We start from the raw sequence: 144,179 nt of genomic DNA, 5'->3' as shown, positions 1-144,179 counted from the left end.
GACCGCCGTACCTGCCATTCGACCGCTGCATCTTTGGCAGTCTGACTGCCAGATTTGGATGCTGGCGGTCTGACCTCCACAAGACCACCGGAACTGATCCTGCTGTTGCGCTGGTGTGCAAAGCAGTGATCAAGCACAATGGTAACAATGTCTACACCGCCATGCTGATCATGACTTGCCCTTACCCCGGCCTTTTCCTGGTGGGGAAACCGCCATAAAAAGACTGGCAGAAAGGCATAGATGGATCTGCAGGCGGATCCTTGCACTGCCCATGTCGTAGGCAGTGGAGTGCCCCCGTCAGTACAGTTGGAATGCGCACTGTCTGCAATGTCAACAGTGGCATTCCGACTGCGCTGGCAGCTCCGACAGTGCAGCGACATTGACCTCAGCTCTCCCTTGGAGCTGAAGCCAATGCGGCCACACTGTGTCTGCCGTCCAACACAGTGGGAGCATCATAATACGGCGGTTGGGAGGCAGTTAGCTTGGCGGCATCCTCCCAACCGCCATATTGGTGGTCCGACAGTCTGACCTCCAAGGTACTTATCAGGGTCTAAGTTTATAACTATAAAATCTTTGATTTTAAATGTTTTTGTTAAATATATTTCCTATATAATACATTTAACAAATGTATATTTACTATGTTTTATTTAAGTTTTTAACAAAATGTATTTGTAACAAAATAGGGCTTCATTATTTATAAACACTACATTCAAATAAAACACAAAATATTACAAAATAAACAAAGCTTCGCCTAGTTGCACGGCCTTATGTCAAGCTGCAATTTCTTTGGCGACTTATAAAATGGCTGCTTAAAGAATTAAATTGTGATTTTCCACTGTGCTGACCAAGTGTTCGTAGCTGAAAGTCTTCCTCATGAGAACTGCTTGCTAGAAGATGATGTACTAGCTAGGATACAATCTTTGATGTCATGTGTGTAAGACTGACCTTCCCAGTAGAAGACAATGGATGCACTGACTGGAGTACAAGCTGCAACAATATTGATACCTGACAAGCCAAACTATGGGAACAGGAGGAGAGGAGCCAATCATCGACAGGTGAGCCATTTGCTAGTAAAAGTGTAGATTTGGGGTTTTGTTTTCATTGGACTAAATGCAAACATGTGACACTTTGACCAATAAGTATGTGGGAAGTCGTTTTAGGAAATCTAACTTAGCCAGACTATACCGAAGAGGAGATAGGCTATTATTATTTTTTTACCGTCCTGTGAAGAGATGTGCTTAACTTTATTGCTTAAAGATACTTAGCTTTTTCTGAACATTAATGCTGAATCCTGATGCCTTGCTGACCGAACTAATGTTATATTGACGAAGACTGTCACAGCTTGCTGAACCATATTGAGGACAGGTATGAAGACTATGTTACTGATATGTCTATTTCCTTTGTTTCCAGGTACCAACCGCTACTTTTGATAGAGCCATAGTTAGATGCTTTCCAAATTTGTGCTGACTAAATTCTTTTGCATGAAGTCCCAACATGTTATTCAAATATGATGTTAGTTAGGGTTCTCACAAAATAACAGTTGATGTTGTTTCTTTGCTGAATCTTAATGTATGTTATTTTGTTTGCACAATTATTCTTGCTATTAATTTGAACTGTAACCTTAGAATGTGTAGGGGCTCCAGTTTTGATTAGATTGCGATTCTTGCACCGCTTTGGTTAGCCAGTATTGTTTCTGTATGCTTATCATGTGGAGAAGTGTGGCTCAATGGTTAGAGCGGCAGACCCTGAAGCAGAGATCTGGCTCAAGACCAGGGTTCAAGTCCCGCTTCGGCAGGTCTTGGGCTCAATTCCCCTTGACCAGATAATTCTCGCCTTGGTGCCTAATCTAATTCATGGGTCCAACTCTGGGCAATAGCTTGCTTAATCTCCACAACGGCCCCAACAGCGCTTGGATGCCTGGCTTCACCCTGGGGGTGCTCAGGAGTGGGCGCCTCACAGGGAAAAGCCAGGAGGGGTTCCATAGCAGTATGAGTACAGCGCCTTGAGACCCTAATGGGTGAGTAGTGCGCTATACAAGTGCTAATTTACATTTACATCATGTGATTTTGAAACTAAGGGCCAGATGTAGCAAACAAAAAATTTGCGACTTGCAATTTGCGAGTTGATGCGACTCGCAAAATGCGAGTCGCAAATCGAAATGCAGGTAAAATAACAGTGCCGAAATAGCGACTTGCACCCAGAGTCGCAACGCAGTGAGCGAGTCCGCCGATTGCGAGGTCGCTTTTTGCGACCGTGCAAAAAACGAACTCGCAATTTGCGAGTGTGTGTCCCAAATTGCGATTAGCTTGTTAATTGCTTACAGGTGCTGCAGAACACTCCAGAAACCACTCCAGAACACTCTGGAAACACTTCCTGGCACATGATGATGACATCACAGCCAGGAAGTTTACAAATACACCTGGGAGGAGGGAGGACCACACCCTTTTTAACTGCTGAACTGCACACAGGAGAAACAGCAGCTGCAATGGAAGGAACTCCAAGGAAAAGAAAACTGAAGTTCTCAGAGAGGGAGCTGGAGGTGCTGACAGATGAATGCTGTCAGCAATATGACGAATTATTTGGGAGGGCAGCCCTCAATGTGCCTGAAGCCACCAAACGATAGCTGTGGCAGGACATCCAGGATAAAATTAACTCCCTGGGGGTGAGCCACAGGAGTATAGATGAAATTAAAAAAAGGTGGTGTGACCTCCGCTCCCGGACCAAGGAAAGGGTGGCTGAAAGGCTCCGGGAGATGAGAGGCACAGAAGGGGGACCTTCGTCAGTACCACCACCCACACCTCTGGAAGAAAGGGTGGAGGAAACCCTGGAGCAGGAGGCAGTATCCGGATTTGAGGACCTGGACACCTCAGAGCCCACCACATCAACCGGTGAGTACCATGTGACATGCCTGTATCCCTATCAATACCATACCCGCACCCACCATGTAGACAGGGGCATGCTCAACCAAGATAGCTCCATTTCAGGGTAGCAAACACCAGAATGATGCATTATGGGAAATGTAGTCAAGTAGGCAGTTCATAGGCAAATGTTTATTTGGAAGTGTGCAACAGATAGGAGACACTGACAGTCTGTTCCCCATGTCCCACAGGTCTCCCACAAGACACCACCACAACTCACAGCAGCCAGCCCCATGAGGACAGCTCAGGACCCGCCAGCACTCCCACCTGCACGGCCAACATCATCTCTGCAATATCCACACCTGCTGCACCTGTGTCCCAGGAGGCTGCGCCAGCAACAGGCAGGAGTGAGACAGTGGAAAACACAGGGCAGCTACTGCTGCGCAGGCGACGCAGGTCCAGAAGATCAGGGCTGCAGGCTGCGTCCGGCCATCAACCTCCCAGCCACAGTGAGGCACAGCTGCTGCGTGGTCAGCGCCTACAAAACAACATTTTAGGGAGGATTAGTGGTGTGCTGCACCGCTTTGTCCGCAACAATGAGGCCAGCATGCAGCAACTTAACTCAAAAATCGACACGATAGCCACAAACACTGGGGACCTTGCCCTGGCCATGAGGGATCTTGCGGCAGGACTACTGGCCCAGGCCGAGGGTGGGCGGCGCAGGGACCGTCAGCTCCGGCACAGACTGGATAGGATGGCCACATCCATCGGCAGGCTGGCTATGAACACCACAGGCCTGTCGAGGAGGACAGTTGGCCTCCAGGTCGAAATGGGCCATTTTGCAGGGGATGTGGCTAGGGGCCTGGGACGTCTCACACACGTCATAGACCTAATGGAGGCACGGCATCTGTCCAGGGGCACAGGGGAAACACCCCAGGACAGTGAGGAGGGCTCTACAGTGAGCAGTGTCTCTGCCACAGACACTAGGGTGCTCCGGAGTACCAGGCAGAGCACAGCAGAAGCACCAGGGACCAGCCAGGCTGGCAGGAGCCGCAGAAGGACATAGACATTACCCTGGCCCTGTTGATGTGGCACATGAGATCAATGTGCCCCATGCATGGTTTGCATTTACATGCCCATGAACAGTCATTACTTGTATATAGTTCTATTTCTGCACTAATTAAATAGTTTTTCTGTTCCACTTAACAAATGGTGTTTTTGGTCAATAGGTGAGTATGGTTGGAGTTGACACGTACCTTCCAAAGTATTGTGTTGCGATGTGTTCCCGTCTCAGTCTGCCTTGATTAGCTATACTCCGATCCCCATGATGGCGATGTGGTTGATCTTGCTCTTCATCATCAGGATCTGGGTCTGCAGGGGTGAGAGGTAGCCCACGTCGGGTGGCTATGTTGTGGAGGATGGCGCATGCGACCACAATTTTGAATGCTGTAATAGGGGTATACTGGAGGGCACCTCCACTGCGGTGGAGGCATCGGAATCTTGCTTTCAGGAGTCCAAAAGTGCGCTCTATCAGGTTCCTGGTCCTTTTATGTGCATTGTTGTATCGCCTCTCACATTCATTGCTGGGTGTTAAAAAGGGAGTCATAATCCATGGCCTTAGAGCATATGCACTGTCACCTGTTGGGCACAAAAAGTACACTGTTAGAAAGTCCTGGTTGGTGTGCACAGTGACCTGTGTGTATGTCTGCCAGGTGTATGTAGCTCTACCTAGGAGGTATCCGTCTCCAAACTCCCCACGTTCCAGGCATTGATGTATCCCACTATGCCTAAAAATGTAGGAGTCATGGGTACTGCCTGGAAACTTAGCTACAATGTCAGTGATGACATAATGGGCATCACAAACAACCTGTATATTCAGTGAGTGGGTACACTTTCTGTTGCGGAAAAGATGTTCCAGGTTTCCAGGGGGGCATATTTGAATATGTGTCCCATCTACACATCCTATGACATGGGGAAAGTTGGCAATGCGGTAAAAGTCCAGCTTGGTGCTGTTTATTTCTGCCTCATTCCTTGGTAGGTATATGAAGTGAGACATGTGTGTGAGTAAGGCATCTAGGAAGGCCCTGAGGAACCTTGACACTGCACTTTGGGATACCCCACCTGCCACATCAATGACCCCCTGATAGCTCCCTGAGGCCAAGAGGTGCAGTGAGCATAGCACTTGCACATGCGTAGGGATGGCGCAGCCACGCAGAGTCTGGTGTTCTAGCTGTGGTTTAAGTAAATCAATTAATTCTAGTATGGCAGCGCTGCTAAGGCCATATTTGTCATATATCTCATCCTCAGTTTGCTGAAAAAGGGTCTGCCTTGTTCTATAAATCTTCTCCTGTCTCTGGCTCCTCCTCCTCCTCCTCTGCTGGGCTGCGTGGACTCTCCTCCTCACTGCTATCAGGTATATCTCCGCCATCTTGAGTAACCCAGATGGCTTCTGGGTCTCCTTTTATACTTTGGTACTGCTTGCCACCTGCTCTGAGTTAGTGGTAAATTGCAAGTGCAAAATGGGCTTTTTGCGACTAGTCGCAATTTGCGAGTTGCTATTGCATATGGTTTGCGATTCGCAAATTGCGACTTGCTACTTGCGGGTCGCAAAATGGGGTCGCAAATTTTGCGAGTCGCAAACGGCTCACATCGCTTTTTGCAAGTCGGAAATGGGGTTTTTGCATCCCATTTCCGGTTTTGCACAGTCGCAAATAGCGATTCGGGCCATTTGCGACTCGCAAAACTTTGCTACATCTGGCCCTAAGTTACATGACTTTAGCATTGTTAATATAGGGAAATAAACATTTTAACTTTTACATGGTTATTCATGGACGCAAGGTCATGGTGTGTGGAAATTACTGACTCCAATTGATTATTGATGTCATTGATTGTTATTGCTATTGATTTGTATTGGTATGTGGTTACATGGTGGGAAAAACTCGAAGCACAGTCAAAAGGTCCATCGGCCTATTCGGGTCTCTTTGTAAGTTTACTTATTAAGGTCTGGCGTGCTAACAGTAAGTGTCAGCTCTGCATTGTTTCTGATATGTCTGCTTCAGAGGCTCGCCGGCAGCAAGACTTTTTGGGATTATTTAGCTAGTTCAAATCAGCTGGTGTACAGGCCTCACTCATACAACAATCAAAGCTAAAAGTGTTGCTGAAAGGCAAATTTAATTTCTGTACCACTGTAAAAAAGCACAATCTTGCTGCAGCATTAAGCTGGCTAAAAGAAACTTATAGGCAGCAACTTTTCTGCTGCGTTCCATCTTTATGATTTTATATAAGAGCTCAAGAGGGATAGGTAGGAACCTGTCCAGGATTCAAATTATTTAGTGGTGAAGCTGGTCAAGTGCACATTTTGTTGCTACAAGTTTCTTAAATGTGCTACTAGAATGCTGTAGGATATATTTCCTATCCTGCATTTCATGTTTTTTTGCGTATTCTTTACTACTTTTATTCATGCTTACCATAACAGTAATGTTATACTATAAATAGCCCTCCGTCATATCTTTGCAGTGAGCTTTGGAGTATGGTTGTGTGTGTCACATGGTAGGTGGTGATGAATCAGGGAGGGCAGGGGCATCTCTCCTTTTATTCGCTAACCTCATGGAATTTTATGAAGTGTGTAGTAGCATGCTGTACGGTTTTTATGGCAGCTCTCCAGGTGATTGGTGCTTCTACAGAAGGGGGACGATGACGAGAGCACAGTCGGGTGCTTCAACATGGCACCCATTTTGTGTTGGGAGGGGACAGGGAGAAAGGTGGGCACTCCTTGTCGGTAGGGTTTTGGGGTTTTGGGGTTTTGGGGTGGTGGGAGGACCCGGGATGGAAGGGGAGTGTAGGGATAGTGGGATAGTTAAAGCAGGCAGGAGCAGAGTGTGAAATATGGCTCAATGAAGGTTTATTACAAGAGTCAAAAGATTTTGGCTAAAATAGACAGCTATATTGCATGTTTCATGATAGTCGTGAGGGACTTAAGCCAGCTCAGGGAGGTTCGGCGAGGCTGAATAGGGGCAAAGCTTGATTTTGAATGTCAAGAATGTCATTGCAGATAAAAATGATTACTTGTAATGTGAACGGTCTCCTCAATAAACAAAAATGTGGTGCTTTAATAAAATGGATTGCTTCCTTTAATCCAGAGGTGATCTTTATGAAGGAAACCCATTTTAAATATAACTCCCCAACTGTTTATTCACATCCAGGATGGCAATGTGGACAGTGGTGATATTATTTTCTAATACTCTAGATTGGGAGATGAAAGACATTCTTAGGGATAGCAAGGGTAGGTGGATATGGGTAAAAGCCAGACTAGCCTAGAGGGTTTTGAATCTCTGCAATTATTATGGTGCAATATTGGATGAAACTGAAGCTTTGGAGCAAATCTATCATCTCGCTATTCAGGCAGAGGGACTATTAATGTTGGGTGGTGACTTTAATTTTATTCAAGACCTCTCCTTAAACACCGCTAATAAAGATAAGTGGCAGCTAAAGCCTAACACTGCTGATCTCCTGAATATAATTAAGCAGGACCTGGCGCTGGTCAACCCATGGTGTCTTGACTAACCCAAATTTACACAATACACGCGCTATTCTGCAAAATTTCGGTCCGCTTCTCGAATAGACTTCTTCCTCTTCTCAAAGCTGTTGAAAAGGGGGAAGGTCGAGACATTGGTTAACTCTTTTTCAAACCACTCTATAGTATTGCTAGAAGTTATTCTGGAAGCTGGGGAGGCAAGAGGCCGCAATGGCAATCTGATGTCATTGCTTTCAAATCATACTTGGCTAACTGAAATGCGGTAGTTCATTCTGGAGTTTTTTTAGATTAATTGTATTATCGTTCCCATTTTCATGGTATGGGAGGCATTCAAGGCTGCATTTATGGGACTTGTAGTATCTTACAAGGCCAATTTAGCCAGGACTCGAGCTCACAAGATTCAGAGTTTTTAGGCTGCAGTGGAGATCCTATGAGAGAAGCATCAAAACTGGTGGATTCATTAGCCAGGCAGGTAGCATAAGACCAACTTGCCAGAATTAAGCAAGAGTTAAGGGATTTTCTTCTTCTAGAGGCAATTACAGGAAGAAAAGCTTTTCAACAGAAGTTCTATGAAGAAAGTCAGCATGTGGGAAAGTATTTGTCATGGTCGACAAAAAGTCAGCAGAGCAGTCAGCTAATCAATCAAATTAAAGAACCAGCTACGGGGTTGATCAAGGCCAATACTTTAAGCATAGCAGAGATATTTCTTCATTAATACAGGGAGATCTACAAAGAGGATCAAGCTGTAATGCAAAAATGATTGCCTGATTATTTCACTTCAGTGCATCTACCCCGTTTTCCCTAATCAGAAAAGTGCTCTATCAAAGCAAATAGTGACAGTGGCGATAATGTCCACTCTTAAAAGTATGGCAAATGCTAATGCCAGTGGAAATGATGGTATTCCCACCGAAGTCTACAAGGCCTTTGAGGAAGAACTGCTTCCACTTCCGCAAATAGACGAGTATAAAGTCAATCAAGCAAAAATGGAGCTTCTTCTGTTTAACATAGCTCGTTCTGTACTGCCTGCTAGTGTGCAGCAGATTCCAAAAAGCCCGGTAAGATATTTAGGAATTTTTGTGTCAAACAATTACTCCCAATTATTTCAGCCGAATTACAGGGCCATGCTGTTGAAAGTTAAATATTTGTTGAAGAAATAGACCCTTCTACTGCTATCACTAATTGCTAGGGTAGCATTAATCAAGGTGTCTATTCTCCCCCTATTTTTGTTTTCATTTTCTAATGCCCCCCTTAGAATCCTAAATTCATATTTTAATGAAGCGAATAGTGTCATTAGAATCTTCATATGGGCAAGCAAGCAGCCCAGGGTTAAAATGGGTTTTATGTATCTCCAGACATACTATCAGGCTATGTTAGATGACAATATGGTCTAATTGCCATCAGACTCCCCGGTGTATGATAACTCCCTATTGAACCAAATGATCACTGAAAGTCAAACTAAGCTACCAGTCTTTTTACGTATTGCAAAACTCCCCAAAAAGACAATGTATAAGACATTATTAGTTTTGTCATTATGTATCTTTGCTTTTTCTAAATCATGGGGCATTCTGTCTTATCGAGCCTTTATGTCATTGCAAGATTGCGAGATTTGGGTCCTGTCATTATCTAAAGATATTTTAGGGTTGTTATTTTTTATTATTCGTCAGAATCAACAATATTGTACATAGAGCATATAATAGGCCTGAAATATTCAAGTAATTCGTACACCTTAAATTCCGGCAATATATTGCAGGGAATATCAAACATATTAGGAAAGAATGATTCTTTGTCATATAATAATGTCCAAAAGAAGCTGGGTGCACCGCGTATATGTCTAAGGCACAAAACTGCAACTGAGATAGAATAAATAGAATAATCATAGCGTAGCAATACAGTAGTGCAGCAGTACAATACAACAATACAATAACGCAATAATACAATACTACAATAATCCTACCCCATTCCCCTTTATCCCCATTGCAGAGCAAATGTGGAGAAAGTCCCATAAGAACGGGCAGACATACCATCCCTAGCTACCTCTCCTCTGAGTGTCTCAGAGCTCCACTACTCATTGGCTAGGATGAATACCGGAGAATGGGGAGCAGAAGAATGTCCCTTGGGGATGGATAGTTATGGATAAGAGATAACACTATAGGCCCTCCAGACATAAGATACGAGTTAATGGTGGCGAGTGGCGGCCCGTACGGCCTGTAGGGATAGGTGATACCCAAACCATAGGAAGGGGGAGAAAGGGCTCAAAAGGGGACGTAAACGAGGAGGAATAACACACCGTTGATAACAGAGCGGGAGGAAGGATAAAATGTCTTTGGGTAACAACATGAATTAGCATGGGTTATGTCACAATGTAACGGGGAAGTATCTGATAAAAAAAAGGTGTAAACAAGGCAAGAAAAACGAGTAGAGGGGAACTTGGCTACGGGTTGTTAATAATAGTGAAAACAGAAGTGATAGGGAGAAAAGGGAGTGGTAGTATAGGGAGAAGGAAAGGAAAGAGCGAGAGTGGAAGTGAGAGTGAGGATATAGGTAGTAGTGGTGTAGATAGAAATTATAACGGTAACTGTAATAGTAGTAGTATTAGTGAACGAGGGGGGAATGAATAGGACGAATGGAAGGGGGGGAGCAGGGGCCATGTTCAAAGAGGATTAGCAGGAGTAATGTAGGTGAGGAAACTAGCGGAGAGGGTGAAGAAGTGGAGGAATGAAGGGCAAGTGGGCAATGCGCTCTTGAAAGGACCGAGTGGAAAGCAGGCAGGAGTGTGTACTTATACTCAACTGAAGCCGGTGCGAAACAGAAAGGAGTGATAACATATTGGTGTGTGATAATAATATTTCCAGATAGGCGGGGCCCCACTTGGTCACTTACGTTGTGACCTCCACGATGAATAATCAGCTCACTGGTCCTGAAAGAAAGGGTGACCACATTTTTAGGAACACGTCTGTTTTATCTTGTAAGTCGTATATGAGTCGTTCATGGGAGGCAGTCTGACACATTGCAGTGATCCATTCCCCATGGGAGGGGGCAGTTGCTGCGCACCAGTGTCTGAGGATACATATCTTAGCTGTGGCCAGTGCAGTGTGTAATAAACGCTGTTGCTGTCGGGAGAGATCGTAAAGATCTCTGATATCATGCAGCGGTAAAAGGGAAGGGGTGAGGGAAGACGGTAAGGGCAGCACGTTTCTGAGGGTACCCCCTACTGATCGCCAAAAAGGCAGAATGGCCGGGCAGTCATGTAAGATATGTGGCAAATCACAGCGGGCATGAGGGCATCTCCAGCAGGAGGCCTGAGACAATAGCTCTGCAGTGTGCAATTTCTGGGGAGTCCAGTACCACTCATGTAACGTCTTAAATAGACTGAATTTCAAGCGGGCCTCCCGTGCTCCGTGGCCTCTGGCCTCGACTAGGTCTGCCCAGTCTTCCAGTTCGTATTCGACCTGCAGACGTGCCTGCCAATTATTCTTGAGGGAGATGAGGAGGGGAAGAGAGAACAGGTGTTGATTCATCAATGCCTGCAGTCCTGATAAGGTTCCCCTCAAGCGACCCCAGGTCTCCAGATATTGGAGTATCAGGGATTGGGGGAGTCACCAAGGGGGGGTCCACAGGCATCTCTCCACACAATGCCTAAGCTGTATAAAGCACCACGAGTGATGTGCCAGGAGATCAAATTCCTCCCTGAGTTCCGTGAACGATTTCAGTCTGTCCCCCGTTATAAGCTGGTCCACCCTCAGGAGACCTTTCAAACACCACTCCTCCCAGAAAATAGTCTTTCCCCCAATCAGAAAACCTTTATTACCCCATAATGGTACCCTGTCATTAAGCAGTGTACCTGCCGCAATGAATTTTGCGTGGCTCTGATCATAAGATTGGTGGTATAAGGGGGTGCCGATCCTACATTATAGAGCACCTGGAGTCCTGATCTGGAATGCGAGAGTGTCCGTTCCACTTCCACCCAAATCACCGGGTCCCACACTCCGCCGGAGTAAAAAGACCATCTGCGAGAGATGTAATGCTAGGGTGTAGTGTTCAACTGAGGGAAGACCCAGTCCCCCCAAACTCGCGTCTGGCGAGCAAAGCGGCTCTAGGTAACCGTGGACGCATGGTCCCCTAGATGAAGGCCCGGATACGACGATCTATCTCTGGAAGGAGAGACAAAGGTATTTGCAAAGGTAGCATGCTGAGGACGTACAGAAAGTGTGGTAATGTCACCATTTGTATCGCCTGCACCCTGCCCCACATAGAGAGGTCCAAGTGTGTCCACTTCTCAAAATTTTGTTTCATACTGCCTATCAATGAATCCAGATTGTCAGCCACCATTTTGTCCAAACCTCTGTTAATGTCAATGCCCAGATAATGAAGACGTGACTGTTCCATTTGACTGGGAATCCCTGAACTGGCGCGCTTACTGTTACTGGGGATAATAGTAACGCCTCACCCTTATCCCAATTGATCCGATAGGCCATGAAGAAGTTAAAATTTTGATAAGATAGCTCTGAGAGCTGGTAGGGAGTTAGGTAGGTTGGGGAGGGTGAGTAAAATATCATCAGCATATAAATATATGGTGGAACAGCCACCAGGGACCGATATCCAGAAATAAGATTGGAACTGCAAATTGTTGCCGCTAAGGTTTCCACTGCTAGGAGAAATAATAACGGGGACAGAAAAGATGTCTGATAGGAACCCGCTGCAGTTGACCTGGGCTATCAGGGAGTCATACAGCAAACGCACTCTGTTGATAAAGCTAGTCCCTAGACCGAAACGTTTTAGTGTTTCGAAGAGGTACCACCACTCTATGCGATCAAACGCCTTCTTGGCATCCAGTGAAAGGGCAAGGGCTTCCTCTCGTGAATCCCGAGAAACCAACTTTGGTTAGGTGAACTAGGGAGGGAATGACCTTTTTGAGGCGGGATGCCAAGATCCCTGACAGGATCTTAATATCTCCATTGAGGAGGGATATGGGATGATAGCTACCGCTTAGAAGAGGATCCTTACCCGGCTTAGGTAGGGCTATGATGGAGGCCTTGTTGGAGAGAGGATGTGAAGAACCCATCTGATCAGCTCCCCGAAAAGCCTCATATAAGGCATCTACGGTGTCTGCCCCCAACCATTTATAGAATTCCGTTGTAAACCCGTCCTCACCAGGCGCTTTATGGTATTCGAGGTTGGCTATCGCCTGCTGTATCTCCTCCTTGCTGATGTCACCCTCTAGAAGCGCTCTGCCCTCGTCCTAGGGGCATGGTGTATTCGCACTCTCAAAGAAGGTGTCCAAATAGCCAGTGTCTTCAGTTATTTCTGGAGTGTATAGGGTTTGGTAAAAATGACCAAACACCTCTGTGATTGCCTGAGGGTGCGTGATAAACGTGCCATCAGCACTGTATAAGACAGGTATGGCTAATGCCGCCTCCCTTCGACGGAGTTAAGCGGCTAACAGGCAGCCCGCCTTCTCCCCGTGCTCATAGTGGCAACCTCTCAGCGGCTGCAAGGCATATTCTGCCCGTGCTGTATAGAGGGAGTTGAGCTCCATTTTGACTAGTACCAGGTGATGATGGATGGACAAAGAGGGGGTTAGGGTGTACCCCTGGGTGGTCTGGGAGATGCAGTCTTCCGGGTTTTCTCTGTTGATCGCGCCTTTGGGTATTGGAAATGGCCGCATCCATCATGACCTGGCCTCTAATTGTTGCCTTCGCTACCGCCCACAGTAGCTGGGGCGAAGAGACCGAACCTTTATTGTTTTGGAGATAGGTGGCAATGTGGGATCTGAGTTATTCCTTTCCCTTTGGGGTTTGGTATCTGGAGGTTTGGAGATGCCAAGGCTTACGACTGGGTGAGGCCAGCCCCAGCTCTAGGGCCAATAAAACCGGAGAATGGTCAGACAATGCAGCTGGTAGAATTTCAGACGTTCGAATCGTCTGTAATAACCGATGAGTAACAAGAAAGTCGTCTAGTCGGGATTGAGTCCCATGGGCCGTGGAATCAAAGGTGTATTCTCGGTCGGATGGATGGGAAAGGTGCCAGTGGTCTAGCAGAGCATGGTCTGACAGAACGTCACCCATGAGGGCCAGATCAGTATTATTGCCTGTGTCAAGACCATTTGATCGATCCAGGATGGCATCATGTACTAGGTTCCAGTCCCCAACCAGCAAGTATTGGGAGGCGCCAATCTCTGTCAGAAGTCGATTAAGAGAAAGGAAAAAAGAACGTTTGGAGCCCGTCGGAGCATAGATAGAACCAACACAAATTGTGAAAGAGCCCAGGGTGAGCTTGGCGAGGATGTAACGCCCCTCTGGGTCACACCATGTCTTAAGGAGCCTGAACTGCAGGGATCGACGAATGAGTATCGCCACCCCACATTTCTGCCCGAGCCCTGCACTTCACTATGCACGGAGGGCGCTCTGCTGAAAAGCACCTTGCCCACCCAGTCTCTGCGGAGTATTTCAGATTCTGATAGGGAGAGGTGCGTTTCCTACAGTAAGGCAATATCAGTCCTTTTAGATCGGAGATAAGATAGGACTTTCTAACGCTTGATGTAGTGCGTCATACCGTGTACGTTCCAAGAGATGACTGTGAGCGGAGTAACCGATCCCATTATGTAGCGTAGGGGAGTCCGATTCGAGGGTGAATGGGAGATTTTGCACACATTGATACAATTAATGAAAGGAGAAGGTATGGGTATTAAAGCTCAGAGCACTTATGTTCTGGAAGGGAACAAACGGGTAGGAGGGGAATTGCAGGGGAAACCCTCGGTCAAGGAATGTGAAAGATTCAGACAGGCAGAAGAACAAAGAAAAAGACAGAGAGAAATACAAAAGAGACAAAGAATGAGATGGTGGTTACGAAGTGAAAGAGTATAAGTGTGCAGACAGCTATGTTCGAAAGGAAGAAGTGGGTGTGTGTAATACGAAAGAAGAGTGTAATGGAATAAATGTAAGGGAAAGGATAGGAAACGAAAACTACAGTGAGCGGGGCAATCTCTTGCCACTGGAAACCCTGTTAAGCTGTGGGTCGGAACCTGCAAGACCCACGCGCCGGACGCGAACCTGGGGAGGCAGGAAGGGGAATAGGGAGTATGTATGCGGCCCAATAGTACCACCAAGAAGCACACACTGACGGATAACACTGGATGGTACATAGGTGAGTGGAGAGCTTGACGCGTGGAAAGGTGGACTGCATCGTGGGGCAGTACTGGAAGAGGGCGGGGAAGAGGACTACAACACGGCTGACAACCAAGACAGGTGACCATAAGTTAGCGCCTACCAGAGTGAAGAAAGAGGGTGAGTACCACATTATACCATATCAAGGCTGACACTGCCAACAAGATATATCTCAGGGGCCATGACAGGCATGTCAGCAGTCACCATTGTCGAGAGTACTAGGGGGACGGGTCGGGTCAAGGGCCCCATAACTGCGGGTGGAGGAGTGCAGATACAGCACGGCATAAGGAGTGCCCAAGAAGAATAAAGGGCTAGATGTAGCAACTTTGCAAATTGCGACTTGCAATTTGCGAGTCCGAGCGACTCGCAAATTGCAACTCGCAATTTTCAATGCAGAACGGTGTCTCAGACACCGTCTGAGAGTCGCTATGGGGTCGCAAAGACCCACCTCATTAATATTAATGAGTTGGGTCGCAAATTGCGGCCCCATAGCGACTATGGGCACTCACGGATATGGAGGCCTGCTGTAGTCAGCAGACCTCCATGTCCGTGACTGCTTTTAAATAAAGCTGTTTTTTTTTTTTCAAGTATAGCCCGTTTTCCTTAAAGGAAAACGAGCTACACTTAAAAAAAAAACGAAACCTTTTGTTTCAGAATTTTTTCAGGGCAGGTAGTGGTCCCTTGGACCACTACCTGCCCTGAAAAAATAATTTGGGGTCCAGTCACAAAGGGGAAGGGGTCCCATGGGGACCCCTTCCCGTTTGCGAGTGGGTTACCATCCACTTCAATTGGATGGTAACTGCAACTCCATTGCAAATGGAGTTGCATACCACTCCGACTCGCAAATAGGAAGGGAACACCCCTTCCTATTTGCGACTCTGAAATGCATTTTGCGAGTCGGTCCCGACTCACAAAATGCATTTCTGCATAGCAAACTCAGGTTTGCGACTCGCAAACGTCGATTTTCGCCGTTTGCGACTCGCAAACAGTTTGCTACATCTGGCCCCAAGTGATCAAAGGAAAATGCAGATTGGGTGCTATTACCCCATGGCTCATGCCATCTGAGCATCCCTCCAGTATGGCAAACGAAGGTGGGTGGAATAGGGGGAGTAGAGACAAGTCTCCCAAGTGTCTGAGGTGTGCAGTATGACGGAGTTCCCCTGAGGCCATGTCTTGTGATGGCTCACTGTGGTTGCAAACCCCCAGGTTAGATGGGAAAAGAAGCACAGGGGGGTAGGACACAAAAGAAGGAACTGATGGCGTCTGGAGGTGAAATCACATCCCTCAGCCAGAGGCAAATCACAAGATATGCGTGGTGTGGTTTGTACGATACTAAAAGGGCTAATGATGAGCAAACGAATCTGAATAAACTGTAACTGGAAACATATGTGATAATAGTCGAACAAATCGTTTAGACCTACTGCTGCTCAACGTTTCCAACCACAATTTGACCCCCAAAGCGATAAAGTAGTCACATTGAAGCTTGCCACGCAACAGGCCTGGAAGTGGAGGTGAGTAACATCAGTATCAGCACAAACGCGAGGACATAACTCTGGCCCTGACGGCCCCATACCCTCCTTAACCAAGGAGCAAGACAATGATAAAGATAGTCTAATATGATACTTAGCTGTCCGATGAGGAAGTGCCTGTTGCCAATTGCAGAGCAAGAAGTCCTCTGAGTGCTATGAAGCCCGACATTACAGGTGTTCTTCGAGTGCTGGCTTCAATGGGGATCGGGATTTGTCTCTGCCCTGGTCCTGAGTGTGGTCAAACACCACTTGTAGAACATGGTCCGTACCCTCCTGTGATTAGAGCGAGCGGTTATAAACTCTGCCCCTCTTCTGCGAGGCTGAACGATGAGGCTGTGACAGAGAAGGAGAAACCGAGGGAGGGTCTCCAGGGGTGACGGTGTCAGGTTCCGGGTGTGCCATGGCGAGGCCGTCCAGCAAGGAGCTGAGGTCCACAGGTTCAGTGAAGTCCCTGGATTTGCCATTGTAAGTAATCCACATACGAACAGGTTCAAAAAGACCAAATTTAACGTCCAGGTTTCTGAGTTGTGGACGGAGGGCCAAAAATGCCTTCCATTTTTCATTTGTTATCCTGGAAAAATCCATTGCCACTCTGACCTCGAGACCCTCCAGGGAGTACGGACCTTGGGATCTAGCTGCCAAGATGACCTGGCTGCCCTGTTCATGATGCAGAAAACACGTGATAATGGGACAGGGCTTGCCGGAGGTCGTTTTATGTAGAGGGCAAATCCTGTGGACTCTTTGGAACTCCAATGGTGGTGAGAAACCCAGACCAGTGAGCTCAGTCGGTATGGAGGTAGAGGCAACGGTCAGGTCCGATATCTTCAAGTCCATTGCCTCCTGGCAGCGCCCCACTGTGGTGATCTCCTGCAGTATGCGGTCCATTGCCTCCATTGTGCAGGGGTCAGCTGGCGAGGTTGCAGGGCAAGAAGGGGCCGATGCGCTGCCATGGTTTTCGGCTGCGCAATGGCCTCGGAAACAGTAGTTGACGGGAGTGTTTGCCGGAGGACTTCCCGTTTGGCATTGCCCCGGGGGGACAGGGGGTAAGAGTTCTTGGAAAGGAGTTACCTAGTATAGATGTGGCTACTAGACCGTATTCCTGCTGTGGGAGCAATGATGTCTGTGTTGCAGCTGCCGAGGCTTCTGATGCTATAGCTGTGAGGGATCAACCAAGCGGACTGAGCCCTTGGAAATATGTTACATGCAGTGGAGGGGTCACGCAGCTGCTAGGATGTCCCAAAACAAGAGGTTGAGCTCTCCTCTCTGTCGTCAAGCAATCTGAGTGGGGTCAGCCCGTGCTATCTCTGGGCCCAACTAGAGTTGGCAGGCTTGGACGAGGTAAAGGGCGGTAGGGTTTCACCGTCGTTGATGAGCCCCGGGGAGTAAGTCTGTTTGGGGCCCCAGTCGCTGCTCCACTGTAGGCATGTAAGTGGGCCCTACCCTTCACAATACCCCACCGGGGGTACCAGTTACTTCTCGGAAGTGGATTCCGTCTTGCTGGGTCCCTTGGATCTGACATCTGCTCCTGCCTGAGGGGCTCTGAACAGTAGAGTGCTGCTTCCTCCTGCTCACCTCTCGTTTACTCACTCCTCCCAGAGACCAGGGAGGGTTTCTGCAGCTAGATTGCCAGGGTCTGTTGAACTCAAGTGGGCCCCAAGGCAACCAACACTGTTGGACACGGGCGCATGCTGTCGTCCGCCTCTCATCAAGGCACCCGGGGGGTCCTCTACCGTTCTGCGATGCTCTGCGGTGTGCTGAGTCAACGACCCTTCTGATGATCAAAGGGGGAGGGCGAGCGCCCCTCGCCTCCCTCTCCCCTAATGTCCAGGTCCTGTTTGTGGGAGCTAGTCTCAAGCCGCCACGTGCGACCGGGGAAAGACGCTCCCAGCTGCCTAGTCCACCTCTGGGGCCCTCCGCCTGCAGAAGAAATCGAAGTCCTGGCCCAGCGTGCTGCATTAGGCCACACCAGGTTGTGTCCTCTCGGCGGCCGCTACAGCTGTCGTGCGTCAAATGGCTCCGCGTTTCCCGAGCCTGTCGTCCCTGTATAGCAGGGGGGGCACTTGTTGGAAAGTAGCACCCCCTGCGTGGTCCCCGATCCTGTGCGCTAAGCTTTTTACTCAGGCAGCCATTTGTGTCAGCGGCCAGACTACGCCCGCTATCCAAACATATTTTAAAAGACTGGGAGGCACTTGGATTCAGGACACTGGCTGATTTATACAATGGGGCACACTTAATAGCATGAGATTGTGTAGCACGGCAATTTGGTAATGAGAGCCCCTTACTCTGTTTTAGTTTTAATCAAATTAGCAGTTTTTAAAGAACAACTACATGGTAATGAATGAGTTTGTGTGGCTGATAGCATATCAGATAAATGATACCAAGTTGACAGGGATAGGGAATTAGATGCATCTGCTAAATCACCATGTCAATAAGAAATTATTTCCCGAATTACTGCAGAAAATTTTTCACGAAACAAGTTGCAGATTCAATAGTCAGGATTGGAAGTTGCTCAGTGAGGTTGGAAACAGATCATTAAGAGCAGCCAGTTTTAAACGCATGGCTTTTCAATTGAAGTGGTTAACATACTATACACCTCACAGGTTGAATGATTTTTTTTCTGTGTCCGACCAGTGCTGTAGGCGCTCCTCACTGGGGAGTGGTGGATGGACCCACATTTTTTTCGATTGCCCTAGCCCTCAGCACTTTTGGCAGAAGGTTTTTCATGCAATCAGGTGTTGTGTCCAGACTCAGATTTCTCCGACCCCGATGATATAGTTTTTTGGATTTTCGAATGAGGTGCTTCATTTGCAAAAATACCAGTAGTATTTCATAACAATCGCTGTTGCAGTGGTTCGTTCCCTGAGTTTGAAGGGCTGGAAAACATCAGCGGCCCCATTGTTTCATCAATGACTCATCAAACTGAAAAGTCCCAAAGCGTTTGAAGAGGCCTTTGCCAAGAGCATAGGGGTAGTTAAGATAGTCAAGGCAGTAAGGGCAGCTTTTACAGCACTTTATCTCTCCCTGCTTTGGGGACCTTTGTCTTTATTTAGTAACCGCCTTGGCACCCGATTTGTTAGGCCTATGTCTCTGATCTAAATGGTAACATTCCATTATTTAGCGAGTAGGACCCCCGCGGCTCGGGCTATAGATACTCCAGCGACTTTTATTTAATGGGTCTATTTACTAATCCGAAGCTGTAGTCAAAGCTCCTATTATTAGAATGATCCATATTTGGCTTGGGTTTACACTTTTTGGCAGTGACTACTGGTGAACCTCGAAAAATAACAATTGCTTAGGAATGTATTCAATTATGCTACATAATGGTGATTCTGATTGTCTTTATTTTGATGATGGTGTTATTTGAGTGAATGTCTAAATACTATATTTTTAAGATTTTGTATTAAGTATAGATTTGCACTAAAGGCACTCTAGCACTTCATTAGCTCAACATCCTCCTTTCAAATGGATTGGGGGCATATGTTTTAATTTTGTTTTCTATCGTATTTTCTATTATGGATAATGATTGCCACCTTGAATGCATTTTGCTGCTCCTTTCTGTTCAATAAAAATAAAAGTTAAACAAAACGTGTTCATTTGTTGGCATTCACAAACTCCATTGCGACCCTTTTGCCTCACAAAATGGTCAGAGATTTGCTCTGGCTAAAGTCTAGTGCAACTCCTCTTCTACCATGGTCAGGGGAAAGGATCACCACTAAATATGCAGGACGTATAGAGTAAGAGGTGTGTCCATTAAAGGGAAAAAAATGTCCATTTGCACACCCTGCTCTGTTTCTCCACTGTGTGATAGTAAACAATGTAAAATTAAACCTTGGGATACTGAGGCTCCACGGAGCATGTCACATGACATTCCCAGTGGTGGGCCTGGAAACTAGGGGTCGGCGTAACTGGCTTAATTTCCTCCAGTGTAATTACTCATGTTTACAGCAAAATTACTTGTAAATATGAGATATTGAGTGAGCAGAATATTCTAAGATTTATCTCTCTTTTTAAATGTAAGATGCACCCTTGCAATTACAATGGACTGAGGACGCATTTTGCGCTAACAAAATAACACTAAGGCCCATATTTATACTTTTTTAGCGCTGCATTTGCGCCACTTTTTAACGCAAATGCGGCGCAAACTTACAAAATACAATTGCATTTTGTACGTTTGCGCTGCTTTTGCATAAAAAAATAACACAAATGCGGCACTAAAAAAGTATAAATATGGGCCTAAATGCTACAGGATATGAACAGCAGTAGTCACCAGCTGCAACCGCTCTCTTAGTTTGTTGTTCCTGTGCTCCTGGGTAGGAGTTTTGCCGCAAATTACTCTTAATAACTCAAATTTAGAGTAGGAGCATAATTTTGATATTTTCACATCACAAGAGCAATGTGTAATTATTAACTACTCCAATTACTCTGGCGTAAATAAACTTTCTCCCAGACCTACTGAAAACCTGTACCTGCATTGCAATTACGTGTTCATTCAGTACAAAACATTTGTAAATGGAAACTAACATAGAGAAATACAATAAAGTACAAGTATTTTTGTAAGCATTGTTCTGGGAAAAAGAAACTAAGTCCATTTAGAGTATCTTGTGGATGAGGTGGCCGAAAGGAATTTTTATTGATTTTTATAGACTTTGAAATTCAATTCTTATCAGTAGCAAATTAAAATGCAGGCATGCTCTGTTCTCAGTAATCCTTCACATGTGGGATTATAATACGTACAGTACTGCTTCTCTTTATAACAAGTGAAAAATACCTTTTTGTGAACATGCAGATCATTATTTCGAATATTTACAATTGTTTTTGGCGATCACATTTCTGAACATTCCTCCTCTTCTGGCGATTGCATGACCAAATACTTTCAAGCATCCTTTGTATGCTAAATGCATGAGAACATTTTTAAAAATTAGAACTCTTTATTCTATGTTCTCCATCTAGTGATTATAATAATTTTACATGGTTTCCACTGTCCCGCTCAAACACTGACATATTTCTGTAAAAACAGTACACTTATCTGAAGAAAGATGAAATCACCAAATTGAATGATAAAATGCCAAGGTAACAGGAAACAATAAAAAAATAATTTTGATTCAATTCTGATGATTATCTTGAGCAAAGGCAATTGAGTGTGTCAGCTTATGCCAATAAGACACCAAATATTGAGTAAGCAGACCTCATTTGCATGAAGATATCCAGCCACAAGAATTACATTACCAAGAATAAGCCCGCAGCATTTCCCTCTGCCGCTCGCAAATGTCCTCCAACTGCTCTCAAAATAAACCGTAGCCCTCAAGTTTGATATTTTATAACGCAACCTCAACACACATTGCTGACTGCACACCCTAACATACTAGGCCACATGGAATCCAAAGGCCTCATATATATATGTTTGGCCAAAATGTGATCACTCCTTTCCATTCGTGCCTCAAAGTGATATGGAGCCCTGCCATCAACTGAAATTTCGGTACTATGACTTTGTTATCCGTTTGGGCTTAGACAAATATGTTTTTTTACACTGAGGTGAGAGAGAGGCCTGTCGGTGACATCACTGTTGAGTGATATATTTTGAGTGGCACTACAGCACGCTGTAGAATTCTGAGACACTGGAGTAGGGAATTAGCGCCTCATTACGAGTTTGGCAGTCTTTACTCCGCCAAGCTCACGGTGGCTGTCAAACCACTCCGTTACTGGCGGTCCGACCACCAGATTACAACCTTGGTGGTCAGCCCGCTGCCACAGCCAGGATCACGCGTCCCAAAGGGGTGGCACTGGTCGGAGTTGGGGCCAGCCACTGCGGTGCTCATGGCAGCACCGCTGTGCTGATCAAAAGTCCACTTCCCGCCAGCCTTTCCATGGTGGTTTCACTGCCATGGAAAGGCTGACAGAGCCAGTGCTAGCAGCCACAGGGGGGCCTGCCCATGCACTTCCCTTCATGGCAGCCTTCAGAGCCTCCCATTCAATGCCTCTACTAGCTGTGTATCTCCACTTTCATGCCAAGTATTCCAACAGTGCCTCCCCAACTGTTGTCTACATGGTGCATTGAGGAGGGCATCAATCGGAAACTTTCAGCATGCTTGTCCTCGCTGCAACCCAGCACCACCGAAGTCAGGACCGAGGGAGAGTGGTAGGACAACTATCACACCAAATATGTGGCAGACTGCATCTTGGATCTCACTTTCACTGTCCCCAGCTCTCAGTCCAGTCTGCTAAATCTGCCATGGTTGGCCGAATGGCAGGAATATTCACGTTTGATTGGTTTAATTCCACTCCATATGTATTTTCAGCCTAAGTTAAGCATTGAAGTGGATAGGGTTTCTGTCATACCCGTCATGGTGGGGGGTCCAGATGGCCACCTGTCCAGTTCAGTGTGTAGGACACAATTGAAATCTCCAACCCACAGCAAACGGTCTGTCATATTATCTGCCTCAAGTGTTTGCATCTGGACAAAGAAGACGCTGTTGTCCACATTAGGGACATACACACTCAAAATACTCAGTTCAAGGCCATCAAACATCCCCTGTACCAGGATATATCACCCACTAGGATCCGCTGTCTAGTATGTTAATTTACATGGTGCCTCAGGTGCCACCATGGTCACCACCCCCCAGGCCTAGGTGGAAACGTTGAAGGAAAACCACTGGCCCATCCACTTCTTTTCATAGTTTGTGCGACTCATCTGTGAGAAGTTTTTCTTGCAAACAGGCAATACTGACCCCATTCTGCTTTAGGTAGGACAAGACACTAAGCCATTTCACAAAGCTTACCAGTCCCCTAACTTTCCATGTGATCATCTTGTAGCTCAGCATAATTGCATTGTATAAATCTTCCTCCTCTTCAGGCTAAGTCACCTCCTTTCCATGAATGGAACCCCTTCCATCCTGGCTTCCCTGCCCATGGCACCCTCTGTGGTGGTGAACAATCTGAGCACTCAGCAGAATTGCTTGAAACTGCAAAAACAAAAAGAATAAGAGCAACTGCTCTTGTCCCCTTGTCCCTCTTCCCCCTACCCTGAGTCAACACCTAACATCAACAGTATCACAACAACATGTTTGGCCATCATCAAGAGTTAAAGTCAACACTTCTACCCCACGTATTACAATCTGTGTGGCAATACCTCGTTAGTAACAAAAGCTCATGCTACACAGAGACCACTAAACTAATCCCTGCAATGTGCAGGATTGAGGCGTACCGGTGCAACCCCACCCAAGTGGGATAGAGCTAAACCCCAGGCCCTATATCCCACACCATATATTTCAAGATATCCAACAGGATTTGGATCACAGCTCCCAAAGTCTTAGAAGAGTCAAAACAAGTCTCTCCTTACTGGCTTCCTAGGACATTTCAGGGACCCCAGCCCTGTCTCCCAACAAAGTACTTACAGTTTGGCCCTTCTGACCCCATGGGAAGGTATCAGCTAGTCCCACATCATTCAGGATGGGTGTCATTGTCCTCTCTCCGTCAGCGTGCCATCTTCCTGCATTCCAATCATTGGTGTAAGTCAGCTCCTGGATGCAGAGGATGCCTGCATATGTCCTACACCAGAGTTCCTGGCTCTCTCAGTTTGGGCCTCAGTTTCAGTGTCCCCAAGTCTCACTTTGGCACCTTGTCCCACTGCTCTAGCCAACCCCACACAGCCTCCAGAGTATCAAAGTTGTTTGCCTTGCCATTCTCAAAGATGCAGCACCTTGCTGGGAGCATCAAGATTTGAGATACCCATGTTTAACCTCCAAGAAGGACTTTCTCTGGAATTGTACTTTGTGTGTATAGTCAGGTACAATGGAAATGTTATGGTTCTCATATCACACTTCTCCTGCCTTCTGGGTCGCCCTAAGGATACAGTCTTTATCTTGATAGTTAAAGATCTGTGGAATCAGGGCTCCTTGGGCCAACCTCAGTGGGGGTCTCACAGTCAGGGCCTGGTGTACCCTTTCTACTGCAAACACCTGTGGCAATCCCTTTCATCTGAGAGTGTGTATAAGCCTTTCCTCCAAGAAGCACTCAGCCATTCCCCCTCTGCTCGCTCAGGGAACCCCACCACCTGCAAGTTCTTATGGCACGACCTGCCCTCAGTGTCCTCCAGCCTGTTTTCAAGCATTTTGGTAGCAGCCAGGAAACCTTTTCCTTAAGGACGAACGCCTTCATGCCCATGTCACCAATCTACTGCTTCATTCCAGTCACTCTATCCACCATCTTACGGAGATATGTGCGCAGTAGGCCGACCTTGAGTGTGACTAAGTCAGTTTTGCCCTCCAAAGCTGTGCATGACTCCTGTATTACTTCTAAAATGGCTGCCCTTGATGGCTTTCCATCATGCTCAGTCAGTGGGGACCCTATCTGCTGCTTGTTGTATGGCAGCAGACCGTGCAATGTTGCATATCTGTGAGCCCCTGGCAGTCTCTTCTTTTTCCATTGAGCATGGTGGCCCCCCTGTTTTGTGAACCACTCTGTCTGGCCCGCATGCGGTTGGCCCTCACAACAATGGGGCAGCCGCCAGAGTCAGGAGGGCCTATTCCTTCTTGTGGGCCCCGTCCAGGTTAGCTCCACACAACTGGGTCCCACCACTTCCTGTTGACTCAGTGCTCTCTTAGGTCTCCCCCCCAACCATGCAGGGACTCTACCTTAATGGTTGATTTCCTCACCAGGGTAACTGGCCCAGTTAAGGTCGTGTCACTCCTAGAGATGTTACTGTTCCTGCAGCATGCAGGATGGCATCTCTGGTGCAGATCCAGTGATTGAAATGGATAAAAAAGAAGATGGGGATTGTGATCCTTCTGAGTGCATTGAAGATGGGACCAGAGACTCGGCTAAAAAGAACACCATACTCTGTATCTATTTGGTTGGCATTTTGCACACATTGTGCACACACCTTAAATGTTAAAATTAAATATGTGGGAAATGCTGTATTTTGGTAGGAAAGTTCAGGTGGTTAATACCATTACTTACATGTTAGCATCTTTAAATAGAGGGTCACTGATTCAAATCCTGTTTGGTGCACTAAAGAATAATAACTTGGGGTGGGTGAAGCTCGCGGAGTCCCACTACATGGAGTTACGGGAAGTGGTTAAAAACTCTACAAGCTCCACGGAATTCCCCCAGGGAGTGAAGTTGCCCAGCCTGCCAGTTCCTGCTGCGTTTTTCATATTTTTGGGAGCCAGTTTGCGTTCTCGCATTGCAAATATTATGTGGACGGCACCATGTGGTTTGCATGGGCACTGTCATTTTGTTTTCTCTGTGCATTGCCCCGGGGAGTAAGTCTGTTTTGGGTCCCAGTCGCTGCTCCACTGTAGGCAGGTAAGTGGGCTCTACCCTTCACAATACCCCATCGGGGGTACCAGTCACTTCTCTGAAGTGGATTCCCTCTTGCTGGGTCCCTTGGATCCGGAGTCTGCTCCTGCCTGAGGGGCTCTGAACAGTAGAGTGCTGCTTCCTCCTGCCCACCTCTCGTTTACTCACTCCTCTCAAAGACCAGGGAGGGTTTCTGCGGCTAGATTGCCAGGGTCTGTTGAACTCGAGTGGGCCCCAAGGCAACCTACACTGTTGGACACGGGCGCATGCTGTCGTCCGCCTCTCCTCAAGGCACCCGGGGGGTCCTCTACCGTTCCGCGATGCTCCGCTGTGTGCTCAGTCAACGACCCTCCTGATGCTCAAAGGGGGAGGGTGAGCGCCCCTCCCATCCCCCTCCCCTAATGTCCAGGTCTTGTTTGTGGGAGCTAGTCTCAAGCCACCTCGTGCGACCGGGGACCTAGTCCACCTCTGGGGCCCTCCGCCCGCAGAAGAAATCGAACCCGCGGCTCAGCGTGCCGCGTTAGGTCACACCAGGTTGTGTTCTCTCGGCAGCCGCTACAGCTGTCGTCTGTCAAATGGTTCAGCGTTTCCCGAGCCTGTCGTTCCTGCAAGGGCCCCCATTATAGCAGGGGGGGCACTTGTTGGAAAGTAGCACCTCCTGCGTGGTCCCCGATCCGGCGCGCAGAGCTCGTTACTCAGGCAGCCATTTGTGTCAGCGGCCAGACTACGCCCGCTATCCAAACATATTTTAAAAGACTGGGAGGCACTTGGATTCAGGACACTGGCTGATTTATACAATGGGGCACACTTAATAGCATGAGATTGTGTAGCACGGCAATTTGGTAATGAGAGCCCCTTACTCTGTTTTAGTTTTAATCAAATTAGCAGTTTTTAAAGAACAACTACATGGTAATGAATGAGTTTGTGTGGCTGATAGCATATCAGATAAATGATACCAAGTTGACAGGGATAGGGAATTAGATGCATCTGCTAAATCACCATGTCAATAAGAAATTATTTCCCGAATTACTGCAGAAAATTTTTCACGAAACAAGTTGCAGATTCAATAGTCAGGATTGGAAGTTGCTCAGTGAGGTTGGAAACAGATCATTAAGAGCAGCCAGTTTTAAACGCATGGCTTTTCAATTGAAGTGGTTAACATACTATACACCTCACAGGTTGAATGATTTTTTTTCTGTGTCCGACCAGTGCTGTAGGCGCTCCTCACTGGGGAGTGGTGGATGGACCCACATTTTTTTCGATTGCCCTAGCCCTCAGCACTTTTGGCAGAAGGTTTTTCATGCAATCAGGTGTTGTGTCCAGACTCAGATTTCTCCGTCCCCGATGCTATTGTTTTTTGGGTTTTCGAATGAGGTGCTTCATTTGCAAAAATACCAGTAGTATTTTATAACAATCGCTGTTGCAGTGGTTCGTTCCCTGAGTTTGAAGGGCTGGAAAACATCAGCGGCCCCATTGTTTCATCAATGACTCATCAAACTGAAAAGTCCCAAAGCGTTTGAAGAGGCCTTTGCCAAGAGCATAGGGGTAGTTAAGATAGTCAAGACAGTAAGGGCAGCTTTTACAGCACTTTAGCTCTCCCTGCTTTGGGGACCTTTGTCTTTATTTAGTAACTGCCTTGGCACCCGATTTGTTAGGCCTATGTCTCTGAGCTAAATGGTAACATTGCATTATTTAGCGAGTAGGACCCCCGCGGCTCGGGCTATAGATACTCCAGCGACTTTTATTTAATGGGTCTATTTACTAATCCGAAGCTGTAGTCAAAGCTCCTGTTATTAGAATGATCCATATTTGGCTTGGGTTTACACTTTTTGGCAGTGACTACTGGTGAACCTCGAAAAATAACAATTGCTTAGGAATGTACTCAATTATGCTACATAATGGTGCTTCTGATTGTCTTTATTTTGATGATGGTGTTATTTGAGTGAATGTCTAAATATTATATTTCTAAGATTTTGTATTAAGTATAGATTTGTACTAAAGGCACTCTAGCACTTCATTAGCTCAACATCCTCCTTTCAAATGGATTGGGGGCATATGTTTTAATTTTGTTTTCTATCGTATTTTCTATTATGGATAATGATTGCTTCCTTGAATGCATTTGGCTGCTCCTTTCTGTTCAATAAAAATAAAAGTTAAACAAAACGTGTTCATTTGTTGGCATTCACAAACTCCATTGCGACCCTTTTGCCTCACAAAATGGTCAGAGATTTGCTCTGGCTAAAGGCTAGTGCAACTCCTCTTCTACCATGGTCAGGGGAAAGGATCACCACTAAATATGCAGGAGGTATAGAGTAAGAGGTGTGTCCATTAAAGGGAAAAAAATGTCCATTTGCACACCCTGCTGTTTCTCCACTGTGTGATAGTATACAATGTAAAATTAAACCTTGGGATACTGAGGCTCCACGGAGCATGTCACATGACATTCCCAGTGGTGGGCCTGGAAACTAGGGGTCGGCGTAACTGGCTTAATTTCCTCCAGTGTAATTACTCATGTTTACAGCCAAATTACTTGTAAATATGAGATATTGAGTGAGCAGAATATTCTAAGATTTATCTCTCTTTTTAAATGTAAGATGCACCCTTGCAATTACAATGGACTGAGGACGCATTTTGCGCTAACAAAATAACACTAAGGCCCATATTTATACTTTTTTAGCGCTGCATTTGCGCCACTTTTTAACGCAAATGCGGCGCAAACTTACAAAATACAATTGCATTTTGTACGTTTGCGCTGCTTTTGCATAAAAAAATAAAACAAATGCGGCACTAAAAAAGTATAAATATGGGCCTAAATGCTACAGGATATGAACAGCAGTAGTCACCAGCTGCAACCGCTCTCTTAGTTTGTTGTTCCTGTGCTCCTGGGTAGGAGTTTTGCCACAAATTACTCTTAATAACTCAAATTTAGAGTAGGAGCATAATTTTGATATTTTCACATCACAAGAGCAATGTGTAATTATTAACTACTCCAATTACTCTGGCGTAAATAAACTTTCTCCCAGACCTACTGAAAACCTGTACCTGCATTGCAATTACGTGTTCATTCAGTACAAAACATTTGTAAATGGAAACTAACATAGAGAAATACAATAAAGTACAAGTATTTTTGAAAGCATTGTTCTGGGAAAAAGAAACTAAGTCCATTTAGAGTTTCTTGTGGATGAGGTGGCCGAAAGGAATTTTTATTGATTTTTATAGACTTTGAAATTCAATTCTTATCAGTAGCAAATTAAAAAGCAGGCATGCTCTGTTCTCAGTAATCCTTCACATGTGGGATTATAATACGTACAGTACTGTTGCTCTTTATAACAAGTGAAAAAGACCTTTTTGTGAACATGCAGATCATTATTTCGAATATTTACAATTGTTTTTGGCGATCACATTTCTAAACATTCCTCCTCTTCTGGTGATTGCATGACAAAATACTTTCAAGACTCCTTTGTATGCAAAATGCATGAGAACATTTTAAAAATTAGAACGCTTTATTCTATGTTCTTCATCTAGTGATTATAATAATTTTACATGGTCTCCACTGTCCCGCTCAAACACTGACATATTTCTGTAAAAACAGTACACTTATCTGAGCAAAGATGAAATCACCAAATTGAATGATAAAATGCCAAGGTAACAGGAAACAATAAAAAAATAATTCTGATTCAATTGTGATGATTATCTTCACCAAAGGCAATTGAGTGTGTCAGCTTATGCTAATAAGACACCAAATATTGAGTAAGCAGACCTCATTTGCATGAAGATATCCAGCCACAAGAATTACATTTCCCAGAATAAGCCCGCAGCATTTCCCTCTGCCGCTCGCAAATGTCCTCCAACTGCTCTCAAAATAAACCGTAGCCCTCAAGTTTGATATTTTATAACGCAACCTCAACACACATTACTGACTGCACACCCGAACATACTAAGCCACATGGAATCCAAAGGCCTCATACTGTATATATATTTTTGGCCAAAATGTGATCACTCCGTTCCACTCGTGCCTCAAAGTGATATGGAGCCTTGCCATCAACTGAAACTTCAGTAACTATGACTTTGTTATCCGTTTGCGCTTAGACAAATATGTTTTTTTACACTGAGGTGAGAGAAAGGCCTGTCGGTGACATCACTGTTGAGTGATATATTTTGAGTGGCACTACAGCACGCTGTAGAATTCTGAGACACTGGAGTAGGAAATTAGCACCTCATTACGAGTTTGGCAGTCTTTACTCCGCCAAGCTCACGGTGGCTGTCCAACCACTGCTTTACTGGTGGTCTGACCACCAGATTACAACCTTGGTGGTCAGCCCGCTGCCACAGCCAGGATCACGCACCCCAAAGGGGTGGCAGTGGTCGGAGTTGGGGCGAGCCACTGCGGTGCTCATGGCAGCACCGCTGTGCTGATCAAAAGTCCACTTTCTGCCAGCCTTTCCATGGTGGTTTTACTGCCATTGAAAGGCTGACAGAAAGCCAGTGCCATCGGCCACAGGGGGGCCTCTGCACTGCCCAGGCCCGTGGCATGAGAAGTGAAAGGGCTCCCCTGCCAGCATCCTCGGAATGCACACTGTCAGACAGTGCGCATTCCGAGGGTGCTGTTGTGTGATGGCATTAGGGAGCCGAGGCCAAGGCCCTGGCACGGTTTCCACTAGGCTGACTCGTGGAAATGCCATAATACGATGTTTCCTCCAGTCAGCCTGGTAGAAATATCATAATAGGACGGGGGATGAGGCCGCTGGTATGACAGCAGCCTATGGTTGGACCGCCAAACTCATAAAGAGCCCCTTACTTTGGAAGATCTCCAGATTGCCACTCCACAATAATCAGTGACACACACCATCTGATAGTCCACTAGCTACAAAATCTAACTCCATGATATAAAACTAGGTGTGTCTATTGCCTTTTGCTTTGGGTTGAGTTGCAATCATTGAGAAAATCTGGGCTCAATGTATTATTTCCATACCAGGTATGTTGCATAATGATTAGTCTGCAAGTCGAAATATAATTTGTGATCTGAGCTTTGTACGACTAGGTAGCTATGCACATCATCCAGTCACAGAGCTTGCAAAGCAATCTGATTATCGACTACTATTTAGATGTGTCTCAATTTGTAACCCCCTACAATGGGCTGCTTTACTGACACTCATTTATGGCCACAAAATAATAGTATATTCCTTTCAAAATCACAAATAGGAAAGGGACGTATGTGCGATTCGGAAGCTCTTTTTCGATGTTCAAAAGATATTCTTGACCCATAAAAGTGATTTCATACACTGTGGAAAGTGATTTTGTACTCACAGCTTTTGATAACACAGTAGCTGCATTGTATATCTGGGCCTTTGATACATCCAAATCACAGGTAGCTGGCTTTGTCACAGCCAAAAACATATTTTGAGCTTTGCTCTACCTCTTTCAACCACAGGTTTTTGGACTCATTTCTTTCAGTCATTGACGTGAGACTTATGCAATCATATCTTGGCTCTCTCACTAGTGTATTCATCTCTCACCTAATGTTGCTAGCTGCTGGATGTATCGTAGCCCCCATAAGAGTTTTTTTTTTAATTGCAGTGTTTAAGGGACTATGTTATATGTAAACAAAACTCTCATTCTCAGTTTTTTCATTCTACAGGGCATTTTATTAAATCTTTTAAAGGAACGTGAGTGCAATCATGACCAATAGACAGCTACCTTGTTTGGTTGTCAAGTATCGTGACCATTTACATTCATCCATTATCCACTGTATATTCCTCAGTCTTGTTTGTTGTTTCTAAGATGGTGAAGACCAGAGTTATGGACTGTCCTGTGGAGGGTGAGTGACAGCAGCAAGATGTCCATCTTTCACATTATTGTAACTGACAGTTCCCTAAGGTCTTTTGAAACATGTTTTCATATCATTGCAACCAAGAGCACCATGAGGTATAAGAAAACACATTGATGGCTATTCACAAAGGTAAACGTAGACATGAATAAACATACACATGTGAGTTTATTCTTAGAACTGTGAGTAGCTTTACTATTTCTAGCTCTTCACCTTTCACAAGTATAAGTTACTCAAAGTGTAGACTTGCAAGTCCCTAACCCCTGAAATAGGAGGTGAAATCAGTAAAAACATCAAATATGGCTGATGTGGTCAAAGTCAACCAAAAGTAGTGCACTGCAGGGCAGGTCCAGGCCATATGTAAGAAGGAGACTTCCTCCTATCCGTATCTTGGATATTCTGCATTTCGGATCCTGTAAACATTGAGGAGCTTCACTGAGATTAAGTATGTATGGTGAATGAAACTGAAGGTTGTCAGTTTGAACCTGGCATTTCATGAGACCTGCTTCACCAGTCTACAGGCCATTCACCACTCAACATTGATCAAAGCGTGTCCAAGCCAGCTCCCCACAACCCTCACACCATGGGATCAGCCCTTACTCTGCCATCCTTGAGAGTCCTAAAATAAAAGCCACTAAATGTCGATATGTTCCCTCCATCAGCATCACTTGAAGATTTCCTTTGTGCTTGGATGTGTTGGGAAATTCTGTCCAGATTTCCCACGCCATTTTGGCTACCATGGCATATTGGAGGAATTGGCCCCCTCCTACTGAGAAGGTCGCCTGGGCCTCAGCACAGGTGAGGGACCTCTCCCAAGGGTAGGGGTCTCCCAGAGTCCCGCAGCCCTCCTTCCTCCATCACTCAACCAACATGTCAGCACTGATGTGGCTAAATTAAAGTATATAACTAACTCTCTGGCAAAGGGGGATTTCTTCAGCACTGTGGTGCTCACCCTCTTCCACACTTCTGCAACCTGCCGCATCACGTAGGGGACATTTGTAGTCACCCTTGAACCCCCTCATTAGTATTTCCATCAATGTGAAAGCACCACAAGTACCACACAGCAGCCGTTTCTCCCATTTGTCCTCCTCTGCTGCCCAGTATGTTATGTGCTGTACCTTAGAGGCATAACAGTAGAGTTCTAGATCTGGGAAATCTATACCCCCTCCTGAAGATACAATTTATTTAGAGGCAGAGCCTCCCTGCTCCACTTTCCTGCTTAAATCTCAGAAGCCATGAGTCTGTCCAAGGTCTTGAAGAAGTCATAAGGCAACGTATACAGTGAGTTTTGAATTATGTAGAAGCATCTGGGCAGGAACACAATTTTTGCCACTGTTATTCTCCCCACCACTGAAAGCGGCAGTGAATTACAGAACTGAGTCATCTTTCTCAGTCTGCTCACTAGTGGTTCAGTTCTATAATGGTGCTGTTCCTCCAGGGTGTGCACCACTATAATGCCAAGGTACCCCTATGTTTTTGTTTCCCACCGTAGACCTAGCTCAGGCAGGGGACTCTCTGGGGTCTCACTCAGTGTCCATAGCAGAAAAACAAGTAATTTCTGTCTATTAATCAACAGTCCAGTGACTGCACCGAAGTCGTCCCACTGCAACATCAACAATGGCACCATCTCCCTGGGTCTTTGTAAATAAAACAATACGTCATCTGCGTATAATGAGATGAGATGCATTGCTTCCCCCACCATAATGTGGAAGGCTTCCATGTCTCTGTGGAGTCTTGTCACCAGGGGTTTGAGCGCCAAAGTGAACAAGACTGGGGAGAATGGACAGACCTCCCGTGTTCCTCTTCTCACTTCCCAGTCTTCAGAGCCCCCCCCTCCATTTTGCACCCTGGTCATGGATACTATGTACAGCAGACTCAGCAAGCAACAGAAGTTGGGCCCGGATCCCAGTCTCTGAAGGTCCTGCAGCAGGTATGCCCAGTAAAGGATGTCAAAGGCTTTGGTGATGTCCACCGATACCAGGACCAATTCTTCCCAGTGCTGCCGCACTGAATGTAGCACTTGTGCAAGTCTCAGCAAATAAAGGGCTGTGTTATAGCCTGGCATAAAGCCACACTAGTCCTTGTGCACCAGCGATTGCACCATCCCACACAGCAGCTCCGGCCACATCATGCACAATAGTTTGGCATCCACATCAAGCATAAAAAAGGATTTAAAGGCGGACAAGCTCAGGTCATGACTCTCTGGCTTGGGTACCATACTGATCACTCCCTCTCAGAGAGTGGAGGGAAGCACTCACCTCCTGCAGAAACCTCAACAAGAGACTCTGCCTGTTGTGCCACGAAGGCCAGATTGAAGTCTACTGGGAAGGTGTCACTTCCTGGCATCCTGTCTCTTCCTATCTTACCTAGAGCTCCCTATATCTCACCTACCAAAATGTCTGCTTCCAGCTCCTCCCTTAGTGAATATGGGAGCTGTGGGAGCTCCACTCTGTCTAGGTAACTCACTATATCAGTTGAGGGCACTCTACCACCTCCACTGTGCAGTTCTCGCAAGTGTCCCCTAGGGGTGTCATTGATAGATCACTAGGACGTCAAGAGTGTCATGTCAGGTTGTCCAAGTGCCATAATCGGGCCCTGTCAGTTTCATGTTTGAGGAGCCAGGTGACTAGTTTGTCCAGTTTGTCCCCATCATGTTGTTGCTGCTGTCTGTATTCCTGGCATCTTAGTCTGTCCAGCCTATCTCATGTGCCGCCCAGTTGTCGCTGCAGTGCCTCCTGGGAATTTGGTTAATCTCTCTGCATGTCCGCAATTTTCCCCTCTATGTCTCCTAGCTCGCCTTGCAACTGTCTCCGGATACCATACGTCCTGCCCATGCACTTCCCTTCATGGCAGCCTTCAGAGCCTCCAATTCAATGCCTCTAATAGCTGTGTATCTCCACTTTCATGCCAAGTATTCCAACAGTGCCTCCCCAACTGTTGTCTACATGGTGCATTGAGGAGGGCATCAATCGGAAACTTTCAGCATGCGTGTCCTCGCTGCAACCCAGCACCACCGAAGTCAGGACCAAGGGAGAGTGGTAGGACAACTATCACCCCAAATATGTGGCAGACTGCATCTTGGATCTCACTTTCACTGTCCCCAGCTCTCAGTCCAGTCTGCTAAATCTGCCATGGTTGGCCAAATGTCAGGAATATTCACATTTGATTGGTTTAATTCCACTCCATATGTATTTTCAACCTAAGTTAAGCATTGAAGTGGATAGGGTTTCTGTCATACTCGGCATGGTGGGGGGTCCATATGGCCCCCCTCCAACCCACAGCAAGTGGTTTGTCATATTATCTGCCTCAAGTGTTTGCATCTGGACAAAGAAGACTCTGTTGTCCACATTAGGGACATCCACACTCAAAATACTCAGTTCAAGGCCATGAAACATCCCCTGTACCAGGATATATCACCCACTAGGATCCACCGTCTAGTATGTTAATTTACATGGTGCCTCAGGTGCCACCAAGGTCGCCACCCCCCAGGCCTAGGTGGAAACATTGAAGGAAAACCACTGGCCCATCCATTTCTTTTCATAGTTTGTGCGACTCATCTGTGAGAAGTGTTTCTTGCAAACAGGCAATACTGACCCCATTATGCTTTAGGTAGGACAAGACACTAAGCCATTTCACAAAGCTTACCAGTCCCCTAACTTTCCATGTGATCATCTTGTAGCTCAGCATAATTGCATTGTATACATCTTCCTCCTCTTCAGGCCAAGTCACCTCCTTTCCATGAATGGAACCCCTTCCATCCTGGCTTCCCTGCCCATGGCACCCTCTGTGATGGTGAACAATCTGAGCACTCAGCAGAACTGCTTGAAACTGCAAAAACAAAAAGAGTAAGAGCAACTGCTCTTGTCCCTTTCCCCCTCTTCCCCCTACCCTGAGTCAACACTTAACATCAACAGTATCACAACAACATGTTTGGCCATCATCAAGAGTTAAAGTCAACACTTCAACCCCATGTGTTACAATCTGTGTGGCAATACCTCATTAGCTCATGCTACACAGAGACCACTAAACTAATCCCTGCAATGTGCAGGATTGAAGCGTACTGGTGCAACCCCACCCAAGTGGGATAGAGCTCAGCCCCAAGCCCTATATCCCACACCATAGATTTCAAGATATCCAACAAGATTTCGATCTCAGCTCCCAAAGTCATAGAAGAGTCAAAACAAGTCTCTCCTCACTGGCTTCCTAGGACATTTCAGGGACCCCAGCCCTGTCTCCCAACAAAGTACTTACAGTTTGGCCCTTCTGACCCCATGGGAAGGTATAAGCTGGTCCCATATCATTCAGGATGGGTGTCATTGTCCTCTCGTTGATGGGAGGATTCACATTTAGTCATCCCATCACTGTATTGCCTTAGGATGTCACCCTTCATTTGCTCCTCCGTCAGCGTGCCATCTTCCTGCACCCCAATCATTGGTGTGAGTCAGCTTTGGATGCGGAGGATGCCTGCTTATGTCCTACACCAGAGTTCCTGGCTCTCTCAGGTTGGTCCTCAGTGTCAGTGTCCCCAAGTCTCACTTTGGCACCTTGTCCAACTGCTCTAGCCAGCCCCCACACAGCCTCCAGAGTATCAAAGTTGTTTGCCTTGCCATTCTCAAAGATGCAGCACCTTGCTGGGAGCATCAAGATTTGAGATACCCATGTTTAACCTCCAAGAAGGACTTTCTTTGGGATTGTACTTTGTGTGTATAGTCCGGTACGATGGAAATGTTATGGTTCTCATATCACATTTCTCCTGCCTCCTGGGTCGCCCTAAGGATACAGTCTTTATCTTGATAGTTAAAGATCTGTGGAATCAGGGCTCCTGGGGCAACCTCAGTGGGGGTCTCACAGTCAGGGCCTGGTGTACCCTTTCTACTGCAAACATCTGTGGCAATCCCTTTCATCTGAGAGTGTGTATAAGCCTTTCCTCCAGGAAGCTCTCAGCCATTCCCCCTCTGCTCGCTCAGGGAACCCCACCACCTGCAAGTTGTTATAGCACGACCTGCCCTCAGTGTCCTCCAGCCTGTTTTGAAGCATTTTGGTAGCAGCCATGAGCCAGGAAACCTTTTCCTTAAGGACGGACGCCTTCATGCCCATGTCACCAATCTAGTGCTTCATTCCAGTCACTCAATCCACCATCTTACGGAGATATGTGCGCAGTAGGCCAACCTTGAGTGTGACAAAGTCAGTTTTGCCCTCCAAAGCTGTGCATGACTCCTGTATCACTTCTAAAATGGCTGCCCTTGATGACTTTCCATCATGCTCAGTCAGTGGGGACCCTATCTGCTGCTTGTTGTATGGCAGCAGACCGTGCAATGTTGCATATCTATGAGACCGGGCAGTCTCTTCTTTTCCCATTGAGCATGGTGGCCCCCCCGTTTTGTGAACCACTCTGTCTGGGCCGCATGCGGTTGGCCCTCACAACAATGGGGTAGCCGCCAGGGTCAGGAGGGCCTATTCCTTCTTGTGGGCCCCCTCCAGGTCAGCTCCACACAACTGGGTTCCACCAACTTCCTCTTGACTCAGTGCTCTCTTAGGTCTCCCCCCCAACCATGCAGGGATTCTATCTTCATGGTTGATTTCCACACCGGGGTAACTGGCCCAGTTAACGTTGGGTCACTCCTAGTGATGTTACTGTTCCTGCAGCATGCAGGATGGCATCTCTGGTGCAGATCCAGTGATTGAAATGGATAAAAAAGAAGATGGGGATTGTGATCCTTCTGAGTGCATTGAAGATGGGACCAGAGACTCGGCTAAAAAGAACACAATATTCTGTATCTAATTGGTTGGCATTTTGCACATGAATATAGTGCACACACCTTAAATGTTAAAATAAAAAATGTGGGAAATACTGTATTTTGGTAGGAAAGTTCAAGTGGTTAATACCATTACTTACATGTTAGCATCTTTAAATAGAGGGTCACTGATTAAAATCCTGTTTGGTGCACTAAAGATTAATAACTTGGGGTGGGTGAAGCTTGCGGAGTCCCACTACATGGAGTTACGGGAAGTGGTTAAAAACTCTACAAGCTCCACGGAATTCCCCCAGCGAGTGAAGTTGCCCAGCCTGCCAGTTCCTGCTGCATTTTTCATATTTTTTGGAGCCAGTTTGCGTTCTCGCATTGCAAATATTATGTGGACGGCACCATGTGGTTTGCATGAGCACTGTCATTTTGTTTTCTCTGTGCATTGTTCTGGGCCTAACTTTAATTCACCCTTAATCTTTTCAATCCCATTCTTTTCTAAATTATCCACCCCTCATTTTCTTTTATTTCATCAGTGTCTTTGTGTTTGTGTATATTGCATTTCTGTAATTTCTTTGTTGTGTTTTTTGTGACTTTATGAATTCCTTATTTTTTTGCTTTTCCCTTTCCCTTTTCATTTCTTTCCTCCTTCCTTCTATGTCTTCCTCTCTCTATTAACTACCCTGTTCCATGGCAGATGTGGCTGATAGTCACTTACCTTGTGGGTGTTAGTGCCGCCAAGGGGTGCAGCCCCCCATTTTCACCGAGACGGAGGTGGCAGCACTTGTCTATTTTTTTTGTGCAGCGCCACCCATCCATGCGGACATCAGGTGGCAGGCCTGGGAGTGGTTATACCCTTCGGGAGGGTAACTGCCGTGGAGTAGGGTTCATTGGCACACTGGGGTCCAGTGCACCCAGCAGAAGTTGATACACCTCTGGACGGACATAATCGACCGATAACAGGACCTGCTCAACCCACTGGGCATCAAGGTGTCGGTTTGGAGCGTAATAAATATGTATTTTCTGTATGTGTTCCACAATGCTATTTCCTTTTCTAATAACAGTGCTGACTCTCAGAGGTAAATTAAGTTTACTTTTATTTATCATATGATCAAGTTTGAGCTAGCTAGGTGAGTCAGAGCTTCCTAATTGTGCCTGTGGGTGCATGTTTGGGCTGATTATTTAAGAACCCATGCAAACAGAGACACCTCTTGTCATCAAGAATAAGATAGTGGTAGCAGTAATAAGTAATATCAGTGAGTTAACATTCTCTTCTCTGTGCCTTGCTTATGCAGTCCCTCCCAATCACAATCTCCCGGTAATGTGTAGTATGATATCATCCTAGTATGTATGCATCTATGCATTGGAAAAAAATGGAGGCTGAGATGCCCCATCAAAGGTAGTTGAAAAACAAACATCATTTGTTGCAATATGAGAAAGTCATGTTTAGTGCAGTTTGGTGGCACGCACTGCAGGGCCATATTTACAAGGCCACGTAAAGTCACCCCGGTGGCTCTTCATGGCCTTGGAAATGTGGACTGAGTCAATGCAGCGCAAGTCACTGCGTTGACTCATCCTGCGACAGGGAGGCATGCCATAGGTGTAACAGTGGGTGTTTCCACGTAACACCATGGCATTTGACACATTCCCTGATTTACAAACTTTTGTAAACTTGAGAATGCGTCAAAAGCCTATGCCTCACCAGGGGAGGGGTAAGGGAGACGCAAAGAAGGAGAAATACCTTTATTTCTGCTAATTTTTTTCTTTTTTCTATGTGTACTGCAACCTGCAGCATACATAGAAAAAGTAAAACTCCTATGGTGAATGTTTTTTTGCAGGAAGGTATTCATTCCTTCGCAAAAACAGTCATACCCTCATCGCAGGCACCCTTGCTGCATGGTGCAGAGGTGCCTGCATTGGCTCATGGCAGCCCATTTTGTGCAAAAGCAGGGGAGAAGGGCAGGAATGCACCATATTTTGTAGGTACAGTACATTCCTGCGCTTTTATTTTGAAGCAGGGCAGCGCTGCAAGCAGGCTTGTGCACTGCCCTGCCCCAAAAGTTTATAAATATGGCCAGTAGTTTAGTAAATTTGGAGTAGGGCTTAGGTGTAGGAATTAGGAAAGTAAAAGTAATAGGTCAACTCGAGTTGAGTCAATTATAGTAGGCAATCAGATTTAGAAAAATTCAAGGTCACTGTGTTTGGGAGATTAACTGTACCACTAACCTTTTTGTTAATCTTCTATATTTCTTACCTCAGAACCCAAGGAGACGAAAAGGGCGACATAGTAGGCAGGTCCAGGAGGAGACAAGGGTGCCAGTGCCAACACCAGTGTGGATGCTGGCAGATCTTCTGGGTCCAGTTAGTCTTCCTGTTATATTATTAGTATTATTATTATTTCCCTAATTTTCACCTCTCCTCATGTTGAAAATGTTTCTTTTAGTTTTAGCCTGCCGCTATACCTTTTTTATTTTTACTTATTTTCGTTCTATCTACACTTTGTTAAATTCTTGTTATCTCTGCATGTATCTGTTTTTCATATTTCTGTACCTAATTTCCTCCTGTTTGTACTAGCTTTCTTTTGCTTTGTTACTAAGCTTAGCTTTCCCTTCTCCCCTTATATATCTTGCGGACTGGTACTTTAATACTAAGAGGACAGATGTTTAGGACAGGTACTCTACCGACATGACTGCATGCCCAAGTTAGCATTTCTACGCATGTTTGTGAAGGTTTTCTTTACCTTGCTCATGCTCATTGCATTTTCCAACCAAGACCTCACCATAAGTTTTCCTGAAATGACCAACTTATTCCTCCCCTATATTGCTCTTCGGTGACTTAGCTCAGCCCCTCCATTACGAAACATAATTTGCTGTTAATTTGTCTTTCTGGCTTTTCTAACAACCAACACATTTCCTTAAGTGAATGATAGAAGAAAATAAAACTATAATGATCTACTGTGGTTATATTTTGTTGGAATCTAAAATGTGTAATGGATTTTCCAGCCGCACTGACCACCAGTGCAGGGGCCAGCAGCAGCACCAGTGTCCCGGGTGTGGCAGTGGAGGGGGAGAACCGGCGGAAGCAGGGATGGGTGTTTGTAAGTCATATTGCTCTTGCTCATTGACAATTACTAATACACTCACTGCAAAGGCATTACTTGTGAAGCCCCTGGTTTAGCATCTACAGGAGGGTTGATTTCTTAATGGCTTCTTCTCTCTGAAAATCAGCAGACAAAAGCCCAGAATGAACGGACACTACAAATGATGGCATGATGGAAAAGCAAATGAAAGATGGATGGCTCAAAAAAAGAATGGTATATGAGTGGAAGGATGTGTGGGTGAAAGGAAAGGATGCATAGGTGATTGATAGGAGATGCATGGGTGGGTGAAAAGATGGATGAAAGAAGTGAAAGGGGTGAAATGATGCTTCAGTGGGTGAAGGGTGGATGGCTAAAAGCTGATGCTCGGGTGAGGAATAGGTGGATGGTAACAAACAATCATAAGAAATGATACATGGCTATATGGATGGGTAGGTGAAAGCAGGATGTTTGAAAGGGTGGATACTGGATAGGTGAGTTTATGGATGGACAGGTGGATAAATATGGATGACTAGATTGAAATAGTGAAAGACTGGATAAGAGAGTGTAAAGCTTAAATGGTGGCTATCAAAGGGTCAATAGAATAGATGAATGCAAATATGAATGTATAATTGCTTGGATCAAGAAATAGCAAAGCTGTTGTGGAGAGGGATGTGTCTTCTATTCACCTAATTCACTTGGTTTGCATGGTTATCAAAGTTTTGATTCAAAGTGGGGGGTACTTTAAGTATCTGTCTTCTCCCTGAACTCACTGTAGTTGGAGCAAGGCAGAAATGTATCCTCCCTCCCATCATCTTACCTCCTTCCTATTAGTCACCCATGCTAATATGATGTAACTGCAGCGTGGTTGAAATTGTCAGTACATTAGTGTTGTCAGTACAATGTGCATCTGCTTCAGTTAAAGCAGCATTCTCAAAGTCATCAATGCATTGCAAACTTAAATGGTGAGCTTCCCTTCCCTCCCAGTGCCTACTCTGTCACCTCCAGTATTCCTTCCAAATTTCTGTCCCAGTCACCCAAAAAAAAGAAACATTCCTTTTGGCATGTGCCACATTTATGTACAAACAATTAATATTTCCTGGCTTACAAAGGTAATTCATGCCAGTTCAAAGTTTATCCTTTTGACATTCATCAATTATGGTGAGGCATGTGTGGATAACAAATGGTCCTGTGACTTATCAGAATCAGCCACATAAAATTCCAATGGCCCTAGGGGACCAGCAATGTACTGCTACTGTGCCACTCTACTTTTTAAAAAATTGTTTGCAGAGAGTGCGGTTTACAATTTGTAATTTCCTTTTTCTTTCCTAATATAGCTACTCCTGGTAGACATCCAACTCACCAGGAGATAGCAGCCCGGCTGCGGCGGTGGAGGCTGGGAGGCATCCACAATGAATATCAGTGGCTGGTGACCCTTCAGGAGAAGGAGGAAAAGGCCCAGGCCTCTGGCCTCCCAGCAGCACTGTCATCAAAGCAGCCAGATGGAATCAGTCCATCCCCGTTCCACCACTGCTGCCCCCTCTCACGTTTGGACTGCAACTTCCAATGCCACATCCTGCAGTACTTTTCAAAAACTTTTCATATTGGACTTTTCGGAGACAGGGCTATTTGTTTGGGGAGAGGGATGGGCCTGTTGTGGGTTAAAAGAGTGGGTTTTTGTATTTGTTAAAAATAAAAAGGGAATCATTTATTTTACTTGATTTACGCCTCAACATTTTTGGGGTGTTTTAATCTGCACTGCTGTCTTTTAGTGTAGCCTGTTGTTTTAAATCTGCTAAAAAATTGTATGTCATTTACTTACATCATTTCTCTATTGTCCTCTGCAACTATGTTGACCACTAGGGGATGGTTGCCTATAAAAACCTAGATAAGCATAGACAAGTAAGACAACATCTTCTTTAGTAGGAGTTAATTACCAGCTAAACCAGTTAACTTCAACCATTGTTCTTCTCTGACCTGAATAGATGTAGTGAGTGAAGCTTCTTACTGCAGGGTTTATCCGAAGGTGGTATATATGGGGTGGTAGGTAGTAGTAGTAGCAGACTCTCGTGCTAACAAGAGAGACAGAAGATGTCATTCCCACCTATGCAAACTCCAACTGTAGGATTAATAAAAGGGTTATCCATCACTGTGAACTAGATTGAAAGAAAACAGAGAGTTAGAGGGTCACATTATCACATCACTTTAGGAAGACTGTGACCATACTATCACAATGACAGTATTTGACACACAACAAAGAAGAACTGATATGATAATAAAAGCTAGCAATATCAACTTCTTCTGAGAAATGGTGGAGAGCTAGTATTTAAAAACTAAACTTAGGAAATGAAATCATGGAGTCATGAAAAATGGGCTCAGTGTCAAGAGTGGTTGGAAAATGTTAAGGGTTTACACAACACAAAATGATGATGTTGATGGGGTTGTGTTGAATATTGCTCAGTAAATAGAAGTTCATGCAGTGAGTTGGTGTCACTTTCACCACATCCACCCCAGCAAGTGTGTGATCCATTTATGATGTAAAATTAAGTCACACCTCAGAAAATCACACAGCCTGAGAGCAGAGGATTAGAGGGCACGAGCCATGGATGGGAAAGGGGATTTCGAGAAAGCTGTGACAAAGACAAACTACACAAAATAAATGATGCCAATATTTATTCATCAGGGTGCCCAGCAGCACTCCATCATAAATATGATGCAGGAGGATACGATGAAGGGATAAGTATGACACAGTTCAGTTAAATGTATTGCAAACAGTCTTTGTTCCCCAGAGAGACCCAAGATAGTATATCTCTAAATGCTATGTCTTCTAGGTTTAAAAAACACAACATATGGAGGATTGAAGTTAACCCACCCAGTTCTAAAAATTGTGATTGTCAATAAGGAAAATGGTACTGTACTGCCAAATTGGGCTGTGTTTCTCTGTTCTTCTTAGAATGTCTGTCATTCTTTGGTGCCCGGCTGAACATGTCCAGTAGGTAAGCTGGAGTCATGAACTTTCACCAAGGTTTGTTCGTGGAGGACTAGTAGAAGGCCTGCATATTGAAAATTATAGTAACCGTATTATAGAGTAAAGGAGAAAGACAAAGCAAGTGAAGCTTCATGAGGAGTCGGGACAGTACCAAGAAGACCAGAGGCAGAGGAAGAACATAAAGAGGAATTTCACATTTGAGCCAGCAGTGCAGCAAACACACACAGCAGCATTTCCCAAATCAACACACATTTCTCCTTTCCAAGGAGCTGAGTGAATACTAGGCCTCAGAGTCTTTGCTATCATCATGGTTTCTCTTTGAAGTTGATAACTTTCTTCTTCTAACTGTAGAGGTAGTCACACGCTTAGTCCTTCCTTCCTCCTCCTCCTGATTCGGAGGAACTCCGACCCAGTCCCAAACCCAGCGAGATAGACTTGTGTAGTCAAGTGCACTGTTGATGAGGAACAAATATAGAAACAGAACTGGAGTATTTTATGTAGGTTTGGGTTTGGTAACTAAAGTAACTGATCTGAAGATCCAGAAAAGAAGGAGTGGACCCTGCAGGTAAATGTCACTAAGTTTGAAAGACCAATCACTTTCAGGAAAAAATACCACCCATCAGCCCCCAAACATTGCAAATCATCAGAATCAAGTTTACAAATTGTTGAATTCCCTACCTCACTGTCAGCCACCACATACAATCATCACTCACAATCACTAAATATATCACCAATCATTGATGCAATGGTTAGTAGTTACCTCTTCCAATCCAAGCTTGTGGTTAAACAAAATATTATATCATCCATGGTAGCAAGTAGCAACACATTGGAATCTGGCATTGGCACTGGCAGACTTTTAATCAATTATCTTTTGAGGCAGCCCTGCTAGATGATGTAAACAGAAAAGGATAGGTAATGGCATGTGAGGGAGGCAGGCATCATCTCCAATGTCCTGAAGAGAATTTGGGGTCTTCTTCACTGCACATGGGCCCAACTCCAATCTGGGCATAGAAAAATGGTGGGGCAGTATAAATCTATCAAAGACATTATGGTCCACAAGCATTTTGTTTTTTGTTTTGCAAAGAAAGAAAGAGAAAAAGAAAGAAGTTCAGTGAGAAATAACTAAAAAGTTCTATGGTGGCACTGGCATACTCAGCCCAGGAAGCAGAGTTTGCCCTCAAACTCAGGTGGTTCACCCAGAAGTTGGTCAACAAACACACTTGATTCTGACAAATAATCCTCTTCATCCTCCTGTAGTATTTGATGAACAGTGTAATCAGATGGTATAAAATGCTAGCTCATTTTGGTCATGATTAATCTCTCCATGTTTTGAAGTGGGAGAATGGTCCTTCCCACTGTAACAACTGCACCAGCTGCATTGAACACACATTCTGATACAGGACAAGCCAGATACTTTATTGCCTGCCTGCTGAGCTTCAGTAATAGGCAGATCTTCCCATACCAATACACCAATGGGTTTTGATCTACATACACCTCTTTTGAGTCATCCAGATACTCCTGGAACATCCTGTGAAGTGTCATTGGTGCTGCCACTTGCTCAACTTCTTTGCCTTCGCCTTTGCACTGGACTTAAGACCTGCCACTTGAAACTAAGCTAATGTGGAGGTTGAGTCTGATTCTTCTGAAGCTGTTATTGCCGGTTTTCTTGTTGCTGGTGTTGGCTGCTGTGAGAAAAGACTGGCCTCTCTTGAATTTGAAGGCAGCACCCTAAAACTGTGAAGTGGAACTCTAAGTTCCAGCCATTCTTCTTCCAGTTCTCTGGCTTGCTGAACAATTCACCTCTTGTATTTTGAAATATCTCCTTCAGAAAAAGGAATGAAAGAGGAAAGAATTTTATGTAGCGTGGATCAAGTAGGGTGGCACAGATGAACTCTTTAGATGAGATAGTACAATTTTGCAGTCTTGCAACAGCTTAAGCTCTCAATCAAGACATGTGCTTCAGGGTTTTCGTTTGCACCTCCGAGTGCAAACCTTTCAGACAACATCTTTAGCTGGTCCTGTAGCAGATGCAACAATGGCATAGCTTGGCCCATTGTACTGTCCTCCTTGCTAACTCCCCACATGAAAACCTCAAAAGGGAGCAGTATCTGTGTCAGACATTTGACTAAGCCCCTTTTGACGGCATCCATGGTCACAGCTTCCTCAATTGCATCCCCTCCTCTTAGAATGACATAGTCATTGATCTGTCTGTGCTGCCCAAACAGACGTTGCAACATATAATAGGTTGAGTTCCAACATGTTGGCACCTTCTTTAGCAGGCTTTAACTGGTACTCTGTTACCACACTGAATAATCTGAAACTGTTTCCGGGCTTTGAAAGAATGGCTGAAATGAGTGCAGATTTATCTGCAGGTGTCCATTATGTTGCTGATTATGGCCCTCATTATGAGATTGACGGTAAATGCTGCTTACCGCCGCAGTGATGGCTGCCAACATACTGTCGCAGAAGCGAACATCCGCTCACTATATTATGACACATACCCACTAAACCGACAGAATACTGCCACAAACACAAATCTGCCAGACCAAAAGTAAGTTGTAAAGTATCAGTACAAAGACCCACACTGTCACGCCAACAAAACAACTAACTCCACATTATGACTCACAAGTCACCACGGCAGACATTCAATGGTGGTAAGCAATTTGCGGTACACACCGGCATGGTCAGAATGGCCACCCAAATAAAAAACAACACAACATTGGCCAATAACAAAAACACACACCTGACACTAATACACACCTCACCCACCCACAGCACTAAAAAACACACACCCACATTACCGACAACCCTTTACGAATAAGGAAAATATCCGAGAGACAGACACACAAATCACAGACACAACTACACACACCACAAACACCCATCCATCCATCACGTACCCCACACCCCACCACATTATACAACACCCACTGCACCACACACACCACACAACACCCATGTTCCCACAAAGGCACCCCCGTTTCACAGATGAGGAGTTGCGGGTTATGGTGGAGGAAATAGTCAGGGTAGAGCCACAACTGTTTGGGGCTCAGGTACAGCAAATATCCATAGGAATGAAGATGGAGCTATGGTGGTGAATTGTGGCCTAATTGAACGCTGTGGGGCAGCATCCAAGAACAAGGGATGACATCAGGAAGAGGTGGAAAGACCTACAGGGGAAAGAATGTTCCATGGCAGCAAGGCACCGGATAGCCATTCAGAGAACTGTAGGTGGACCCCCATCCACCCCACAACTGACAGCATGGGAGGAACAAGTTCTGTCAATACTACATCCTGAGGGACTCACTGGAGTAGCCGGAGGACTGGACACTGGTGAGTCAATATATACGACATATCCCCCTCATACCTGCATGCCATCTCACCCCCTCACCCTGACTAACATCACTCTACTCCATCCCACACAGTGCACCTACACATATGACTAACCCCAATGCCAAGCCCTGCATCCCATACCCACTGAATGTACAGCACTCCCAGCCCTGCATGTACACCCACCACCAATGCTTGCACAGCAAGGAGAACTAACAATCCCACAATACATCACCATACACAAACAAAGGTGGCAGGGCAACAGCAACAATATAGGGGAAGCTAGGGATGTACAATATGTCACAGACATGAAGCATAATACATCACTTACATCCCCGTAGGTGCCCCAGGCAATCCCAGCGGCAATGAGGTGCCACGGCTATCCAGTCCCCCAACAGATGATGCCCCCAGTGATGATTGTAACTCTGGACATCTGGATCTGGATGAACTTTCTGGCCCATCAGGGACCACTGGTCAGTCGGCCACCCCAGCTCACACCCAGTCCACCACAGAGCCTCCCCCCTCAGTATCCAATACCACAGCACCCACCCAACATCCCCACACCTCTGTCCACAGGGCATGTCAATCAGCAGTGTGCCCACCTATACAGGGACCCCAGTCCACACATCACAGCCAAAACAATCAGGGTTCTGGGGGCAGTGGGCACACCGTTCAGGGGACAGAGGCACAGAGGGTCAGGGAAACTCAGAGGGCAACTGTGCACCAGGGGGCGGACAGGCTCAGGGAACTGACTGTCCTGGAGGCACTCACTAATGTCCTGGGGGCTTACCAACAATCCCAGGACAAGATGGGCCATATTCTTAATATCATGCAGGAGAGCCAGTGGCTGCAGGAGGTACACCATCGGAAAATCAGGAAAGTTTTGCATACCTTTAAAACCACCATGGTCTCCATAGAAGGGGTGTGGGTTGATATGGCCAACATAATGAGGGAATATACAACAAACCAGTAGGCCCCTTCCACTAGCCAGTCAACTGAACAGCCCACCACATCTGCTGTAACTAGTGGACAGGAGGCCCTGCCACAGGACCCACAGGCCACCAGCATCCCTCCCCCTGCAGAAGGTGAACTACCCTGCAAACGTTACCTGGGACCCAGACAGATGCCAGAGACACTTGCCAAGACCAAGATCACCTCCATGAAATGAGACCCTCCTGAATGCCCCCCTTATGTACCACTCTGTCACCTTGTCCACTTTGAACTGCCTTTGCTCCCCTTCCTAGGGCCCCTTGGACACTGGACCTGTGCTACAAACAGACTGGACCAATGTCCTGGGCTTACCTTTTCCATCACCTCATTCCATTGCACTATTTAGTCTATAAATATCAATACAATAAACACCCTTGAACACAACTTGACTGAAAGTGCTATATGTGACGGAAATGTGCAATTATGGTAACAGTTACATCTTGTTCAATTGACCAGAACTTTGTGATAGCATACAAATAATGACCTGTAGCTGTCTGTAGTCATCACAACAATACACAACCTCTGCAAACTGAGAAAGCATAAGTGACCGTCAGTGGAGATGCAAAGGAAGTGATTGCCATCCTGCTACAGCCACACTGAAAAGATAAATAGACAGAGGAACGGTCAGTGTGTCATTGGAAGTACTGCCGTATAACTGATGTTCTGTTGTTCACATCCTCATCCTCTGCCACCTCATCCTCACTGTCTTCAGGGTGCACTGCAGCCACAGGGGCATTTCCAATCTCCTGCAGAAAAGGCACATGTCATCTGAGAGCCAGGTTGTGCAACATGCAGCATGTAATAACTATCTGGAAAACCTTCTCAGGGGAGTAGCAGAGGGATACACCTGTCAGATGGAGGCATGAACCTGACCTTCAGGAGGCCGAAGGTCCTCTAAATTATTCTCCTGGTTTGTCCATGAGTATCATTATACCAATTCTCAGTCACCTGTCCTTGCATTCCTCACATGGGTGAGGAGCCACAATAGGTTTGGGTAGCCAGAGTCACCTGCAAGAATTGAGGGATAAACCTTAGCCTTACACAATGGTGTGGGGAATGACTCCTGAAGACATACACTCACATACATTGTGTGGGGCCTCTGGCTCACCTATTAGCCACATCCTGTGCCTCTTAGGGTGTGCCATCACATTTGGGATGCTGCTAGTCCTCAGGACGAAGGCATCGTGCCCCGACCCAGGATAGTTGTCAATGACGTGGGAGATGTAGTGGTCCGCAAGGCACACCATTTGCACATTGAGTGAGTGGAAACTCTTGCAATTCCTGGGGGGGGGACAAATGCTATATGTGTTCCATCAATCGCCACAATAATACTTGGTATATGTCCCATTGCATAGAATCCAGCCTTCACAGTGGCCAAATATTCAACTTGGGGGAAAGCGATGTAGCTGCACATGTGTTTGAGCAAGGCAGACAAAACCCTTGCAGGTGTTGTGTAGTCATTTTAGTTATGGCTCCATGCATGTTATTTTAGCACACTAGGCCTGCCGCTGTCCACTTTAACCTAGATATATTTGATTCAGCTTAGCTTATTATTGTAGCAATAGCCAACTTTGCGGTCTTGTTTTATTTTTCTCTATCTAGCTGTTCTTTGCCTAGGCCAGCACTGTGTTCTTAAACAAGACATTTTCTTTCACTCTATGCATCTCTCAAGGCTGCAGTAAGATAGGTTGCCGGTAAACGTGTGTGGGAAAACAGGGCTGATTGCAGAGGCCCCCTAACTTTTTGCCCCCATTTTCCACTTTATGCTGGTGTTTTCCTGACTCTGATGGTGCCCTGGGTACTGCTAACCAGTCCCAGGGCCTGTGCTCTGTGTAAAATCAATATGCAAATTAGGCTAATTATAATTGGCTAAGTGAACCTACCTATAAGTCCCTAGTATATGGTAGGGCATGTAGGTTTAGGGACCACAGCATAGGTGGTGCACACCTAGGTGCACTGCTGAGGTGACCAGTGTCATTTTAAAAGCAGGCCTGCCTTGCTGGCTGCTTTTAAATTAAAGTTATATGCAAATTCGACTTTGGAATTAAAGGTACTTCCAAAGTCGTAAACTACCTTATTTTTACATATAAGTCACCCCTAAGGTGTGCCCTATGTGCCCCTAGGGCTGGGTGCCATGTAACTATAAGCAGGGACTTTATAAAAATAGATTTATAAGCCCTGGTGAGGTAAAAACAGCCAAATTCGTTTTTCCCTCATGGAAGTAAATGGCCTTCATAGGCTAGAATGGGCAGACTTTATTTTAAATTTTAAAGTCTCCTTAAATGTTACATACCAAGAATTTGGTATCAAATTAATTGTTGTAATAAATCCCACAACTTCCAGTTGTGGGATTTAATATAACTTGTCCAGGTAAAAAGTTTAGACTTTACCTAAAAAGTTGCCAATTTCAGCTCTGCATTGTTTTTGCTGCTGTGCTCTGATTGGCCAGCCTGCAGCAGCTTCTGCCAGGCTGCCTTGATTAGGTGTGAAGTGGCCTGGCTTCACACAAAGGAATGTGCTTGGGGGAGAGAATCTCCCCTCAGCAGATGGTGAGGCAGGAAGGGGGAGGGCGGCCAAACTGGTCTTCAAAGGCAGAGAAGGACATTTGGAGCACCCAGCAACACCCCCACATCCTGCAACCCCAGACAATTAGGTGCCCCCTTGATTAGATTAGGAGAGGGCAGGAGAGGGGTGTGTTTATGATTTTTAGCCACACCAGTGGGTGGGCTCAGCCAGATGTAACCTCCAAAAATCAGATTCATCCATGTTGGATTTTTGGAGACTGTTGCCTTCTGGGATGGATTTTTGCCACACTTCCCAGGAAGTGGTCATCACAGGGGGACGACCCTGTCCCTGATTGGAGAACCAGGACCCCCCTGCTTTTCACCCAGGAGCAAGGATAAAACTGGCAGACCTGCACCCACACCTCAGATCCCCTCCAGAATTCAACAAGAAAGGAACTAAAGAAGAAGAAGGACTGCCCTGCTGGACCCCTGGCCTGCACCTGGACCCTGCACTCAGAAGGACTGCACCAGCTGCACACTTGGGCTTCACCACAAGAAGGACTTTGCCTGGCTTCAACTGGTTCAAGGAGGGACTCCCTGTTTGCTACAGGTGAAAAATTGCTAAACCAGAGTCCCCTGCACCAACTCCTGAAGAAAGCGACCAGCTGACCACTGTCCAGTGGCCAAAAAGGAGTTTGCGCCAGGTGCATTCTGGGAGTTGAAGTCCGCACCCCCCAAGGACCATCACAGAACTTCTGGACCCTTGGGGTGAGCTGTGGACCCCAAAAGAACCTTAAAAGAACATCTGGGTGAAGCCCCAGAAGTTTGGAAAAGATTTGAGAATTTTTTGAAAAAAGCTCCAGAGAGGGACCGACCCGCCGCGGAAATTCTAGCCGGCTTGCCTCAAGCGCGACCCGGCCTGACTTCGTGGTTCGTCCCGGTAAAGAAAAACATCCAAAAAAGAGACTAAGGGGGTCATTCTGACCCCGGCGGTCTCAGACCGCCGGGGCCAGGGTCGGCGGGAGCACCGCCGACAGACCAGCGGTGCCCCGCAGGGCATTCTGACCGCGGCGCTTTGGCCGCGGTCAGTGCAGGAAAACCGGCGGTCTCCCGCCGGTTTTCCGCTGCCCGTCAGAATCCTCCAAGGCGGCGCAGCATGCTGCGCCGCCTTGGGGATTCTGACACCCCCTACCGCCATCCTGTTCCTGGCGGTTCGCCCGCCAGGAACAGGATGGCGGTAGGGGGTGTCGCGGGGCCCCTGGGGGCCCCTGCAGTGCCCATGCCAATGGCATGGGCACTGCAGGGGCCCCCGTAAGAGGGCCCCGCTTGTATTTCACTGTCTGCATAGAAGACAGTGAAATACGCGACGGGTGCAGTAGCACCCGTCGCACCTTCCCACTCCACCGGCTCGATTACGAGCCGGCTTCATGGTGGGAAGGTCGTTTTCCCCTGGGCTGGCGGGCGGCCTGGCGGCCTTTTGAAGGCCGCCCGCCAGCCCAGGGGAAAACTCAAAATACCCGCCGCGTTCTTCCGACCGCGGTACGGTATTTTGGCGGCTCCCGCCGGGCGCGCGGTGACCACGCCCGGCGAGAGTCAGAATGACCCCCTAAGTCCGAACGTAAAAAGTTGACCGGGACCTCCCAGCCATCGTATCCGAGAAGGGCTCCATGGACGTCGGATCAAGATCCTGGTTTACCCCGGTCGAAGGATTTTCATCTCGAAAAAACGATTAAGTCCGAAGGTAAAAGTCTCCACCGAGGAAACCCACATCGCGTATCCGGGCAAGGGCTCCAGGAGGTCGGATTCAACTGGCAGGTTCGTCCTGGTGAAGAAAAACTTCAAAATAAAGACTAAGGGGGTCATTCTGACCCTGGCGGCCGGTGACCGCCAGGGTTACCGACCACGGGAGCACCGCCAACAGGCTGGCGGTGCTCCCGAGGGCATTCTGACCGCGGCGGTTCAGCCGCGGCCAGAAAGGGTAAACCGGCGGTCTCCCGCCGGTTTACCACTGCCCTTGTGAATCCTCCATGGCTGCGGAGCGCGCTCCGCAGCCATGGGGATTCTGACACCCCCTACCGCCATCCTGTTCCTGGCGGGTCTCCCGCCAGGAACAGGATGGCGGTAGGGGGTGCCGCGGGGCCCCTGGGGGCCCCTGCAGTGCCCATGCGCATGGCATGGGCACTGCAGGGGCCCCCGTAAGATGGCCCCACAAAGTATTTCAGTGTCTGCTAAGCAGACACTGAAATACGCGACGGGTGCAACTGCACCCGTCGCACCCCTGCAACTACGCCGGCTCAATTCTGAGCCGGCGTCCTCGTTGCAGGGGCATTTCCTCTGGGCCGGCGGGCGCTCTTTTGGAGAGCGCCCGCCGGCCCAGAGGAAATGTCTGAATGGCCGCCGCGGTCTTTTGACCGCGGTGCGGTCATTCAGCGGCGGTACCTTGAAAATGACCCCCTAAGTCAGAAGGTAACTTTTTAACCGAGACCTCCCGCGACCTGTAGCCGAGCAGGGCTCCATCGCGGTCGGTCTGAAAGTTTGACTTTGCCCCGGTCGAGGTGCAACCAGATGACCCGATTGGCGCTTTTTGTTTCTAAGCGCTAGAAAAGTAATAATTCTTTAAAAATTCATATCTCCGGTTCCCCTGAACCGATTTTAATCGTTTTTGTGTCATTTTAAAGATAAAAATATAAACTATTTTTATAAATTGGTTTTGGATTTTTAAACTGTTTCCTGTGTTTTATTTAATTACTGTTTTGTGATATTTGAATGCTTTACACTTTGTCTCCTAAGTTAAGCCTTGACGCTCGTTGCCAAGCTACCAAGGGTTGAGCTGGGATTAATTTACTGAGACCTAACTGTACCTATGTGGAGGTTAGTGGCTTGTTGCTAGGTGTAGGTACCTACCTGCCCTACCAATAACCCATTTTCCAACAACGTGGTAATATTTTGTCTCAGGTATTCATGTAAACACATACATCCTTACGTAGGGACGCTTTCTCAGAACATCAGTTGTTTTATTATAAAAACACTTCCCTGTCCCATACACGTTAGAGAGATATTCTAGCCAGATGACCACGACTGTATGCTGATTGCTGAACTATTTTCTACAGCTGCTTATACAGACTTTAGGCCTTTGCTCAGGTATGGGGGATGATGTCTTCCCAGGGGAACCTGAAGGGCAGAACTAGAGCTCAACATGCTGTGCTCTAATATAGCCTAGGTAGGAATAAGTCTATTGACTCTAGTGACAATATGGTATTGTTATTTCTGTGCTTCACTCTCTGTCATAATTTTAATCCTGTCATGCTTTGTCATCCTGGTTATTGCAGTACATGCTTTATTATCTAAGATGCAGTTGCATCATTAAAACCTTATTGAAACATATACTGCCTCTGCTTGTCATGGTATATGTGAGACAAGTGTAACTGAGAGAAAGGGATGAGATCTGAGTGACCACGATTTCCCTGAGGAGTCAATTGTGTCATGCACTTGGCTGCCTAATCATCCCTGCTAATGGGTAGAGATGAGGCACTGCTAGTAAGCCGGAGCAAAACCCGGATTGGGACAACAGGTGTCACCTGTAGTGGGTTAGACTCAGTCCCCCACACCGCAGGCAACTCTGATGCTCAAATCCAGTAGTCTCATTAGAATAATGAGAGCCTACATGATACCAGCACGATTGAGAACATTGGCTGTGACATTCCTGCTGCCAAGCCCACTGTCACTTGGAAAGAACCAGTTGCCAGGAAACGAAGTACTGATAAAACTTGCACAAGAGGGAGATCCCATTGGGATGACGGATAGCTGATATCAGACTCGGCTCCAATTGAGTACACAGCTCTGCAATTGTGGCCCTGTCCAGTCTATAGGTCAGTATTACGTGTCTGTCCTCCACTGTAGACAAGTCCACAAGGGGCCTGTACACAGGGACTTGTCTCCCCCTCCTACTCCTCTGCAATGGTAGGTATCTAAGGGACACAAGAGTGAGTAGGGGGTCACAAACTGAGCAATGGAACAACCACCTCAGTGTACATAGAGCATGCTAAAATGCTAAAATGGGGCTCTATGGAGTACAGTGTCCAATGGGGATCACCAGCGGCAGTGACGGTGTACACTGCCACGGACGTGACACTCATTTTCTGTCTAAAGCCTCACTTGATTCCTGACTTTCAACAGGACAACACCTCTACTACATGTTCTGCTGTGACCTGTGTCTGGATCCTGCCATGGCCACTTCGGAGGAGTTAGAGCGCCTGGTGGATGGGGGCCTACCCCTGTATGAACAGCTGTATGTGCCTCCAGACGAACAGGTGAGTACACCATGGGCACGATGCATGTGACAAGGTTGCATGGAGATGTGTGTGCTAGCAGTGTGTCATTTGGTTAGGGGGGTATGTCTGGTGGTAGTGTACATGCAGTACTGCAGGTGATGTGTGTGCCAATGGAGATGGAAATGGAATTGGTGGACCATATGTGTGACAGGCTGGATTGTTTGCTTAATGGTATGCTCCTGTCTCTATTACCTCTGCAGGTCAGCGCCCAGCAGTAAAAGGGATTGTGGCGTGCTATCGCCAAGAACGTGCAGACCCTGGGGGTTTCTAGCAGGCGGAGCACCCACTATAGGAAAAGGTGGGAGGACCTGAAATGCTGGGCCCAGAAGACCGCAGAGGCTCAGCTGGGGATGGCCATCCAATGAGGGTGGGGTGCCCGTCGGAACCTAACCCCCCTGATGGCCCGCATACTGGTGGTGGCCTACCCAGAGCTGGATGGGAGCTTGAGGGCAGCACAGCAGCCACGAGCGGCTGAGTACAGTGAGCGTGACAACCATTTTTGTTGGGTGGCATGGGATCCTGGTGGTGGGTTTCAGTTAGTGGGTGCCCCTTAATGCCAGCTCAGCCATTGCTGCGTGATCCAGCTCAAGGTAAATGGGTGTATAGCAAAACCTAGTAACCTAACTAGGTTGCATTCCATGTCAGACAGGGCTGAGTGGGTCCCAGAAGGGGTGCAGTTGGTGGTGGTTGGCTCTCATCTTGCTGTGGCACCTAGCCAGTGGAAAGCCAGTACGATGCATAGTGTTCATTCCTGATCCCTGTGTGTGATGGTAATGTGTATGCCAACTGTGGTGTTGGTGCTGTAATTGACCCAGTGCTTCCTTTCTCTCTTCCCCCCTATTTTCTTCTGTCATCCTGTCCATGTGTGCATTAGCATCGCCTGGCGGAGGAGCTGGGGCACCGGCAACTGAGGGAGCTGCATCCCACAGGACCCAGGAGCCAGAGTCCACTGATGCTGAAGGGGCCAGTGGGACGGAGGGCGAAGGGAGCACCACGGCAGATACAGGAGGTGACAACACTGACTCTGATTCCTCCTCCTATGGAAGGTCCCTAGTGGTGGCGAACACCTATGGAACCACCCCAGCTACAGGTACAGCCACCAACCCCGTACCAGCAACACCCTCCCAGTAGCCCCCACAGAGTTGCCTGTGCACGCTCACCCAGGAGGGTGGGCATCTCCTTCACCCCAGGCACCTCGGGCCCTGCCCCAGTCAGCCCTGCTGTCCTCATTGAGGAGGCTATTGAACTCCTAAGATCCATCTCTGTGGGGCAGTCAACCATTGTGAATGCCATCCAGAGGCTGGCAACCCAGATACAGCAATGCAATGCCTACCTGAAGGGCATCCATGGTGGGCTGGCGACCCTACAGAGATCGTTTCAAACTCTGTCGTCCTCTCTGATGGCAGCCATTGTGCCTATTCCCACTGTCCCCCCTCCAACTACAACTTCCCAGTCTCCTCAACCCCAACCAATCCCAGGCACATATACAGACAAGCCTGCACACAAAACATCACACAAGAGTGGCACAGTCAAACACAGGCAGCACACTTCAGGCCACAAGAACTCAAACAACAGACAGTTGTGCACACAACCACATCCTCTGCCTCCACTGTCTTCCCATCCTCCTCCCTCACAGTAATATCCGCACTCACACCTGCATGCACTGCATCAACAACCACCACCATCAAAACCACATAAAGCAGCATACACACCTCACTTGCAGACACCTCCACAACATCCATCCACGCGTCCTCTTTGTCCTTTCCCACCCTGTCTGCCCCCTCCTAAGAGCCACAAATGCACGCACTCAGACACCCAACAGCCATCCACCTCACACACGCACACTGTCCATGCACCTGCACCCAGGTCCAGCAGACTAACAGCCACTCCCTCAACCTCCTCTCCCATCCTTCCTCCCACATTCCGCACCAATGTCCCTAATAAGCTTTTCCTTGCCCAACTTGACCTCTTCCCTTCCCCTCCAGCCCCGTAAGAGCAGGGTCCCAACGACACAGCACAGCACATCAGCCAAACAGTCTGCCACTGCTCCCATCACATCATCAGCTGCTGCCACAAAGGGACCCCAGAGTGTGACGGCTGCCACTCTTACTGAGAGCACACCTCCAGATCAGAAAGGAAGGACTAGGGTGGTGAAAAGCAAGGGGCAGGAGACGGGGACAGTGAAGGCAACTCCTGGCCCTGAGGCAAAGACACAAGTGACATGTCAAAGGCCAAGGGGACCCATCACAAGAGGGGACACATGGATCCCCCTTCACCACCAAAGAAAGGGAAGGTGCCCACTCCAGGAACAAAAAAAAGCAAGGTACCCACTACACCACCAATGAAAGGGAAGGTTCCCACTCCACCAACAAAGAAAGGTAAGGTACCACTCCACCACCAATGTAAGGGAAGGTTCCCATTCCACCACCAATGAAAGGCAAGATACCCATTCCACCAGCAGAGTGCAAGGAGCCCTCACCTCCAGCAGAGGCACTGCAGCTCTCACCTCCAGCGGAAGCACAGCAGCCCTCACCTCCAGCATAGGGCAAGGAGCACCCACCTCCAGCTGAGGCACAGCAGCCCTCACTTCCAGCAGAGGCACAGTAGCCCTCACCTCTGGCAGAGGGCATGTAGGCCACCCTCCAGGGACTGTTGTACAAGGAGCCCCCTCTAGAACTAGTGGGCAAGTTCTCCTCTTCAGAGACTGTGACCTTGCACTCCCCACCAAAGACAATTGGGCATGGAGCCCCCTCCAGAACCAGTTTGCAAGTTCCCCACTTCACCTGAGGTGCCCCCCCAACCCTTCCACCTTCCTCCTAAGGGTCTGCCCATTTCCAACATGATGCCCCTGAACAGTGGATACCGGATTGTGTCAGGAGTCAAGTTGGGCCGCGGACTGTGCCGTGTGGCCATGTGGCCCTTTTGTACTTTGGACTGGCCATTGGCCCATTTTGGACATTATCACCTGCATTTGTATTCAAATAGAAACTATGGTGGCTGTTGGCATCAAATTACAGTGTTTGTTAATTATCATTGTGGACCTTGTTTCATTTTAACATGTGTCCTGTGACATTCGTTTAACTCTGCAGCTGGTTCTGTGTATGGTGTGTGTCACAGTGCCCTTTCCTCTGGATCTGCACGCTGCTGAACAAAAGGCCCACCTCCCGGCATCATCAACTCAGAAAACTATCAGAGCACAGAGTTATGATGAAGCCAGGTGGGGGAAGGCAATTAGGGTAGGGAACTGCAGGGAGAGAGATCTGAAAAGAAACTGTTAGAACAAATATGCATATACTCATTCATAACAATATAAACTCACCAATAGACTCTTGAATAAAGGCGTCTCAGTGGTATCAGATTGAGACCCTTTGTGAATTGGGCGTAGCCCCTTCTTTGAATCATGGAACAAGAACAAACTGCAACCTCTGAACCTAGAGATGGCAAGACCTTTGGACTATGGTCATACTCTGAATATCAATCATGTTATAATTATGCATTCATAACATAAACGTTTGATCTCAGCCTAGAAATTCTCAAAGACTTAAATATGTATCTCACATATTATTCTTCCCAAAAAATAATGAAACTATAATTTGCTTATTTCCAAAACGTTTTCACATTTACTACCAAGGCCTGAAAGTTTTACTCATTGAACTTGAACTGCTTTGTTCGTTGGGCAGAAGCGCCTTGCTTATTGTTCATGAAGAGCTTTGATCATCATACATGAAGCGCTTTGTTAATTATGCCTGAGAGCGCTTTTACTTGCTTTGTCTGAAGCGCTATGCTTGTTGTGCTAAGGGGCGCTTTACTCATGTGGCCTTAAGCATTTTTATCCTTGTGCCAAGACCGCTTTACTCATGTGGCCTGAAACGTTTTGGTTGTCATGCCAAAGGCGCTTTACTCTTGTGACCTGAACCACTTTGCTCGTGCTAAGGGGGCGCTTTACTCATGTGGCATGAATCGCTTTGACCGCCGTGCCAAGGTCGTTTTACTCGTGTGGACTGAAGCGCTTTGATTATCTTGCCAAGGGTGCTTAACTCATGTGGACTGAAGCGCTTTGATTATCGTGCCAAGGGAGCTTTACACATGTGGCCTGAAGTGCTTTGCTTGTTGTGCTAAGGGGCGCTTTACTCGTGTGGTCCTTATTTGAAAAAAAAGGCTTCTCAATCTAAAAAAATCTAATGGAAGAGTCCATTGGAGAAAAAAATCACTCAAAAAACACTTTTTGACTAGATTTAAAATCTACTCCAGATGCATTTGTGGTCTGTTTTGGCTGCTGTCACAGATGGAAGCAACACAAGTAAACGTGAAGTCTTGTGCCCATGGCCAGAAACAGCGCAATCTACCACAAAGTATCACACGTGCTCGCTAGCAGCCCAGGAGTATTGTGGCACTCACAAGAGAGCACCAAAACCCAATTTTGCATGTGCCAAAGAAATCCGCTCTGCGCCGGATTGAGAAATTTGGGAACTCCGTGCTACTCCACGTAGTGCGCAGTGCCTGAATTCTGCAAACCCTGCTGACAGAGCAGATTTGTACACCCGGGCCTAATAATAACATAAATATTTGTACTGCTACTGCAGGTATACAACCATGTAACTAGGATTTCCTATTTTCAGTTTTTATTTTTTTAAGGACTGAAGTGGTGTTCTTCTAGTGTTTGCTCAACTCTTGTAAATCAGTTGTTATTAATGTCTAAACAGCGGCCTCACAAAAGATGAGCAAGAACACTTTTTTTTAAGAACAGTCACGTATACCTTACTCACTCCATTCGCATTAGAATAGATCGGGAACTTGAGTGCCAGCGGCAGGGGGAGCGACCCTTGACCCAAGGGTAGGTCGCTCCCCCTGCCGCTGTAGCTCCTCCAGGTTCCTGAGTTCCTGAGACCCACCCCACAGTAAGTACCCCCCACCTCCCAGCCCCTCGTTCTGCCCCGCGCTACTCACCCTCTCTCCTGCTCCTGCTTCTTTTCCTCTTTCCTTCTTCTCTGTTCTTCCTCCTCGCTCCTCGTCTGTATTCTTCTTCTGTACTCCTCTTCTCCCCGTCTTCTCTCCTCTTCTCTTCTTCCTCATCTTCTGCTGTGGTATTCTGCACCCTGTTTCTTCGTTTTTTGTATCTCCCTCCGTGTTCTTCTGTGTTCTTCTGTGTTCCTCTGTCTTCTTCTGTCTTCCTCTGTCTTCTTCTGTCTTCCTCTGTGTTTTTCTGTCTTCCTCAGTGTTTTTCTGTCTTCCTCGGTGTTCTTCTGTCTCCCTCTGTGTTCATCTGTATTCTTCTCTGTTCTTCTGTCTTCCTCTGTCTTCTTCTGTCTTCCTCTGTGTTCTTCTGTATTCTTCTCTGTTCTTCTGTACTCCTCTCTGTTCTTCTGTGTTCTTCTGTGTTCTTCTGTGTGTCTTCTGCTCTTCCGGTCTTCTGCTCTTCCGGTCTTCAGTCCTTCCGGTCTTCTGCTCTTCTGTTCTTCTTTTCTTCTTTTCTTCTTGTCTTCTTGTCTTCTGCCTTCAGCTCTTCTGCCTCCTCCGTCCTCTTCTCCCCGCGCCTGCCCTCCTGCTCCTGCCTCATCCCCCTCCCCCACTCGCATCCCCCCCTCTATCTCCCCTATCTAACCCGTTCACTTTCTACCTCCCTCACTCCTCCTATCTACCTATCTCTCCATCTCTCTATCCCACTATCCAACTCCCTCACTCTCCACCTCCTCCTATCTTCCTATCTTCCTATCTCTCTATCTTTTTCCCTATCGATTTCTCTATCTACCTTTTCTCTCTACCTATTTCTCTATCTCTCCCCCCCTCCCGCCACCCCCTCTATTACCTATCTTCCTATCCCCTCACTCTACCTCTCACCCTCACCCACCTCTACAACCCCCCCTCCCCTATCTTCACAACCCTACACCTATCTTTCTCCCTAATCTCCTAAACCTCCTAACACTCTCCCCCCTCCACCCTTAAACCCCCCTCCCCCAGCTCTTCTCACTCTACCTGTCCCCCCCTCCCTCGCGCTTTCCCGCCGCGACCTCCTGCACGCCCCCGCCCCCCAGCTCCCATTCGCCCCCAGCTGACCCCTCCCCCCCCTCCTACCTCATATGGCGGCCGCTGCGCGACAGTGGTAGCGACCCTTGACCCAAGGGTAGGTCGCTCCCCCTGCCGCTGCAGCTCCTCCAGGTTCCTGAGTTCCTGAGACCCACCCCACAGTAAGTACCCCCCACCTCCCAGCCCCTCGTTCTGCCCCGCGCTACTCACCCTCTCTCCTGCTCCTGCTTCTTTTCCTCTTTCCTTCTTCTCTGTTCTTCCTCCTCGCTCCTCGTCTGTATTCTTCTTCTGTACTCCTCTTCTCCCCGTCTTCTCTCCTCTTCTCTTCTTCCTCATCTTCTGCTGTGGTATTCTGCACCCTGTTTCTTCGTTTTTTGTATCTCCCTCCGTGTTCTTCTGTGTTCTGCTGTGTTCCTCTGTCTTCTTCTGTCTTCCTCTGTCTTCTTCTGTCTTCCTCTGTGTTTTTCTGTCTTCCTCAGTGTTTTTCTGTCTTCCTCGGTGTTCTTCTGTCTCCCTCTGTGTTCTTCTGTATTCTTCTCTGTTCTTCTGTCTTCCTCTGTCTTCTTCTGTCTTCCTCTGTGTTCTTCTGTATTCTTCTCTGTTCTTCTGTACTCCTCTCTGTTCTTCTGTGTTCTTCTGTGTTCTTCTGTGTTCTTCTGTGTGTCTTCTGCTCTTCCGGTCTTCTGCTCTTCCGGTCTTCAGTCCTTCCGGTCTTCTGCTCTTCTGTTCTTCTTTTCTTCTGTTCTTCTTTTCTTCTTGTCTTCTTGTCTTCTGCCTTCGGCTCTTCTGCCTCCTCCGTCCTATTCTCCCCGCGCCTGCCCTCCTGCTCCTGCCTCATCCCCCTCCCCCACTCGCATCCCCCCCTCTACCTCCCCTATCTAACCCGTTCACTTTCTACCTCCCTCACTCCTCCTATCTACCTATCTCTCCATCTCTCTATCCCACTATCCAACTCCCTCACTCTCCACCTCCTCCTATCTTCCTATCTTCCTATCTCTCTATCTTTTTCCCTATCTATCGATTTCTCTATCTACCTTTTCTCTCTACCTATTTCTCTATCTCTCCCCCCCTCCCGCCACCCCCTCTATTACCTATCTTCCTATCCCCTCACTCTACCTCTCACCCTCACCCACCTCTACAACCCCCCCTCCCCTATCTTCACAACCCTACACCTATCTTTCACCCTAATCTCCTAAACCTCCTAACACTCTCCCCCCTCCACCCTTAAACCCCCCTCCCCCAGCTCTTCTCACTCTACCTGTCCCCCCCCTCCCTCACGCTTTCCCGCCGCGACCTCCTGCACGCCCCCGCCCCCCAGCTCCCATTCGCCCCCAGCTGACCCCCCCTCCTACCTCATATGGCGGCCGCTGCGCGCCAGAGGCAAGCCCGTCTGCGCCCGTCCGCGCCTGGCCCGCGCCCAGCGCCATGACCCCTGGTCCCCAGCGCTCCCAAGCCCCGATGATCCGCTATGACCCCACCACCCTCCATGCCCTCAACCCAGGACGCTCCAACACCTGCTTCCAAGCTCACCCCAAACGCACCCATGGACCCTTCGCCTGCAACTCCTGCAAACGCATCTTCCACCACGCAACAACTACGACCACAAGCCCACGCGCCATCAACCACCTCAAGTGCATCCTAGTCAACGCTCGCTCCGTTCACAAACACGCCGTTGAACTCTGGGACCTCCTAGACTCCACAGCACCGGACGTCGCCTTCATCACGGAGACCTGGATGAACGCCTCCTCTGCTCCAGACATCGCCACCGCCATCCCCGAAGGCTACAAGATCTCCAGGAAAGACCGCACCAACCAAGTAGGAGGAGGCATCGCCATCGTCTTCAAAGACTCCATCAGCGTCACCACCTCCACTGAAGACTCCCCTCTTGCCGCTGAACACCTGCATTTTCAGATTCGCACCGACCCGAGGACCACCCTCAGAGGATCCCTCGTCTACTGTCCTCCCGGACCTCGCGCCCCTTTCAGCGACACCATCGCCGACTTCATCTCCCCGCACGCCCTCGCCTCACCGGACTACATCCTCCTAGGCGACCTCAACTTCCATCTGGAACAAAACAACGACCCCAACACCACCACCCTGCTCGACAACCTCGCCAACCTCGGCCTCAAATAACTGGTGAACACTGCCACCCACATCGCCGGACACACACTCGACCCTATCTTCTCCGCCAGCAAACACGTCTTCTTTAGCCACGCCTCCGCCCTTCATTGGACCGACCACAGCTGCGTCCACTTCACATTCCGACGCGAGACCCGCCACCTCCGCACTCAACCCATCCCTCGCCGACAGTGGAACAAGATCCCTGAAGAGCAACTCTTCGCCGCACTCGCCGCCAACCAACCCACCCTCACCACCGACCCCAACGTCGCAGCCCTCAACCTCACAAACTGGATCTCCAACTGCGCAGACAACCTTGCTCCCCTCAAACGCTCGCAGCAACAGAACAACACCAAGAAACCCCTCTGGTTCTCTGACACCCTCAAAGAATCAAAGAAAACTTGTTGCGCACTTGAGAAAGCCTGGCGCAAGGACCGCACCGCTGACAACATGCCCGCCCTCAAGAACGCTACCCGCAAACACCACCACCTGATCCGCACTGCCAAAAGGAATTTTTTCACCGACAGACTGGACAAAAACAGCCACAACAGCAGAGAACTCTTCAGCATCGTCAAGGAGTTCTCCAACCCCAGCGCCAACGCCAACGCCGTCACGCCCTCACAGGATCTATGCGAATCCCTCGCCACTTTCTTCCATCGCAAGATCAGCGACCTCCACGACAGCTTCGGACACCAGACCCAACCTAACACCACCGAACCCACATCCCCGACCATCACCCTCAACAACTGGACCCACATCAGCACGGAAGAAACCAAATCCATCATGAACTCTATCCACTCCGGCGCCCCTTCGGACCCCTGCCCGCACTTCATCTTTAACAAAGCCGACAACATCATCGCCCCGCACCTGCAGACCGTCATCAACTCTTCTTTTTCTTCTGCTACCTTCCCCGAATGCTGGAAACACGCCGAAGTCAACGCCCTACTAAAGAAACCTACGGCTGACCCGAGCGACCTGAAAACTTCCGCCCCATCTCCCTTCTGCCTTTCCCAGCCAAAGTAATAGAGAAGACCGTCAACAAACAGCTGACCACCTTCCTGGAAGACAACAACCTGCTCGAACCCTCACAGACCGGATTCCGAACCAACCACATCACTGAAACCGCCCTCATCTCAGTCACAGACGACATCAGAACCCTGATGGACAACGGTGAAACAGTCGCCCTCATTCTTCTCGACCTCTCGGCTGCCTTTGACACCGTCTGTCACCGTACCCTAATCACCCGCCTCCGCTCCACCGGGATCCAAGACCAGGCCCTGGACTGGATCGCCTCCTTCCTCGTAAACCGCTCCCAAAGAGTCTACCTCCCTCCGTTTCGCTCAGAACCCACTGAGATCATCTGCGGCGTACCTCAAGGCTCATCACTCAGCCCGACACTCTTCAATGTCTACATGAGCCCCCTCGCTAACATCGTACGCAAGCACGACATCATCATCACCTCCTACGCCGACGACACCCAACTTATACTCTCCCTCACCAAGGACCCCGCCAGCGCCAAGACCAACCTACAAGAGGGTATGAAGGACGTCGCAGATTGGATGAGGCTCAGCCGCCTAAAGCTGAACTCTGAAAAAACTGAAGTCCTAATCCTCGGCAACACCCCGTCAGCCTGGGACGACTCCTGGTGGCCCACGGCCCTCGGCACCGCACCGACCCCCGCAGACCACGCCCGCAACCTCGGCTTCATCTTGGACCCCCTTCTCACCATGACCAAGCAAGTCAACGCCATGTCCTCCGCCTGCTTCCTCACCCTCTGCATGCTCCAGAAGATCTTCCGCTGGATCCCCGCCGACACCAGAAAAACCGTGACCCACGCCCTCGTCACGAGCCGCCTGGACTACGGCAACACCCTCTACGCTGGGACCACCGCCAAACTCCAAAATCGCCTGCAACGCATTCAAAACGCCTCAGCCCGCCTCATCCTTGACGTACCCCGCAACAGCCACATCTCCGCACACCTGAGACACCTGCATTGGCTCCCAGTCAGCAAAAGGATCACCTTCCGACTTCTCACCCACGCACACAAAGCCCTCCACGACAAGGGACCGGAATACCTCAACAGACGGCTCAACTTCTACGTCCCCACCCGCCCCCTCCGCTCCTCTGGCCTCGCACTCGCCGCCGTCCCTCGCATCCGACGATCCACGGCGGGTGGGAGATCTTTCTCCTTCCTGGCGGCCAAGACCTGGAACTCCCTCCCCACCAGCCTCAGGACCACCCAGGACCACTCCGCTTTCCGGAGACTCCTAAAGACCTGGCTGTTCGAGCAGCGATAACCACCCCCTTTGTCCCTAGCGCCTTGAGACCCGCACGGGTGAGTAGCGCGCTTTATAAATGCTAATGATTTTGATTTGATTTGCTGTGGTGATTTTTAGATAGCATGCAGGATATTTGCTTCAATGCCAGTGAAATAGCTTGGCTAGGTTATGCAATTGTTAAATGTGGATGTGTTGGGGAGTGTGGGATGATTGAAATCACATAACAAAAATGGAAATGGGATGAACGGTTGAAAAATAACATTGCTATACATAATAAAATTAAAAAAGTTATGCTTTATGCATATTTATGGGCTGTGTGGTGCAGGGCAATGCAGCCAGTCACCTAACTGCACTGCCCTGTTTTGCTGGGAAAGGGAAGGAATGCACCATATTTATGCAATACAGCACATTCCTTCCCTTTCCGTCTGCGCTGGTGCCCTGGTGCAAGGGTGCGCGCATTACATGCAGGATTGTTTTTGTGCAGGGAGGGACGCCTTTCCTCTTTCTATGTGTGCTGCAGAATTTCAGAAACAGACAGATTATACATGACGAAAACAATGGGGATTTTATTTTATTTTTGCCTCCCTGATTATGAGTTCAAATAGTTCAAATGTTAAAATGTTGTCTGACTGACTACATGCGCATTATGCCTCATTATGGGCTTAATGGGCAGTTGTGTATATATATATAAATATATGTATATATCTCTAAACGGAAAGCGAACTAGGTCTTGTGTACCATTCTCAAAACGTATGTAAAGCGAAACGCGTTGGTTGAGGTTGTGGCGTGACATACAAAATAAAGGAATTGCCTTAAATTAATCTTCCTGGGGTGCGGCCATATATTACCTGTTGGCGTTCTCCATTAGGTAGTTATAGTTAGGACCATTTTTTCCATAGACAAAGCGTTTTTTGTTTTGCCAATAACTTTCGTGCTGCTTTACAAATATTCACAACATTTTCAAAATACTATGGTTGGTTCAGCTACTGTGCTTAAAGTTTCATTGTGATCCATCAAGTAGGGGCTGAGAACAGGGGGGAGGTCCTAGAACACTTTTTGCGCATTCTACACCAATGGCATTTATCACATTTTTGAACATGACTACAACCCGATCTTCTAAACTGAACTACACCAAGGCCTATATTTATGGATTTTAATGCACAACAGCATTAGTGCAGTCTTGAGTCAAAATTCATTGCACCTACTAGCCCCATTCCATAGCACCAATCAGGTGCCATTTTAATGGAATGGCACACAGTGGCACAAAGGACAGGCTAGCATCTACAGAAAAGACGCTAGCTGGGGGTGGTGGCGGGAGGGGAAAAGGCGTTAGTGGACCAGGGATGAAACTCGGCTGGTTAGCGGCAATAAATATGTAAATAGTAAAAACAGGAGTCATTCCCACTACCCCAATGGCGAGCACATGGCCATCATACCCAGTGCTAGGCAGTGGGCCCTGTGTAAGGGTCCCCCAATGGCACTGAAAGTAAAATAAAAAATATACTAGCCGATACATACCCAGGATGGGGCCATCCTATGGTGTCCTTCTGGTGTGGGTGGGGGTGTTCCTGGGGTTTGGGGTGGGCTCCTCTGGGCCCATTCCATGGTGTTTAGCCAAGGAAATGGCTCCACATGTCCTCTAAAGCCTGGTCAGACCCAGGTGTTAAATAACACTAAACAGGCTTAGCACCATTATTTGGGTCTGTGCATCATTTTTGCACTGATTTTAAATCAGGCGTTAGGGGGTTAGCATCATATTGCAGACGAGAATGCCTACCTTGCATCTAATTAGTGCATGGTAGTTTGCCACATCCGCAATATGGCAGTAGATAGGTTTAGAATCAAAATATAAATATGGAGCTAACTGTGCACCATTTTAGCATCAAAATAAATGATACAAAAACGGCACAAATCAAGTATAAATAAGTACCCAAATTTGGCAGAAAGCTGGATCTTGGTCTAGAAAGCATGCTTTTTGTGATTAGGTTAAATCCCTGAAGTAGTTTTGGAAAAATTAAGAGTTAAAAAACATAGATATCTAGGGACACAGATCCTCTGCTGATCCAACTGTCCCTGTGATGATATCTGATTGGCTGCCAACAATTTAACCAGGAAGTGTCGGCAGCCATCTGAGACTTGGCTTCAGCCGATCCCCACACAAATAATGAAAAAAAGGAAAGGGGCCAGGGGTGGACACCCTGAGCCCCTAGCATTGGTCTAGGTGTGGCTCAGGCACCGGTCAATGCTAAAAAGCATTTTTTTTAAATGTCAAGAAAATTTGTGGATCCAGATCTGCAGATTTTCCAACATTTAAAAAAATAAACAGCCAGTCTCCCACCCTTTTTTATTTCATTAGACCCTGGGAGGGCCAGATCCTGGGGGCATTAGGGGCTTTAGAAAGGAGGGGGCATGGGACCCCCCTCCAAGCGCTTTTGTAATTTCCGGGGTCTGCCACCTCCCCGGGGCAATCACAATTTAAAATTGAGAGGCCGTGCCCTGGGGACCACCACCTCCCCACGGCAAAATAATGAATCAATCAGGAGGATGCCCTATGACCTTTCCCAGAGCCCTGTGGACCACCACCTCCCCAAGCTAAATAGTTTAAAAATGCAGGGGAGCTGCGTGATCCCCCACAGTCCTGGGGACCACCACCTCCCTGGGGCAAACATACAATTGTGTGTGGGGGGCTGCATGCCCCCACCACAGCCCTGGGGACCACTACCTCCACAGGGTTGCAATAAAAGAGTGAACGGGGTCCGTTGCAGACCCCGAGCCTGGAGACCACCAACTCCCCTGAGCTATTTCATATTGGAGGGGGGCTGCGTGGCCTTCCTCAAGGAGCCACAGATTGCACTGGGGATCTCCACTCCCCAGGGTCGGCTCCTGCTATGTCCAAGGGTGCCTACCCCCAGGGCATAGCTGTTGCTCTGTCTTGGTGGGAGCTTTGACAGCTCCTGCCAAGTCAAAGCAAACACTTCACTTTCTGCAAGTGAGAGCTGTCAAAAACACCACTCACTTGTAGAAAGCAGAGTTTTCTCCTGCGTCCAGCCCCACTGTGCAAAGCGAAGGTCAACTCCCCCTGCGAAGGCCAAAGGCCATGCACAGCATGGAGTTGGGTGGTTGGGGGTGACTGAGTTAAACAAAACATAGAAATTCACTGAAAAAATGAAAGGTTTCAGGGACGTTATAATTAGGACATACATTTTTTTTTTAACTTGGAAATTCACTCAAAAAAACAAAGGTTGCAGGGATGTTAGAGTTAGGTTTGGAATTTACTCATGCAAAACCTTAGAAATCCAGCAGTTGTAGTTAGAGTTATTTGAAGTAACTATAACTTGTGCCCTAAGGTAACTATACCTTTCACCGTCACCATTCCCTGCTGAATACCCCAGTAACAACAGCACTCATAACATATTTTATAACATCATTTATATCACCTTCTGAAGAGCTCTAATGAGAGCGATACACATGTCAGGGGGTTGCTTTACTCATTCCAAGTTGGCTTGGACGGTATTTGACCAGTCCAAAGCTGTAGTACTGTGCCTGGAGTGGTAAATGGCTTTTGTCATTTTACAAATCGGTGAGGATGACAGTGTGTCAATCCTATGCTTAAAGATTTTGCTATACAAATAGCAAAGGACCTTGTCACTATTTAGCTGGGCGTGGGTAGCACTGTGCTGATCCTATGCTCAAAAACTTGCTAGCTAAGCAGACATTTAAGGTGAGCAAATCTAGAGTGTCGCTGGTGTTGCAGGGTGCTCCTTACTAGAGCTACTCTCCACCTAAATTTGGGTACTTCCCAGAGTTCTCCTTTGTTTTTTGCATAATTTATGCATCACTCTAACCCTGAAAGGGCTTTGTTTTGACTTATACTGGGTGCTCCCTTGTGTCTGGACAAAGCTAAACCCCTCTGAAGAGCTCTAATGAGAGTGATACACGTGTCAGAGGTTGCTTTACTCATTCCATGTTGGCTTGGATGGTATTTGACCAGTCCAAAGCTGTAATACTGTGCCTGAAGTGATAAATTGCTTTTGTTATTTTATATCTCCGTGAGGATGACGCTGTGTCAATCCTATGCTTAAAGCTTTTGTTATACAAATGGCAAAAGACTGTCACTATTTAGCTTGACGTGGATAGCACTGTGCTGATCCTATGCTTAAGTACTTTGCTAGATAAGCAGACAGTTAAGGTGAGCAAATCTAGAGTGTTGCTGGTGTTGCCGGGTACTCCTTACTAGAGGTGCTCTCCACCTAAATTTTGGAACTTCCCAGAGTTAACCTTCATTTATGCATCACTCTAACCCTGAAAGGGCTTTGTTTTGACTTATACTGGGTGCTTCCTTGTGTCTGGACAAAGCTAAACCCCTCTGAAGAGTTCTAATGAGAGCACATCACGTGTCAGGGGTTGCTTTACTCATTTCAGGTTGGCTTCAATGGTACTTGACCAGTCCAAAGCTGTAATACTGTGCCTGGAGTGGTAAATGGCTTTTGTCATTTTACAGCTCAACGAGGATGACACAGTTTCAATCCTATGCTTAAAGATTTTGCTATACAAATGGCAAAAGACTTTGTCACTATCTAGCTCGGCGTGGATAGCACTGTGCTGATCCTATGCTTAAAAACTTTGCTAGCTAAGCAGACATTTAAGGTGAGCAAATCTAGTGTCGCTGGTGTTGCAGGGTGCTCCTTACTAGAGCTGCTCTCCACCTAAATTTTTCAACTTCCCAGAGTTCGCCTTTGTTTTTTCATAATTTATGTGTCACTGTACCCCTGAAAGGACTTTGTTTTGACATATATATAAAAATATATATATATATATATATATATATATATATATATTTATATATATGTATTTATACTGGCGGTTGCCAGTACGTGGTTTCCATAGGAAAAGTGTTTTTTGACTTACCTACATCTTTGTCACGTTTGACGAATCTTCATGACATTTTCCCAGAAAAAGTGTCCCTGTCATTTTTGGTGCTCATGGACAGTTTTGGGGTTATCCATCAAGTGGGGTCGAGAAAAAGGGGGCTCAAAAACATTGTGTTTCCCATGTAAATTTCCAGAGGATCCGTCAACACGTCTACAGCCCACACTGGACGGAGTTACACCAAATTTAGCAGAAAGCTAGCTGTCGGTATGCAGATTGTGGTTTTTGTTAATTGTTGTAAGTTTGTTCATTCGTTTTTGAGAAATTTAGGGAAATTCACATTTGTATATCTCTGGCCGCAAAGTATTTGCGATCAAAGACAAGGTTGTGGAGGAAAATGCACAGCTCTGATTGGCTGGCAACCCTACAAACCAGGAAGTGTTGGCAGCCATCTTGGGACTCTTGAGCTGAGTCCCAGAAAAAAAGTTTCAAAAAATTAAAATGGGCGAGGGCAGAGACACCCTGACCCCTTAGAACTGGTGGGTGTGTCCCAGAGGGACCCTCCCAGAACAAAACAAATGTTTTAAAAATATTTTTTTGCTGCAAGTTTGCAAGATTTGCAATTTTGCAGCCAATCTTTTAAAAAAAAACAAGCCTGGGCTACTGTGCTTGTTTTTTTAATAGGCTCCTGGGTGGGCCAGTACCCGGGGGCATTAAAGATTTTGTGTGGGGGGCCTCTCTGCCCCCTCACAGCTCCCAGGTCCACCACCTACCCAGAGCTTTCCTTTTTTTTATATGCATGGGGGGGTCTGTGGCCCCACTGCTGCCCCGGGAACTGCTACCTCCCCAGGGATTAGATTTTTATATATTGGGGGTCCCCAGGCCTTGGGCCTCTGGCCCCCCAACCCCTGGGACCACCACCCCCCAGGGCTTCTATCATATCATGTGTGGGGGTCCACGGCCCTCTGCTACCCTGAGAACAGCCACCTCCCAAGGGCTTATAATTATATGTGGGGGACCACTTCCCCCCAGGGCTTTGTTTAAAATGGATGCGGGCCCGTGGTCTTCTACACCCTTGGGACCACCACCCCCTGGGGCAAGGTGACATTTCAGACCCCCATTAGGCCCAGGGACGGCCACCACCCAGGGCTATGCCTACTTTGTAGGGGGGCCGTGCAGCCCCCCCCTTGAGGAGCCTCTGATGGCACTGGGGACCACCACACCCCAGGGCCGACTCCTGGGACACAGCTGTTTGCTGTGGCTTGGCTGCAGCGCTGCAACCAAGTCACAGTAAACACTGTGCTGTTTGATAGTGAGACCTTTAAAGCATGTCCCGCTGTTAAGCAGCAGAGCTTTCATCTCTTTCCGCTGTACACATGTGAGAGAGCTTAGCTTTATATTACATATTATAGACGTGAAATGCTTATGATTAACAATGCTGCATCAAATAAAATATTCATTGAAATATATTCATTAACATAAAGGATTTTATGTGTGTGTAAACTAATGTCAACTATAAGAAATAATCATTCATAAATTGCTAAAACTGTGCACATTTAAAAACGCATAAAACTGCATTCATTAGAACTCGTATATTTTAAGTTAGCGAGAGTCAAGCAAAGCTGTGTAGCTCTCATATTAAAATGTATTTTTCCGTCTCTTCAGTATGCTGACTTGCAAAAGGCCATGACCCAGCGATTGTTCTTTTCCTTTCAATAGTTTGCAACAGAGCCACATTTTCTCATCCGCATGCTAGCAGCTTTTAGGATAGAGTTATGTGCTTCGAAACATTATTGGACACTTCCAAGGACGATGGAGCGAGAAGAAGAGAACTTTTGACCTGATACGTGCAAAGACAATGAAGTAACCCCGGATGAGCCACCTACGAAAATACGTCAATTACGATGACCAATTAGAACATGATGAATTATCAAAAATGACAAAATGCATTACTTAATGTATAATTTGATAGGTTAACAATGGTAGGGTGTATTGACTGACCAATAGAATTTTGGGGGAATGAATCACAAAAAAGGGATAAAAACCCATGACACAGGAAACAGACAGCTCTTTAGGTAGGGAATGATATTGATTGCGTCTCGAAACTCTGTCACTCTATTTGGTGACCTGAGACTTAGAAAAAACCATCCTTGCCCATTAGACTGCCCGTTACACTTTTCTCCTTATGAGGAAAGTGTCTTTGCCTTTTAAACTTAGATAGACTGACGGGAATCTAACTGATGTCCTGAAGACGAAGACTAATCCTGAATGCTGACCTAATCAGAGGAGGGTAATTATAATGTTGCTAAAGAAAATTCATTTATTTGCCTTTTCTTTCTAGGTACCAACTGCTGTGTGTTTTTGATTAGAGACCTTAGTTAGATGTTTTCCAAATTGGTGTTCAAATTGTTTTGCATGAAGCCCAACATGCTAATGCTAATTAGCGGTTAGACGAGGTATTCATTTTGACTGACAAACCGACGTGACTGACGTGATGCTATGCTGAACTAGTGTCTTAGAACATTCGATGTATTATGATCTGCTTATATCCATCTGATTGTCGATGCTACTGATCTTTGCATTGTTGAAAGCTTATTGTGGTTGTCATCTTGTAATTGTGCTTATATGCTTCTTGACTTTGAGATTGATGCATTTGCTACTAGATTGTAATCAATAGGGAATAAAACTCATAAAACTTCATTAAGGTGTGGTTATTCATGACTGAAAGGTCATGGTTGCGCCGAATGTCTATTAATGCCTAAAGCGGGATATATTTTGGTGTTAAATATTGGCAGTGTTATTGACATATTGATTGGTGTTTTGATCAGTTATCTCGTCCTACGGTGTCTCACCACTGGGCCCAAAGATTCATTGGCCTAAAACGAGTCCTGATGTGTATAAATTAACATAGACAGACGCGTTAACAGTTCTGGTAGCAGAGTACAGTTTGGCCGTTGGGGGCCCTAGGACGGAGTTTCATTGTTTAATTTGTTTTCTCGTGATAATGCAATTTGGAAAGATGATGAGTTGCTAGATTCGCCATGGCTTTTCCCGGGATCTCGGAGCCTGCTTAAATGAGTTGGGAATGTTCTCGGCGCCATAGTATGTGTGGTTAGGGTCTTTTGCGCTTATTAAATCTTATGCACTTTGCAGGTGATTGTGAATATTTGAGTGTGATTAGGCCAAATTAAGTGTTGTTTAGAAGGAGTGGGCGTACTCCACAGTATGAGAGTAGGGAAGTCGGCGTACTTCATGTGAATGCAGTGGTTGTTGCTCAAAATTATCCACGTGGTTGGTTGTTGTATGTGGACCTATTGAGGTCTAAGACTCCGGAGTATGATGTTAAAATGGTTTATGTCGTAATCTGTGCCGTTTAGTAGGTCAATCGGGCGTGGTTGACAAGTCGAGTTTCGAGTTATGATGCATGTGTGTAACCTTCGATGGAGATTTGACAAGTTCTAAAGTGCACTAGAAGGAGTCATTGACAAGTCGAGAGTAGGATTTGCAGGTCGAATTCTGCTTGCGTATGAGGGAACTGAGTAGGAGAGAGTAGCGGCCGAGGCTTCAAGTGAAATCTCTGTAAAGTTTTGAAGCGAATGTGTTACCCTTTCTGTAGTAAACCGGCAGATTTGTGTTGTCATTTAAGTGCTAGCAATAATTCGCATTAGTTTGTATGAGTTGTAAGGAGTTAGCGAGGTGTGGACAAGCCGCAAGACTTTGTCAGCTGCAGTGTGTGTGAGTGTGACGTCAGTGGTGCCGCGCTGAGATAGGTCAGATGCCGAGAGGGGTCGCGCACGGATTGGCTGCCGTCTGTGAGAGGCAATAGGTTGGGCAAAGGGTAGGTGAAGAGTGTCCTGGGAAATAAGCCGTTTTCTGATTAAATATAAAGTAAAATGAATTTTGTTAAGGCATTTAAAAGCGCTTTGAAAGGAGATGTGTATATTGTTGCAACTGATGGGGAACCTACACCACCTGAGGGTACACCAGCTTACACGGTTATGGAGGAAAAGGGTGTTGCACCATGTTTATGGATAAAACAATGGCGCAAATTAACCGAGAAAGAGGGGTGTCTAGCGTTTCCGGAACATGGAACGTTTAATCAAAAGGTGTTAGAAAATTTGAGGTGGATGTTAAGTACGCAGAAACCACCTCCTCGACCAGCACAATATGAGGCTTTGGCAATTTGGGACCTGATGGCTCTTAAACATAGACAAGAAAGATTTCACAGAAGATTGACAAGGGCAGAAAAATCCTATGCAGAGGCTAGGTGGGATAATGAGAACAAAATGTAGAGACGAGAAATAGTGGATGGGTTAAAGCTGTTTCCGGCAATAACCCAGGGAGAGGAGACACAGGGAAAGAAAGCTTCCTGCAAAACTGACAAAGAATCAGGCAAACTCAAAGAGAATAAAAGATCCTGGGAAGAAGAGGATGATTCAGATGATGAGGCGTTTATGGATAGATTGTTACATGATCGTCCGCCACCATACGCGGTGAACGACAGTGCTCCAAGTACTAGCTTGGATCCTGGGAACCAGACGAAGGAGAAGGGTGTTACTGATACAGTGCAGACTAGCGATACGGCATTGATACAGAATGGTGTCAGTGTACCCACTGCACCAGACTCGCCGATACAGTTACAGCCTCCACCACAGATAAAAAGAATTTACCCCAATGTTCCAGTACTCGAGACTACTACGAACTTGGTGGTGCCGCCAGACCCGATATATACAAAGCCAAGGTTAATCCAGATTGAGTCAACTCCACAGTTAGTGTCACAACCGCCACAACTGATACCTGGGTATAACCCAGTAGCGGGTCCTTTGAAAGAACCTGCACAAGGATTATTAGAGCAGACCTATGGTGTTGAAGCTCCAAGAAGCTTGGGATCAGGCCAGACACCTGCCGCTATATCACTTCCCATTACAGTTGGTCCCCCAGTGCCGTTATATGCACAGGAGAAAACAAGGACGTGTGAACAGGGAGTTATGACTCATGAAATGATAAAAGGAGGGCCTATTAGAACTCCACAAATAATGGCCCAGGGAGGACAGGTTTGCGAACAATCAAGACCCTTAATGGACCTCAGTCCAATAGGGGCACCTCTTGAGGCAATGCGACAAGCAGGGTTGGGAGTTCTGACTCCCCAAACTATGAGTACAAATACCTCATACACTCCAATGATACATGCAGGGAACATTTCACTGCAGGGTTTTACAGTACAACAGTTAAATGAGTGGTTAGAGAAAACTTGCACATCACAAAAGACTACAGCGACTACAATCGAACCTGAAAAAGAAAAACAAAATGAATACCTGAATCTAGTACGACTAGGAGCAGAAGCTGCTGAATTGGTGGATGGAACAATGGGAGTAAATAGGTTGGAGTCTTACACTGAGGCAGAATTAAGGTACTTAAGCCCTAAAATTACCAAAGAGGCAGGCAAGGTACACCAGAAATTAACGAATTTGGCAGACAAATACAATATCGACATTGGAAACACGAAACATTTGAAACGGAGTTACAGATTAGATTTTGACACAAAAGATTTCGAACACATGAGATCTGCAGGCATGAAGACACATTTAAAAGAGTTGCTGCAAAGCGCACAAATTTGGGGAGCACTAGAGAAATGGGAAGGCCGATGGGTGAAGAAAAGAGATAAGGGAAAAAGAGATAGTCCGGGATCTAATGAAACAACAGTCACACCTAATTTAGACACGGTGAAAATTCTACCTATGAGAGAAACAGCTGGTGGTGTTTTGTTGCATGTGCCTTGGTCCAGGGGAGACATTTTGGGGGTGATTCTAATTCTGGCGGGCGGCGGAGGCCGCCCGCCAGAATTCCGCCCCCATAATACCGCTCCGCGGTCAGAAGGCCGCGGAGGGTATTATGAGTTTTTCCCTGGGCTGGCGGGCGGTCTCCAAAAGACCGCCCGCCAGCCCAGGGAAAAACTCCCTTCCCACGAGGATGCCGGCTCGTAATCGAGCCGGCGGAGTGGGAAGGTGCGACGGGTGCAGTAGCACCCGTCACGTATTTCAGTGTCTGCAAGGCAGACACTGAAATACCTTGCGGGGCCCTCTTACGGGGGCCCCTGCCGTGCCCATGCCATTGGCATGGGCACGGCAGGGGCCCCCAGGGGCCCCGCGACCCCCCCTACCGCCATCCTGTTCATGGCGGCTTTCCCGCCATGAACAGGATGGCGGTAGGGGGGGTCAGAATCCCCCATGGCGGCGCAGCAAGCTGCGCCGCCATGGGGGATTCTGAGGGCAGCGGTAAACCGGCGGGAGACCGCCGGTTTACCCTTTCTGACCGCGGCCAAAGCGCTGCGGTCAGAATGCCCTGCGGGGCACCGCCGGCCTGTCGGCGGTGCTCCCGCCGACCCTCGCCCCGGCGGTCAAAGACCGCCGGGGTTAGAATCAGCCCCTTTGTCTTTTACGAATGATTATCCTAGGTTAAGGGAAAAACCAATCGAGTGGTATCAACAGACAGATAGATTTGGGAAGCTTGCAAAATGTCTCTGGGAAGATTTAAATACATTGTTTGAGATTATTGTTCCGCCAGACTTGTGGCTTGAGTGTAAGAGAGGGGTAGATTGGCCCACGAAGGAACCAGCAAGGGATAAAGTGACTGGAGCACCTTCTGAAGAAGTGATGAAATATTATCATAAAGTAATTGAGTTTTTGAAACAAAAGGTGTCGCCGAAGGTGACTGATTGGCAGAAAATCGACCGGACCTCTCAAGAGGTTAAAGAGTCAATACATGCATATTATGAAAGGTTGTTGAAGGCATTCAAACATTACAGTGGTACTGAAACAATTGAACCGAAGGACATGAATCATCTTGTGTTCAGATTCGTCGAAGGGCTGAGACCGGAGGTCAGCCAAATGATTAAAAATCATTTGATTTGTTGGCAAGCTAAACCGGTTGATGAAGTATTACAGTATGCGAAATACTGTAGTGACGAAATTGAGTTGAAGCAGAAAAAGTTGAAGGAGAAAGTGACGGTGATGCAGATAAGGGCTGCACAGGCTGGAATACAGGGAAATGGTGTTCAGCAAATGATACAGCAACAACCGCAATTGAATGGTGTGTTTCAGGCACAGCCGAGAGGTAGAGGTCGAGGGTTTGTGAACCGTGGTTCGGACATGAATAATGTTGTTATTCAAAATGATGGTCAAGGAGTGAAAAAGATGTCACCATGTCATGCGTGCGGGGGCGTGGGACATTGGAAACGGGATTGTCCGAATATAATGCAGGATGGTATGGTTCAGCAGAGTATTAATGGCGGTACACTACAAAATTCACGAGGTCCAAGAATGAGGCACCAGAATCAGAACTATCAAAATAATTTGGTGCAAATGTCAGGGGTGCAACCCATGCAGCAAATGCAAATGCCGCATTTCCAAACAGTGCCAGTACAACCAATACAACAGCAGATCCCTATGGTGCCTAGACAGCAAATGCAGTTACCCCTAGCTCCGATGGGACAGCAACAGGTGACGCTTCCTCAGCAGGTCACAGGTCAGGTAAGAAATCAAAACAACACTGTACAACAATTCCCATTACGAGGTGAAAATGATATGAATGAGGATTGGTCAGATGACAGCTCAGACAGTGAAGAATGCAGACTCGCAGCATCCCTAGAGGTAGACCAGAGAGGCCCATTTGTGGAGGGAAAAGTAATGGGCTACAAGGTCTCATTTTTAGTTGATACAGGAGCTACACGCTCTACGGTTCGCAGTGCAGAGGTACCAAGATTACCTCTCTCGGGGCGCACCATACGAGTGGTTGGTGTGGCTAACCAGTACCTGACTAATCCAATCACTGACCCAGTGCAGGTTGAAATCGGAAATTTCCAGGGCCTGCATAGATTTGTTGTATGTGATTCAAGCCCAGTATCCTTATTAGGAAGAGACTTATTGTGCAAAACCAAATGTTCGATTACCTGTTCCAATGGTGGAATAGAGGTTCAGACAAACAGTGATGATGTGGCAGATGAGGGTCAACTCATAGAAGAAGGAGGAGAGATGAATGAAGATTACCCTCTAATTACTCTATTCCCAGTGTTTACCCTGATCGATCTACCTGCTGATCTGCAAGGATCAGTAACAGAGAAGGTATGGGATTTGACTGGAAAGGAAGTTGGATTAATAAAGGGAGTAGGTCCAGTCAAAGTGCAGATAAAGCAGGATGCAGTATTCCCACAAGTACCACAATATCACATGACTCAGGATGTCCTATTGAAGTGACACAGATAATTGCGGATTTTCTCAGACAGGGAGTTTTGAAAGAGGTCCTGAGCAGTCCATGTAACTCTCCTATTATGGGTTTGAGAAAGCCCTGTGGGAAAGTTCGAATTGTGCAGGATTTGAGAAAAATAAACGAAATTGTAATAAAATGCTGCCCTGTGGTTCCCAACCCAGCGGTAATAATGTTCCAGGTTCCTTGTGATGCTGAATGGTTTACCGTAGTAGACCTATCACAAGCGTTTTTCTCGATACCACTTCACGAAGACAGCCAGTTTTTGTTCAGTTTCAAATTCCTGGATAAGGTATACAGTTGGTGCAGAATTCCTCAGGGGTTTTCTGAGTCACCATCCATGTTCAATCAGATATTGAAGAAGGATCTGGAACCTCTCGTGCTGCCTTACAATTCGACTCTTATACAGTACATTGATGATTTGTTGATTGCATCCAAAACCAGAGACAGCTGCAAATATGATACCATTGCATTATTGAATCATTTAGGGAAAAACTGACATAAGGTGTCACCTAAAAAGCTGCAGTACTGTCAAAAAGAAGTGAAGTATTTGGGGCATCTGATTGAAAAAGGGTCCCGAAGAATATCAAAAGAGAGAATAACAGCCGTTTTACAAATGAATCCTCCGACAACAAAGAGAGATGTCAGGATGTTCTTGGGAATGGTGGGCTACTGTCGCCAGTGGATACCCAACTTCTCGATTATTTCAAAACCATTAATAAAACTGACAGGAAAAGAAGTTAAGGATGAACCATACACAATCACATTAACAAAAGAAGAGCTTGAGTCATTTTTAGAGCTGAAGGAATGCATGTGCAGGGCTCCAGCATTAGGAATGCCTGATTATGAGAAACCATTTCTGTTGTTCTGTCATGAACGTGATGCTTGTTCTTTGTCTGTTTTAACACAGGTCCATGGAGATGCAAATCGCCCTGTAGCATATTTTTCAGCTACTTTGGACCCTGTCGCATCAGACTTACCGGGTTGTTTGCGAGCAGTCGCAGCAGTTGGTCAAAGCCTTTCACAATGTGAGGGCATAGTCATGGGATACCCTTTGACAGTTTTGGTTCCACATTCTGTTGAAATTCTGCTGACACGAACTAAGACACAACATATGACAAATGCACGATTTACCAAATATGAGACAATTATTCTGGGGTCACCCAATGTTACGTTGAAAAGGTGCACTGTGCTGAACCCGGCAACTCTACTTCCCAATGAGAATACAGAAATAAAAGATGGGGAAGAGTTTGAGCATGATTGTCTGGAGGTGACTGAGCTTAGTACCAAACCTCGCTCAGATATACAGGATACCCAGTTAAAGGAAAACGATTGCATTATGTTCGTTGATGGGTCTTGCTTAAGAGATTCAACAGGAGCATTGAGAGCTGGTTATGCAGTATGTACCATATCTGGCATAGTCGAAGCCTCCTGGCTCGAGAAAGTGTTTTCTGCACAGGTGGCAGAATTAATAGCTCTCACAAAAGCCTGCCATGCTGCTGTAAATCTGAAAGTCACAATCTATACAGACAGCAGATACGGATTTGGAATTGTACACGATTTTGGTCAACTCTGGTTACAGAGAGGGTTTATGACATCCTCTGGTTCACCAGTGAAAAATGGAGAACAAATAAGAGATTTGTTACATGCGATTCAGTTACCTCTTGAAATTGCCGTGGTGAAGTGCAGTGCCCACACCAGATCACAAGACTTTGGCCCTCATTCTGACCTTGGCGGGCGGCGGAGGCCGCCCGCCAAAGTCCCGCCGTCAGGTTACCGTTCCGCGGTCGAAAGACCGCGGCGGTAATTCTGACTTTCCCGCTGGGCTGGCGGGCGGTCGCCTTCAGGCCGCCCGCCAGCCCAGCGGGAAAGAGGCTTCCACGATGAAGCCGGCTCGGAATCGAGCCGGCGGAGTGGAAGCTGTGCGACGGGTGCAGTTGCACCCGTCGCGTATTTCACTGTCTGCGCAGCAGACAGTGAAATACATTTAGGGGCCCTCTTACGGGGGCCCTTGCAATGCCCATGCCAGTGGCATGGGCACTGCAGGGGCCCCCAGGGGCCCCGCGACCCCCCCTACCGCCATCCGGATCCCGGCGGTCGGACCGCCGGGATCTGGATGGCGGTAGGGGGGGTCGGAATCCCCTCGGCGGCGCAGCAAGCTGCGCCGCCTTGGAGGATTCAATGGGGCGGCGGTACACTGGCGGGAGCCCGCCAGTGTTGCCGGTCCGACCGCGGCTTTACCGCCGCGGTCGGAATCCCCATTGGAGCACCGCCGGCCTGTCGGTGGTGCTCCCGCGGTCCTCCGCCCTGGCGGTCTTTGACCGCCAGGGTCAGAATGACCGCCTATGTGTCAATGGGGAATGGTTATGCAGACCAAGTTGCCAGATTTTGTGCATTAAACTGTATATCTTTTAAGGAGCAGTGGGAATTGTTGCCACAACCTGAGAATGACACAACCTTAAGCCTAGCATTACAAGTGGTTGATACCTTAGACGAATTAAAAACATTACAAAGCCACGTTGGTAAAGAAGAAAAACGTTCCTGGCAGAAAATGCAGTGTGTACAAAGAGCAGATGATATTTGGGTGTCAGGAGAGGGAAAACTGGTTTTACCAAACAGTCTTCTATCGCAATTTGCCCGACTGTACCATGGGCAGGCACATTTAGGAAGAGATGCCATGATCAGATCGTTTAAGATTGATTGGTTCAATCCAAAATTCAGACATGCCGCAGAAATTACTTGTCACAGGTGCGTCATTTGTCAACAGATGAACGCTGGAAAAGGAACCGTGGTAACTTTGAGCCACATTGGGAGAGCTGGTGGTCCATTTAATAAAATACAAATGGATTTTATTGAAATGCCTGTTTGCGGAGGTTTGAGGTACGTGTTGGTGATTGTGTGTGTTTTTAGTCATTGGAATGAGGCATGTCCCACACGTAGGAATGACAGTCTTACGGTTGCAAAACTACTACTCAGAGAAATAATACCCAGGTTCGGGTTTCCGGTTTCTGTAGAATCAGATAGGGGAAGACACTTCGACAATGAGGTGATTAAACTTCTGTGTGCCGCACTCAACATTGAACAAAAGCTGCATTGTAGCTATCGCCCTGAAGCCTCAGGACTAGTCGAGCAGATGAATGGTACTCTGAAATCAAGAATAGCAAAAATGTGTGCAGCAACAAACATGAAGTGGCCAGATGCATTACCTCTAGTGCTGATGTTTATGAGAAACACGCCAGATAAGAAAACAGGATTGTCCCCACATGAAATCCTCATAGGCAGAGCAATGAGGTTACCGGCGGTACCTGCAAATGCACTAGTGAATATTACAGATGATATGGTGTTGGATTACTGCAAAAGTTTGGCTCACGTGATTCGCTCTTTCTCTCACCAGGTGGAAGCTAACACGTTACCACCAATCGGCGAACCAGGACACTCTCTGCAAGCTGGAGATTGAGTGGTTGTCAAGAAACACGTGAGGAAATCGTGTCTTGAGCCGCGTTGGAAAGGGCCATATCAAGTAATACTAACAACCACTACTGCTGTAAAGTGTGCCGGGGTTCCCAACTGGATACATGCCAGCCATACAAAAAGGGTAATGTGTCCTGTTGAAGAGGAACTTGAAAATTCCGGTACAGCAACTTCAAGAGGAGAAGTCTCAGAGTCAGAGATCAGTCAAGAAAGATCTGAGACTGCAGGAGAGCCCGCTGAGAACAGCCGTGTCCCTCAAACTATCAGTGAATTCGAGAGAGGTGACAGAGTGCCAATCTCAGTGGAGGCAGCAGGAGAACAAAGACAAGGAGAGGTTCTCCCAGAAGCAGACGATTACAATTCAGAGTCTGAATACAGTGTCGAACAAGAAGGAGAAAGAGACGGAGAAGTGGTAAATTTGAATCAGAACGAATCAGAATCTCCTGAACAAATCCCAAGCCTATCAGGAGAAAACACCATATCACCAGAGGAGGGTGCTGTCCAAGGTACTGAAGGGAAACGCCGAAACAAGACGAACAGAGGTGACAATTGGCCAGACAAATCACACCTTAGAATAAGAGAAATAGCAAACGAAACAATAATAGAGGAAAGGGATACCTCACAAGCAGACGATCTGAGTGAAGGAGAACAACAAGGAGAACGAAAATTAAAAAGAAAGAGAATAGCAAACAGAAGATATACAGGTCCTGAATGGGCATATGCTACAACCTCTGAATGGCAACAAGAATTCTTAGCGTTCTGTTTTGATCGAGAAATACCAGGCCAGTACTACGGTACCTGAAGAATATACAACAAGAAAGCTGAGATAAAGAGTGAAATTGTGAAAGCTGAAAAATAATAATAAAGAGTCTTAAGAAAAAAAAAACTACCGGAAAGTGACATTAAACCTGGATTTGACTTATAGAAACCTGATTACAACAAGCTGCTAACCTGAATTGACGAAAAGGGTCCTGGAGTGAGTGAAAACGCTGTAAATTACGCAGAAAGAGTTTGCTACTCAGAGTTGATTGTTGATCTGCTATTCTGATTCTATACAAACATGGCTTATAGTAACAAAGGAAGTAAAGTGTGTGGTTGGTTAGGACTTATGATATGTGTTGTATGCGCAATAATGATTGTGGGAGTGATTGTGGGAATGCCATGGAGAGAGAGTGAAACTATTAATGGAACTTTAAAACCTGAGACTACTACTACAACTAATAAACTATCACCATGGGAGAAATTTGAGCAAGACGCAAGACATCTGCATGAGGGAATTAATACAAAAGGGGAACTTTCTACTAATGTTTTCTATCGCTTACTAAATGAGTATGTGGAAACTATGGATGCGAAAGACTGTTATGTATGTACTAAAATTCCTTCATCTGTGCAGGAGGGAGTTACTTATCATAGCCTCCCTCTTACATATGGGATCAGCTGTAGCTTGCTACTAACAAGATTTTATGATCAAGAGCATGTGCAATATTTTTATTCAAATTTAGATGTTGTGTTCTCTTTTGTGCCTGTTATTGAATTCTTAAATAAGCTAGCTAAAGAGCATGATATAAAATTAGATAGAGGATTCTTTGAGCCAACACTAACATTTGGAACTGCTTATGCACATCGCAACAATTTAACATGCTTACTGTCTCCTGTGGAGAAAAGCTTTTTAGATCATACAGATGAGAGACGCAAAGCATTAAAAGAAAGATTAGAAAAAGGTTTAGAAAAACGCACTTATGCAAATGATTACGCTTATACTGCAATTAAAACACAAGGCAAGTTAGCTATAGATGCATTACACGTAGGTAGACTCTGTATATATATAGACCGAAATCTGATCAAGATAATTTTTTGTGGGAACGAGTGAATGTAGGCATGTGTTTCTGTTTCAGAGCAAATGGACCTTTATGTTAAATGGACAAGACCTAGCGATTCCTGGAATCTATTACATCTGTGGGTTAAATGCATATTACCGTCTCCCTAAGGGATGGTATGGGAGATGTTATTTGGGAATAGTATTCCCAAAGATTTACCAAATTGATGACTTGAAACAAATACCTAAAACGTCTGAATTACAACATGCCAGACAAAAACGAGAATCAGTGGCGGCTGTCATTGGTGACATATTTGGAGCTATAATCCCTTCAGTAGGGGTTGTCCTAAATTCTATGAAAATTCAAAAGTTGTCTACTATTGTGGATAACATGCTGACAAATTACAGGAGCCATACTCCTGATGGATACTGAACTTGCTGCAGAAAGAGCTATGACTCTTCAAAACCGGCTTGCTTTAGACATCCTTTTAGCAAAGAGTGGAGGTGTGTGCAAAATGCTTAATGAACGTCATTGCTGCTCATATATACCTGATAACAGTAAGAAAATTAGAAACATGCTTACTAACCTGACTAGAGATAGTACAGATTTGAAGGATCTAAAAGAACCTGGTGTTTGGGAGAAATTTGGAAAAGGAATTGCCCGAGTGGGAAGCTGGTTTACCAACATTTGGAATGGGGTACTTGCAAAAAGTATGATGGGATTATTAATTGTTCTGATTTGTTTATTGGGATTTTGGGGAATATGCAAAATTAATGACAAAGTGAAAAGAAATTGGACTAAAAGAATCAAAAGAAATGAAGAAAGTGAAAGAGAGAAAATGTTCAATGAAATATGGGAAAGTTCACATAAAGGAAAAGATGTTGAAATGCGTATTATGCGCAAGGTGAAAAATTAAGACTAAAGAATTTGTGATGACGAGCGTCATCAGAGGAGGGACTGAGAGAGCGTAGCTTTATATTACATATTATAGACGTGAAATGCTTATGATTAACAATGCTGCATCAAATAAAATATTAATTGAAATATATTCATTAACATAAAGGATTTTATGTGTGTGTAAACTAATGTCAACTATAAGAAATAATCATTCATAAATTGCTAAAACTGTGCACATTTAAAAACGCATAAAACTGCATTCATTAGAACTCGTATATTTTAAGTTAGCGAGAGTCAAGCAAAGCTGTGTAGCTCTCATATTAAAATGTATTTTTCCGTCTCTTCAGTATGCTGACTTGCAAAAGGCCATGACCCAGCGATTGTTCTTTTCCTTTCAATAGTTTGCAACAGAGCCACATTTTCTCATCCGCATGCTAGCAGCTTTTAGGATAGAGTTATGTGCTTCGAAACATTTTTGGACACTTCCAAGGACGATGGAGCGAGAAGAAGAGAACTTTTGACCTGATACGTGCAAAGACAATGAAGTAACCCCGGATGAGCCACCTACGAAAATACGTCAATTATGATGACCAATTAGAACATGATGAATTATCAAAAATGACAAAATGCATTACTTAATGTATAATTTGATAGGTTAACAATGGTAGAGTGTATTGACTGACCAATAGAATTTTGGGGGAATGAATCACAAAAAAGGGATAAAAACCCATGACACAGGAAACAGACAGCTCTTTAGGTAGGGAATGATATTGATTGCGTCTCGAAACTCTGTCACTCTATTTGGTGACCTGAGACTTAGAAAAAACCATCCTTGCCCATTAGACTGCCCCTTACACTTTTCTCCTTATGAGGAGAGTGTCTTTGCCTTTTAAACTTAGATAGACTGACGGCGATCTAACTGATGTCCTGAAGACGAAGACTAATCCTGAATGCTGACCTAATCAGAGGAGGGTAATTATAATGTTGCTAATGAAAATTCATTTATTTGCCTTTTCTTTCTAGGTACCAACTGCTGTATGTTTTTTATTAGAGACCTTGGTTAGATGTTTTCCAAATTGGTGTTCAAATTGTTTTGCATGAAGCCCAACATGCTAATGCTAATTAGCGGTTAGACGAGGTATTCATTTTGACTGACAAACCGACGTGACTGACGTGATGCTATGCTGAACTAGTGTCTTAGAACATTCGATGTATTATGATCTGCTTATATCTATCTGATTGTCGATGCTACTGATCTTTGCATTGTTGAAAGCTTATTGTGGTTGTCATCTTGTAATTGTGCTTATATGCTTCTTGACTTTGAGATTGATGCATTTGCTACTAGATTGTAATCAATAGGGAATAAAACTCATAAAACTTCATTAAGGTGTGGTTATTCATGACTGAAAGGTCATGGTTGCGCCGAATGTCTATTAATGCCTAAAGCGGGATATATTTTGGTGTTAAATATTGGCAGTGTTATTGACATATTGATTGGTGTTTTGATCAGTTATCTCGTCCTACGGTGTCTCACCACTGGGCCCAAAGATTCATTGGCCTAAAACGAGTCCTGATGTGTATAAATTAACATAGACGGACGCGTTAACAGTTCTGGTAGCAGAGTACGGTTTGGCCCTTGGGGGCCCCAGGACGGAGTTTCATTGTTTAATTTGTTTTCTCGTGATAATGCAATTTGGAAAGATGATGAGTTGCTAGATTCGCCATGGCTTTTCCCGGGATCTCGGAGCCTGCTGAAATGAGTTGGGAATGTTCTCGGCGCCATAGTATGTGTGGTTAGGGTCTTTTGCGTTTATTAAATCTTATGCACTTTGCAGGTGATTGTGAATATTTGAGTGTGATTAGGCCAAATTAAGTGTTGTTTAGAAGGAGTGGGTGTACTCCACAGTATGAGAGTAGGGAAGTCGGCATACTTCATGTGAATGCAGCGCTTGTTGCTCAAAATTATCCACGTGGTTGGTTGTTGTATACGGACCTATTGAGGTCTAAGACTCCGGAATATGATGTTAAAATGGTTTATGTCGTAATCTGTGCCGTTTAGTAGGTCAATCGGGCGTGGTTGACAAGTCGAGTTTCGAGTTATGATGCATGTGTGTAACCTTCGATGGAGATTTGACAAGTTCTAAAGTGCACTAGAAGGAGTCATTGACAAGTCGAGAGTAGGATTTGCAGGTCGAATTCTGCTTGCGTATGAGGGAACTGAGTAGGAGAGAGTAGCGGCCGAGGCTTCAAGTGAAATCTCTGTAAAGTTCTGAAGCGAATGTGTTACCCTTCCTGTAGTAAACCGGCATATTTGTGTTGTCATTTAAGTGCTAGCAATAATTCGCATTAGTTTGTATGAGTTGTAAGGAGTTAGCGAGGTGTGGACAAGCCGCAAGACTTTGTCAGCTGCAGTGTGTGTGAGTGTGACGTCAGTGGTGCCGCGCTGAGATAGGTCAGATGCCGAGAGGTGTCGCGCACGGATTGGCTGCCGTCCGTGAGAGGCAATAGGTTGAGCAAAGGGTAGGTGAAGAGTGTCCTGGGAACTAAGCCGTTTTCTGATTAAATATAAAGTAAAATGAATTTTGTTAAGCCATTTAAAAGCGCTTTGAAAGGAGATGTGTATATTGTTGCAACTGATGGGGAACCTACACCACCTGAGGGTACACCAGCTTACACGGTTATGGAGGAAAAGGGTGTTGCACCATGTTTATGGATAAAACAATGGCGCAAATTAACCGAGAAAGAGGGGTGTCTAGCGTTTCCGGAACATGGAACGTTTAATCAAAAGGTGTTAGAAAATTTGAGGTGGATGTTAAGTACGCAGAAACTACCTCCTCGACCAGCGCAATATGAGGCTTTGGCAATTTGGGACCTGATGGCTCCTAAACATAGACAAGAAAGATTTCACAGAAGATTGACAAGGGCAGAAAAATCCTATGAAGAGGCTAGGTGGGATAATGAGAACAAAATGTGGAGACGAGAAATAGTGGATGGGTTAAAGCTGTTTCCGGCAATAAACCAGGGAGAGGAGACACAGGGAAAGAAAGCTTCCTGCAAAACTGACAAAGAATCAGGCAAACACAAAGAGAATAAAAGATCCTGGGAAGAAGAGGATGATTCAGATGATGAGGCGTTTATGGATAGATTGTTACATGATCGTCCGCCACCATACGCGGTGAACGACAGTGCTCCAAGTACTAGCTTGGATCCTGGGAACCAGACGAAGGAGAAGGGTGTTACTGATACAGTGCAGACTAGCGATATGGCTTTGCTACAGAATGGTGTCAGTGTACCCACTGCACCAGACTCGCCGATACAGTTACAGCCTCCACCACAGATAAAAAGAATTTACCCCGATGTTCCAGTACTCGAGACTACTACGAACTTGGTGGTGCCGCCAGACCCGATATATACAAAGCCAAGGTTAATACAGATTGAGTCAACTCCACAGTTAGGCGGTCATTCTGACCCTGGCGGTCAAAGACCGCCAGGGCGGAGGACCGCGGGAGCACCGCCGACAGGCCGGCGGTGCTCCAATGGGGATTCCGACCGCGGCGGTAAAGCCGCGGTCGGACCGGCAACACTGGCGGTCTCCCGCCAGTGTCCCGCCGCCCCATTGAATCCTCCAAGGCGGCGCAGCTTGCTGCGCCGCCGAGGGGATTCCGACCCCCCCTACCGCCATCCAGATGGCGGTAGGGGGGGTCGCGGGGCCCCTGGGGGCCACTGGCATGGGCACTGCAGGGGCCCCCGTAAGAGGGCCCCTACAAGTATTTCACTGTCTGCTGTCACCCGTCGCACAGCTTTCACTCCGCCGGCTCGATTCCGAGCCGGCTTCATCGTGGAACCCTCTTTCCCGCTGGGCTGGCGGGCGGCCTGAAGGCGGCCACCCGCCAGCCCAGCGGGAATGTCAGAATTACCGCCGCGGTCTTTCGACCGCGGAACGGTAACCTGACGGCGGGACTTTGGCGGGCGGCCTCCGCCGCCCGCCAAGGTCAGAATGAGGGCCTTAGTGTCACAACCGCCACAACTGATACCTGGGTATAACCCAGTAGCGGGTCCTTTGAAAGAACCTGCACCAGGATTATTAGAGCAGACCTATGGTGTTGAAGCTCCAAGAAGCTTGGGATCAGGCCAGACACCTGCCGCTATATCACTACCCATTAAGGTTGGTCCCCCGGTGCCGTTATATGCACAGGAGAAAACAAGGACGTGTGAACAGGGAGTTATGACTCATGAAATGATAAAAGGAGGGCCTATTAGAACTCCACAAATAATGGCCCAGGGAGGACAGGTTTGCGAACAATCAAGACCCTTAATGGACCTCAGTCCAATAGGGGTACCTCTTGAGGCAATGCGACAAGCAGGGTTGGGAGTCCTGACTCCCCAAACTATGAGTACAAATACCTCATACACTCCAATGATACATGCAGGGAACATTTCACTGCAGGGTTTTACAGTACAACAGTTAAATGAGTGGTTAGAGAAAACTTGCACATCACAAAAGACTACAGCGACTACAATCGAACCTGAAAAAGAAAAACAAAATGAATACCTGAATCTAGTACGACTAGGAGCAGAAGCTGCTGAATTGGTGGATGGAACAATGGGAGTAAATAGGTTGGAGTCTTACACTGAGGCAGAATTAAGGTACTTATGCCCTAAAATTACCAAAGAGGTAGGCAAGGTACACCAGAAATTAACGAATTTGGCAGACAAATACAATATCGACATTGGAAACACGAAACATTTGAAACGGAGTTACAGATTAGATTTTGACACAAAAGATTTTGAACACATGAGATCTGCAGGTATGAAGACACATTTAAAAGAGTTGCTGCAAAGCGCACAAATTTGGGGAGCACTAGAGAAATGGGAAGGCCGATGGGAGATAAGGGAAAAATGAAACAACAGTCACACCTAATTTAGACACAGTGAAAATTCTACCTATGAGAGAAACAGCTGGTGGTGTTTTGTTGCATGTGCCTTGGTCCAGGGGAGACATTTTGGGCCTGATTCTAACTTTGGAGGACGGTGTTAAACCGTCCCAAAAGTGGCGGATATACCACCTACCGTATTACGAGTCCATTATATCCTATGGAACTCGTAATACGGTAGGTGGTATATCCGCCACTTTTGGGACGGTTTAACACCGTCCTCCAAAGTTAGAATCAGGCCCTTTGTCTTTTACGAATGATTATCCTAGGTTAAGGGAAAAACCGATCGAGTGGTATCAACAGACAGATAGATTCGTGAAGCTTGCAAAATGTCTCTGGGAAGATTTAAATACATTGTTTGAGATTATTGTTCCGCCAGACTTGTGGCTTGAGTGTAAGAGAGGGGTAGATTGGCCCACGAAGGAACCAGCAAGGGATAAAGTGACTGGAGCACCTTCTGAAGAGGTGATTAAATATTATCATAAAGTAATTGAGTTTTTGAAACAAAAGGTGTCGCCGAAGGTGACTGATTGGCAGAAAATCGACCGGACCTCTCAAGAGGTTAAAGAGTCAATACATGCATATTATGAAAGGTTGTTGAAGGCATTCAAACATTACAGTGGTACTGAAACAATTGAACCGAAGGACATGAATCATCTTGTGTTCAGATTAGTCGAAGGGCTCAGACCGGAGGTCAGCCAAATGATTAAAAATCATTTGATTTGTTGGCAAGCTAAACCGATTGATGAAGTATTACAGTATGCGAAATACTGTAGTGACGAAATTGAGTTGAAGCAGAAAAAGTTGAAGGAGAAAGTGATGGTGATGCAGATAAGGGCTGCACAGGCTGGAATACAGGGAAATGGTGTTCAGCAAATGATACAGCAACAACCGCAATTTAATGGTGTGTTTCAGGCACAGCCGAGAGGTAGAGGTCGAGGGTTTGTGAACCGTGGTTCGGACATGAATAATGTTGTTATTCAAAATGATGGTCAAGGAGTGAAAAAGATGTCACCATGTCATGCGTGCGGGGGCGTGGGACATTGGAAACGGGATTGTCCGAATATAATGCAGGATGGTACGGTTCAGCAGAGTATTAATGCCGGTACACTACAAAATTCACGAGGTCCAAGAATGAGACACCAGAATCAGAACTATCAAAATAATTTGGTGCAAATGTCAGGGGTGCAACCCATGCAGCAAATGCAAATGCCGCGTTTCCAAACAGTGCCAGTACAACCAATACAACAGCAGATCCCTATGGTGCCTAGACAGCAAATGCAGTTACCCCTAGCTCCGATGGGACAGCAACAGGTGACGCTTCCTCAGCAGGTCACAGGTCAGGTATCAAATCAAAACAACACTGTACAACAATTCCCATTACGAGGTGAAAATGATATGAATGAGGATTGGTCAGATGACAGCTCAGACAGTGAAGAATGCAGACTCGCAGCATCCCTAGAGGTAGACCAGAGAGGCCCATATGTGGAGGGAAAAGTAATGGGCTACAAGGTCTCATTTTTAGTTGATACAGGAGCTACACGCTCTACAGTTCGCAGTGCAGAGGTACCAAGATTACCTCTCTCGGGGCGCACCATACGAGTGGTTGGTGTGGCTAACCAGTACCTGACTAATCCAATCACTGACCCAGTGCCGGTTGAAATCGGAAATTTCCAGGGCCTGCATAGATTTGTTGTATGTGATTCAAGCCCAGTATCCTTATTAGGAAGAGACTTATTGTGCAAAACCAAATGTTCGATTACCTGTTCCAATGGTGGAATAGAGGTTCAGACAAACAGTGATGATGAGGCAGATGAGGGTCAACTCATAGAAGAAGGAGGAGAGATGAATGAAGATTACCCTCTAATTACTCTATTCCGAGTGTTTACCCTGATCGATCTACCTGCTGATCTGCAAGGATCAGTAACAGAGAAGGTATGGGATTTGACTGGAAAGGAAGTTGGATTAATAAAGGGAGTAGGTCCAGTCAAAGTGCAGATGAAGCAGGATGCAGTATTCCCACAAGTACCACAATATCACATGACTCAGGATGTCCTTATTGAAGTGACACAGATAATTGCAGATTTTCTCAGACAGGGAGTTTTGAAAGAGGTCCTGAGCAGTCCATCTAACTCTCCTATTATGGGTTTGAGAAAGCCCTGTGGGAAAGTTCGAATTGTGCAGGATTTGAGAAAAATAAACGAAATTGTGATAAAATGCTGCCCTGTGGTTCCCAACCCAGCGGTAATAATGTTCCAGGTTCCTTGTGATGCTGAATGGTTTACCGTAGTAGACCTATCACAAGCGTTTTTCTCGATACCACTTCACGAAGACAGCCAGTTTTTGTTCAGTTTCAAATTCCTGGATAAGGTATACAGTTGGTGCAGAATTCCTCAGGGGTTTTCTGAGTCACCATCCATCTTCAATCAGATATTAAAGAAGGATCTGGAACCTCTCGTGCTGCCTTACAATTTGACTCTTATACCGTACATTGATGATTTGTTGATTGCATCCAAAACCAGAGACAGCTGCAAATATGATACCATTGCATTATTGAATCATTTAGGGAAAAACTGACATAAGGTGTCACCTAAAAAGCTGCAGTACTGTCAAAAAGAAGTGAAGTATTTGGGGCATCTGATTGAAAAAGGGTCCCGAAGAATATCAAAAGAGAGAATGACAGCCGTTTTACAAATGAATCCTCCAACAACAAAGAGAGATGTCAGGATGTTCTTGGGAATGGTGGGCTACTGTCGCCAGTGGATACCCAACTTCTCGATTATTTCAAAACCATTAATAAAACTGACAGGAAAAGAAGTTAAGGATGAACCATACACAATCACATTAACAAAAGAAGAGCTTGAGTCATTTTTAGAGCTGAAGGAATGCATGTGCAGGGCTCCAGCATTAGGAATGCCTGATTATGAGAAACCATTTCTGTTGTTCTGTCATGAACGTGATGCTTGTTCTTTGTTTGTTTTAACACAGGTCCATGGAGATGCAAATCGCCCTGTAGCATATTTTTCAGCTACTTTGGACCCTGTCGCAGCAGCCTTACCGGGTTGTTTGAGAGCAGTCGAAACAGTTGGTCAAAGCCTTTCACAATGTGAGGGCATAGTCATGGGATACCCTTTGACAGTTTTGGTTCCACATTCTGTTGAAATTCTGCTGACACGAACTAAGACACAACATATGACAAATGCACGACTTACCAAATATGAGACAATTATTCTGGGGTCACCCAATGTTACGTTGAAAAGGTGCACTGTGCTGAACCCGGCAACTCTACTTCCCAATGAGAATACAGAAATAAAAGATGGGGAAGAGTTTGAGCATGATTGTCTGGAGGTGACTGAGCTTAGTACCAAACCTCTCTCAGATATACAGGATACCCAGTTAAAGGAAAACGATTGCATTATGTTCGTTGATGGGTCTTGCTTAAGAGATTCAACAGGAACATTGAGAGCTGGTTATGCAGTATGTACCATATCTGGCATAGTCGAAGCCTCCTGGCTCGAGAAAGTGTTTTCTGCACAGGTGGCAGAATTAATAGCTCTCACAAAAGCCTGCCATGCTGCTGTAAATCTGAAAGTCACAATCTATACAGACAGCAGATACGGATTTGGAATTGTACACGATTTTGGTCAACTCTGGTTACAGAGAGGGTTTATGACATCCTCTGGTTCACCAGTGAAAAATGGAGAACAAATAAGAGATTTGTTACATGCGATTCAGTTACCTCTTGAAATTGCCGTGGTGAAGTGCAGTGCCCACACCAGATCACAAGACTTTGTATCAATGGGGAATGGTTATGCAGACCAAGTTGCCAGATTGTGTGCATTAAACTGTATATCTTTTAAGGAGCAGTGGGAATTGTTGCCACAACCTGAGAATGACACAACCTTAAGCCTAGCATTACAAGTGGTTGATACCTTAGACGAATTAAAAACATTACAAAGCCACGTTGGTAAAGAAGAAAAACGTTCCTGGCACAGTAAACACTGTGCTGTTTGATAGTGAGACCTTTAAAGCATGTCCCGCTGTTAAGCAGCAGAGCTTTCATCTCTTTCCGCTGTACACATGCACGGAACAGAGATGAAATGCTTCATTAAACAGAGAGCTGTTGTCAAAGCATCTCCCTGTTTCCTGAAGCAATGACATTGCAGGGGAAGCCCAAGGAAGCCTGAAGGCTTCGCCCACAGTGCCAGGTAGCACACAAGGGCTTTTTCATGAAAAAATAAAAAATAAAAATAAAATAAAAAATAGGAACTGCGGGGAAGCCCTTGCAATCCCACATAGCCCGTAAAGGGCTTTTTAATTAAAACAATGTATATATATATATATATATATATATATATATATATAAATGAGTTAAAAAGTAGGGACTGCGGAAAGCCCTTGAGGGATTCCTCATGGTCTAACATATCCTGTAAAGGGCTTTTCAATAAAAAAAACATTTTTTTTTAAAGTAGGTGCTGCAGGAGCGCCCTTGAAGGCTCCCTCACAGTCTCACATAGCCTATAAAGAGTTTTAAAATAAAACACCATAGCTCAGTGTGAAAGACACAGACATCACACTGAGCTATGGGGGGGGGGGGGGCGAATCCAGCTGGACTCATTTCCAATTTGTTTTGGGTTTTTTAATTAAAAAAATTATACTTTAAAAAAAATATTATATACATTTTTTTGTTAAATCCAACCAAAATAATTCATTCCAAATATGTGAGATATTAAAGCCTAAAAAACTTTCTCTTTCTCTCTCACTTTCTTTCTCTCTTTCTGTCTCTCGTTCAATCAATTCATCCCACTCACACACCCACTTAGACACTTACGCACCCACTCACAGACCCACTCAAACACTCATGCACCCACTCACAGACCCACTCAGACACTCACGCACCCACTCACACACCCACTGACACCCACTGTCACAGACCCACGCACACACTGACGCACCCACTAAACAACTGATGTATGCACTCTCACACCCAGACAGACAATCTGACAGCCACCACCACCCCCAGAAACACCCTCTTACACCTATTCTCACACACAGAGAAGCTGCAGCTCACTTCCGCTGTGCAGGGCAAAAGGGCTGTGCACAGCGTGGGTTTGGGTGGTTAGGGGGTGTTAGCCCCAGGGTCTGGCTGCAAGCCAGGTCTAGCGGTCCACCTCCCCTACGCATTGGTGAAAGACGTGTACAGTTGGGTGCTTATAAGTCAGGCCCTGTGGCCAACTGCCGTTGTGCTGAAGGCCATGTACGGCAGTGGTTGGATTAATGTATAGCAATTAAAATTAGTATACATTAAAATTAACATAGAAATACACTGAAAAAAACAAAGGTTACAGGGACGTTATAGTTAGGTTCAGCATTTACTCATACAAAACCATAGAAATTCAACAGTTATAGTTACTGTTCATTGAATCAACTAAAACTCGCACCCTAAGGTAGCTATAACTTGCTCCTTCGCCACGCAACAGCTAGTTACTCTAAATAGTATATCATTGATGACATAGGCCCTCATTCTGACCCTGGCGGTCGGTGATAAAGCGGCGGCCAAGCCGCCAACAGGCCGGCGGTCTAAAATATGCAATTCTGACCCTGGCGGGAACCGCCAACACAGCCCGCCAACTTAACACTCCGCCCGCCACAGCGGTACAAACAAACAGCGCGGCGGTTCCCGCCAACAGCCAGGCGGCAGACAATGTACCGCCCACCCTATTACGACCCACCAATCTGCCACCTTTTCCGGGGCGGGAGCACCGCCGATAAGAACACGGCGGAAACAGACTACGAACGGGAAAACGCTCACCTCTACGCACTCCACGCGAGATTCCGGCAGCATGGAACCAGAGTTGCAGGTCATCCCCGCACTCCTATTCCTGCTCATATACCAGGAGCACGCCCGGCGGCGCGGAAGACATCGGTGAGTACTGCACCTACGACACAGGGGAGGGAAAAGATTACCGGCACACACCCACCCACCCACACCCACTACAACACACACATCAATGCATTCCCACAGATCACTGTCACAACCCACAAACCCCCCCCTCCGAAATAATGCAAAGACCAAAAGAAGAGATCATAAACGGGCAGATATATTGAAATATGGACACCAGTAATCCCAATAAATAAATAAACTATATACAAAATATATACAGCTACTAAATGTAGTCCAACCACTGTCCGTGGATCACAGGGTTCCTGTGCAAAGGGGCAAGGCCCAGTCCCACGACAAGAACTCCACGGAGAGAACACTGCAGGGGCATCAGAAAGAAAATCGGACAGGCACCTCAGGGGGAAGGGAAGGGGGGGCACCTCAGCCACTTGAGTACACGACGGCAGATCCACGAGGGGACTCCATGACCACTGGCCCATCCTGGGGAGAGCAAAGCCACAGTCCAAACAGTCCATACAGTGGGTGGCCTGCCCACTGGGCCATCCTGGGGAGAGCAAAGCCACAGTCCATACAGTCCATACAGTGGGTGGCCTGCCCACTGGGCCATCCTGGGGAGAGCAAAGCCACAGTCCATACAGTCCATACAGTGGGTGGCCTGCCCACTGGGCCATCCTGGGGAGAGCAAAGCCACAGTCCAAACAGTCCATACAGTGGGTGGCCTGCCCACTGGGCCATCCTGGGGAGAGCAAAGCCACAGTCCATACAGTCCATACAGTGGGTGGCCTGCCCACTGGGCCATCCTGGGGAGAGCAAAGCCAGTCCATACAGTCCATACAGTGGGTGGCCTGCCCACTGGGCCATCCTGGGGAGAGCAAAGCCACAGTCCATACAGTCCATACAGTGGGTGGCCTGCCCACTGGGCCATCCTGGGGAGAGCAAAGCCACAGTCCATACAGTCCATACAGTGGGTGGCCTGCCCACTGGGCCATCCTGGGGAGAGCAAAGCCACAGTCCAAACAGTCCATACAGTGGGTGGCCTGCCCACTGGGCCATCCTGGGGAGAGCAAAGCCACAGTCCATACAGTCCATAACAGACCCCACTGCCACTGGAGGAGGCAAGTTGGCCAGAGGACATCCTGCAGCCCTGCCCGAGATAGATCCTGCCCTGCCACGTCTGCCAAAGGGCCAGCGGTTCTTGCCTTGAAGGGCCCAGTTCAGCGGTGCTTGAGACGGCGGGGCCCAGCGGAGCGGTTCTTGAGACGGCGGGGCCCAGCGGAGCGGTTCTTGAGACGGCGGGGCCCAGCGGAGCGGTGCTTGAGACGGCGGGGCCCAGTTCAGCGCTCCTTGCCTTGAAGGGCCCAGTTCAGCGGTGCTTGAGACGGCGGGGCCCAGCGGAGCGGTTCATGAGACGGCGGGGCCCAGCGGAGCGGTGCTTGAGACGGCGGGGCCCAGTTCAGCGCTCCTTGCCTTGAAGGGCCCAGTTCAGCGGTGCTTGAGACGGCGGGGCCCAGCGGAGCGGTTCTTGAGACGGCGGGCCCAGTTCAGCGCTCCTTGCCTTGAAGGGCCCAGTTCAGCGGTGCTTGAGACGGCGGGGCCCAGCGGAGCGGTTCATGAGACGGCGGGGCCCAGCGGAGCAGTGCTTGAGACGGCGGGGCCCAGTTCAGCGCTCCTTGCCTTGAAGGGCCCAGTTCAGCGGTGCTTGAGACGGCGGGGCCCAGCGGAGCGGTTCTTGAGACGGCGGGGCCCAGTTCAGCGCTCCTTGCCTTGAAGGGCCCAGTTCAGCGGTGCTTGAGACGGCGGACGGTCTATGGGCAACTGCTAATTGTCTGGTGGTGCCCTCCTGGGCAGCGGGGATGGTGCTCCTTCACTGCCCACCTGGGCTGTGGGTGGTGGGGCCCTCCTGGCCAGCTGGGCTGGGTCCTCCCTGGGCAGCGGCTATGGGGGTGGTGGGCTCTCCCGGGGCAGCTGTGCCGGTTCCTCCAGGGGCAGCGGCTATGGGGGTTGTGGGCTCCTCCTGGGCAGCAGGCCTGCTGCCTGACCTCTCCGACTTGCTGCCCTTGCCCTCCTTAGTCGTCGGCCTGTGGCCCTTTCCTCCCTTTGGAGCTGTGGCTGGTGACTGTCTCTGGGTGGTGTCCGGGGGGGATGTAGAAGGCGGGCTCCTGCGGTGCCCCTTCCGCCTTCTGCTCCTCTTCCCAGGGGGTGGGCTGGCTGTCCCCTTGCTGCTGGGCGAAGATCCAGACATGCGGGCTGGCGGGCTCCAATACCCCTGCACCCTTGTCAAGGGGGCTGCAGGGCTGGTGGTGGCTGAGGTGCTCTTCTTACCCCGACGAGAAGGAGGGGGGGGCTCAGGGTCAGGAAAGAAGTTAGTAGTGGCGAGGAAGAGCTTCTTGGGACAATGGAGAGTGGTAGGTACAGTGGGAATGGGAGTGGAGGGAGAGGATGTGGTTGTAGGTGAGTCACGTTTGCTGTCTTTGGGTGCAGGTGCAGGAGGGATAGGCTGTCGTGAGGTGGATGGCTGTTGGGTGGGTGGGTGTCTGCGTTTGTGTGGTGTGGAAGAGGGGGTGACAGACACAGTGGGAGAGGACACAGGGGACGTGTAAATGGCAGTGGGGGTGGTGACTGCACGTGTGCGGACTGGAGTGGAGGGTGTGCTGGTGATGGAAACACTGGCTGATGGTGAGGTGAATGGAGGTGTGAGTGTAGACGTCACAGGGAGGGAGGAGGGAGACGAGGAGGTGGGGGTCACAGAGGTGGTAGTGACTGTTGGCATGTCTGCATCGGAATGTTGCGTGTGTGAATGTCTGCGTGATCTGTGGTGCTTATGTTTGGATGAGCTTCTCTTGGGTGTTGAGGTGTGTGCAGGCTGGTCTGATGGTGTGGGTGGGACAGGCAGAGGAACAGGAGACTGGGAGGAGGGAGTTAGTAGAGGCAGGCAGGAGACAGGGACAATGGCTGCCGTCAGTGCTGAGGCCAGAGCCTGGAACGATCGCTGATGGGCAGCCTGACCCGAATGAATGCCCTCCAGGTACGCATTGCTGCGATGAACCTCCCTCTCCACCCCCTGGATGGCATTCAAAAGGGTAGTCTGCCCAACAATGAGCGTTCGGAGGAGGTCAATGACCTCCTCACTGAGGGCAGCGGGGGTAACAGGGGCAGGGCCTGAGGTGCCTGGGGCGAAGGAGATGCCCGGCTTCCTGGCAGAGCGGGCACGGGGCGAACGCTGAGGGGCTGCTGGGAGGGCGGAGATGGTGCGCTGGGTGGCGGCTGTACCTGTAATGGCGGGGGGCACGGATGGTGCCACCCCCGCAAGGGAGCCCCCTTCCGAGGACGTGTCCGTGTCGCTGCAGGCTCCAGTCGTCCCCGTCGTGGAGCTCCCCTCGCCCTCCGTCTCACTGGTCCAGTCTGACTCTGTGGCATGGCCCTCCTGGGCCATGTGAGATGCAGCTCCCTCCTGCCCCGATGCCACTTCTCCTCCGCCTGATGATGCTGATGCACACAAGCACAGAAAGACAAACAAAAAGGGGGGGGGAGAGAGAAATAAAGGGATATTGAGTACATGGATCTCCGGTACAGTTAGCGGACATGACAGACACAGATGCCCCCTGCACTAAGTTGCGCACTTGGGGTCCGCTACGTGGAACATGCCCTACACGCCTAGAGTTGACAACTGCACCCATGGATGACACGGCCCAGGGATGGCTGTACTGACAAACTACTCAGGGTGGTGGCTGGGGACACAGGGGCTTACGGGGGTGCCCAGCCTACAGATATCGCCCTGGCCTAGGGGGACCCCCAGCCATCCTCCCCCAACCAGACACCTCCACTGCGCGACAACAGAGTAGATAATGCTTGTACTCACCCCCTTGTGTCTGCTGTGCTGCTGTGCTGCCCTCACGCGCCCATCCAATTCAGGGTAGGCCACCGCCAGGATCCGGAACATCAGGGGGCTCAGTTGACGGCAGGCACCCCGCCTACGTTGGGAGGCCATCCCCAGCAGAGACTCGGCGGTCTTCTTGGTCCCGCGGCGGATGTCCTCCCACCTCTTGCGGCAGTGGGTGCCCCGTCGATGGTGGACCCCCAGGGTCCGGACTTCCTTGGCGATGGCACGCCAAATCCCGATCTTCTCATGGGCGCGGACCTATGTGACACGTACAGGGAGGGAGAAATACCACGTTCAAGTTTGTCAGCATTTTCCTTTCCAGTGGCCCAACGCCCCCCATCCCCGCCAGGCCCCCCGCCAGGCCCAACATGCCCCCCATCCCCGCCATGCCCCCCGCCAGGCCCAACATGCCCCCCATCCCCGCCAGGCCCCCCGCCAGGCCCCCCGCCAGGCCCCCCGCCAGGCCCAACATGCCCCCCATCCCCGCCATGCCCCCCGCCAGGCCCAACATGCCCCCCATCCCCGCCATGCCCCCGCCAGGCCCAACATGCCCCCCATCCCCGCCAGGCCCCCCGCCAGGCCCCCCGCCAGGCCCAACATGCCCCCCATCCCCGCCATGCCCCCCGCCAGGCCCAACATGCCCCCCATCCCCGCCATGCCCCCCGCCAGGCCCAACATGCCCCCCATCCCCGCCAGGCCCCCCGCCAGGCCCCCCGCCAGGCCCAACATGCCCCCCATCCCCGCCATGCCCCCCGCCAGGCCCAACATGCCCCCCATCCCCGCCAGGCCCCCAAGCCAGCCAGTGTCCCCAAATCCAGATTGAATTAAACTCACTTGTTGGTCTGGAGGACCGTAGAGTAGCGCATACTGGGGGAGGACCCCATCCACGAGTTTCTCCAACTCCTCTCCAGTGAAGGCAGGGGCCCTTTCCCCAGGTGCAGCAGCCATTGTCCCTTCCAGACCGAGGTCACAGCAACACTTGCAGTATAGGTCCTCTCCTGTGAAAGTTCAAGTCGCAAGTGGATAAGTAGATAGAAAATGGCGGTGACGTCCGCGGCGGTGCGTACCGCAGCGGTGCGTACCGCGGCGGTGCGTCCCGCCACCGCCGGCGCCCTTCGCCATTGGCTCCTGAAACCCATAGGCTTCAATGTTAACCAATGCGGCTTTGCGCCGCGGTCTTCGCCCGCCGCCCGCCGCGGTGTGCCACGCCAGCGCATTGACCTCACATCCCATTGTCACACTTCACAGGTCAGGCAGCCGCCATTTCCAGGGCCCACATGGCTCAATTTCAACTGCGTCACACAGGCCTAGGCCTTGCATAGCCACTCAGACACGCCATTCACTGCATAGAGAATCGTATACTGTGCTAGCTGTGAGTACGTACCTGTGGGTTGCTTGACTGTGTGCTCCATGTTGTCCTTCCTAGGCACCGTCCGCTGGGTTGGGCGAGGAGACGGATGAATCCTCCCGTGTACCGACCGCTGGTGGACCTGTCGACAATGGAAGAACGCCACATTATCCTGACCTACCGTCTTAACCGTGCCACTATCCATGAACTGTGTGCCCAGCTGGAGCCCGACCTGATGTCCCCCATCCGCCAACCCACAGGGATTCCCCCTCTGGTGCAGGTCATGTCAGTACTCCATTTCTTGGCAAGTGGGTCATTTCAGACAACCGTGGGAATTGCTTCTGGGATGTCTCAGCCCATGTTTTCGAAGGTGTTATCCAGAGTGTTGTCTGCCCTGATGAAATCCGTGAGGAGCTACATCATTTTCCCTGAGGTGGGCGAATTGGCTACAGTGAAGGGTGATTTCTACACCCTTGGACATATTCCCAACGTAATTGGTGCCATTGATGGGACCCATGTGGCTTTGGTTCCCCCAAGAGACAAGGAGCAGGTGTACAGGAACAGAAAAAGTTACCATTCAATGAACATCCAGGTGGTGTGTTTGGCTGACCAGTACATCTTGCATGTAAATGCCAAATTCCCAGGGTCAGTGCATGACGCCTACATCCTAAGGAATAGCAGCATCCCTTACGTGATGGAACAGCTACAGAGACACCGTGTATGGCTAGTGGGGGACTCTGGGTACCCCAACCTGTCGTGGCTACTGACCCCAGTAAGGAATCCCCGGACCAGGGCAGAGGAACGGTACAATGAGGCCCATGGGCGTACTAGGAGGGTGATCGAACGCACCTTTGGCCTCCTAAAGGCCAGGTTTAGGTGCCTGCATATGACAGGTGGATCCCTAATGTACTCACCTAAGAAGGTGTGTCACATCATCGTGGCCTGCTGCATGCTTCACAACCTGGCTTTGCGCCGCCAGGTGCCTTTCCTGCAGGAGGATGGTCGAGACGGTGGTGTTGTGGCAGCGGTGGAACCTGAGGAGAGTGACGAGGAGGAAGACGACGGGGCTGAAACAGACAACAGGGACAGAATCATTGAACAGTACTTCCAATAGGACACAGGTAACATTTCAAAGATAATTTATTAAATGTTAACTACTCTCCAGCATCTCTGCTGCCTGTCTATTTGCCCCAGTGTATGATGACTGAGTTTTGGCTTTTCCCTCCCTATTTCAGATCTGGGGTCCCCACTACGAGTCCTGTGCTTCGTTTCCCCATGGACTACAGCTTTGTGGCAGCTGTTTGTTGACTTCACCATGTACAAGGACATATTTGCACTGTCATGTCAATTACAATCTATTGAAATCACAGCCAGACTCCAGATATTTTGGTGCAAAATAGGTGTTTATTGAAGTGCTCAAAATGGGATGGGTGGTTTCAAGTGGGTGTGGGCTATGGTGAAGGAATGTCCATGGCAGAGTCCAGAGTAACAGTCACACAGGTGCATTGTCCAGAGGCCTGTGGAGAGATGGAGCATGGGCAGTTCAAGGATGGACAGGGTGACAATGTGGGACAGTGGGATGACATCAGGTGGTATCCATTGCTGGCGGGGGTCTTGACATCCTACTCTGTCTTCTTGCGAGATCTCAGGGCCTTCTTGCGGGGTGGTTCTTCTCCTGCAGGAGGTGGGGGTCTGGTGGGCTGCTGCTGTGCGGGGGCCTCCTGTCCACTAGCGCCGGCGGAGGTGGTTGGCTGTTCTTGGTCCAGGCTAGTGGCAGGGGCCCTTGGGTGTTGTTCAGTGTCCGCCCTGGTGTTTACGAGGACCTGCAGCAGCCCTACCATGGTAACCAGGGTGGTGTTGATGGCTCTGATGTCCTCCCTGTACCCCCGATAGTGTTCCTCCTGCAGTGCCTGGATCTCCTGGAACCGGGCCAGTACCGTCGCCATCGTCTCCTGGGAGCGGTTGTATGCTCCCATGATGGTGGTGAGGACCTCGTGGAGAGTGGGTTCCCTGGGCCTCTCCTCCCCCCCCTGTCGCACAGCTGCCCTCCGAGTTCCCCTGTTTCCCTGGGCCTCTGCCCCCTGGCCGGTGTGCCCACTACCACTGCCCCCAGGTCCCTGTTGTTGTTGGGGTGGTGGGTTATCCTGGGTGCCCTGTAGTGGTAGACACACCGCAGATTGACGCGCCCTGGAGACAGAGGCATGGGCCCGCTGGGTGGGAGCTGTGCTGGTGTTCCCAGAGGGGTTAGGGTCTGTAGTGGCCTGGGCCTGTGTGAGGGGAACCGACTGTCCAGAGGTCCCCGATGGTCCGGGCTGGTCATCGGTGTCCAGGTCGACAGAGCTGCTGTCATCGCTGACGGCCTCTTGGGTGGGGGGTGTGGATAATTCTGGCCCCTCCGCCGCGGTGTGTTGACGGTCGGGTCCTGCAGGGGTATAGAGGTATGGTTATAGTTTCAATGTGTGGCATATGGGTGTATCTGTGGGTTCTCGTGTCCCCAAGTGCTGGCATTCGTGTGTGGGGGCTTTGGTGAGGGTGGCTTGTGGGGGGGATGTGTATATGCATTGGGCATGCTTTGGTGATGGGTGTCCATGCTTAGTGGACGCATGCAGGCCTAGGTTTTGGGATGTATGGGTTGTGATGGTGAGACATTGGCGGGGAATAGGTGTGCTGGGGGTGGGGGTGAGGATGGTGGTGGGGGTGAGGATTGTGGTGGGGGTGAGGATGGTGGTGGGGGTGAGGGTGGGGGTGAGGATGGGGGTGGGGGTGAGGATGGGGGTGGGGGTGAGGTTGGGGATCGAGGATGGGGGTGAGGGTTGGGGTCTGATTTGGCATGCAGGTGGGGGGGAAGCAGTATTGAAGCTTCAACTTACCAGTATCCATTCCTCCGCCGACTCCTGCGAGGCCGTCAGGATGCAGGATGTTCAAGACTTCCTCCTCCCATGATGTGAATTGTGGGGGTTGAGGTGGGGGTCCTCCGCCAGTCTTCTGCACGGCGATGTTGTGCCTGGATACCATGGAACGCACCTTCCCCCGTAGGTCGTTCCATCGCTTCCTGATGTCTTCCCGATTTCTGGGGTGCTGTCCCACTGCGTTCACCCTGTCGACAATCCTCTGCCATAGCTCCGTCCTCCGGGCAATGCTAGTGTATTGTATCTGTGTGCCGAACAGCTGGGGCTCTACCCGAACGATTTCCTCCACCATGACCCTGAGTTCTTCGTCTGTGAAGCGGGGTTGTCTTTGGGGTGCCATGGGGTGGTGTGTATGATGTGTGGGGTGGAGTATGTGTATTTAAGTGAGTTGAGTGTGGTGGTGTGTGTTGTTTTGTGTGTGGATAGTGTGTGGGTGATGGTGTTGAGTGGCTGTGGCTGTTATTTTTTGGATGCTGGTGTCTCGCTCTTGCCTTCTTTACGAATTTTTTAGCGTAGGGGTTTGTGGGTGATGTGGGTGGGTGTTTTATATTGTATTGTGTGTGTGGGAGTGGTGTGTGTATGTGTATCAGGTGTGTGGGATTCAAATCGTCCAATGTGGCTGGGTTTTGTTCGTTTGTGTGTATTCTGACCGCGGCGGTGTGTCCCGCCAATGGAATACCGCGTTTGAATGACCGCCGCGTGGATTCGTGGGTCGTAATGGCATGGGCGTATTTCTGTTGGCGTGACGGTGGAGGTTTTGTCACCTCCACCTTTCCGCCGACCGCTGGTCTGGCGGTCTGTTGTGGCGGTCGGATTTTCGGAGGTTTGCCTTCTGCGGGTCAGAATGACCGTGGCGGGTTTCCGCGACCGCGGCGGGATTATGGAGGATTTCTGACCGGCGGTAGGCGCCTTTTACCGCCGAGGTCAGAATGACCACCATAGTGTATGCCATCTTTCATGTTCTCACTGCAACATTTGCAATAAAATTATTGATGAGACAACTATGCTAAGTGAAGGTGCGAGTTATAGTTACCTTAGGGTGCGCGTTTTAGTTACTTGATTGAACTGTAACTGCTGAATTTTCTATGGTTTTGTATGAGTAAATTCAGTGCCTAACTACGAAGTCCCTGTAACCTTTGTTTTTGTCAGTGAATATATATATATATATATATATATATATATATATATATGTAAATATACATATATATATATATATATATACATATACATATATATATAGTAGGATTTATATATATATATATATATATATATATATATATATATATATATATATATATTTGTGAATTATTCTCACCCAATCAGAAAGAAATTCAAGACACCAGTCGGACAGTTTCAAAATGTATTAAAGAAAGTGAAAAAATTTACTTCCTCCCAACGCGTTTCAGCCGTAGCCTTGTTCAAAAAACATTTTTGACTTGCCTATATCTTTGTTACCGTTTAACGAATCTTCATAAATACTTCCAAAAAGAGTGTCCCAGTGATTTTTGTTGAGCATGGGAAGATTCAGGGTGATCTGTGAAGTGCCGGATGAAAAAAAGAGGGGTCAAAAAAGCTCAGTTCCCATGTTAATTCCCATAGGACCTTTCAACACGACTTCAGTCCAAATCGCTGGATGGAATTACACCAAATTTGACAAAAAGCTAGCTGTCGGTACGTAGATTGTGCTTTTGGTTATTTGGTGTAAATCCGTCCAGTAGTTTAGGAGAAATTAACCATATCCAAATTTGCATATCTCTGGTCATGACAACTTTGTGAATAATAACGAGCTCGAGCACAGAGCTGCAGAGCTCTGATTGGCTGCCAACCCTTCAAACGAGGGCTATATATATATATATATATATATATATATATATATATATATATAAAGCTTACAGAGACGTTATAGTTAGGTTCACATTTCACTCATATAAAACCATTGAAATTCAGCAGTTATAGTTACCTGACCTAACTATAACTTATGCCCTGAAAAATGCTTCAATTATGACCTCACATATTACATCACTCATAACATGGTCAGTGACATCACTGATGACATCTCAAATGACATCACTTCGTTTTTTTCAGTGAATTTCTATGTTTTTTTAATGTATTTTGTAACTATCACGTCCATGTAACCTTTGGTCTTATCTGTGAATTACGAAGGTCTTTTTTAAATGTTGTTTCCTAACTATAACTTCTCTGTAACCTTTGTTTTTTTAAGTGAATTTCTAAGGTGTTTCAAGTTTTATTTCCTAACTGTAACCACTAACCTTTGGCAGTGAGAATGTGAGTGAGTGTATACGTTTCTCAGGAGGTCTGTGAGTGGATGTGAGAGTGTCTGAGTGGATCTGTCAGTGGATGTGTGAGTGTGTGAGTAGGTCTGCGAGTGGGTGGGTGAGTGTCTAAGTGGATCTGTGTTGAAAACCTCTCCTTTTTGCCCTGGTCAACTGCAAACGTTTTGGACAGATACTTGTGGTTACTGACTCTTGCCTGTGCTCTGGATACTACTAACCAGTCCCTGAGCCAGTGCTGTGTAAAGTGGTTATGCAAATTAGACTAATTATAATTGGCTATGTCAACTTACCTATAATTTCCTAGCATATGGTAGGTCACATACGTTTAGGGGCCCCAGCATAGGTGGTGCACCCATAGGTGCACTGCTGAGGTGCCCACTGTAAGTTTTAAAGACAGGCCTACCTTGCTGGCTGCTTTTAAATTATAGGTAATTTCAAATTTGTCTTTAGAACTAAAAGTACTTCCAAAGTCTTAAACTACTTTATTTCTACACACATGTTACCCTTAAGGTGTGCCTTAAGTGCCCCTAAGGTTGGGTGCTATGTAAATATAAGCAGGAACCTTGTAAAAGATGTTCTATAAACCCTGGTGAGGGAAAAATAGCCAAATTTGTTTTTTACTCACTGTAGTGAATGGGCTCTATAGGCTAACTTTTGAGACCTTATTTTTAATTAATAAAGTCTAAAAAGGAGCTAAATATTTCAGGTTTGGTATCAAACATATTGTTATAAGAAGTCCCACAACTTGCCATTGCTGAATTTAATATAACTAGTTCAGGGAAAGAGGTTTAGAACTCAACCTTAAAGATGCCAACTTCAGCTCTGCAGTGTCCTTCTCTAATTGGCCAGCCTCTTGAAGCCTGGCCAAGCTGTCTTAATGAGGTGTGAAGTGGCCTGGGCTGAAGACAAAGGAAGTGTCTGGGGGAGGAGATCTGCTTCAGCAGATGGTGAAACAGGATGGGGGGATGGCAGCCAAACTGGACCTTAAAGGAGGGAAGGACATCTGGAGCAGCTCAGTACCTCTCCCATTTCCTGCAAACCCAGACAACCAGGTTTCCTATTGATTAGATTAAGAGAGAGCAGTAAGAGGATGTATTAAGGAATTTTAGCCACTGCAGTGGGTGGTCTCAGCCAAACCTAACCTTTAAAATTAAATTTCTGCCATTTTGTATTTTTAAGGAACGTTGCTCCCTGGGATTGATTTTTGCCACACTTCCCAGGAAGTGGTCATCCAAGAGAGTGGTGACCTGCCTATGATTGGACAGTTGGACCACCCTGCTTTCCAATCCAGGAGCACAGATAAATACAGCAGAGCTGCACCCACATCCCAGATCCCTACTAGGAACAAAACAAGAAGAAGAACGACTGCCCTGCAGAACCTCTAATCTGCACCTGGACACTACACTCTGAAGGATTCAAGAAGGGACTCCCTGTTGGCTACCAGTAGAAAATAGCTAACGAGAGTCCCCTGCATCAAAGCCTGAAGAAACTGACCAGCTGACCACTGTCCAGTAGTCATTTTTAGGTTTGAGCCAGGTGCATTCTGGGAATTATAGTCCTACCCCTCAAGCAGCAACTCACAGCTTCTGGAGTCTTGGGGTGAGCTGTGGAATCATAAAGGACCTTCAAAGACCTTCTGGAAGAATATCCAGAACTTTGGAGAAAATTGGAGGACATTTGGTAAAAAGCTCCCTAAAGGGAGCAACCCGACGTCGTGAGTCAAACCGGCTTACGTCAACCATGACTCAGCCTGACTTGCAGGTTCATCCCACTGAAAAGCTCCAGAGCCTCAGACTTCCAGGATTTCACTGGGGGCTCCTGGAAAGGCAATCCGATGATGTTGACTTGAAATTGGCTTACTTCGAGGGTCATACGGCATCGAAGCTCCCAAAAAAAGTGATAAAGTCCAAACGTAAAAAGCTGACCGAGGTTTCCCGCGCTGCGTATCGGAGGAGGGCTCCAGGGTTGTTGGATCCAATTTCAAGGTCGACCCCAAGATTTATCATTTATCATCTTGAAAAATGAACTAAGTCTGAAGGTAGAAATCTTCACCAAAGTCTCCTGAGATGCACATCCGAAGAGGGCTCCAGGGAGATCAAATCCAATCTGCGACTTCGTCCCGGTGAAAAAAATCTTTAAGAAAATGACTAAGGACCTCATTACAATTTTAACGGTCTGCTGGCAAGACTGCCGTTGTGGCAGCCACTAAAAGACCGCCATGTTGGCGGTCATCGGTCCACCACATTACTATCCACACTGTGAAGACCGTAAAAAAACAGCCAAAATTCCAAAACTGCCAGGACACTGGCGGATGGAAAGTGGAAGTTCCACTACCAGCACTGCCAGCCCGACACAGATCAGCCCACTAGATTACGACTCACAAATCACCACAGCAGTTTTTCCATGGAGTTTTTCTAGCCGCCGCTGTCAGAAACCGCCATTGACCGAGCACAACACTACATTGGACAGTTTGAATAACCACACCTGACACACATCAACACACCCGACATACCTGCATACACCACTATATAATACACCCCCACACAATCCAAAATCCTTTGCAAAAAAACTTCAATACTGAGAAACAGAGAGTGGGCACATACACAGATAGAACTCCATAACACAATAGGCATACACATATCACATGTATCATACACCAAATAAAGCAACACAATACACACATAACGAGCAAACACATTTCATGACAAGTGGCTATCCCTCACAACGCACCACCGACACACCATCAATCACCCAATACTGCACCCTGCCATGTACAACAACCCCCAAACACTGTCAACCCAACCACAACCATGTCCCCACAAAAGCACCCAAGATTCACAGACTATGAGTTGAGGGTCATGGTGGATGAAGTTGTCAGAGTAGAGCCACAACTGTTTGGAGCACAGGTCCAGCTAACATCAATTGCCAGGAAAATGGAATTATGGCAAAGAGTAGTCAACAAGGTCAACTCAGTGGGCAGCTATCTATGCACAAGGGGCGATATCAGGAAGAGGTGGAATGACCTACCAGGGAAGGTGCGTTCCATGGCATCGAGACACCAGATAGCCGTGCACAAGACTGGCAGTGGGCCCCTACCACCTCCCGCACAGTTGACATCATGGGAGGAGAAGGTCTTTGAGATGTTGCATCGGGAGGGCCTGATTCAATACCTGGTACCTGGTACCTGGTTAACTGGAGTCTGGTAAGTACCCACAACATCAATGTCACACAATTGTCGTGTCATGCATGCCCCCTCACCACCCAAATACCCTCTAATTCACTGATTGTTCCCCCAAACCTACCTGCCAATCACCCAATGCCCCTATCCTGCATGTCACCACTCCACAGAGCGCTCCTGCCCACACAGCCCTTGGCAAGCGCACACATAGCACACCCTAATCCTATCACTACAACTCCCACAATGCACCAAACCATTTATGTGAAAACCTGCAATGTGCACATCACATCATTTTTGATGCATGTATGACTATTGTACTACCTGCATCAAATAGAATGTACAGCTGAGGACCACTACATGTCAATGACAGCAATGCAATGGCACACCACAATGGCAAGAAAGGCAAAACACAGCTACAGCTCAGTGACAATTCCAAATGGACACTGATCCATATCCCCAAGCCCACAATGGACTGTCCCTTGGTTGGAAAGTAAGCCGCCAGACTCCATGTGCATGCAAAGGCTCCAGAGACAGGAATATGACCTTGCATACCCACATACTGTGTTTCCACTAGGACATGATGGTGCAATGTGCAGCCAAATTGTGTGTCAATTACCAAGCCTGAATACTCACTAGGTACCAGAGTCGAATAGTTATTTCAAGTGTGAGATAGTAATTAAACCCATCAGCAATGCCATATGTACTAATCATTGATGAAAGCACCCAACATGGAGTACAACACTCCTGTCACAGACTTGTATGTACTACCAAGAGGGAACCAAACACACTTTCTCAACTGTGCACTGTGTCTCACTGAATCCACAGGTAACCCTACCATTGCCACCACGGAGAGGATAACAGACATGACCAGCACCCTGTGTGGTTTAGCAACCCACCATTAGGCCCCTTCCACTAGCAACATGACATCTGCCCCCTCTGCATCTGTGCCAGCCAGTGGAATAGAGGCCCTTCCAGGGGAATCCCAAGCCTCAGACACCTCTCCCTCTGCAGCTGAAGAATCCTCTCGCAAACATTGACGTCCATCCAGACATCCTGCTGGAGCAGATGCCAAGGAAGAGAAGCTCTCCTGATTTGTCACCCTAGTGTGCCACTGATATACATTGTTGACTGGACTGAGACAGTACTCCATTTTTCCTTGGTACAAATACTCTGGATCTGTGTGAGCCAATGCTGTAGCAGCTACGCTGATCAATCCATCTACCATGAGTCCACTCATCACCTGTTTGTTATGTTCTTCACAATAATTCCACATCACAAATCTAAAATGCACAATAAATCACTTTTGAACCCAACTACTGTAAATGTGCATTTAATGGTCAAACAACATTTGTCCTTCTAAACAACTGTGCTCTGCTAATGACCCCCTGATTCGAACTAGCAGTGTAATGGCCTTCGGACGGAGGCTCCCTCAGCAGGATACACATGACAATAGTAATGTACCTTGACAGATGTCAGAGAGTGAGGTTGAAATACATAGTAACATTAGGCAAAAGTCAGTTGTGTCATCTGCAATTAGAGCAAGACAGAGAGTACCATGAGGATGGAAGGCAAGGTGACACAGTAAGCACATATTCACAAAAGAGGAACAGGGAGAATCAATGGTCCAATGTAGAATCTCCCTCACAATTACTATATTAAACAAAAGAACACTGTTCCAGTAAATATAAAGGTAGAAAAAACATCGTCAGGCACTTCTATATATAGGAGCTGGAACCCTCACACATCATATCAGATGTCATGCTTCATCATAGGGTAGCTCCTCATCACAAAGGCGCTGCAATATTTGACGGGCCCTACTAGGGGGCACTTTGCCGGAGATCTTAACTGATGGTATATGCCACGATGAAGAACACATAGGAATCGATTCAAACCTACTGGCAAAGACCAAAACACAGACAGAAGAGAAAAAAACAGAAAAGTTAAAATTGCCTCAGGAACCTCCAAACCCTGGTTTATTGAATGCAGCAGGATCCTGGACTAAAAAACAATGTAGAGTAGACAGGCAATAATGTATCCACACTCTACTGGAAGCAAGGTGGAGGTAACCTGCTTCCACCAAGACAGGTCAACATGTTTCACCCCTCACATTAGTCCAATCGGATCATATGGTGCTTCTTCAGGACCAAAAACAACAATACCTTCTCCTGAACTTGAATCTAAACTCAATGGAACTTATGCCAAGTATTGAGAAATCAATGAAAAAACACAAGAAAGTGAGTTGATTTACTCACGATAGGGTCACATCAAGCGCATGTGATCTAGAAGAGCCTGTGGATACTTGCCATAATTTCCATTGAGTTTAGATTCAAGTTGAGGAGAAGGCATTGTTGTTTTCAGTCCTGAAGAAGCGCCATATGATCCGATTGGACTAATGTGAGGCGCGAAACATGTTGACCTATCTTGGTGGAAGCAAGTTCCCTCCACCTCGTTTTCAGTAGAGTGCAGGTACATTATTGCCTGTTAAATCTACATTGTTTTTTAATCTTGTCCAGGATCCTGCTGCATTCAATAAACCAGGGTTTGGAGGTTCCTGAGGCAATTTTAACTTTTCAGTTTTTTCTCTCCTGTCCGTGTTTTGGTATTTGCCAGTAGGTTTGAATCGATTCCTACGTGCTCTTCAGCGTGGCACATACCATCAGTTAAGATCTCCGACAAAGTGCCCCCTAGTGAGGCCCGTCAGATATTGCAGCGCCTTTCTGACGAGGAGCTTCCCTATGATGAAGCATGATATCTGATATGATGTGTGAGGGTTCCAGTTCCTATATATAGAAGTGCCTGACGATGTTTTTTCTACCTTTATGTTTACTGGAACAGTATACAGTAAGCACATTTACAGGTAACCGACTGCGTCACTATTGTAGTATAACTTCTATTAATTGGCTCACGGATTGAGCTATACAGCAGCAGACTCTGGCTCTTCACATGATCCATTTAACAGGCTATCTCTCAGAACTGTATTCGATCACCATTGACTACTGACAGTGTATACCTCAAGCTGTAGGTAGCAGACCCACAGATGATATCCACATACAGTGGGTGGGAGGAGATGGGAATAGAAGAATGCAGGAAATCCAGCTCTAAACTGGTCAGGCCATTTGAAAAGACAATGTGAGAATCAGTTGCTACAATTCAAGTTAGAGGTGAACCACGAATACTGTACACCTCACATTCTATCTGTCTGTTTCTACCACTCACACATAGGCATTGGACATCATTACACCATCACATATGCCAAAGATAAGGAGGTGTAATTTTAGCTATCCACTTCTAATTGAGCACAAACAAGACTTGAAAATGCCCACCCCACATACCTGCATGTCACTGGAAGTATTGATTGATGAGCTCTGTCCTACAGTAAGCTTCTCCTTCTTTCTATGGCTCTTCATCACTTTCCATATCACCAGGTGCAGCCACATGTATAGCTGCCTCACCGTCATCAGCTAGTAATGGTATCCAATGCCTCAGGTCTAGATTGTAGAGCATGCAGCAGGATACGATGATTTGGCAAACCTTGTTAGGCAAGTAGAGGAGAGCATCTCCAGATAGGTCCAGGCACCTGAATCTTGTCTTCAGGAGGCCGAAGGTTCGTTCCATGACATGCCTTGTCCGCCCGTGGGCCTCATTGTAATGGAGTTCCCCTGGCATGACTGGGTACCTCAGAGGTGTCAACAGCCAAGGAAGGTTTGAATAGCCAGAGTCACCCGTGAATACAATGGTAGAGCTAATCACATTGAAAGTTCAGCAAGTGTGCAGATAATGATGACAGGTCACAATACATATTTACACATTACAATGCTTATGTCATAGTTGGACTCTTGCTCTAGGTAAGACTGCCGGTTTAAGGATGATAGTACTTATATTTGTAGGCAACTATGCCAATCCTACAACAAATCGCAACTGTCAGCCCAACCCTCCCAGCTCACAAGCAGCACATCCCCAAATACCTAAACAGCAAAAGGTGATTTGTGGCAGCCTTTATGCATGGACTCGAGTGTGACATCTCAAGGAGTGCCGTGATTAAACAGAGATTACCACTTTATCAAATGAAAAACATGTCTCAATCAAACACAGGCAATGAAGAGGATGCAGTAAGGTTTCAATAGGTTTTATTTAACAAAACTGCAATCTGTGATAAGTTGCATGGACTGAAATGATTAGGATAATGAACAGCCCATGAAACAAAATGGTAAAGACAAGAGTCATTAATACAAAGACCCCCACCGTCTTGCAATAACATGAAATGATTTAAAGTATGAGATATGTCCTAATACCCTATTGTCATGTACCTAATTTCTAACCTAGAAGAGAGCTAAGTGTGATACACCTAATCTGCCAATGCCATGTCCATAAGAAGAGCCCCCAACTCTTGTTACCTTGGAATGAGGTCTGTAGCTCAGACTCCGTAGGGACACGAAGACTGGGTCAGCGTCAAGGCGACGTGCAGCATCGATAGCAGCAATGGCATCTGGTCGGAATCCCTCTGACTATCTGTTTAAGTGAGGAGTATTGATACAGATCTGCTTGGACCCCTGACATAGGTCTGTTCCCAAACAATAGATAACAAGACATGCTTGGGACGGTAATTTATATAAACAATTCCCTCAAAAGCGTGAAGAGGGAAAATACCTAATGTGAACACCTACAGTTTGTTTATCTTTGTAGCTTGATATTGACGCCTTTGCGCTGTGGCACTGATAACAGGAAACTAAAACGTAGGCCTCAACTAAAACAAGGCAGCCATCTTAAAAAATGTAATTAAATAAATGTGCTAAAACAGAGCAAGCTAAGTAGGGTAAAAGTCACTAGGTGACAGGGGCACGAGTCTGCAAGCCAAAGGCTAAGCTAACTCCCGAATCCCATTAAAACAAACTAGGATTCACTACACTTACTTACAAACCAGCCAGGCCCTCTCTGTGTGTAGTCATACCATCATGTGTGAGATATTGCTGTTCCGCATAATTTAGGAGTCATGCACTGAGCCCGGAAACTTGGCTGTCACTTGGGAGATGTACTGGTCTGCCAGACACACCACCTGCACATTGATAGAGTGGTAGTTCTTCCTGTTCCTACACACCTGTTCATTGACAGTGGGTGGGACCAGAGAAACATAGTGCCATCAATGGCCCCTACCACATGAGGAATCTGTACCATCTGATAAAAGTCCACCTTCACGTAGGCCATATCCGCTCTTTGGGGAAATCTGATGTAGCTGTCCAGGTGTTTCAAGAAAGCAAACAGTAGATCCCTCAACACCAGGCTGAACATGGGCTGGGACGTCCCTTCAATTAAGGTGACAGTATTCTGGAATGACCCTGTGGCCAGGAAGTGTATCACTGAATGTTGAACGATGGGAGGAATGCAATGAGATTCCGATTACCTGGCATCAGATCTGGCTCCACTGTCTACATAGATCCATGATGGTCTGGCGATTCAGACGATAGGTCTGGATGACATACCTGTCTTACATGGTTGCCATGTCTACCAGTGGCCGGTACACTGGGGGTTCTCTCATTTTCATCATGGCAGGATATCTATGTATACAGGAGAAAATGTAAAATGAGCCTTGCAGTAGGGACACATCAGCAACACATGGAATAATAGCAAGCACCTAACATATGTAGGAGATGCATAGAAGTACTGACAAACCATACAGAACACTGAAATGCACATCACACACCGTCATCGTAGGAAATTGGCAGAAATGTGAGTCGGATTGGACATATGACACATATAAATCAGGAAAAGTGTGGGTGACTGTGCAGTCCTGCACTGATCACACATGTGTAATTAAATTAACGTATGGTTATCTGACGTTTATGTACCTCAGAGTTGCTATACAGAACTATCCACATATATATTTATGCTCAACACGTCATATTCTCATGATTGGCCCATTCTGTAGAACAACCACAAAGTCACAACATTCGGTGACACAGATACCAGTACAATTAGGTGTCTGACACACTTATTTAAGCACAAGTTTTGAGTACATGTGCCTAAAATGTCAGGCGCCTGATCAACTGTTCTGGATAGTTGGAAGTGACCTAAGTCCGCTGGCTGAAGTCGTTATGGCGGTAGGCTGATACAACCGCAACTTGTCATAGGCTAAAATTGCTGCCTCTTGTGGACTACGGCCAATAGCGATGACCGCCGGCGGTGACGGTCCTGTACATGGCAGCCGTGACTGCCATTTTGTGCAGTCTTGTTCACTTGACTCCTGACACTGTTGCTAGCAAGACCTCCACTATGTGAACTGCTGTGCACTGCCTCTGGGAGCCATCATGCCATGTCCTGCAGGTGATAGGGCCCCTGCCTTCACACAGAAAGAGGTGAAGATGTTGGTGGAGGTCTTACCCCTGTATGGACAGCTATATGGGGCACCAGAGTTACAGGTGAGTCCAATGGCCCTGCCATGTGTGATGGTGAGTCGGCTATGTGAACTGTTGGAGTAGATGCATGCATGTGGCATTATGTAGAGGTGTGTGTGTCGAGAGGATGGATATGTGTGCTCACTTGCTGTTACAGTTGTGCAGTGTCAACTCCTGTTGGTATGGGGCATGTGTACATGACTATGCCTTTTGTGTGTGTCATCCACGCAGGTGAACACCCATCAGAAGAAAGGAATCTGGCGTGCCATCGCCAACCAAGTGTGGACCTTAGCGTTCCACAGCTGGCGGAGCACCTATTGTCGCAAGTGGTGGGAGGAGCTGAGACGCTGGGCCTGGAAGACTGCGGAGGCTCAGTTGGGGATGTTCTCCCAATGATGGAGGGGTACCCATTGGACCCTGATGCCCCTAATGGCCAGTATTTTGGCAGTAGCCTACCCCGAGGTGGATGGGTGTTTGAGGGCAGCACAGCAGCCACAAGGAGGTAGGTGCTGACTGGTTCCTCATACTTGGCTCTGGTTGTATGGTATTTGCTGTCTCACTGTAGCTTCTGGGACATTGTAGTAGGTGATAAATGTTTGTAGACAAGTGAGGATCAGATGGTTCTACATTACCAACATAGGAGATGTGGATCTGGCATCATGGTTAGCTATGTATAAGTTTTGGACCCCTGTATCAAGACATCATACTGACTGCATGTGGAGATGCTCAAATGTCAATGCTACATGTGCTGCACCATCCTGACATTCCTATGGATGTGAGCTGGTGTTTCACCATACCCATTGACTCTAACGACCCATCCATCTCCATATGACCTCTAGTGGCTTCAAGGTGTCTGACTAGTCCCAGCTGTGCTGATCACTTGTTGTGTCAAATGGATGACTAACGTATTTGGTACAGGGTCAATACATTACTAGAACTTGTTCAGGTATGGACTCCATGTGAGGCTGACATCTCAATAGCTACACAGATATGCCCTGTGCAGGTCCATGTGTACATCATGCGTACATGTCATTTCGGTGTGCAATTTCTGTAGTCTGGAGTTAGGTACATGGATTCACTAGTTAGGTATGGTGTGAGTGATGTTGGTTCATTCATGTCCTGGAACTTGCATGCCAGGTGGAATTGTAGTTGCCCTATGATGTCAATTGTGGCTGTCTGAAGTGTAGCTGTTTTAAGACAGCACTCAGTAATTGCCTATGGATGTATCATGTGTGCTTTGTAGGCCATTGTAGCTGCACATGCATTTATGCAGTGATGGGGTGTATCTGTGTTTTGGGTCAACAGATGTCCCTCTGTGAATTTCTGAATGGCATGCCATGCCTGTACTACAGACTTGTATTCTACTCATCATTTGTCACCTCTATGAGATTCCCACTTGTTCTGGCTTCATCAGTTCAGGTACCCATGTTGTTATAAATGTATAGGGGGTCAGCCAGTCATGTGATATATATGCTAGGTGCTGTGCACTCTGTGAATAGGGTAGTCTACACTATCAAGGGACATAACTATTTGAGAAGGACTGACCTGGTGATATCTCAGGACATGCATGATGTGTCGTGATCTGTCACCTGCTTTTACAATAGGTGATAGGCGTAAGGAGAAATATGATACCTACTTGTGGCAGGGCATGAGTAGCATGCTGACATGATTTTACAGGTGTTCAACTGGATTACTTCCAGTCGTGCCAACTTACTTGGAATCAGATGTGGGTTAACGTTAGGGGTGAATAGTTGTAACATGTTGCGACCTGAGGATATGTGTAATGCCAATAGGGATCACCTAGCCTGGAGATGTTTACCTACAGTTGTGCGTGTTTAAATCTCTGTATGTGAGGGATATGATAACCCTTTCTCTCCCTCTCTGTCTCTCCCACCCTCTCTCCCTATGTGTGAAGGAGACGGGGCACAAGCGAGTGGGGATGCTGCTGGTCATGGGACCTGGAAGGCTGCAACCACTGACAGTGAGGGACCCAGAGGCCCGGAGGCCGAGTGGAGTGCCACAGGGAAGACCTGATCTTCCGCATCATCATCTTTGGAATCCTCCTCCAGTGGACACTCCCTGATGGTGGCGGACCCATTTGGGACCACCCCAGCACCATCTTTGTCCGCCATCCCCTTACCACCAACGCCCTCCCTGTAGCTCCCCACCCAGTTGTCTGTGCCCGCTCACCAAAGAGGTGGGCAGCTCCTTCACTGCAGGCACCTCCGCCCCTGCACCAGTCAGCCCTGATGCCCTCAGTGAGTGAGGAGGCTATTGACCTCCTGAGGTGAATGCCATCCAGGGACTGGCATCTCAGATATAACAGAGCAATGCGATCCTGGAGGGAATTCACAGTGCACTGGCTGGCCTGCAGAGATCCTTTCAGGCTCTGGCCTCCGCACTGATGGCAGCCAGCCACCCCTTGTCTTCTGCCCCCCTCCATCTTCCTCTTCCCAATTCCACACCCCTCTTCCCCACCCTGACCAGAGCACACAGACAGACAAGCATGTATCCACCACAAAGTCCAAGGGTTCGGCAGACAAACACAAGCACCACAAGACCCACCACTGGCATGCACACAAACAACACACACCTGCAGAAACACCAACACCCACTACCTGCACAGACTCCCCACCACCATTACCTTCACATACACTACATCTGACACACCTGCAGACACCACACTGACATTCACCGATACAGCCACAACACCTATCCTACCCACAGTCAGCACAATAGCAGACCCGCAGACATCCACCCCAGTCACTACTTCCGCAGACACCACAACCCCAGACACACCCACATGCAGCACATCCACCATATCTGCAGTCACCACCCCAACAGACAGGCACCGATCCAGCATGGCATCAGCCACCTCCTCCACCACCCTCCTCCCAAGACACATAAACGGCCACACTCACCCACCCAACAGACACCCAGCACACACAAGCATTCCTCGCACACACATGCACCCAACACATCCACAAAGACACCTCCTACAAGCACTCCCTCTCCCTCCACTCCCAAACCCTTTTGCCATGACCGTCCATGTGTGCCTAAGAAGTTTTCCTCTAGGTGTTGAACCTTTTCCCTACTCCTCTCCCACCCTGTGTCACCCCCAAAAGATCACTTTCCCTCCACAAGTCCATCCCTAACAACTCCAAGTCTTGCCCTGCCCCTTGCTACTCATGCCCCTCCTCTGCCAAAAAGTCGACCCCTCCAAAGTGTTCCCAGCCCTCCCCTATGCCAAATCCAAAGCCCCCCTCCCAAGCCCAAGCCCAAAGACCCCCTCTAAAACCAAAACCCAAACCCCCTCTCTGCCCCCTCCCCTAATCCCTAAGGTGCCTGCCTGCCCCACTGATCCCCCTACCCGTGAAGATTGATTAGTAGTCAGGAGTCAAGTAGGGGCACTCTAATATGCCATCTGTGCATTGTGCACAAACTCGTTTGGACTGGCCAAAGGGATATGTATACTTGTGTATAGTTATTTATTTATACATTTTAAATTTGTAATATACATACATCCGGGACACCCCGTATTTGGTCCCAAAGTTACATCTTTGTCTTGTCTTTCATTCCTCACTGCTGCTATGGTCTTGCCTGCTTTCTTTTGTGTGTGAGTGTGTTTTGTGTGTTGTGGTTATGCTGCCAGTTGTGTCTGGGCTGTTTGTGTGGATGTGTGATTTGAATTTGTCCTGCCATAATGGTTGGGTATGGTGTGTTGGGCGTGTATGTGTTTGGGACATCCATTTTATTTTGTGTGTATTGATGGTGTTGCCACTTGTTATGTGACATGTGGTGTGCCCTTGTGTAGTTGTACTGTGTGCATGCGTGCATGTCTGTGGTGTTTGGTATGTCTGAACCACTGTGTGATGTGTTTACGTGGTATGATGGATGGCTTGTTGAAGCTGTGTGATTGGGTGTATTGGTACAATGGTGTTGTTAAGTTGTGTTTGTATGTATTGTCAGGTGAGTGTGTGTGTTGTGGAGTTTTGACGGTGTGAATGAGGTTTTGTGGTTGTTGTGTAGTTGTATTCTTAGCTGGTGTTGTGTGCTGTTGTGTTTGACAGTGCTGGTATCATGTGTCTGTGGCTCTGTGTGTGTTTCAGTACTGCATGTTGGCTGTGGTGTGTGTACTTAGTCTGTACTTGTGTGTATGTGGCTGTGTGTGAATGTGCGTGTCAGTGTAGGAGTACGTGTATGTGTCACCATCACCACCTGTACCGGATGTGTATGTTGTGTGCGCTTCCCGACCTTGCCATTACACGATACTGACAGGTAAGTGTGTGTACTCACAGTTGCTGCCGTCATCATCACTGCTGGTTCTGAAGTCACTGGGCGACCAGGAGCAGCGGGAAGACCTCTAGGTAAGGTTCCATGGCGGCTCCAGATTGGGATGGCTTCCTGAAAGTGAGGGTCTCCATTTATACTGTTGGTTTCTGCCAGGGATCCTGTGGAAGTGCGACTGCGGCTGCAGCACTTTATCCCACTTTATCCATCTCTATTATTGGATTACTGTACCCTTGCATCACTCATGATATTGCATGGGCAATGCAATACTTAAGCCAGATTTACAAAGAACTGCAAGGTCACCATCCGTGTCCTGTGGTTATTGGTAAATCTGGTGCAATTCAAGGAAATGCAATTTGCTGTTTTCTGCTACTTTGCACACCAGACTCTACATACCTGCTAAATTTCACATACATTCATGTGCCACACCACTGCAGACACCCCACTAAATGCTTTTCCACTCTACGCCACTCCACTCTACGCCTCTTTACTGTACGAGACTCCAGTCTACACCACTCCATTATTACACTGTGCACAATGCCACTGGACGCCACTCCAGTGTACATCACTACACTGTGTGCCACTTCACTAGACGCAACTCCACTATATTCTAATCTACTCTATGCCATTCTACCGTACGCCACTCCACTGTACTCTATTCCACTGTATGTCACTCCACTGTACACCATTCCACCCCACGCCATTCCAGTGAATGGCACTCCAATCTACTGCACTTTATTTCATGCTATTCGATTGGATCCCATTCCAATGTAAGCAACTCCACTGAATAATATTACATTCTACCCCACACCACTGTACGTCACTCCAGTCTTCACAACTCCATTATACACCACTCCACTGTATGTTACTCCACTATACACTATTGTACTCCACCCCACTCCACTGTATAATACTCCGCTCAACATCATTCCACTCTACACTATTACATGGTGTAAACTCCACTCTACACCTGCCCACTCTACATTATTGTACTGTATGTACCTCCCTTTTATGCCTCTTTAAAATACGCCACTCCATTGTATGCCACTCCGCTATCTGCCCATACAGTATATGCTAATCCACTCACCCAGTTCCACTGTATGCCACTTCACTGTATGCTATTCCATTGGACATCACTCCAATGTATGCCACTCCAGTGTATGCTATTACACTCTATCCCACTGCAGTGCATGCCACTTCAGTCCACACCACTTCAGTGTATGCCACTGAACTGTACACCACTCTACTATACACTATTCCAGTCTACCTCACTCTACTGTACACCACTCAACTCTACACTATTCCACTGTATGCCACTCCACTACACGCTACTCCATTCTATGCAACTCCAGTGTAGAGCACTCCACTATGTGCCACTTCATTCTATGCAAGTCCATTGGACACCGTTTCGCTCTACACCACTCCACTCTATGCCACTCCATTATATGCTACTTTAGTCCACCCCACTCCACTGTTCAATACTCCAGTCTACACCACTTCACTGTGCGCCACACCACTTTATGCTATTCCACTCCACGTGATTCTACTTTATGCCACTTCTCTTTATTCCACTCTACGCTATTCCACTGTAAGCCACTCCCTTCGATGCTATTACACTGTATACAACTTCAATTTTTGCCCCTCTACTGTATAATATACCACTCTATCCCACTCCGCTATATCCCACTCAACTGTATGGTATTACACTCTACCCCATCACACACAATACACCACTCCAGTCTAAACCACTTCACTGAATGCCATGCTACTGTATGCTACTATACTATATGCTATTACACTATATGCCACTCCACTGTATGACAGTCCAGTCAATGCTACTGCACTCTACGCTATTCCACTTTATACCACTCCATTATACTCAACTCCACTCTACGTCACCCCTGTGTACTCTCCTCTACTCTATAGAATTCCACTATACAAACCTCTGCTATACTCTATGGGACTACACTCTATTTCACTCTACACTACACTGTTCAAATTTGCACTCAACTCTTTGCCTGTACAGATGCCACTCCAATTTATAACAGTTTCCTCAAGTCTACACTATGCCACTTCAATGTATGCCACCCCACTCTACACAAATCCACTGTACTGTACTCCACGCCACTGTCCACCACTCCACACTACACTATTCCACTCTATGACACTCCACTGTACAGTATTCCACTGTACGCTATTCTACTGTATGTACTCCACTTTACGGCAATCCACTCTGCACCACTACAGTGTACCCCACTCCACTCTGCGTCGCTCCATTGTATGACACTCTCCTCCATCCTATTTAACTCCTCTGCATAAAATTCAACCACACTTCATAGCACTCTACAATAGTCTACTCCACTCTATCCTCTGTATGAGACCCCACTCTAATATATAACAGTTTATGACTTATGCTACACCAGTACACTCCGCTCCTTGCCACTCTACTCTATGACACACCAATGCACTCTATTGTACTGTACTCCACACTATGATACACCACTCTACTTTGCTCTACTCTGCTGTACAAGACTTTACCTCATTCTACACTACTACACACCAATCCACTCTGTTCAGCTCCACTGCTTCATATACTACTGTACTCCACACAACTCCACTCTACAATATTCTACTACACTCTGTTCCACTCTCAGACACTTTACTCCTGTCTATACCCCTTGAATCCTCTGTACAACACTGTACTATACCATGCTACTGTACAATGCTCTACTCTGCTTACTATCCTCTAGTCCATTATACAACACTAAACTCAACACTTTGTATGCTACTGCATCCGATTTTACTTCACTGTACACAACTCCACTCTACACCTCTCACTGTAATTGTACTCTACACTGTATGGCAATCTACTGTAACACACTCCAAAACACTTTACAGTACACAACTCCATTCCATTCTACAAAACTCATTTAGACTGTTTCCAATACTGTACGTCACCCCACAGCACTCTATTGTACAACAAGGTAGTCCAATTTATGAAACTTTACTAGATTGCATGCTACGCCACTCTACTATCCAGAGGAAAAGCATTTTTTTGTGTTGCTAATAACTTTGGACCCCCTTGACGAATCTCCTCAGAAATGTTTCAAAAATGTGCTACATTCTGACTAGTTTGTTAACAGAACGTTTTGGGGTGATCTAACAAGCGGGGCTGAGACAAAAGGGTATGTCCCAAAGCACAAAATCCCTCGGCATTTTCCATAGACTCCTTTAGAGAAGGCTACAGCAAAAACTGCGGAACGGAATTACACCAAATTTGGCACAAAACTAGATCTTTATCCACAGGCTGTGTTATTTGTGATTTGGGGCCATATGTACTAAAGCATTTTACCATAGAGACAGAATGGGTAAAACCCTTTGATACATCTGGCCCTTGGTATAAATCTGTTCAGCTGTTTTTGGGAAATTAAAAATTGAATAGCTGGATGGTTGGGTCCACAAGAGGCTTTAAGAGAGTCTTGCAGGACAGCCAATTTAAAATTAGAGCACTCTGATTGGCCCAGACAGCTTTTTGCCCTTGGGCCATCCAGCTCCTGCAGGGGTTCAGACTCTCCGCAGGAGCAAGCACTCTGATTGGCTGCAAGAAATAAGAGAACAATTTTGCTGGTAGCCATTACAGGACACTGGGACTTAGTCCCCAGTCCTGAACTTTTGAAAAAAAAATGTGACATAAGGGAGCAGGGTGGGGATACCCAGACTCCCTAGGACCACAGTGATGTCATTTGAAATGTCATCAGTGATGTCAACAGTGATGTCACTGACCATGTCATGAGTGATGTAATATGTGCAGTCATAAGCAGTGCATTACAGGGGCGCACGTTATAGTTAGCTCAGGTAACTATAACTGTTGAATTTCCATAGTTTTATATGAGTATATTCAGAACCTAACTTAAATGTCCGTCTAATCTTTGTTTTTTTCAGTGAACTTGTATGTTTTTTTAAATTCTATTTCCTAACTATAATGTCCCTGTAACCTTTGATTTTGTCACTGAATTTCCATGTTTTTTTAAATTATGTTTCCTAACTATAATGTCCCTGCAACCGTTGTTATTTTCAGTGAATTTCCATGTTTTTTTCAATTCTATTTCTTAAATATAACATCCCTGTAACCTTTGTTTTTTTTCAGTGAAGTTCTATGTTTTTTAAAACGTAAAGTTATCTTAATTATGTTAATCAAAGCAATGACTGACTACATGAATATGAGTCTGGGTGTGTGAATGAGTGTATAATTGATGTAGGATTGATTGCATCATTAGAGTATCAGTGATTGACTGAGTGCTTGAATGGTGTACACAAAAAGGAGGAATGTACTAGAGAGAATCAGGGTAAGAATTAGAAAAAACAGAGAATAAGGTACATAAAACAGTTACTTAAATTTGTACATACATGTATTTGCTGTATTTAGTTTAAAAAAAAGTTTTTAGTGGATCTGTGGATTTAGAGCAAAGCCGTGGATCTCGCTATTTTTTTATGCCATTTTTTCACTGTATGTATGTTTCTGTTTTGAATACTGCTATTATGGTGCACCTACATGTGGGTATATCTATGTTACCCTATGGTTGTATTACTTTTAAAGAAGTGATTTTACGATGTAACGCAATCCACGGATCCACAAAGAGAATCACGGATCCACCTGATGTGAAAAATAAACCTTTCCATTTCATTGGCTCTATTTGGACCACACCCTAGAACTCTTGTAGCCATATCCTAGACTACCCTTGTCTCCAAAGAACACTGTGGAGGGAACAGTTGTATCTACTGTTTGTGGTGTATTTCTTGTTTGGTTGTTTTTTTGTTAAATAATGGCAAGTGCTTCACAACAGCCAGAGCAGCAAGATCCCGCAATGGAAGGTGAACCGGGTCAGGTGGAACAAAGGAAAGTGACATCTAGAAGTAATTTTCTATAGCTACCTATGAGAAGAAAGTATCTGCAGAGTATGTTATGTGAAAAAAATTGCAGGAAGTAGCCCTCTCATGGGACATCAAAAAAGTACTTTCACTGCACTAGCTCGATGTGGAAACATCTTAGAACAATCCATGAGCAAGTGCTCACCAGGATGATGAGAGAGAGGGCTACTCAGGAAGGTGCTTCAGCATCCACTGGTGGAGGAGGACAGACAGGAGGAACCGTCACTCTTCCTTTAGTGAGTGAAGAACTGGGAAGTACAATCACTTATTGTGCAAGATGCCATGTGCTGATCTCGGCTAAAGTTTAATCTGTTCCACATTTTTTTGTAGCTATTCACAACTATAATTTCTAGCTTTTTTGTTCTTTATACATTTCACAGGATGTTAGTGTTTGAACACTGAAAGACATTTGTTAGTTCCTTAGCTCATTTGTTTTCGAGCTAGGATTTTGAAAAAAACAACAGAATCTCAAAAAAATAAGTTTAGAAACGTTTTAGAAAAAACAAAAGGTTCTTGTCAGAACCGCTCCCTTGAGTCCAAGAAGAGCACTGTCTGTGTTTTTATTGAAATGATGAGTGGGTAGATGTTTGCATCACTGTTTGCTTAGTTCTCTGGCTGTATGTCTTTATGTGTGGCTGAGTGTGTCACTGAATGCATCAGTGAGCACCTGGATGTGTTAGTGTATGCACCAGTGTGTACCTGAGTGCGTCAATGTATGTGGCAGAATCTGTCAGGGTATGTTAGTGTATGCATGAGAGTGCACCTTGTTGTCGTAGTGTATATATCAGTGTGTACCTGAGTGTGTCATTGTATGTGCTAGTATGTGCCAGGGTATGTTACTGTATGTATGATAGTGTGCCTTGGTATGTTAGGGTATGGACCAGTTTGTGCCTGGGCATATTAGTTTATGTATTAGAGTGAGCCTGGGTGTCTCAATGTATGTACAAGTGCATGACTAGGTTTGTTAGTGTATGTATGAGTGTGTGTCAGGGTGTGTCAGTGTATATATCACTTTGAGAGTGTGTTAGTGGATGTATAAGAATATAGCTGGGTATGTCAGTATCTGCATGAGTGTGTGTTTGTGTGTGTCAGCCAGTGTATGTGGCAGTGTGTGCTAGGGTATGGTAGTGTATGCATAAGAGTGTGCATTGGTGTGTCAGTGTCTGCATCAGGGTGTGTCTGGATTTGTTAGTATATCTACCAGTGTGTACCTGGATGCGTTACTGTATATATGATAGTATCTTTGGTATCTCAGTGTATGCATCAGTGTGTGCCTGGGTGTGTTAGTAAATGCATTAGTGTGTATCTAGGTGTATCCTTACATGCCTGCATGTAAAGGGCTATACATTGTGACTGGATGTGTTAGAATATATAACAGTGTTTTTTTTTATATTTCAGTGTATGCTTTAGTGTTTGCTTGCGTGCATAAAGTTATGTATGAGTGTTTCCTGAGTCTGTTAGTGGATACATATGAAAATGACTGTTATTATTTGTAAATATGTTACTTGTTCCACGAATCCGAATCTGTGGTGCTCGAAATCATAGAGGGTCACACTCTTATGATTTTTGGTCCGATCACCTGATCGGGGTGAAACCGCAGTTCTGGAACCACAGCTCTAACGATTCTTTTAGAAGTTTACTTTAACTATATAGAGACATGTGTTTTCTATATATGAGTCAGGCTACACCTATATGAAACTAGATATTACTTGTTATGTACTCCTTTGATATGTAAACATGTGATTTTACATGTTATCAGGAACCACATATCCAGAAAGGGACCTGGGGATCCGGCTGCTGATGAAACAGAAATATCCTTGTTTTATTAGGTGTCATGGACCACACCCTATTACACTTATAGCCACACCCTGCAGTGCTCATGTCTGCCTTAAAGAGTAGTGCTGTTTTGAGGAGCTCCTCCTTTAGGTGGTTTTGTTTGCATTTTTTGTCAAAGAATAATGGCTTCTAATTTGGCAGCAGCAGTAGAACCTGAGGACCCCAGCATGGAGTAAGAGGAATCTGACCCTCTCACAAGGAAAGTGAAGTGTTGAAACACTTCACTATCAGCGCTGGTGAAAAGAAAGTGTCTGCTAAATATGTCAAATGCGAAATATGCAGGAAGCAACTCTCTTTGGGACACCAAATAAATATTTCCATGGAACTAGTACCATGTGGAAGCATCTGAAGACAATTCATGAGAGGGTATACAAGCAAATGCTGCATGAGAGGGAAGGATCAGTTGCTTCAACCAGTGGTGAGGGACAGTCTTCATCTTCAATAACGGTGCCATCCATTTCTGCAGGCCTTGGAAAAACAATGACCTACTGTTTCAATTGTCAAATTTTATCTAGCTGCAAAGGTGTCATCTGTGGCTGAATTTTTCCATGCCACTCGTAACCATCATTGTTAGTTTTTCTTTTCCATCATTAAGCTTACTTTTAAAGTTTTTACAATGAAGCATGTCGCTTCTTAGTTTGTTAGCTCTTCTGTTTGAGAGCAGGTTTTTTTTTAAAAACAAACACCAAAAGTGTAAAAAAAAAATTCTGAAGAATAAAAAAAAACACAAAGGTGCTCGTTAGTACCACTCCATTCACACAAAAAAAGGGGTGTCTGTGTTTTCTGTTTTACTGCGTGCCACTAGATAGATAGAATAGTACATGTTTGTATGCTTCCATGTGTCACTGTTTGCATATGTGTCTCTGTGGTTGTGTCAGAGAATGTATTAATGTGTCCTTAGGTGTCAGTATGTGCATTAGTGTGTCCATGTGTGTGTCAGAGTGTTGATGAATATCACCATAGGTGTTTTAGTGTATGCATTAGTGTGTGAGTGGGTGTGTTAGTATATAGATGAGTGTGTGCCTATATGTATATATGTATGTCTTAGTGTGTGCCTGGGTGTGCGAGTATATGCCAGGGTGTGTCAGTGTTTCTGTCAGTGTGCCTGGGTGTGTTAGTGTATGTATCAGTGTATGCATTGGTGTGTCAGTGCATGCATCAGTGTATGCCTGGTGAGTCAGTGTATGCATCAGTGTATAGCTGGGTATATTAGTTTATGCATTTGTGTGTTGCTGACTGTGTCTGTGTATGCTTCAGTGTGTGAGTGGGTGTGTTACTATGGCCCTCATTATGAATTTGGCGGTCACACCACCCCAGGCCCGGCAGAGTAGACCACCGTATTATGACCATGGCGGTGATCCCAACGCGACACAGCCAAGTTTCCGCCAGTACTGTCAGTACAATCAGACTGCCGGCGATAGCGGTAGCTACCTCCTGGCCAGCAGGGACAAATTCACCACCCACCGCACTACGAGTCAGTAGACCACCACAAAATGCCTGGTGGAAATAGTCAGTATAAAAGGTGACACTCACCTCCAGGTACACAGACGTGTCAGTGGCTGCCATGGAACCCGAACTGGAAGTCTTCCCACTGCTGTATCTCACCACACACCTCCAAGACCAACAACGACAACGAAGATGACAACTGTAAGTACCTCCGCCCAGCACACACTGGAGGGAAGGGAAATATTACATACCCACACACAACACATCACAACAAGCACATGGCACAAGACATCAACCAAGTGCATGCATCAACACGATACATTCCATGCACATACGACACACACGCCAATGTATACAGATATAACACAACCATGTTGAAGGAAATGCAGGACAATTTCTTAACCTTGACACCAACATCTCAGTGGTGCAGATGTATTGAAAAAAATAATATTTTTTAAAAACTGTATCCAACTTAGGCCTACTGGCCAGTCCAGTTCTCACAAGTGCCTCGGGCGTATTGGAAGCAGTCACATGCCCCAACTTGACTCCTGACTGCAAATTGGCCTCCACATAGTGGGGGTATCAATGGAGCAGGCAAGTAGCTCAGGGCTGAGGGGGGTGGCCGTAGTGGGGCTTGGAAGGGTGGTTCTTGGGTTTAGGTTTTGGAGAGGGGTTGCCTTTGAATTTGATTGTGGGGGAGGGGGTTTGGATCTTAGGGTACAAGTAGGGACCTTAGTCTTTGGAGGAGGTGGTTTCTTTGCAGGGGAGGGGCATGGGTACTACTAGGGGGGCCATGGGAGGACTGGGGGGTGGAAGGGCTGGGTTAGAGGCAGGGCTACATGGTGGTTAGGGGCATCACAAGATGGGACCGGAGCAGGGAACAGGTCAAGACGGGCAAGGAAAAGCTTTTTAGGTACACGTGGGTGGTCATGGCTAAAGGTTTTAGAAATGGAGGTAGAGGGTGTGGATGTAGGGGGTGTTGGTGTGCTGGACATGGATGCATGTGTGCAATGTGTGCTTGTGTGTGGTCGGTGAGTGAGGGTGTTTATGTTTTTTAGGATGAGTGGGAAGACATGAAGGGAGATGGGATGCAAGCTGTGTGACTGTATGTTGTGGTGGTGTCTGCAAGTAAGGTGGATGTGCTGCATGTGGTCATTAAGGTTGTCATGGTGAGTGCAGATGTGGTGTGTGAGGTGGATGTCTGTGGGTCTGCTTTTGTGGTGTCTGTGGGTATGACATGACTGGTGGCAGGATCAGGGAGTGTTGGTGTAGTGATAGCAGGTTTGAGTGGTGATGTGACTGTGAGGGAAGAGGTGGTGGGGAGACAGTGTAGGGAGTGTCTGTTGTTGTGTCTGCAGGTGTGTGTTGACAGTGTGCATGCTTGTGGTGTGTCTTGTGGTGCCTGTGTTTGTCTTTGCACACCTTTTCTGTTGTAGTGGGTGAATGCTAGTCTGAATATGTGCTATTGGTGGGTAAGGGGAGAGGGTTGTAGGATTGAGCACAGGTAACTGGAAGAGGGACAGAAGATGAAGGGACACTGGCTGCCATCAAAGAGAAGGCCAGAGTCCTAAATGATCTCTGCATGCCAACTAAGGCACCATGAATGCCTACCAGATAGGCATTACTTTGTTGCATTTTGTTGTCCTTGGATGGCATTCACGATGGTTGACTGCCCCACAGAGATGGACCTTGGGAGGTCAATAGCCTCCTCATTGAGGGCTACAGGGCTGATTGGGACAGAGGTGCCTGCAGTGAAGGAGACGTCCACCCTCCTGGGTATGCAGGTACGGACAACTGGGTAGGAAGCCACAGGGTGGATGGTACTGGTAAGGGGGTTGGTGGACCAGGATGGTGTGGGGATGGACCCAGATGGGTTTGCCACCACTAGGGAGCTTCCATCAGGGGATGAATCCGAAGATGATGTAGTTGTACCTGTCTCCCCGATGGTGCTCCCCTCATCCTCTGTCCCACTGGTCCCTTCGGCGTTGGTGGACTCTGGCTCCTGGGTCCCATGGGCTGCAGCTTCCCCACTCGCCGGTGCCCTTTCTCCTTCACCTGATGATGCTGATGCACCAAGGACAGAAGAGGACAGTGAGAGAGGGTGGGGGAGAGAAAGAAAGGGAGGAAAGGGTCAATACCTACCCATCTAGTACACATACCAACAAGAACTCTACTCTTCCTCTGCCGTGGCAAGGAACAGCCATGATACATTGTCCCCAAATATTGGTCATCTAGGCGTAACCTAATATTCAAGCTGTTACCTCCTAATTTCACAAAACGACTTGTTTGTACATGCTGCAGTCTGTCGTTCTACAATGGTAATAACTAGCATCTACCTACATATACTTACAGCAGTCAATCATGCCCTGTCAGTATTTACACAGTTTCGCCATCAAACATCACCCTAGCTGATAAGTATTCCACATTGTACTGACCTGTTTATCTGCAGCCCCATATAACTGTCCGTACAGGTGTGGGACCCCTTAAAAAAGTTTCTCCAGTTCCTCCTGGGTGAAGGTTGGGACCCTATCTCCTGCAGGACATGCCATTGTGGCTTCCAGATACAGAACACAGTAGCTTACACAGTGGAGATCTTCCTTGCTCAAGTGTCAGGAGTCAAATAAGCTGGGCTATAGAAATGGTGGTCACAGCCGCTGCAGTCATGACCGTCACCGCCGGCGGTGATCATCATTGGCCCCAGTTTCCCAGAGACATCAGTATTAACCAATGAGGAGTTGCAAAGCAGTTCTGACCCCCTACTGTCATGACGACTAACACTGGCGGAATGAGGTCACTTCCATCTGTCCTCTGCATGCAGAACAGGTGGCTCCCATTTTACACATTTCTATGATTTCTATGTCATTCTAGTGCGTAATAGCTTGATGTTAATCACTAGTTGCTTGATGTTTGAGGTCAACTCATGTGAACTCACTAGAAAAGTGAGTGTCTCCTGCCAGTATCTCTGATGTATCATCTTTACAATGTGTGGAAGCTTGATAACTGTATCCAACTTATGGACGATATTACTATTTCTGACTTCCATCTCTGTACAGACCCCCTGTGACAAGTATAGCAATGGTATTTACAGGCAGGATGTCGCAGTTTTGTAGTATGTGAATGACTGTTTGCCTGTGTCAGCTATCAAATACCTCACATGGCTTGTCCTGGTTGCTACTTCTATGGTGTGCTTTTTGTAACAATGGTATAAGAGTTGTCATGAATTTTGTTCTATCCTATGCCTCGATACCCACAAATGGGGAGAATGGAAAATGCACCAGTCTACTGGCCCCTAGTCGACCTTGCTACCATGGAAGAAAGACACATTATACAGACGTATTGTCTGAACCTTCAGACCATCTGGGAACTGTGTACCCAGTTGGATCTGGATCTCCTGCCATGCATACGTAATCCCTATGCCATCCGTCCAACAGTACAGGTGTTATCAGTGCTCCACTTCTTAGATTCTGGCTCTTTACAGGTGACAGTGGGCTTGGCAACAGGTATGTCGCAGCCCATGTTTAGTTTTGTGTTGGAAGATGTACTGTCTGCTTTGCTGGAAAACATGAACAGCTACATAAGGTTCTCACAACGTCCTGACTTAGCCACTGTGAATGCTGACTTCTATTATATAGCACATATCCCTCATGTGATAGGGGCCATAGATGGCACCCACATTGCTTTGATCCCTATAAGGATCAAGGAAGAAGTATTTAAGAACCGGAAAAATTATCATTCTATGAATGTGCAGATGGTGTGTCTCGCTGAACAGTACATATCCCAATTGATGGCCAAGTTCCCTTGTTCTACATTCTGAGGAACAGCAATGTCACACACATGATGGCACAACAACAGAGGGAGTGAGCTTGGATCATTGGTGAGTCCATTCTTTTGTTGTTCCACAGTTAGTTATTCATTCTTCACAGATTACCTTATGCCAATCCTGGATTGTAATGTGTGCAAATGTCTTCTACACAGGCGGCTTTAGGTATCCTAACCTATCACAGCTGCTGACACCAGTGAGATACCCCATGTCAGAAGGTGAAAATCGCTATAATGGGGCCCATGGCGGTTCCCTGCTCTACTCTCACGAAAAGGTCTGACAGATAGTTGTTCTGCATGCTACACAATTTGGCCCTGAGAAGACATTTTCCTTTACTAGAGGAGCAGGAAGTAGCTGCTGTACCAGTGGCAGATGAAGGTGCAAATGACAGTGATGAAGATCGTGATGATGAGGATGATGTGCACTCAAGAATTCAGCTGATCCTCCAATACTTCCAATGACGGTCAGGTATGAATACAAAAACAGTTATCTGAAACTGTTCTGATCTGCAGTGTGGCTGATGAGATGTCACTTACTGGTATTATAGCTACTGTTCAGATGGTGATTTACTTATTTGTACACAATGAGAAAATGAATGATATGATGTATACAATCAGCACAAGTGTTGCAGTACAAATTGTCTTACTAACATGTAATATGCTAAGTGTTGCCCTACTTCTTTATTGGAAACAGTTTATAGTCTTTTCAGATGGATTTACCGTTTGGGCTTATTGATACAAACATAACCTCAGTTGTAAGGCTTCCCCTGACAGAACTCCCAGCCCAAGATATTAAGCAGTCATTGAAATTGTAACTTTGGATACTGTTTGGATGTGTCAGATGTGAGGCACTGACATATGTTATAGTGTGGGAGATGTCATGTACTGTAGGCAATGTTCCATTCATCCCCATTGAGTAATTAAAATCCCATTTTGTAAGTTTGTAAGAGTACAGCATGTTTGATGGCCAACTAAGTTGAGATCCTATAGTGTCTATTCCCACTGTCTTACACTATTTACATGTAATGTTGTTGTGTTAACTCAGTTTCCTCCCTCATCTGCTGGCTGCCTTTGGAGAAGAAATCAGATCCTGTGTAAGGAAGAGCTATTTTTTTAGCACTTTCCTTCACCTTCCATCCCCTTCCATGACATACTTTCATATGACATGTTTTGACATTTTGATTTTAGAGTACAAACATTGGTATATCACTCAATAAGAAAATAATAAATAGTATACGTGCTCAATGGTGTTTATTCTGACAATATAGTTGAAAGTGGAAAAGAGTGGGGTCATGGTGTTTGAAATCATCAGAGTAGTAGGCACAGCTGTGGGTAGTGCAGGTCCATTATCCAGGGGGCAATGACAGTGCAGAGCCAATAGGGTGTCTCAGTGGCACACAAGGGAGATAGTTGAGGAGAGGGTCACTTCCTGGCAGTGGGATTGGTATTGCCTTCATTTCCTGCCTCAATTACCACATTTGTGGGGATGTTTCTAAGCTACAAATGAGGGGTGCTAGTGGCCTGACAGTCCCCTGTCAGGGCCGCCATTCCACTCGCTATAGCAGATGTTGAGGGATGTGTTGGACTCTGGCTAGTATAAGGGGCCTGCTGGTGGGTGGAGGAAGCATGCAGTATGGCGATGAGGTCCCTGAGCACCCATGCAATAGAGGCCATGGTGGCACTGAGTGCCTGCCACTGTTCCCTCTGCAGCCTCTGGTTCTCCTGCAATGTGGCAAGCATCTGGATCATCCTGTTCTGGGATTGCTGGTATGCTCCCAGGACGTGGGAGATGGACTTCTGGCTAGTCGTTTTCCTGGGTGGCCCCATTCCTCTGCCCACAGGTGTACTCTCACTGGCCCTAGCCCCCTGTGTCTGTGCCCCTGGCACAGTGCGCCCACTCCCAGTGACACCAGGACATTCATCGTCTTGGGTGTTAGGGGAAGACTCAGGTCCTTGTACTGTTGGGCACACTGCTGATTGAGCTGCCCTTGGGACACAGGTTTGGGAACGTGGAGTTGGCTGAGGTGCTGTGTCCTCTGCAGTGGACTGGGTGACGGTGGTTGTGGGTGATTGATCAGATGCCCCGATGGACCAGGTATGTCATCTGGATCTAGACATCCTGAGTTGTACTCATCACCGTGGCCTTCTTCCTGTGGAGGACGTGCAATTGTGGTAATGTGATGCCGGGTGACAGTGGCTGTTGTATCTGTGGATGGACCAGACTGTTGTTGGTATCAGGTTTATATGTTTGTAGAATGATGCCATGGTGCATGCTGCTGTTTAGGTGCCTCCCAGGGATGACAATGAAGGTTGCTACAGTCCAATTTTACATTGCTGGAGTATTCTTTCACATAGGTTTCAGCTTCGATGTGGGATTGTGTCTTTTGTGGTGCATTACCGTCATTGCCATATCATGGGTTAGAAATGACACCTCACAATTATGGAGCACATGCCTTGCTCATACATGCAGGTGTTCCAATGTTGAATGTGCACATTTTAGAATAATTTAGTACATAGTGATGCATTGTGGGAGTAATAGTCCATCCAGCTAAGCATGGTTTCCTTTAACTTGGGGGGATTTGGTTGGGATGGTGTTAGTGGGGTGGTATGGACATGCAGACGAAGGTTTTTTGCTGATTAGGGGGTTGAGGATCAGTGTAGGATGGGCTGATGTGGGCAGTGATGGGGGGATGGGATTGCATGTGGTACGGATGTACAATATGCCAGCGGAGTTTACATGACATACCAGTCTCCAATACTCTGGGTATTCTAGTCAGGCCCTCAGGATGCAGGATAGCCAAGAACCCCTCCTCCCATGCTGTGAACTCCGGGGAGGAGGTAGGGGCCCACCGCCAGTCTTATGGATGGCAATTTTGTGTTGTGGTGCCATGCAACGCACCTTCCCCGCAGGTCGTTCCACCTCTTCCTGATGTTCTCCCCGGTGCGTGGATGGTTTCCCACTGACTTTACCCTGTGGACGACCCTCTGCCATAACTCCATTTTCATGGTTATGGATGTTTGCTGGACCTGTGCTCCAAACAGCTGTGGCTCAACCCTGACGATTTCATCTACCATGACCCTCAACTCCTCATCGGCGAAGAGTAGGTGTTTTTGTGGGGACATGATGATAGTGTAGTGGTTGTTGTGGGAGGCTGGTACAAAGGGTAGAGTGTTTTTTGGTTAATGGGTTGTGTGGGGTGGGTGGTTGTAGAAGGTGAGGTTGTGTCGTGTGTGCTGAGTGTGAAGTGTAAATGTGCCTATGGTATGTGGGTACTAAGTGATGGCTTCCTTGGTCCTCGCTGCCTGTTAGATAGTGGTTGTGGTTGCAAAGGATTGTGGGATGCGTGGGTGTGTTTTTTATAGTGTTTTTTGTGTGTGATGTTTGTATGTGTATCAGTGTGGGGTATTCGCACTGTCCAATGTGGGTAGTGTTATAGTTGAGGTGCTTTTTCAACTGCAACGGTTCGCACCGCCAATGGTTTTCCACTGTGCAAAGACCTCTGTGCTGATTTGTTGGTCGTAATTTGGATGGCGGGATGTTGTCAGCGTGGTAGTGTGGGTGGTGGGACTGCCTCTCTCCCCCCATTGTTCAGCCTGGCAGTGTTGGATTTGTGGCAGTTTTTTGGCAGTTTTTGCGTTCGTGACTTGTAATACGGCAGTCTCGTTTTCGCGGCCATGGCGGTCTTTCGGCAGCTGCCACCGCAGCGGGCTTACTAAAACACCACCAAACTCATAATGGCCACCTATAGTTTTAGTGCCTGCCTGTGTGTATAAATATATGCATGAATGTGTCCCTAAGTGTCCCAGTCTATGCATAATTGTTTCGCTGGCTGTACTAGTCTATGTATCATAGTGGGCCTGGCTTATTCACTGTATGTATCACTGTCTGCCTGGGTGTGTGATTGTATTCATCAGTATGTTCTTGGGTGTGTTAGTCTATGCTTAAGTGTATGCCTGGGTGTCTCAGTGTACAGATACGTTTTTGCTTGGCAGTGTTAGTGTATGAGTGAGTGCCAGGTTATGTTAGCATATGTGTCAGTGTGTGCCTGGTTGTGTGCGTGTATGTATGAGTGCATGCCAGGGTGTGTAATGTATGAGTCTGTGTGTGCCTGGGTGTGTTAGTGTATGTATTAGTGTGTGTCTGGGTATCTCAGTGTATGCATTAGTGAGTACCTGGGTGTGTTGGTGTATGCATCAGTGTATACCTGCGTGTGTCAGTTTATGCATTAGTGTGTAAGTGGTGTGTAAGTGTATGCTTCAGTGTGTAAGTAGGTGTGTTAGTATATGTATCAGTGTTTGCATGTGTGTGTAAGTGTAGAGATGACTGTGTGGGTAGGTGTCCTAGTCTATGCATGATTGTGTGGCTGGGTGTGCTGGTGTATGTATCACAGTGTGTCTGGCTGTTTCACTGTATGCCTCAGAGTGTGCCTGGGTGTGTGAGCCTATACATCACTATTTTTTTGGGTGTGTTAGTGTATGCATGAGTGTGTGCCTGGGTGTGTCAGTGTATGATTCAGTGTGTGCCTAGCTGTATAAGTGTATGTATCAGTGTGTGCCTGTGGGTGTCAGTGTATTTATCAGTGTATGCCTGGCTGTGTGCACGGGTGTGTCAGTGTATATATGAGTTTGCACTTGGCTGTGTCAGTGTATGCATCAGTGTGTGCCTCGGTGTGCCAGTGTATGCATCAGCATTTGCCTGGATGTGTCACTGTATGTGCCTAGCAGTGTCAATAAATGCATCAGTGTGTGCCTAGGTGTGTCAGTGTATGTGTCAGTGTGTGCTGGGTTTTCAGTGTGTCTCCGGCTGCATGAGTTCAAGTAGTTTTCCATACCTGTATGTATAAGGCTATACATGAGTGAGTGACTGGATGTGTCAGAGTCTATACTATTGTTTGCTTTCTTACATCAGTGTATTCATTAGTGTTTGTCTGAGTATATAAGGAAACGCATCAGTGTTTCCTGGGTGTGTTAGTTTATACATAATAATATACATAGATGTATTTACATTAGTGTGTTGGTGTATTAGTATAATTACCTAACTGTAGTTGAATGTATTTATAGATGGAAAGAGAGAAAGTTAGTTACCTAAATTACTCCAGCAAAAACATAATTTAATTGGTATAAAAAGAGACAAAACATAAACTTTGATTTTGTTAAGTTATTCATTGTAAGTTTTCAATCTGTAATAGAAATGTTGTTAATATTGTTAATTTTAGGACACAACAAATGTATACTACCGTTCATAAATGTAAATATTATTTAAGCATGTCACATTCCCTTTTCCACTGTTCTCAGCTTCTATACTTTTGTGCTATAAATTAAGTGCAAATACTCATCCTTTATGGATGTTAAAAAAATAAAAAAAGGACATAGCACATTGTTTGAAATTAACATTACTATGTGTGGCACTCAACTACAAACAATAACCAAACTCTTTTACCTATACTTGTCAAATTACAGAAATATTGTTACATCTTTCTAATAGAATTGATGGGTATGAATCATAGTACTAGTTAAAAAAGTGTTTAAAGACATCACACTTGGTAGGATGTATGATGTCATAAAGTCCAGTAATTAATTGAAAAGAAGTATAGTATATCACTTGTTCTAGATATGAAAGTTTACCAGTCTTTCTTTCTATCTTCTGTAGATGTATATTGTAGTTTCCAGTCTCCATTTACAGTTTAGTACTATGTGTGGATTTTCCATCCAACAGTAAGAAGATTTAAAGACTTACAATCCCTTAGAAAGACATCACCATTGTTAGGTGACATTATGCCTTATGTTATGTATTATTGCATTTCTCTGGTAGTAACCCTCCTTAAAACTTTAGTGCAAGAAACTAAATGAAGGAATAAGGTAATTTATAGGGTAATCTCTGCTTAAATGCGACTTCACTATTATTACACTCTGTTAATCCAGTTGTATTCTTTAAGTAGATTGTTTAATGTAAAAAAAGTAACACTTAATTTTTCATGGAAAATAACGGCTGTGCAGGTATATGTTTTACTACAAATTGAGACTTTTCCTGCTTTAAAATGTGTAATTTGCGTTTTCAATTTAGTTCCATCTGCAATGTATCGCTGTAGCATTAAGATCATGTACTTTCCAGTTTTTGTTATGTTTAAACTTGAAAGGATGTCTGAGTTGCATTTTTTACATGTATTATTTTGTGAAGCCTCTTTGAACAATTTTTCAAAACTGATAGTTTTAGAATCTGGTGGAGTTAGGTATATAAATTGTTCCTAATCTATTTCTGTTTTCGAAGAAAAGAAACAATTTTCACAGCTATGCTGCCATGAGTAACTTAGTTCAAATAGGTCATCAAGAGGTACTGTCTGTTCTTCTAAAATAACTAGTAAGACCATTGAAAATTCTTCGGCATCTTCTTGAGTATTTTGTGTGAATTGTACAGATCCAGTGTGCAGATCTGCAGGATCTCTAATAGAAGATGCAGAGCATGTTTTTGTTCTATCACAGCACAAGCATTCTAATGAGCTCAACAGTACATAGCATAACTGTTTTCCTTTCTCTGTTTAAATGCATGGACCAGAGTAGGTAAACAGAACAATGCATTGAGAACTACATTAGCGTAGCAGTTGACCCCAGATATATTTGAAAACTGGTAACCTATAATGTCACCATCAGTTTTTCTATTCTTTTTCACCAATACTTCTTTCTTTTCTTTTTTAATCTTTTTCTTAGGGACATCACTCTGATTCTTTAAAATGTTTAGTTTTGAGAAGATAGTAGGCGTTTTGTACACTGGGTACTCTCCTACATGTGGAGCACACAGGCTTCTCAAACAGTTGTACTCCAGTACACAACATGAAATGTTAAGTGTTACAAACCAAGCAGGTGGACCTAAATTGCACAGCATACATTTAGGTCCTCCATGAGAACATTACTAGTATTCAATAGTCCCATGTTGATATGCCTTCAAATTGATTAAGTTGTACTCCAGTTTTTCATCCTTACCTTGCATTTTATCAGCAAAATCTCTTGCAGAAAGATTTTGGAGATTTACTTCTGTTTTAAGAATATGGTTAACAGCCTATGAAAGTACAGAGAAGTCACTCTCAGATAACTGATGGAATAGATAAGGAATACATTGTCGAAACCTAGAGCCCTCTGAATACAGTCTTATCGACCTGCACTCAGCTGCTGGTATTTGTACAGGTCGGTCATCATAATAACCACTACCTCCTGTGAGAAAAATGTGTTGAAAGCAACAAGCCCCTAAACAGTTTTCCCAGACACCCAATGGAGCTCCTGTAGCTTGTTTCATTAAAACAAATCAATAGCATCCCCAACAACATCTTTTGAATGTGGTGGATGAATACTATAGTTTTCATATATTTATTCTGACTTCTCCTTATCTACTTCTTCAATTTGTCCGCTAGATTGTAGTACTTCGTCTTCTGCACAACTTAAATCTCCAGTGATATCATCATTTTTATATAAACATTATTTTCTTTCAAATATATTGTAGTTTAAAAAAAAACTTTATTCACATCCACTAATTCTTGCCAATTGTTTTTACTTTTCATGGCAACTTCATTTACTAGAATAATGAAAGGTCCGGCCACATCTTTTTCGACACCCACAGTATCAAAACATTTTTTTAATCTAGAGGCAAATACACAACTCTTCCCTTAATTCCTTTTTGTAGTTCTGTTGCTAGGAGTTTCCCTGTTTTTGGCTACATTTGAACAATTGTTTGAAATGGATGTGCAGTTTGTATTAAAATTAATTCATACACAATTAATTCATTAAGTTTATGTGGTATGGAAACAGATTCTAATCTATTGTGAATTGCTCTACTAGCATTTTATTATCTTCTAATTTGTCATAAAATACTTACATATTATTTGCTTTGTGGCCAAATCAAAGTGTTTTTCTACAAATAGATATGCACCAAATTCCTGCCACTTACCATTGCTGTCTTCTTCAGTTTTAGAAAATATAACTTCATTCCGAGTTTGGCAACAAAAAATACAAAAATACTCTGGTTTCTCAGAAGACACTGAATTGAACTTCTAATCCTTTTCTATATTTTTCAATACTATTTTCTGTGTCTAATTCCTCTACCACTGCAAACAGAATGTGCTCATTCTCCCTATTCTTTTCGTCAAGGCCAAATAAACAGAACTGAATGCCTTCAGAAACTTTCTCAACCTCTGCCACAGCACCATGTAAGAAAGCTCTATTCAATTCTCCTAAACATAAAGCTGGAGTTTTCACATAATGAAGTCTCCTTTCCAGATTTTGCATTCTGGAATGATGGATAGCTAGCATTCTAAAGTGATGAAAAGTGCTTTGACACACTTTCTGTAAAAGCCATGCCAACAAATGTCCTCTAACTCTGCATGGATCTAATTCTTAAAGCATTATAATTTTCTGTTTCAGGCTTCTCCATGAATTCTCTCAAGAACGTTTTTAATGTATAAATTTTCCTGACGGATACTACAAATGCTACTGCACTTCCACTTGCACACAGGAGCCTGTTTACGCATTCCTTGTACTTCTTTTCAGTTCTTATCAGTTCTTCTACATTTCTAGCAACTATTCTTCTTTTTCTGCAGGATAACTATCTTTTACTTCCTAACGATGGCCAGTTGTGTCAACTGCTTGTGCTAATGTATTCTCCTATAAATAACTCTCTTCATTAAAAAAAGGTTCTGTACTAGATGTGTGTACCCATTCACTTTTAAAAATTGTACAAAATTTTGTTTTGTTAATAACTCTCTTTCTTAATGTCCTTTTCCTCATGCACATGATTATTTTATCTTGTGTCTTCATTCTGTTCAATATTAAGATGAAAAGATTTCTCTTTTCAACAAATGCTTTGTCAGTTGCATTCTCAATAGGATGCTTTTGCTTTATAACAGCACTTCTCCTCTTATACGTCTTCATTTTGTTCGACAAATTTTGAAGTGCTCTATTTCAAACCATTTTTACTCTTAATTCTTTAAATTAAATTGTTGCTGTCTGAAACTCTGTGGCTTTTTATTAGATTTCCTAATTCTCATAACATCCATTAGTTTCTCTTTATTACTACATTCCATGCATGTATTTTTCATTGACGTCTTTCTCTCATTTTGCATTTTATGGCATATTTTATTTTTAAAAATCCTTAGTAGTCTTACCAGTGGCTGTTTTCTTCCTCTGGACATGTTCCACCTTATTTAGTTTTTTGCTTTTGCTGTCAGTTTTAAGCAGGAGGTGTGTTGTTTCTGTTTTTTTTTTCCCTTTTGTTTGCATTGCGAATCTTCTCATCTGGGTAGAAATAGATATTTGGAAAACAAATTAATAATACATTCACCCATGCAGAAAAAAAACTTCTGACATACATTTTTTAATACACAGTTCAGTTGATAGTAAATATACACTACATCAGTATGTACCTGGGTCTGTCAGATTATGCACGAGTGTGTACACCAGTGTGTCAGTGAATGCATGAGTTTCTCCTGGGTGTATCAGTCTATATGACACTGTGTGTCTGGCTGTGTCAGAATATTCATGAGTGAGACCACTGTATTAATCAGTGCCTTCTTGAGAGCTTTAGTGAATGAATGAGTGTCCTCCCAGATGTGTCACCATATGCATGTGTGTGTGCCTTAGTCTCTCAGTGTATACATGAATGTGAGTTAGGCTGTGTCAGAGTATTCTGGACTGGGGTAATTAGTATGTACATCAGTGTGTGCATGAGTGTGTCAATGTGTGCATAAAGTGTGTGTCTGGGTACATTAATGTATGCATAACTGTGTACCTCACTTTGTGAGTGTATGCATCAATGTGTGCCTGGCTGTGTCAGTGTATGAATCAGTATGTGCCTAGCTGTATAAGTAGATGCATCAGTGTGTGCCTGGATGTCTCAGTGTATATATTAGTGTATTCGTGGCTGTATCTGTATATACATCAGTGTGTGCCTGGGTGTGGTACTGTATGCATCAGTGTGCCTCCAGGTGTGTCTGTGTATGTATCCATCTGTGCGTGGGTGTTTCAGTATATGCATCAGTGTACATGTCAATATCTCTATGAATGTATCAGTGTGTACCTAGGTGTCTCAGTGCATGTACCAATGTGTGCCTGGGTATGTCATTACATGCATAAATGCATTCCTAGGTGTGTCAGTATATGTTTGAGAGTGTGTTTGGGTATGTCAGTGTACACATCAGTGTGTGCCTGGGTGTATTAGTGTATAGATGAGAGTGTGTCTGTGTCTCTCAGTGTATGTTTCACTGCGTACCTGAGTGTATCAGTGTATGTGTCATTGTATGCCTGGGTGTGTCAGTCTATGGATCACTGCCACTTGGGTGTTGCAGTGTATACATTAGTGTGCAGCTAGGTGCCTCTGTGAAAGCATTAGTATGCACCTGGGTGTGTCAGTGCATTCAACAATGTATGCCAGGGTGTGTCAGTATATTCATTAGCGTGTTCCTGGGTGTCTCTGTGTATGCATCAGTGTGTGCCTAGGTGTGTCAGTGTACGCATCAATGTTTGCCTGGTTGTGTTAGTGTATCCATCAGTGTGACCCTTGGTGTATGGATGGGAGTATTAGTTTATGCATTGGCGAATGTACAAGTAGCTCACTCAGTGTTTCACTAGATTTCTGACTGTTTCTATCTTTTTGTTGTTAGCTATATTAATACTATGGGGCTGATTCTAATTCTGGCGGCCCGCCAGAATTCCGCCCCCATAATACCGCTCCGCGGTCAGAAGACCGCGGAGGGTATTATGAGTTTTTCCCTGGGCTGGCGGGCGGTCTCCAAAAGACCGCCCGCCAGCCCAGGGAAAAACTCCCTTCCCACGAGGATGCCGGCTCGTAATCGAGCCGGCGGAGTGGGAAGGTGTGACGGGTGCAGTAGCACCCGTCGCATATTTCAGTGTCTGCAAGGCAGACACTGAAATACCTTGCGGGGCCCTCTTACGGGGGCCCCTGCCGTGCCCATGCCATTGGCATGGGCACGGCAGGGGCCCCCAGGGGCCCCGCGACCCCCCCTACCGCCATCCTGTTCATGGCGGCTTTCCCGCCATGAACAGGATGGCGGTAGGGGGGGTCAGAATCGCAGCCATGGAGGATTCAAACGAGCAGCGGAAAGTCGGCGGGAGACCGCTGACTTTCCGCTTCTGACCGCGGCTGAACCGCCGCGGTCAGAATGCTCGTTGGAGCACCGCCAGCCTGTTGGCGGTGCTCCCGTGGTCGGTGGCCCTGGCGGCCACCGGCCGCCAGGGTCAGAATGACCCCCTATATCTCTAATAGACTGCATATAAAACTGGGTATGGAGGTCAGGAAGCGAACATCTTAGTCAATGAAACTCAGAAGCACATGTTTTAAAAAGAAAAGACTCCCTTCTATGGCCTATGTGCATCTCACTTAATTTTTGAGTTATCTTTGGTAAGCAGAGTGCAAAAGAGCTTCTTAAACACATTTTATAATACCACGTGAACTTAAAAATACAAATGTGTACCCCGGGTCATTATTAGTAGCGTAACCCATATTTAAACAACAATTTAGCTAAATAAGAATCTATTTTATGAGTGTAGAAAACTACATATTGCATTCACTACATTACTACCTGAACAGATCTCTAACTGCAGCATATATACTTACTGTCTCCATATGTATATGAATATATGAGTGGTTGTTTATCTGTCTAACCGACTATGAGTCTCCGTTTATGTTTATATTATTATGTATGTGGTTAACAGTATAGACTAGAGTCTGTATATATAATTTAACATAGGAAGTGAAGTTTTAAGGTAGTAAAACTCAATATCACTTTTTGATCTGTTATGCACACAGCAACCTCCTCTGCGGCCTACATACACTATATCAGACTCCTTCATTTTTTACAGTGAAAAACAGTTTAAGGGTTTCTAAGCAGGTTTTAAATACTAACTAAAACTAACAGTAAATCTTGTCTCTTAGGCTTTCAAATAGTATGCTTCAGTCATATATGTGTCTAACTGGTGGGGAAATAATCGCTATTGTTTCTCAATAAATGTGTGACTCTGCATGAGTTCAACATTGCTTTTATAGATACTCATTTCACTATACACATACACCTTTAAGATTTTAAAACTTAGTTGAACATTTTTAATATTTTAAGTACTAATCAGTGCACTCTGTATACTAACATCAAAATAGTTCAGTGGTCAGTTTAGCATACTGAAAAAAACACAAACATACAACACCTTTTCCAATTTCAAGTAACTCTTTGTATCTGTTAAGCAATTTGTCAACACAGTGTTCAGTTTCTTTCACCTAATATTCATGTATTTCTGTAGTAATACTTGGTAAAATAAACTGCTGTTCCATAGACATACCTGATAAGTGTGCTTGTTTTAGTGTATGTTTGTCTTTCAGTATCAGTTATCATTTCTTCTCACTCTAATATGTTCACAAAACCAACCACAAGAACGGAAATCCACTCTCACAGCAGGCAACCTTTAATGGCAACCCTTTCAAATTTACTTTGAAGGTTACTCAACCAGAAAACCAATCACAAACTTCCTTTCATATTCTACCACTTATGAATGGCTTTTATTGTGAACCCTTTCCAACACTCCTCAAAAGATAGCTCAGTACAGTAGAGGTTTTTGCAGGATCGACGGATCCACCGCAGCTCTCAGCACGACCCCCTCTGTAAATTCACAGATCCACTGCAGTGCTCAGCACGGCCCGTGTAAAGCTGTGGCTGGATTTGTGGATCCAATGGGAAGTTTGACAAATATTTCTTCAACATATTAAAAAACACATATCAATATGACTTTTTTTTACACAAAAGCAAATCCCAACCTCCTATAATCATTTTAAATCATTATTGGCTATGTATTTGCAATAACAAAGTCACAGTCTGGTCTTTGTTTGCATTCCCGTCCCCGTCAGGGGACTGTACCCCATGTTACCATGGTAACACAGTCTGCACAAGTCTGCTGTAGAAGGTCACAAGTTCATAACAGTTTCTCAGTGGAGCATGCTTACTTTTAAACCATCGTTAGCAGCTGTGGTTGAACCTTTCACAGTAAACATATCACAGATAGTAATACTGTTTTCCAATTTCTATAAAGCCAATCCAACATGTACTTATAATTCACATAACCTCACTA

Source organism: Pleurodeles waltl, chromosome 3_1 (assembly GCF_031143425.1).
Source record: "Pleurodeles waltl isolate 20211129_DDA chromosome 3_1, aPleWal1.hap1.20221129, whole genome shotgun sequence".
NCBI classification, from domain to species: Eukaryota; Metazoa; Chordata; class Amphibia; order Caudata; family Salamandridae; genus Pleurodeles; species Pleurodeles waltl.
Note: the sequence above shows the minus strand (reverse complement) of the source record.